Below are 114,311 nucleotides of genomic sequence, written 5' to 3' on the forward strand. Positions count from 1 at the left end.
TGCATATGTGTATTAGTATCTGTCTGTACAGGGAGAAGCTCAGACAGTCCCAGGACAAACATTCAACTGCCAATGTCCAGTGTATCAGATATACATCTTTGGAGAGATGCCTTGCGTCTGACCTCGGATCACTTGTCTCCAAAATCGTTTACGTCTATGTGTGGAAACTAAGTTTATCTAGGTTTGGGAACCAATCAGAATTTTGTTGACATTGACGCAATTAGTATCCTCTGTCAGGGTATAAGCTGCTGTTGATTTTGAAATGTATGCAGAATGGCCTACGAACTCCAGAGTACTGAAGCGGACTTCTGCTGATGAAACTACAAACCATGTTCTTCAATAAATTTCTTTAATTGAACGCCATCTCTGACCCCTGGTCTTCATTCATCACATCATATCTGTCAACTCACCTCTATCACATCCTGTTTGGCTTTCTTAATCGTGTTTTGAATGTCCTGATATGTCGACTTATCGGCAATGGAGTCTCCAATACCAATAGAGTGACCTGAAGCAGACAAGATAGTTGTAAATAAACGAATAAGGACCAAAACTGTTTGTTTGTGCAAATATCAAGTCTTTTCTTTTTTTTACCCTCAATGAGCAGCCAGTTGTTGACGACAGTCTGGATGTTAGAATAGAAGAGTCGTGTGATGTCATGGCCCATCTCAAGGTATGAGATATGGACAAGAGAGCCAGCGGAGGTTCCCAATGACTTCTTACACAGGATCCCCATAATCAGCTCACCGTTCTCCACAATCACCTGCAAAATGAGATTAATGAATGAGAACAAACTTTCTTTTGCACAAAAACTAGATCCACATTTGGGCTGCACTACTGCACCTTAGTGTCTCCAGGGGAGATGTGTTTGTAAGGGCCGCTGTCCTCTTCATCGGGGTGGGTGCTGTGTGTGCGGATGGCATTAATGTGCCCAGGGATGATCAAGCTGAAGATCTGTTTGCCAGTCCAGAGAGGTCGAGGCTTCAAGATAGCTGGCTGGGGCACTTTGCCGTCCCATGTGGAGAGAAACATGAGGAGGTTCATCACCTCACCCTAAATGAAGCACACAAAATGATTAGCATCAATCTCATGTACCTATGCAACCTAACAGCTTCATAATTTGGTACCACAGCTTTGTAAACTCACCCTCTCCAAGAAGACGTCTCTCTTGGTGAATTTGCGCACAGCTGTCAGTGTGTCCTGCACAATACCCATGACAGGTCTGTTGGACTGTGGCGTGACAATCATACGAGGCACCATGGCCAGCTCTTGGATCTCAGCACGGGTCTCCAGGGACTGTGGCAAGTGCAGGTTCATCTCATCGCCGTCAAAGTCAGCATTGTATGGAGTTGTTACACTAGAAGTGAAAAGGATTTTCTCTTTTAAAACAAAGTCAAAACACTTCTATTAGAGCAATGGTGCTAAATCTGACCATTCGTTTTCACTATGGATTTGTAACAATTTCAGCAATTATAACTAATGATGTATTACACAAAATCAATATATTGCTTGTCCACGTATCAATCTACAAACAACGCGACGGATCAAGTCTTATAAACCCAGTGCACCTGAGGTTGAGTCGAAATGTTGACCAAGGCAAGATTCGCACTCTGTGGCCCATCATAGACATTTTGTGAAGCGTAGGCTGTCGGTTGAACACTATAATGTCTCCGTCACACATGTGTCGTTCCACCTAGAAAGAAAACAAACAAGGTTTTAAATGCTGTGCTCACTGTAACTGAAAATCACATTAATTTCTTACATTAAAAAAAAAAAATACTGACTTTGTATCCAATCTGAAGGTGAAGGTCACTTGGTTTAGGGTGGAATCGCAGGTCAATTCTGTCTCCGTTGTCTCTGATAATATATTTGGCTCCAGGGTACTGACTGTTACCTCTCCTCACAAGCTCTTGGAGTCTGTAAAGTAAAAAAATAAATAATAAAATTAAAAAGAATTTGAGAGCGCTGGGTTAAAGAGCTCTTTTAGAGAACTCTAAAATATTATTCAGGAAAGAGATAAAAAAAAAAACTAACATTACCTGTCAATGTTAAAGGGTGTGACAATCTCAGGAAAGGTCATGTTTGCGGCGATGGAACGGGGAACGCCCACCTGGTCGATCTGCAGGTTGGGGTCTGGCGTGATGACAGTTCGGGCGGAGAAATCGACACGCTTCCCCATCAGATTACCTCGGACACGTCCTTCTTTACCTTTTAGCCTCTGCTTGATAGATTTTAGTGGACGACCAGACTTTTGCATTGCCTGAATCAAGAGCATAGAGCAAAATCGTCATTAATATTTTACGAATCGTCCCATACTACATAACTGCAGATGATCAGATAGCAAATGTTTTAACTGGCTGCACCAGGTATCAATGCATCATGCAGCAGTCTTTTTTTTTTTGTGTACCCAGAATTTTCTCACACAATTGCATTTTATTATAAAAGCATTATTTGTTAATAATAATGCATTTTTTTTTTTTTTTTTACAAATGCATTTCATTTTTATACAATAACTTCTATAGCAATTAGATTCCATGTAAATTCTATAACCACAAGTTACAGATAAATCTTTAGCAGTGAATTTATTATTAAATATTGACTTAAAAATGTGATCACTGTTAATAAGAATATATATGTTGCTTCTCAGATCTCCTAAGGTGTAGTGTACATCTTACCCTAGGTAGACCTGGCAGTTCATTGTCTACCATGGTGGCCACGTGGAACTGAAGCAGCTTGACATCCTCTGCTATAACATGCGCTGCAGCTCCACTCTGCTCATTTCGCTTCAGCTGGTTATTGATCTTCACAATATCCGCCAACTTGTGTGTTAAATCATCCTAAGGAGAAAAATATATATCAATTTAAAAAAAAAAAAAAAATATATATATATATATATATATATATATATATATATCTAACAGCTATCAGTATTATGAAATGCATACAACTTCTTTCACACTGTTTAATAAGAAATGCTTTGCTTACTTGGTTTCTAGCAGAGCCCTGCATGACCACAGCTGGTCTCACAGCAAGTGGAGGCACGGGCAACACCGTGACAATCATCCACTCGGGACGGGCATATTTGGGGTCCATGCCCAAGATCATGTCCTCTTCATCCGAAATGCGTTTGAAGATCTCATGCACACGTTCAGGGCTGAGAAGAATCTTCTTCTCCTGCGAGTCTTCGTTCACGTGCTTCCACTCAGCATACAGCTCCAGGCCAGAGCGACGGATACGTGGCTGGTACCTGCCACAGCCTCCATGACCCTTGAGAATTAAAAGTTCAAAATCAGTTTGAAAACTTCCAGAGCAAGCTGGAAAGTTTCAAACTGGCCTGTGTGTTTTAGGGGTTTACCTTCTCTTTAGTGAGGTCTTCTTCAGTCTCCTGCTGCTCCACTCCAAACTTGTTGTCCATCTCCTCTCCACCCTCACAAATGTTTTTGCCTTTACAGAGGTCATAGACGTGGGTCAGACGCTTCCGTGGCTGCCCCTTCGACTTGGTTAAAATGTCTTTGATTTTTGGATTGTTCTGGATAAAACAAAATTAGGAGATGTTTAAATACACTACAAAACTATTTGACAAAAGGAACTAGATCAGAAGAACAAGAGACAAAAATTGTAACAATCGAATATATCACACAAGGCAAACTGAAAATACGGCATACCGAGTCCACAAGCAGTTTTGAACAGAAGAAGCAGACACATCGGAGGACCTTCATGATCTTTGTGATGAAGCCAACATGAAAGACTGGCTTAGCCAACTCAATGTGACCAAAATGACCAGGACACTCAGTCATGTTACCTGAATGACAACAAGCAAATAAGCAGATGTTCAGCTTTAAATGCTTAACAATAAGCAAGACGGATAAATATCAGTTTATGAACATACCTGCACACGTCTGGCATCTGCCTGACCTTTCAATTACCCCTTGCCGGGGGTCCATAAGTCCCCCCAGTTTAGGGCGTCCTCCTTCTGTGGTCTCAGGGTACTTGATGCCCCCTTCAGTAACGGACATCCGTTTCTGAAAATGATAAACAGCATTAAAGTGTTGTACATTTTCACAACAATAGAAAAAATATTTGGACACTAAATGTACACTCAAAGCATACATATTTTTTGTAAATACATGAAATGCAACAGTTAAGTTTGCAAAAAGCAATAGTTCAGATGCCATGTGTCAATTATGCATTTAGCATTTTTAAACATTTTAATTTGAAACGTAACAATGGTTTAATAGTTGTATTTATAGTGGGTTTCTTTACAATACATGCTGCACCCTTACCCCATACATGCACACAATAACTATCTAAATGACAAAAAGTGTCAAAAGATTGCTCAACCCTGCATTCATTATAAAAAAATAAAAAGAGGTATAGGTCCTTAATTTACACATTATCGAATAAAACCAAGTTAGTTAGCCTCGCTGTCTAAAGAAAATGCATTACAGCTCAACATTGAAACATGACATTTGTTCGTCATTTATTTCAAAATATAAGTGCTCTTTGCAAACTGAACGTATTTGAGTTTAAATAAACGAAAGCATGCATATAAAAATTGTACATTTTATTGCCAGTAAGGGAGACATAGGGAACAATGTGGAAACATGGGATTAACTCTGGGTCTGCCATGTGACTCCATAATTGTCACATAAAAGTAACAAATAACAAAATGTTACAAGAAGTTAAAACTGTATAACTTCAAACAAGGCTTTCAGTGTCTTACTGCTAAATGTTACAGCAGGACTCTTGTGTAGTGTTCCTTCAACTTTCTAAACACATGCTCTTACTGAGGAAGAAGTGGCTAGCCGGCTAAGTTAGCAAAACACAAGTTCACAAAAGACACTGTATGTTAATATCCGTATTTAATGAGTTTAACACGATGTTGATTTGAGTAAGACAATAGTACTCAAAGAATTAAGAGAATACCCCCTCTCAAGAGCAAAACCTACAAGTTCATCAGGGCTGAGGACGCCGAATTGCACTCTCTTGATGAGGCGCAATGGGCATGCGCTGTCGCTGGAAGGCGGTCCGTGCATCCTGTCTATTCAAAGAGACGCGTCCTCCCCCGGCACGCCGCTTTGTAAAGAAGGAACACCTCTGAAACGCCACCAAGACTCTCCTGGCACCCAATGGTGACCGGAACTCGTCCGATGGCGGTTTCCCAGTGACCACCGTATCTTGCTAGTCAACGTGCTTTTAAATTTGTGTTTATATACTAGCTATTGTAGCAACCAGCTATCCCCTTCCCTTTCCCCGATCTACTCTCCAGTGCGCTCTAAGCGCATCTGAGAGAAAACTGTTCTCACACGGCTTTATATAGACTGTACGCTTTGCTACAGGTTTACACAGCCTACTTGGCAGGGGCTGAACAGTCAGAGGGCGGGTTATGGATCGATCTCTCTGTGCGCTTATTGGCCGCGAGGCTGGAACATATGAATAATTCATTAAAGTTGACGCAGAACCAATGGAGTTGTTCGCTTTTGGTTCCGGCGAATCCTATGTAGGCGGAGGCGGAACAAGACGTATGAAGAGATTCTATTGGCCCGTAAAAACCGAGGGTGGATCCATGGACACATTATTCATGAATATTCAATAACATTCGTCAATGTAAAACATTATTGGTCAAACGTTCTCGTAATATTCATGAGCAGGGAGCATTAGACCAATCGCAACCAACGCTTTGACGGCGGTAAAATAACTTTCTTACTGCCCGCCTTTTTTACGAGCATTGCCGATTTTACCCGACTGATATTTTTTCACCCTCTGAACAAAAATAAAAAAAACCTGCGCTGTTCCGTCCGTCTCGCTCTGGATCAGCTAACAGTGCTGGAAAAGAAGCTCGTGTGAGAGGCCTACACCTACCATCGAGGATTAACGCCGTTATTTTTGTTTTAAATATGATTTTTATGTAATTCAAATTCTGAATCTATTTTTGTTTTCTACGCTTATTCATATTTATAGAAATGTTTATTATGATTTTCCTTATTTTATTTGAGTTCTACGGGAAAATGCAAGAATCCACGAGGTCGAGTAATACACTGGCTGGACGGCACGTGCTTTTTTCGGTATGATCAGCTGGAAACTCCGCTAAAAGCCTGGGGTTTCAGACCATGCATTTTCAATGAAAACATTCGAGAAACTTTGATGTTTAAAACCTCCGATGTTATTTTTTAACTAATTTGAGAATTAGAATCCTATTGTAGCTCACTGTAAAATAAAAAAATAGAATTGTACATCTAGGCCATGTTGTTCTACAAAAAGGCGCTAGCTTACGTTTTCTGGTTACCGATTTTCTTTAAAAAAATAACCGCAAATCTGTAGTTCGTAAATGATTTCATTTGATAATCTAATATAGTTTATTATTCTCGTAGTTCTAGAGTGTAACCAAGAGTGTGTAGTAATGTAACTTGATGTTACCTAGCGACTGTTGTGAGCTTCTGCTCGTTTGTTAGCCGCCATTCTTTGAGGAATGTGAACATTAAACGGCTCCCGTTTAAAGTTGTTTTGTCTGAAATGTTAGTTTACATCTTTAAAATGTGAGTGTGTATATTTGTGTTATTGATTATATAGGTTTATATTAGGGTAAATAGCCAGCATTATTCGTCTACATGTTATGGATTAAGTACATTATAGGCTACGGTGTAGACAGATGGTTTTATAAAAAAAATATGGAGGAAAAAAAACCTTGATATAGTTCATATAGGTTCGGTAAAATTTTATACTTGAATTGGTCTCTTAGTTACATATTAATATAGACACCATAAATATATCAGAATGTTACAGGAACATTAACTACTTTATTTATTTTTAGCCATTTTAGTTTTTAAAAAGGCTATTTGTGTTTATCTTGGTCTTGTCTGTGTGTGGTCTCAGACGAAGATGTGGCTTTTTAACAGATCATGTTTTGTATCACGTTCATGATTGCCTGTTAGCATTGAGCTTGGATGGCTGTGAATGCGTCGGGGAGACCGAAGGATGGAGGACTGCTGATTCTGGCTCATATGATGTACAACTCAGCCTGTCAGGCATCTCAGCCCTGGAATAATAGGTTCTTTCCACCCTTGATTCATCCCACTTTGACATTTTCAGAATGTGATGTATGGTACGGCAAGGTAGGCTTTGCGCTGGGGACAGCGGTTGGAGCTAAGAATGTTTCAGAACTGTGCTCAGGCTGATCTGACTCAGCAGGCCTGACCGTGGGGCTGACAGTGGTGCAATGCTCTTATCACTCTGTTGTGTTCTCAACAAACGCGTGGTGCAGGTACAGGTCGCGTAGGAGTGACCGGTGGAGAAAACTGTTCTGCAGGCTGTTGCTGCACCATTTGAATCTGTAGCTGCTGCATTTGTTGTTTTAACTGAGAAAGTTCTTGTGAATACCGATCTGTAGCTTGTTGAAACGTGTCCCTTTCTTGCTGCATTGTCTGCAGGGTCTGTAGCAGATTGTCATGGGCAAGTCTTAGGTCCCTATTTTCACGCTGGAGGATGCTGGTTTCAGAGCCCCATGGTTCATCGTCAGACCACTGTAGAGGGTTATCAAGCTCTTTGTGGTGCGGTAAACTGTTGTGGAAGTGATCCCAGTTGCACGTGCACAGTCCTCTGGTTCTAGGCTGGGAGGCACTGTAGGATGAAGCTGAGAATGTGGTGACATGCATTCAGGAAACAGCTTTGGGAGAGTGAAGCCGCTGAGATTATAATCTTCATATCGCACGGGGAGGACTGTCTTCCTCCTGGCACGCACGACCGGCTCATCCTCTTCATGCTGTGACATTTCTCCGTAGTAAATCTGGGCTCCGGCTCGAAGGACCATGTAAAATTGAGTGGCTACAGGTAGCTCTTCTCTTTTAAATGTATTTGCTGGTTGGCAACAGATCCACAACGGGGCGTCCAGTAAAAGACTTGTACGGGATTAACCCATTTATTGTCACCACAGAATTTGCATGAGTGTGTGTGGTTTTCTACAAATAAAGATAAAAAGAAAATATATATATAAATACAAATAACAACAGTGGTCACAATGAGTATAACAACAACACAGTATCTACACAGAGAATATATTAATACAGTGATTTAACAATCAAATAAGAAACATGTGCAATTATATGGGAAAATGCGCTGTTAGAAATGACTAATAATGCACAGTTGAAATCCGACACCTCTCAGCGCTGAGGACAGAGATGGAGCCGCTCTGTCTAGAACATTAGTGCGCATGCGCCAAAAGAGTGCTTTAACTCTTAGAAATGAGTGATACATATAGATGTATATTAAATAAACCATATAATGATTAAATAGCACACAGATTATGTCCTTAAAACATAGCGGTAGTATATGTGAGATAACTAGTATGTAAATACACACGAACATCTTTACCAGCGAGTTCGTCTTTGTCAATCGCATGCATTAATTTATAAACACTCAAAGCAGTTCAATGTTCACAAGCAATATAGAAAGCAATGGATGAGGCAGACTGTTACTCACTTTTTAGGCACGCACACAACTTTGGCAAATATAAATCGCTACAGTGCAGCTCGCATCTGTCCGCTTTCCCGATCGCTCTAACTCCGTTCTGTGGGGCGGGACCGCTGACCTTTCGCATCCTGCATGTAGTCCTGATTGGCTCACAGGATGGATGCTGCGTGTGCGTTGAGTGTGGTGTATTGCAGGGGAAGCTTAGCCAAATGAATATAACCTGCGTGTGGCCTTTTTTACAAAGATGTTTGTGATTTAGAATGTATGTAAATCTGACATCTTAAAGATGTCTATCGGATGTTTGTGCACAGCAGATGCTTACCAGATGAAGCGATTTTTAACAGACGTCTTGTTGACGTACATGTGCTATGTGTTCATCCAGCGAACATTTAGCATAATTTCATATAAACTATAAGAAAGGATATTTTTGTGGCCACAAAAAAAAAAAAAAAACTAATAATGCATTAGAGCATGTAGTAAGGATCAGAATCGTAAAGGGACAATTAATTTGTAAGGCTAAATCAGAAGCTCGTGTAATTTGTGAACAAGAGTTTTAGTTAATAACACTAACACAAACTAGTCTTACAAACAAACAAACAAACAATCACTCATACATGGCAAAGTCCAAATAAGGCTTGTTGGTTGAAACCATCAGGAAAACCAGAGAATGAAAAGAGTCAGTTGGTAAAAACCATCAGCGTAATTTTAGAACGGGTCTACAGCTTATACTAAACCTCTGTTTCGTTTAGTTAAATGTACGAAAGTCTTGATGGTTTGGAAGTTCGGTGGTGTAGGAGTCACGATCACCTTCTTAATGAACTCCAAAAAGATGTTATTCTGACTCTGGCGGTCGGGAGAGATTTCTCCCAGATGGAGAAGATCTAAGAGAGACGTCAGCTGAGATCCAAGGATCGTTGGTGAATGTAAAGTCAAGGCCGAAGCCTGCTGCAGACTTAAGTGTTGCAGAAGCATTCTAGCTCACATCCTCATCTCCTCAGAATCTAACCGAGCAGCAGACTGACTGAGCTTTATCTCCTATTGCGCTCACACTTCAGGGAGGTCACAGAGCCAATGGTGACTTGCACTTTTGGAGGAAGGTTTACGACTCTGTCTTAGAGCATGGTATTTTGCATATGTAATTTGATTGGTTGTTGAATGCAAAAACTACTAAAGGTTCTTAGAACACTACTAATATGGTTGCATAAGTAAAAACATAATATACACTCTCATTTAGATAATCTGAAGACAAATTCATAAAGACCAAACATGGTATATGTAAAGTTACGTGAATGAGTGGTTCGTTCTATCATAGGCATGCATAAAGCAGTATACAATACAAAAGACAATATACAAAAACAGCAATAATCTACACAATTACCCGAAGGATATACGCTTTCGTTCAAAGAAGGATTTTCCTATGAATTAATTACAGAGGAGCCATTTTTTGGGCATTACGTGTCTGTTTTAGAGAGACTTGAGTAAGAGCTGGCTGTTTTCTTTTGAGCAATCAAACTAGTGTTATCAGATGGTTTGTCTTTGCTTGTCATGGAACTAGAGGCCTGTTCTGCACTTTTGAGTTGTTTGTTGCATTTTGGGGGAGGGGTCCATAGACCCTCAAAGTTGGCCATTTGGTTAGGTATATCATTAGATATTATTTGTAAAATATAACAAATAGTTGTGTGTCTGATTGATAGCTGTGGCCTAATGGTTAAAGAGTTAGACTTGTAACCCACAGGTTCGAGTCTCGGTGCTGGCAGGAGTTGTGGGTGGGGGGGAGTGAACGAAGAGTGCTCTCTTCCACCCTCAATACCTATGGCTGAAGTACCCTTGAGCAAGGCACTGAACCCCCAGTTGCTCCCCGGGCGCAGGATCTATAGCCTCCCATTGCTCCGGGTGTGTGTTCACGGTGTGTTCACTTCTCACTGCCGTGTGTGTGCACTTGAATGGGTTAAATGCAGCGCACCAATTTGTCACGACTTTCACTTTCAAATACTACACTGCAAGAGTTCTGAAGTTAGTAGTTCCCCACCAAACAGAGACTGGCCAATTATGTGTGAATTACTTTTGTCTAATGTTTAATTTTTACTTCTAATATTTGTTAAACAAGTTTAAATGTAGGCAATATGTATGACTATGATATAAAAATATTAGCTAATAAAGCTTTCCGCTAATAAGTTTTCATGCAAACCATTGGTTGTGTGGAGTATTTTACAAAAGTTTCAAGGATTTAAATAAATAACCCAATATTCTGGGTAAAATTAACCAAAATGTGTTGTGTCCTAAATTACCCACCCCTTGTTTTTAAGTGTTAATCATTTATACAACTTCATGGGTTATTATACGTTTTAACAGAGGAGTTTTCAAAAAAATTTAATAAAAATTACCATTTAAATTAATAGAATACAAAAGAACTACTTTTAAATCCTCTAAATAATGGCTATTGTAATGCAAAGAAGCACAAACAAACATTCTGCCTAACATTTGCCTTTGTGTTCCAGGAATAATGTTTTACAGGTTTGGAAACAGGTGAGTAATCTGATGATGATTTTTTTCAGAGGAAGAATAGCAGGCCTGCGGGACAGTCATTTGCATCATAGTAAAGTACTTCTATTTTGTTAAAGTGTAAAAAGGATGTTACTTCTTGCCATTTACACTTGGTGCAAACAGTAAAATTTGTACAAAGGTGAGAATGAACATAGGCGCAATAACTGGTTGGTGACATTTATAATGAAAGTTTGACATATTTATATTAAAACAAACAGGCACTAAAAATGAATCCAGAATCAGCCCATTCTGTCTAAATATGAGCTAATATGGTACATGGTTATATAGCGGGTTGAAAGATCTATTATTGTGGAGCAGACATTATGAATTAATTATAGACCCACATTGTACTCATGACACTGAGCATTATAAAGGCTTTCAAGAACAAAGATGACTGTAAGATTATGTTTTGTATTTTAAACATATTTTATTGTTCTCATGATAATCAAACTTGTTTGGGTTTGAAACACAAGTGTCTGTCTTTAATATTTAGATACGTTAAAGAAATCAAGACGGAAACCATTTTTTTGGGGGGTGTTAAAAGAACAAAGTATACATACTGTATGCACATTTGTGACATCATAGCTCTAGTTTACTCCAGTTTGCTGGAACTGTCCTGAGCAACCTCTCAGGACGGTCTACCACACAGTATTTTCAAAATATAGGGGAAAGGTTTGAGGTTTTTCTAGCTTCATGCTTAAAACACATCCTGCCTGATGAAATGTGCTACTTGCTTTTTTTTTTTATCAAGCTGGCATCGCTTAGTTCTTACTCTATGTGCCAAAATGGTTTTAAATAGAGATTATATTTTCTGAACCCTGAAACTAAACACATTGTTTCCATCCTCCCTGCATTGTCTCTCCTGAATAATCGATATCATTGGAATAACTTTAAAGACAATTTTGTTTTTCAGCTGTTGAATAATAAAAAGACTGACAGCCAATCAGAATCCATCCAACTTAAAAAAATAAATAAAAAAAAACTCTAGCATTTACACCTGACATAAGCAGCCAATGCTTATAATAAACAAAGCTTTATTGTGCCTTGGTGTAGAGTAAAAGCTAACAGTTACTTTTATAATTTCTGTTGTGAACAGGTGCTCCCAGTACCAGCCCTGAGTTGTAGAGGTGAGGCTCCTATATCCTATGTGTCATATAAAACAAACAATATATGAAAATCTACATTGCAAATAACGTTTACTGGAACGAACCACATCCGTGTATCATCATTAAAATACTGAATTTCTGTATTTGAGAAACATGGTCAGGATACATGTTATTTAGAAACAATTGTGGATCAAACAGATAAATAGACCTATATCTTCTAGAAACGATTCAAGATGAATGATTTTCCTTCCAAACAGGAGGTCAAATGTAGGTTAAATCTGTATTGTGACTTGAGATCAAACGCCATCAAATGGAAATTCTCTGACGATTTCAGTGTTGAAGGCGGCAAACGGAAATGTGGTCTCCTTGGAATTTTTATTTTAGTTATTGTCTTCTCTTCTTCATTTATTCTATTGTAAAAACACCGAAATTAGAAAATTTTTATTGCTGCCTTTTTTTTTTTTTTTTTTTACCACTGAATGAATTTAGTAGCCTAAATCAAGAATTATGACAAGCTGTTATGATGACAACAACGTTATATCTAGATATTTAACAAATAAAACAAAATATAGCCTAGGCTATATATCCAAAAGATAGGCTACTGATCTTGAATTAATGGAATTGACTTTGACACGATCACATGGATATTTCTGCGTTTGGCGGAAACTGGTACCTAGTAGATCGTTATAAAGAATAGACACGCGGATACTCACGTTACGTTGGAGTTCATTCCCACAGAAAATAATTTTAATTTTTTGCTGTCTTCTGCCGCTATCTACACTTTAAGGCAAGTTTTAGGTCCTCACAGGAGATGAGTTGTGAAAAAAGTTGCTGAAGCATCGCGTGCTCTGTCTGTTGTTGGTCGAGTGGGTGCTGTATACTTATATTTCCGTTGCAGACAAGCTGAACTCTGCAGTCAGGTCAGACAGAAACTGGTGGAGGTTTATCTGCCAAAAGAGAAACTACAGCTGCAGTCGCTCACGCGTCAGCCTCTCGCGCGGTGTTTGTGGCTTTATTCCATTCAGATTAGAAGCCCAAGTGTGCTAGTTACCTTTTCACACACAAAGACTTGCTTTCACACTATATGAGGTTAAGAACCTCAATCTTCTGTTAGACATGCTTACATGTTAACAGTAAAATAATTATGAAACTCTTATGAAATCTGACCAACAAATATGACACATAAAGCACTTAAGTGTGGGTTTTATTGTGTTCTCTTGTATAGCTGTGGCTCCTGCAGAATCTTGGGGTGGCACATCAAAATAAAGACAAAAAATTAAGGGTTTGCAATATTGACAAAAAAATATAGCCTATCTCTGTGATTTCTGGGATTTTAGCGATTACGATAATTAGACTATATTTTGCTGTGTGTTATTGTGCTGATATCTTATTTCTAATTGTACTGACAGCTGACTCATGAATTTTTACCTTTACACCATTTTTTCTAAAAGTGTACACCATCTTTTAGGTCAAAAATCTGCATTTGCCAAGCAAATGAAAGTAAAAGTCATGTCATTTACAAAGTATTGTAAACCCATACTCGGAATTGGTGCTCTGCATTTAACCCATCCAAGTGCACACACAAACCCAGAGCAGTGGGCAGTTATATATCCAGTGCCCAGGCGGGGAGCAACTGGGGGTTCAGTGCCTTGCTCAAGGGCACCCATGAGGGTGGAAGAGAGCACTGTTTCATTAACTCCCTAACCCACCTACAACTACTGCCAGCACCCACTGTGGCCTAATGGTTTGCAATCGGTAACAACAAAACTTATCTTTGCAATGCAGAGAAAACAGAAACTGCATCTGAAGTGCCATTTAGATGTTTTTTACACACTGTTTAATGCAGCTCTGTGGGACAATAAACAATGCTGCAATTATTATTTTTTTCACCTTTTTTTTCCAAACTATTGTGTATTTACATTCTGCATTTAATTTAATAGAACCTACTACAAATAATCCCAGGGGTGGCATGAGTTTATACAGTGGTGGCCGTGGCAGAAACACAGTCACTATCATCAGTGGGTAAAATCTCTACACGTAGCATGGTTCAGATTGGCCGTTTGCTGTCGTCCAGGCCGATGGCGAGCAAAGGTCAGGCTAGTTTGTTTGGTGTGTTCCACTCTTCGGCTCTCGTGTGGCTCACATCAGTGGCAGTTTGCATCGGGGCCTTCGGCGAGAGTGAGAGCTCTGATTGGATGTTCAGTTTAGTAAAGTCAGTGCAGAGAATTAAAGCAAAAGTGATGAAAACAAGCATGTTAATGAAGGGGGTAGAGACAGAAGGCCGTTTAAATTGTAACGTGATCTTTCCCAATCATTCTAATATGCAAATGTTTTCATAACAAACTTTAGCCACTTAAAATGATTAAAGTTATTGATACTCAAAACGGTAAGCAAACGCTGTTTTTTTGTTGTTGACTTATCTAGTATATCTTGGTTTCAGTTTCTCCTTTTGAATGACGAATATATAGACTATTAATAGCTGCTTGTTCCTCTCATGCATGCGCAGGACGCACGTGTTAGTTTGCCTTCGGCTGTAGTCTGTGCAGTACGGAGCCCCGCACATGACATGCAAGAAAAATAAATAAATTGTGCGCACGATTTACTAATCTGTTCCCTCAATTTACTAAAACGTGCTCACGATTACTATTGCGTACCCTCAATTACTATTTCACTACTATTTACTATCGAATTAGTAAATCTTGGCCACAATTTATAAATCGAGGTGAACGCTATAGTAATCGTGTGCACGTTTTAGTATATTGAGGGAATGAATTAGTAAATCATGCACACGATTTAGCCTAATATTTTTTCCTGCATGTCATGTGCGGGGCTCTGTAGTGCACTGAGTTCCAGCGCAGCTTTTGGTCCGACGTCGCTGACGCAAGGCGACAACACCATTGGCTTTCGTCGCCCCTAGTTTTTTGAATTCGGCTTGGTGTGTCCCGGCCTTTACCGTCATAATACTAGACAGAAAGATCCCTGAGTAACGTTCTCAGAACTTTGGCTAATGTTATGAATGTCATGAACAAACGTTCTTCCAGTAATAATAATAGAAGGTTTATTTAGTGTATTTTCTGATATTAGCTATATTTATATTTATGGTAGGCCAAGGTTTATTTGGACTCACTTCTAACAGTTTTCTAAATGTTAGCCCACTTGCTTCACAGCGTCCAGAGAGCATACAAAATAACATTCCCATAACGTTTCCTTAAAGGGATACTCCACCTCAAAATGAAAATTTTATCATTAATCACTTAGCCCTATGTCGGTCCAAAACCGTAAAAGCTTTGTCTGTCTTTGGAACACAATTTAAGATATTTTGGATGAAAACCGGGAGGCCTGTGACTGTCCCATAGACCGCCAAAGCCCCTTTCACACTGCACGTCGGACCCGCAATATTCCCGTAACATTGCCTGGTCGCCTTCTGTGTGAAAGCAACCACGTCCCGGAATTGATTACCGAATCGAACCCGGGTCGGGGACATAGTAACATTGCGGTAATCGATCCGGAACGAGCGCTGTTGTGAACAAAAGCCAGATCTAATTCCGTATCGAAGTGATGATGCGCGTTATCATTCGCGACGAAAACATATGTGCAAACTGTAATGAAGCAGAGATCAGTTAGTTTCTCACTTTCCGCGCTGACGCAGAGATCGTTTGTTTGCTTCAGTTAAAGTATAACGTGCCAAGCATAGTCGACTCATACATCACACGTCACGCGCTGATGTCACGTGTCGTTACGGGATCTTCAAGGGTTGTGTGTGAAAGCACGCACATATACCGGGTCATCACTGGCAGTGTGAAAGTGCCAAATCTAGCGACCAGGGAACAATTACAGGAACACTTAACCCCTGTATTTACCGGAATGGCAGTGTGAAAGGGGCTCAAGTAAGTTACACTGTCAAGGTCCAGAAAAGTATGAAAGACATTGTCAGAATAGTCCATATGCCATCAGTTGTTCAATCGTAACATTATGAAGCAACGAGAATACTATTTGTAAGAGAAGAAAACTAAAATAATGACTTTATTCAACAATTCCTTTGTCAACAGTCTCTTCTGTGTCCCTCCAAATCAATGTATGCTGCGTATGCATCACAAGGATGTGCTGTTTCTCCGTGTATTTAGCTTTGATTTGAAAGAAAACAGTGCATCCTTGTGGCACGGCTGATACAGAAGAGCATACGGTGATATGGAGAGACAGTATCCATTAAAGTTCGTATGGTATAACCAAAAAAAAAAGTTTAAAAACATTTTGGAAATAATGTTTTCATAACTTAACATATTTGTTTGATAGCTGCTGGGGTTTAGACAGTGTGTGTGTGTGTGAAATGGCACATTGTAAAAGCCAAATGATCATTTTGACTTCCTTTTTTTTCAGCAACATTCATCTTTTTCTCACAGCAACATATATGCAAAAAATGTTTTTCTAATAAATAAAAAAAAGTCCAAATTAAGTGTTTTTGATAAATAATCATGTTTTCTGTTTGAAATAAGATTATTTTTCTTACGCTATATATACTGGCAGATTAAATTGCTTTTTCTAAGCAAAATGTCACTTAATTTTAACTTAATTTTGAATAGTTTTTACTTGTCTAGAAAATCCTTCTTGATTTAAGATTTTTTTAATATTTTGGCTGGAAACAAGACATCTCATTTTTTATTTTATTTTTTTAAAGTGAACACATGTACAGAAGTATCCTACCATAGGGCCCTCCTGCATAAGAAGCAAACCTCACCACTAGATGATGACAAACCTCAAGTTCCACTGTTAATGACTCATAAAACCACCAAAATGCTAAAGAAAACAGCCTGTGTTGGTTTTAGCCATTCTCCTAGCCTTTCTAAACTGCTCTTCAGCTGGTTTTCCAGGAATACTTCAATTGAAATGCCCTTTCCCCCTATGATTCCACTTTATTTATTTAAGTATTAATGACAACTATAATTAAAACGATTATTTATTTGCATATGTTTAAAACATAAAAATATTAGCAACTTTCATAGGCTAATATGAAGCAACATCACAAACAATATTTGTTCACACGGTTAGTGAATAAGCATTATAGAGGTAAAACTGCTATCACAGGGACTTTGATCTCACTGCTGATGATCGTTTAGACAAGGCTGGGCAGTTTCTCATGTAGCCTGTAGAACTGCGGCACACCTGTTCTTCACAGGTGAAGTTTATAAGAGTGAGGTGTGCCCGTCACATGACGCAGGGCTCTTTCCACTGGCATTACACAATCTCAGAAATCCGCAGACTCAGTGAATCCATATTCCATCCCAAAACTCAATACAGACAGCAGGCTTTTTTATACACTCAGTAACTCTGAATACCCAGAGTCACACACATTCACCTAGCTGTCTATGTGGGGACATACCAAATCTAAAATATATGGCAACATGCAAACTCAAAAGAAGACTGTAAATTTGGTTTTCTCTAATTTGCTTAACTTACATTATCCAGCAATTCTGGCAACAAAGTAGGCCTACAATATTCTTATTTCTCTCTCATGTATGCATGCTCTTTCTCCTTGTATCATACTGATCTTTGGCTTGACTAGGTAATGGTAAGAGACATCAAACCCCTTTTTTTGTGACAGAAATTGCCTAACTCAGGTGTGCCTTATTTACGTCTTTGCTTGATGCATGTTATTCCATGTGCGTGTGTTTGAAGTTCATGCTTCAATAGAAATTTTAGGATTATTTTTCGGTAAATGTTTGTGGTTGCATGCACATTCTGATCTGTGTGTGTGTGTGTCTGTGCTTTTGTGTGCTTGTCAATGTGTGTTAATCAGCAGGAGCACAATGGGATTAGACTGAGAGCTTTTGGCCAGGCAGGAGAGAGAGAACTTTTTAACCCTGAGTACTTAGCTGACTGTATTTTTTTTTTTTTTTTGACTAAAACTATTAAAAACCCTTTAAATGAAATAAAATATAAATATTAGATGAAAAACACAAATGAAAAAAATGTAAATGTTGCCTTTAACAAAAATTCTAACTAAAAAAAATAAATTAAAAAGACAAAAAACAAACATGAAGACCAAATTTCACAACCAAAGAAACAGCAAGCAACACAATGAATTTACCACAAATTTCTGAAGTAGAAAATATTAAAATAGCATTTTGTGTAAAACATACTCCAGTAATTTTGTTGTATTTAACATACTTGTTGTAGGTCTTTTTTGACAGCGCAGCCTTTGTAAAGAGTGTGGGAGAAGTCATAGTGATGTTTGATGAGACATCATGGGTGAGGTGTCAACGTCATATTAGCAAAGTGACAACTAAAAATACAAGATCTGCTTTTTTAGATGACTAACTCTACCGGTTTGATTGACACGTGGAGCTGAAAGTTATGCGCTTAAGAGAGAACAGGGTAAGGCAAGTGAAATAGAGGAGGACAAGAGGGCGGGAGAGACAGGGAGGCTGGGCCGGCGAGAATGAATGAGAGGGAGGAGGGGGAGAACTTTGACACTGAGGGCCAAAGGACAGGTTTGCCAGACAGGAGAGGATTCAGAGAGAGAAAGACAGACTTTAGACTTCTGAACTAGTCAGTAACAACACGCCTGTCCCTCAGGCAGAGGAAAAAGAAAGAGGCAAAAGAAGAATGAGAGAGTTGATTATCTAGAAAAAGGGTGCATAGCTTCTCTGTGACTGTGGTGGGATTGTGTGTTTGGGAGCCTGAACTTTTGGATTCAGTATGGATGGGAATTCCTGCTGTGCTTGTCCGATGGGGATTATTCCATGAATTGCTGGCTCTTGTAACTGATAGCTGATGGCGATGACAGCCCTGTTCAGAATGAAGTGGGGACATAAACCTCAAGTGGTCCAGCCTAAACCTCAGGCGCCAGTGCCCCATCTGCCCAGCGAGGATGATGATGATGACGACGATGAGACATTGTCCATGAGAGCTCCGATACGCAGGAATTCACGGTTTTACCGTTCAATGAGAAAGAAAAAGTTGTCTTCATCTTCAGAACAACAAGAAAGTGAGCATTCCATTTATTTATTTATTATTTGAACTCTAGAATACATAAAAACAACAATAAAACCACTACAACTTAAACATTTAAAAATCTAAAATTAAAAACTTTTGGGAAAAAAACCCTATAATATAGGCATAATAGTAATAGGGGTGCAAGAGATATATCGGCTGATGATTAATGCGCATCTAGTCAGTAAAGCGCTTATCTAATCAGCAGTAGGTTAAATCCCATCAGGTGCATGAATCTAAGCTGATAATAAAGTGGATTTGCGCTGTTTGTCAGTTAACAACTGCTCTGTGTTGAAATCACGCACCTGATTGAATTTACCACTGATTAAATAACCGGCTTTACTGACTAGATGTGAACTAATCATCGCCGATATATCGCGCACCCCTAAATAGTATACAGATAATATCAGCTTATTGTTAAATTATATTATAATAGGTAAATGATAAATGATGTTATAAAAGGGTGAAGCTTTGAGCACAACTTTTTATGAGACACAATGCAGCCAATGCTTCTAAAACTGATATGTTTGTTGTATTAGCGTTACCTAGCAAATGTGGTGGGGTCTATGCCCTGTTGTTCACTGTATGTTGTAAAACAGTTTTCTAAGGTTTGTGTAGACTAGCTTTACCGAAAATTAACCCTCTTGGTTTTACTTGTGACCTTTACTGCGCAAAACTCTTTATTGGCATCTATAAAGGTTAAATGAAGAACATGCACTGACCTTTCCATTCAAGGTTCTTTAGATTATTTAAATGTTCTTCACACTAACTTTTTTTAAGAACCATCACAGAAGGGTTCTTTTCTTCTATGGCTTCGCTGTGAAAACCTCTTTATTTTTAATAGTGGAGGTGAATCCATAACTGAAATCAATGCAGTTTTACACAAGTATCAAAAGTTAATTGCTACTTCAAGAAGTTAAGGCATGTTTGCTGAGTTTGACGCATTAAATGGATTCTTTTGATTTGATGCCACTGAAGAGTGACAGCAGTGATAGAGATTTTCTGAGAGAGCGAATGGAAGCACATGATTCTGCCCCGCGGTAAATTGCAAAGCGCCCGAAACTCGAGAAACTGGTTTAATTGTTTTTATGAGCACGAGCGTCAAATCAGCCATTGTGGAGAATTTGAATGATAAAATAACCCGATATTCTTAGGTGTGTCTCTGTTGTTGAGATTAATCTCCGTAGATGACACTGTGATGTTCCTCTTGAAAGCATTAGAAAGGCCTGCTCTATTATTGTCATGACAGTCCAACTTAAACCCATAAACAATGAAACTGACATCCCTTTCATCAGCGCACCTCCGTAAACAATGAATCTTACATAATCTCTACATATGTTGCAAAAAATTGTTTTTGAAGCGATATTAATAGTAATGTTGGGCAAGTGTTCATGATGATGTGTTGGATAGGTCATATCTGTGGTCTATAAAAGCTCCTTTATGGTGGCCGCCATTGAGATCACATGAATATTGTTCACTTTATCTTGGTAGCCATCTCATTATCAGTCACATTTGGTTGCAGAATTAATAATTGATGAATATAGGGTATGGTTTCAACTGAAGACCTTTGCTTTTGTGTGATGGTACCTCCACATCAGTAGGTGTCAGTATAAAGTCCAAGAGACCACTGAAGAGGGCTATATGTTAGCATTTCTAGTTGCTCTGCTAGCACGTAAAACCCTGAAAGTGCTCAAACTTTGAAGTGACTGACTTTGCTTCTTGGGTATTCAATTTTTGTGACCATTTTTGAACCCACATTACACTATCAGACCGTAAACCGATACCTCAAGTCAGTTTCACAATTCTAACTGATCTAAAATGTGTCACTGATGAAATCTCTTGTGACTTTCTGTCTTTCAAAAAATGACTTTTATCAGAATATGCTATTGAATGGCTGTCAGTTGAGGTTTTTTTTGCTCACATGTTCTAGGCCTATTTATGTAATCAGTAACTGCTAAAGCTGACCAGCAAAACAACACAGCATGATATTTTATTAGTTAGGCCAGTAAAATACATCCTTGGTGTATAGATCATACACTGGTTTCTTCATCACCCATTAACACATTAAACCCAATGCTGTGTGAAGTCCTTGGCAATCAGCATCTTTTGCATTTTATGTGACACAGTTAATGATTGTATTATGCATAGGCCCTCACCTGTTTTTCCAGAGAAAGATGTTTTATATGGCTGAACAAATTAATTCTGTATATTTGCTTAAAGCTAGTATAATGCACACCTACCTTCTTTTGTCAAAAAAAAAAAAAAAATGAAACTTTGCTTTTAATTAGGCTATCTAAAGAAAATGTCAATGTTAATGCTATTATAATCTTAAATTGCTTTGTAGGCATCGTCATTTTTGACTAACAGCCCTCTTAAATGGTGGATTTGCAATATGTTAATTGGTGTTCATTTTGAGTAGATAAAAAGGAGAAAACTTGTTGTTTTCTGCTCATAGGAAGACATTTAATTGTTTAGAGAAGAGAAGTTCTGAATGCTTCTCATAACATATTAACATGGATAAAAGTAATATGATGTTTGTTAAGTGAATAAAATTCAAGAACCACTCTTAGTGTGTTCATTCATTTAAGGATTTGTTAAACCAGAGTCTTTAGTAAACATTCTTTAAAATATCTGGCTCACAGGGGTCACTTGCACCATATGTTTAGATTCATTAAAAAATAATAATAATAATGAAAAGAAATCGTGAGACTTCATACTCCCAATCCAACTACAGTACATTAATTGTGTGAAATATTGTTAATTTGTTCTTGAATCTGACCCTGAATGCACTTTTTAAAAAATATCCAGCTCATGAGTCACTCGTGGTTGCAAAGGATGTTTTAGAGTCACTAAAAATATCCAGTTCTTCAGAGTTCATACTCGCAAATCTGACTGCATTATAGCTGTAGGTATGTTTTTGATATATATATTTTTTTCATCAATTGGATTCCAATGCATTTGAATGTTTTCTAATCTCGAGATACAATTTAGGGAAGATAGAATGCAAAATATGATGTCAGGTTGCGTGCAGCCTGCGAAAACAACTCAATAAAATAAACGTTTTAATATTATTTTTCAATACACAGCCATTTATCGCAACACATTTAATTGAGCCTGTAAACTGGGGTTAATTGGCCTGTTGTTTATTTTTATATGACGCTTCAGATTCAACAGGTCGCTCCACTGATTATTATCTATGTTCATCATGTCTGAGACACTGCTAAAGTTTTAAGTGCATCTGGGTGACTTGCTTACCCAGAATACAGTGCGCTGTTCAGCATCTTTTAGTATAAGTCATGCTCTCCGCTTTGGTGTGGTGTTTGATTTTTGCAGTTGTCTGTGACTGTTGCGTGTGTGTGTTTGTGAGAGGATGTGACTGTGTGAATATGTGCTGTTCTGGAATTTGTCACTTCTTTATTCACTGACAGTTTGGTGTGAATATGAAGAGTCAGAGGGTGTTTGTGAGAATTTACTCCACTGCTAATGTTAAATGTAAATCTGTTTGTTTTGTAATGCTTCATAAGTTAGTGTAAGTGCAATGCACACTCTGTACGGTAATCCCCCAGTCTTACTGTACAAAGTCTATGCGGTGTTGATACCTTTAACCAGGAAACAAGTCTCTCTGGGTAAAAAGGTTAATATTTAAAAGACCTATATTGTTTTTGTTTATTTATATGAAAGTGAACCAAATCAAGTTGGGTTTTATATTCTACATGCAGAAAAGTTAAAAGAAAATAATAATAATAATAAAACTACCAGTCAATCTAAAATTTTTGAGAATATTTAAAAATATAATTTGAAACATTTGACCTAATAATGTTTATTATGTACACAGGTAGTCCACAATACACTTCTTCAATACTGGTTTAAAGGTATATCAGGATGCACCTCATAAAGTTTAGTAAATGTCCAGAATGTGCAAAAAGGTCAAATAAAAGATAGTTTAGATTTTTTGGTCATGACATTATTCCATTTGTATATTTTTATTTTTATTTTGTTATTCCAAAATGTGGAAAATAGTCATAATAAAGACTGAGTAGGCATGTTCAGCTTTTTACTGGTAGTGTATATTATATTAAATATGACTGTATTATAAAAAGGGGAGTAATGCATCACATTTGAAGTATTGAATGTTACGTAACATGACTATTTTTTTCTAAACGGTCTAGACTTCTCGGTCTAGCTATAGCGAGTACTATAGTTAGTCAGTGTACCATATGTTTTGCTGATTGGTTCAAACAATACAAAGCACACACACTTTTTGAACTCGGCATGCATCATTACAGTTTTCTTTCAAATTGCAGTGCCTTCTGGGAAAATAACCCCATTCACTGTTGATTGCTGCTCCAGATCTGGTGACACTATTGGAAACTGGGTTTAAAGCCAATTATTAACCGATGCACAGTGTTACCATAAAATAACTTTAGTGTCACATTGTGGTGTAACAAATTGACCCCGATCTATTCTGTCCTTGTTTTTTTTTTCTGTATTTTAGGAGTTCTTCTTTTAGCTGACCTCAGTTTGTACTCACAGCCGTGATGTTGGTTAGTCAGTCAGGTGTGGTTTAAACCTCAGATCAAGTGCACATTCTCTCATAGACTAAATGTAGGAACTGGAATCTGCTGGATGAAGAAGAAGATGCCCAAGACACAATCTATTGCATTTATTCATTTAAAAATAAATGCTCACCTGGTTTAATTAGAAAAAAGGTAGTTAGACTTTATAGTAAATTTTAAATGATATCCTTATATTTTTATTAACATTAGAAAACATTTATACATTTTTAAATGTTGTTCAAAATTAGGCCAGAACATATTATAAAGCACCAGTTGAATTCATAGCAGTTAAACTTTAGCATTCCTTTACAAGTCTGTCAAGTGCTCAACAGAGTTTTATTGACATGGATCAATATTTATTTAAGGAGTTTGACAAACATGCCGTGCAGTCTTCCTGATCACACCTAGTCATCTCACAATCCAGGAAAACTAATAGCACACTACAATATAACTGCATGTGACCGAGCGAGCAGAAAACGGCTTGGTCAAGAGAGCAGCTAAGGGAAACAGTGTAAGGAGGTAATGAAGCATTTCGGATGCTTTCTTTGTCCATGAGACCTCAGAATTTGCAGAGGAGACAAATTCAGGGGGAAACTGAACAGACTTTCTCGGCAGCCACGGACACACACACATAGACACAGTTACTGAAAGTTCCAGTTGAGGCCCCAGTTACACATTCCTGTGCCCACAAAGTTTCAGGCAGCTCAGCCAGCATTCACAATGGGCCCTCTGTGTTTTTACATGAGTGTGTGTGTTTGATTTGTCGGTGTGTATTTGTGTGTGAATGTGTGTGTGGTAAATAGTAGTGAAAAACCAGTATGTTTTTTGGCCTGTAATGAAGTCTCTGGCAGTCAGATTCATCATCTCAATAGTCTTTAGCCAATCAATTGGTTTTACTTGTCTCTGATACCATGTACTTCTGATGGTTTTTTTTCTCCTTATGAAAACATTTTTGTAGTCTAGGCCTGTCATACAAGGAGTGCTTTAGGTCAATTCCGTGTTGGTCCATTCCAAATGTGTCCAAGCGCATTTATGCTGTTCAATTATTTCTCATTAATCTAAGCCCCTGCCATTCTCTCCATCAGGCCCCACTTCCTCTCCTAAACCAGCAGTGGACCCCGCCTCCTTCAATAGACTCAGCCCCTCTGCAGCAAATCCACTTCTACCCTCTCCCAGAACGCATCAGTGAGTGCACACTAACACATCTGTCTGTTTGTCTTTCTATCTCTGTCTATCTGTCTGTCTCTCTCTCTGTCTGTCTATCTATCTGTCTGTCTCTTTGTCTGTCTGTCTGTCTGTCTGTCTCTTTGTCTGTCTGTGTCTCTCTGTCTGTCTATCTGTCTGTCTGTCTCTGTCTGTCTTTCTGTCTGTCTCTCTCTTTCTGTCTCTTTGTCTGTCTGTCTTTCTGTCTCTCTGTCTGTCTGTCTATCTGTCAATTTAATTCAATTCAATTCAAATGAGCTTTATTGGCATGACTGTGAAACAGCACAATGTTGCCAAAGCAATAAACAGTGAACAAGTTATACAGAAATATAGATGTACAGATATGTAGATAAAAATAATAATAATAATTAAAAAAAAACTATTCATGCTAATATTGTACATATATAATCTTTCTTTTTTTTCTGTCTTTCTGTCTCTTTGTCTGTCTTTCTGTCTGTCTTTTTGTCTCTATGTCTGTCTGTCTGTCTATCTGTCTGTCTGTCTCTTTCTGTCTCTTTGTCTGTCTGTCTATCTGTCTTTCTGTCTCTTTGTCTCTTTGTCTGTCTTTCAGTCTGTCTTTCTGTCTCTATGTCTGTCTGTCTGTCTTTCTCTGTCTTTCTGTCTCTGTCTGTCTCTGTCTGTCTGTCTGTCTGTCTGTCTGTGTCTGTCTGTCTGTCTGTCTGTCTGTCTCTGTCTGTCTATCTCTCTGTCTGTCTGTCTGTCTGTCTCTCTGTCTGTCTCTCTGTCTGTCTGTGATAGTGTTTGTGTGTGAGTTATTGTGTGTTGTGATTTATGATTCAGCTCTGTATGGTATGATCTTCTCAGGATGAGAGATGTTTGTCTGTGTGTGTGGGTGGGAGAGTTTAGAGTTGAAAACTGAAGGTGTGTGGGAGACTTTGTGTTTGGGCTTGGCTGTTTCTCTTTGTGTTCATGTGGTCATGTTTGTAGAGGACACCATATCTATGAGTGGGGACTCGATCTTTCAAGAAGACTAAGAATTTCTTCAAAGCTTTCATTATTTAAATATTAACAATATTCATGTGTCTTTATCAGTCCACCTTCTCGTTCTGGAATCTCGTTGCCGAGCAACGGGATTACTGTGCTGGGAGGAGTTCGCTCTCGGTCTCCGTTGGCGACGCCGGGAGGTTGGGCGCGTAGACAAGAAATGGAAGAGCTGAGTGAACGGACGACAAGTGCCTGCACTGTGCAGGACAATGACATTCACACCACTGTTGACCCTGACAGCATCACACTCCGGTAAGAGAGACAGACAGAATAGAAGTTTTTTAGTGAGTAACTTAAATAACTTCATAGACTGTGTGCATTTATATATTTATAAACAATGTTATCTATCTATCTATCTATCTATCTATCTATCTATCTATCTATCTATCTATCTATCTATCTTAATTAAATATTCATACATTTATGCATTTTTTGGTTAAAATAAATATGGATATGTATAAGGGAATAAGCACAATTTTCATAATTTAAGAATAATATTTTTCAGCTTATTGTCCTGCTGTGTGACATAAGTTTTTTTTTTTAAGTGATCTCATAAAATTGTCAATAATTGTACAATACTTATGCATAAATCTGCTGTTACTGCTTAAAATGTCATTTCTCCACCCGTGTTTCAATATACGTATATTTGTATGCATGCAATATTTTTTATATTTGCATAGTTGCATGTATAGAGCTCATTTATGCACTTGTATTAGCTTGCACAATATGTTAATTTTTTATGTTTGTATGTGGGCACATGTGCTGTATGACTCAAATGGTACTTACATGACTCTGCTGATGGATTTGACTTATTTAGGTCTATCAGGGTTCAAATGTAATAAAGCTAAATGGGAATTAAAATGTGAGGAACCAATATTCCCCTCATTTAGAAACATAAGTAGGACTTAAAACAGCTGTAGGGTGTTATGAGAGCGGCCTGACGTGTTCTCATTTTGATACTCACACACACACACACACACGTTTCCTCTTATCTCTGCTAGTCACTGAATATTGGGTTTTTCTCTCTTTCAGGCTGGTGAGGAATGGTGAAAGTCCGCAGAAGATGGCAGTAGAGAATTCCTGCCGCAATCTCAACATTGTGAAGAGCGTTGGTGAGTGAACAAAACACACATGCAGGAAGAGAAAGAGACCGATGTGCTGTAACGATGCATGCTAATTTATGTGCCTCAAGTTGAACTGATGTGTAGGCAACTTTATTTGCAGTTGAAATTTCAGCATGGATGTGCTAGATGTTTACGAGACGCGAGTGTGTGTTAGTGTGTGTAGGAAGAGGGCAGGTGGAGTGTGTGGGTGATGTCTTTTTAAATATATTCTGGAATTACTGCAAGAGAGAGTTTTCTGCTTTCTTCGCCAACGCAACATAATTTTATATCATCTCTATTTCCCTCATTATTCGTCTATTTCTCTCTTGTATCTGCATCCAAGTCTCTCTTTTCTCCACTTATTTCCACTTCCTCTATTCTCCTCCTCTTTCTTTTGTAGCTTCTTCAGGTAACATCTTATTTCTTCTTCTGTTTCTCCATTGTATGCTCTTTTCATTTCTTTGCTCATCATTTTGTTGCATTTATTTTTCTCATGTATTGGTCCATTTTCTCGTTTCTCATCTCTTCTCATGTCTCATCACTTCTTTTCTTTTCTCATCTATTTTATTTGTCTCATCTCACCTGTTGTCTTGTCTATTATCATTTTTTGTCTTGTCTATTATCACCTTGATTTCTCATCATTTTAGTGGCTGCATCAGTTCCTGTATAGCAAAACGATGTATTTTATTTTAAAATTACCAGAGAGGGATAAATCAGGAATATATTCCTAATATGTTAAAATGTATTTATTTTTAATATATGTAATAATTTGTATACATTTGACATTGCATATTTAAAAAAATAAATCTTATGTAAATATATAAAAACTGCCAAAATTGAAATCAGAAATGTATTTTTATAATATTTGCTAAATACTATATTTAGTCATGTATTTTAATTTAAAAAGTACACCATAATAAATAAATAAATAAATAAATAAATAAATATATATTAGTTTTTTACATATATTTACTAATTTATGTATTTTAAATTAAAGTGTATGTCATCATGAATATATTTGTTAAATATATCTGTTTTGAAAATACAGATACAGTAAATTTACATTTATGTCCAAAATATATTTTAAAAATACCTTCTATTTAATTATACAGAACGCAAAACTTTTTAATAAGAACTCAGGAATGCACATTCATAATATATGTATAAGAATGGAAATTTAGCTATACCTATTTATATTTTTCTATCTTTATTCTATTGTTATTTGACATTTATCATCTTCTCTTCTCTTCTCTTCTCTTCTCTTCTCTTCTCTTCTCTTCTCTTCTCTTCTCTTCTCTCACTCTGTTATGTAAGCGACTGTGCTGAACACCCACCTGAAGTTCTTGTTGAATGTTCAGGACATTATGCAACTGCTTTCCTCTGTACAAAGTCACCCATTTGAGAAACCGACACACACACATATATGCAGTATGCACATGCTGTTATAATGTGGATGCACAGAAAGGTAAAGAATGAGTGAATGTGAGGTCAATCTTGATCCACAGCTCACATAGTTGGTTTTCAGGGCTCGAGGAGCCTGCAGTAAACTTGCACAACTTTGTCAGCAGAAACGGATGTCACAACAGAGTTATCTTCGAATGCTGAAAAAAAAAAAAACTGTTATGAGATAAATAATCCAGTCATATCCAGCCTTCGGTTTACTCAGAAAAATATGTTTTTGACATGATAAGAGCTATTTATTTCTAAATATAATTGTTATTATATTATTGATATTACTGTTCTCAGTTTGTATTACTGATATGTAATATGTTATTGAAATGTAAGTTTTGGAGATTTAAATCTTTGTGTGTGTGTGTGTATATATATATATATACACACACACACACACACACACACACACACACACACATATATATATATATATATATATATATATATATATAATATTATTATTATTATTATTTTTTGCATATATATTCCTGTATATACAGGAAATGACAGATAGTATTAAGATGCCAAGTTATTTAAACTTTTGAATGGGATCATTTTTATGAATTCAGTTATTATTTTGTCTTGTGGAGTATATGTAAACATCTGTTGTGAAATAGCTTATTCAGGACAGTACTAAATACAAAATATAACATAACAATTTTCATGATCCCTCTTATTTAGTTTCAATTATTAACATTATTCACATTCTGCAGAGGGTGTGTAAACTTCTGAGCACAAATGTATACACACATGTATGTATGCATGTGTGTGTATATATCTACACTTCTACTAAAATAATATTTATGTATCACTTGCATAAAAAAAAGCATCCCTGGCGAGTAGCCTTGAAGTGGCTTCAGTTTAGATGCTTTGCAAATGAACAAACAAAAGCTTCACACAAACTTACATTGAACTAAGCCATTTCGTAAGAGGCACATGTTGCCATATTGGATGTTTAGAAGCGTGAAGGAGAAACATGCATTTACTATAGTGCGCTTTTAACATCTATATATGTGCTAAAATATCGAAATGTGTGAAAATGGTGTCCTTCCGAATCATCATTCTGTGCTGTTTAATGTGTTTGTGTCCAGATGTTTTGTATCAAGAGTACAGAGACACCTCTAAGCAGCAGGAGATCGAGCAGCGTCGACAGAGAGATGGGCTTCCAGCTGCGGGGTCAGGGGTCACGGCTGCGCCCGCATTGCAGCTACAGCTGAGGAACGGCATGCATTCACTGAGCCTCTGGCAGAACCTGGAGGTTGTGAAAAACAGTGGACTACTGAAGACCCTAGAGCCAAAGGAGATCATAGTGCAGGAGGTGAGACGCATGGAGTATAAACTTTTGAACTGTATGTGCTAACAGCAAATACACTCAGCAATAGCAGTGCATGTTAACTGAATGTGTCTCTGTCTCTCTCTGTAGGCCATGTTTGAACTGGTGACATCTGAGGCATCGTACTACAAAAGTCTGGAGCTGCTGGAAACTGACTTTCTACGAAACCCTCTGCTTGTTAACACCTTGAGTCAGTCTGACATGCACTTCCTGTTCTCCAACATTAAGGACATCATGAAGGCAAGCGAGAGGTATGTGTTTTGGGGCAACCTATGTGGTCAGCAATCAGTTTGCTACACTTGTGGTTTCCCAATGCCAATGTATGTTTCTATTTTTAGTTGGTGGCCAACGAGGCAAAAATGTTAAACCACATTTGCCTAGACCACATTGAATTCTCATCATTAAAGTTTGAGTGGCAGCATTAGCATTATTAGTTCCAATTAAGCAAAAAACAATGTATTTTATGTTAAAATATACCAAATGCTTTCAAAAAAATATCAGGAGGAATATATGTTAATATATTTTTTGCTTCATTTTAAATCCAAAATATATTTCCAAATATACATTTTATATAAACATACAAAAACGTACAAAACAGCTTAAGACATATTCGTTAAAACATGTAAATATGTTAAATATGTTTTGAATATATGAAATAATGAAAATCAATATAATCAGAATAATAATCAACACATTTCAGAAGAAATATGGAGAGAAAAAAAATCATAATATTTGTTAATATATTTAGAAAATATTTAGTAATTGATGTATTCCAAATAAAACAAATATATCCAAGATGCATTTAAAAAAATAAAATTTACTTATAAAAATATGCCAGGGGAAAATGTATTTATAATATTTTCTAAGAAATATCTATTTTAAATATAAGTAATGTTATTTATATATTTATTAGTTTACTAATTTCTATTTTATAATATATATATATATATATATATATATATATATATATATATATATATATATATATATATATATATAATTATTTTTTTATTATTCATTTTTATAAAAAAAGTTGCTTTTTCTATGTGAAGTCAAATATTATGTCATCTGCCTCTACTAATCCAATAAATAGCCTTCAAATTTTATGTAGTTTAAACTTGTTCACGTAATGATCAATGTTAATAAACTTCACAAAATCTTGCTTCAGACATATTTCAGAAGTGAAAATTCCTCCCATTCACCCTGATACCCATTATTGCCCACAGGCAAAAATTAAAGTGTTGGTGTGATTTGATTCCAGTCAGTAGCTTTGTAGCATGCAAATCCGCCCACTAATGCGATGATTCATGCGCATGAGTCAGGAGGAGCTCGCCCTTCCAAACCTGCTCTCTAACAGTGAAGAACATTGGAGTACAAGATTGATTTGAGTTTCTTTCTTACATAAGATGTGTTTGCAGTGTTGGTGCACAGCTAAGCTAAGAGAAATGTTCAATTTCTGCATCAATAGTGGCTCTAAACTAAATTGGCCAGATGTATACTAATGCTGGTGGATTTCTGAAGTTATTGCCGATGCAAAACTTTTCGGTTATGTTTGTTTGCATATATTTAACTATGCTAATACTTACGTACACATGTAAACAGAATGTACTTTCCCCAGTGCCACTTAACTACATATCTTGATTGTATCTCCAAAATGTCCCACAGCCGTAATATTGTTGTATAATGGCGATGACCTCATATTTCCTCAGGTTCCTCATGGATCTGGAGCACAGGATCGAAGAGTCCATCCTGATCTCAGACGTGTGCGACATCGTTCATTTTCACGCTATTAAAAACTTCCAAGTCTTCGTCACCTACGTCATCAACCAGGCGTACCAGGAGAAGAACTACCGACGGATACTGTAAGAAAACTGAAATGAGATCTAATGAATTCAGAAATGTAAATTTGTCAGTTTGTTACCTTACACTCACAAAATACATACTAAGAAAGTTTTTTGAATGCAGTATAGTTGATCGATTTAGCAAATTTGGGCTATTTTGCTTACGTAATGTGTCATGTTTCAGAATAGTGTATAGGAAACATCAACAAAAACTGAGGTGTTTATTTTAATACACTTTATCTATTTGTGTCTGTAGATTTCAGTTATAACACATATATTTAAATGCCGTTTTATTAAGTTTTCAGTTGCACTTACACTAAATTTTATTGCAATGTTTTTACAGGAGGGGTTTGTTTATATAACAATTTATTCCCCAAAAAGTTGGTAAAAGCTTTTTTCCCCCTAGCTGTTGACAGTATTTTTTGTTCTCTCGCTAATTCTAATGAAACAAGAATTTTGAAATGACTTCATTTAATGTTTCAATTCCTATTCCGGAAATTCTGCCAAGTAGTGCATATTTAATTAGACATCGTCTCATTTCCGAATTTCAGAAAATTTTTTGAAAACACTTAAGAAAGCTGTTAATGCAAAACAGTTGTCTTAAAGGTGAAAGTTTGGTTATAACTGTTAGTTAAAATTGAGTTACTCCGTAACATTTTACAGTAAGGTTTCATTTGTTAACATTAGTTATGTATATCAGTTAACATGAACAATATGTGATGTTAAGTTCTACATTTACTAATATATTATTTAAATAAAAATGTTATGTACTAGGTACTAACATCAACATTTTTTATTAACTAATATTCAAAAAGTTAATAAATGCTGTAAAAAAGCATTGTAAGGTAAATTGTTAGTTGCATTGTTCGTTCATGCTAATGCATTAACTAGTGTTAACAAACAAGATCTTAATGCAAAACATTACCAGCTTCATCATGCTGAATTTGGCTGGTGAACAACTAAACTAACATGCAGATTAGTTCTGGTCTGAAATGCTTTCTTTGCCTCTGTGCGTAATAAGCTTTAGAACATAAGAGTATTTCCTTGTTTGTGTCGTAACCGAAACGCGTGACGTTGTACGTGATGACTCCTGTAATTAAATGTGACACAGTGACTTGACTTGACTGGTGGGTGTGGCTTATACAAGGAACAACAACAACAACAATGCATCAATGTGTCACCTGCAGTCTTCCCACGCTTCCTTCACTTAGTGAAATTCCATGACATTTTACATTTATTAAAGGGATCATGTGACCATTTACTTGCCCTCAAGCTGTCCCAAACCTGTATTTTTTTTTTTAAAGCGCTCGAAAGCTGGATTACTGATAGCGTGAAAGTGTTTAATGCAACATAAACCATGTTCCATGTCTTCTGAAGTCATGAGTGTTATTGGTTGTGGGTGTGCACAATAAAGGTGGGGTATTTATTTTAGGACAGTAGAGTGCATTTGCTGTGTAAATCTGCATGTATGTTCAGTGTCTCACAGACCAGCTGTCTGCCTGGATTCTAGCCTGAGGCTTCAGACCTCGCTGGCCTCTGATGTGTTGTGTAATAAGGGTTTGTGTAGGTGCTTTCATTCGTGTGTGTTTGTGAGTGGGTAAAGCTCTTGGGACTTTCTGCGAATCGGCCCTGAGGAGTTTCAGTGCTTTCCATTCCTGTTAAGATTAGGGTTAAACCACTCTGCGTGTACATTGTTCATAACAGCAGTTGGGTTGTGCATCAGAAACAATGATGTTTTGTTGTTCTAAACCACACAGGTTCATTAAGATATAGCTACTCTAACCTCATAAACCATCTTCCTGCTTTGTGACCTAGTTAAGTTCATTGCAAGTAGTTCATTTTCTAGTCCTAGAGGCAAGATCTTGCTAAATAATAATTATATTTATAACAATTAAAACTATTTTTATCTTTAAGTAGCATAAATGAAGATTTAGATGCTATCCAAACTCATTTCTCTTTTGCAATCAAAGTGCATTGCAAACTTCAGTTTAAGCCGCTTTCTTCAGGCCACCTGCTGGTAAAAAGGCTAAACTTTACATATTTGTCCAAAATCTGTGTTAATTTTTATATTCGTAAAATCATACTAAAATGCTAGTCATACTATGCAAAGTTTCTGTATGCAGAAATGAATCCAGTAATTTTGGCAAAATCAGATTAGAAGCACACTACTCAGAATAATGTTTCCCACAATGCAATGTTCCTTCCATTTAGATGTGTGATGAAAAAAAAATCAGAAGTAAAATCAGTAACCGTTTTTAAAACACCTCTTTAGTTACTTATTATTTGATTGGACTGCCATAAGTTCAAAATAAAATAAAAAGTAAAAGAGTACTTAAGTAGTATGCACATATCTCTCCTCCTCAGGCCATTGAACATGACACTGACTCAATTTGAAATGTGCATTTATGCAAATTAATTTTTGGAGAGATAAAGTACACAATCTGCATTTGAATATCTGATCTGTGTTGAGTTTCTCTTGGTTACTGCCATAAACCATGACCATTTCCAGCTACGTTATGGTTTTAATTTTGGTTGTGGACTGTAAATGTGGTTTAATCACGATGTCAAGACTTATGATTATGATATCTTATAATCTAACAGCAAATATGCAAAGCGAATGCAATTAAACAGAAAAAATGTTGTGTTCCAGGAAAAAGTGAACACACCTTTCCACAGCAAAGCACATGATGTAAAGTAGTGTGAAATGAAAATAATAATACATCCAAGCGAAAAAAAAAAAAAAAAAAAGATTTGGGGGTTTTCTAATTATTAAGAATTTGCATATTTTTCACATATTTATTCACATATTAGCTACTTTGTGTGTAGCTTGCCTATCGATGCCTGTTTGTTTTAAAATGACCGACTATATATGCATTAACACACTTGTTCATAAATGCCTGTATTTGTTTTTCAGACAAGAAAATTCTCTTTTCCGAGAGAATATATCCATTTTGGAGAATCAGCCGAAAGTGAAGGGCCTCTCGTTTACCTCCTTCCTCATCCTCCCTTTCCAGCGGATCACACGACTCAAACTACTTGTTCAGGTACTGTTCTTGAGGAACTTGTGTAGAGAATCAGATGTCTTAGAATTAGCCTGAATTTAGCAAAACTGCTTCTTTTTGTTCCAGAATATTCTGAAGAAGGTGGAGGAAAATTCGGAGAGAGAAAAGACTGCAATATTGGCTCATCAAGAGTTGGAAAGGGTAAGTGTGTGTGTGTGTGTGTGTGTGTTTTGTTTCCAGGGTGTGGTAATGAGTCTTGTTGATGGGAAGTCTCATTGTCTCTGGACTTTCACCTGTCAAGCACGTCTCTCTCTATTGTTCGTGGTACCAAGGTTACCGCGCCACACCTCTTGTCTCTGACTTTAACAGCTGTGATGTGGAATGCTGCTTTTTGTTCTTAATTATTTTCTTCAAACATTCGAAAGCCATTATTGCAGCATTCACGTCATTCACGTTATTATGATTCAACTGCTTAAGTCCTCGGACTCAAATTGCTTTTGTGGCAAAAATCATAATGCCATGCTGAGATTTGTTGTGGTTGTTTACAGGAAATACATCATCGCTACATTAAGGACCCACCATATGCTTTTGCTAAATTTTTAACAACAAAAACTACATGAATTGTGAATAGGTTTAAAATATAAAATATAAACCTATCTGACTACCTACCCTTAAGCCTGCTACCATTACATTTCTAATTTTAAATAATGGAATATGATATTTATTTATTTATACTGTTATAAAATGTTATAATTATATATATTTGTTATTTATATTGTAAAATGATATATGATATATTTTATTTATATGTATAATTATTAATAATAATATAATAAAGTCATGTAATATTAAATCAACTTAATCTGTCATGAAATGAATTAGTTTGTTTACTTTGCAAATCATTTGTTGTTTGGGTCAGACCTTAAATATATCCATGTGGTGGTTGTTGACAGGAAATATATCACTATATTAATGCTTTTGGAAAATATTGAACAACAAAAAGTGCGTAATTTAACTCTTGTCCTTTAAATAGCATGCAATAACTGGAAATACATCATGCATCAGATGGTGTGGTGGTTTTGTATGTGACCACACAAAACTTTCTATTTTATGAGTTCCCTAATGATGCAAAATGTTTTTAATGCTCAAACGTATGATTCTGATTAACACAATCAAGACACTTAAGTGGGTCTCATTTAAAACGGTCTCCGAAGACCACAAGGCAAGGTTTATGTCCCAGAGGTCATCTGCAGTTTGAAACGTCTGATAAACAAACAGCTGATACTTGAACTCCAACTTGAAGTGAAACTCAAAGTATCATCTAGTCAGAGTTGTTCCTGTGTGTGGGAGTATGTTTTTTCTAATTGTGATGACAACATTTCTGAGGGAATAGTAAAAGCTGATGAACTGGAGACGTTCCCAAGGAAATCAGTTTAAAAATGGGTTTAATAATGGTCTAATCTGTATCTAAAGATGCATGCAAAAGTATTTCAAGGTTAGGGGGTGTGAATGTGGGTTAGTGTAGAGTGCTTATAATTATCTCTTTTTAAAATAGGAGTGAATTGGGAAATCCCCACATGTCAGGATATTAATGTTCATGTGGGTTTCTCTCAGATTGTGAAGGATTGCAATGAAGGAGTGAGGAAGATGAGTCGCACCGAGGAGCTGATCAGCATCGAGAAAACGCTTGAATTCAAATCCAAGGTACTGAAAGACTAAAGATGTCATGCCATAACCCTGAACACACTCTTCTACTGTTCTTAAAGGAACAGTTCATTTAAAAATATCATTTATTCATGTCATTCCAGACCGTATGACTAACTTTCTTCTGTTGAACATGAAATGAGATGTTTAGCAGACCGTTAAAGCTGCTCTTTTCCATATAATGAGATAAATAGAGACTGGTGACGGTCAAGTGTCAAAAATGTTTTAATTCACTGGAAATAAAATAAATAACATTCACAGGTGTAAAACAAACAAACAGACAAAGATTTGAGTATGTTTTACAATAAGATATTTTTTCTTTAGTAACTCAATGTTATTTGATGTTTCTAATTGCTTGTGAAATTTAGTAGCGATTAAGTGAAAAATTATTTCAAATTAAATCCTACTCCAAATTTTTCTAATTTACATGCGTTTTTTTGTTTTATTTACCAGGATTTTGCATTGTAATAATAAAATGTGACAGATACACCAATGCATTTTTTCTCTAAGCAATGCCTAACAATTCAAATTTTGACCTGGTTTAACTATTCAGATGCAACATATTTGCGGAAAATATGGTAATAGCTATATGTGATTAACAAAATAAAATGTAAGCCATTTTGCGCTAAAAATTTTGCTCTTATTTGCATTTGTTGACTTAAACTTGATGCATTTCATTCAGTTATGATACATACTGTATGAGAATAAATGGCATTTGGTTTATTAATCTCAAACGTAGTGACATTAAAAAAAACGCACACACACATCTTGAATTCATTGCCATGCATTTTCATTCTATAAAAATGAGCAGTGTGAACATTCTGTTAAATATCTCCTTTTTTTCACGTAAAATAGTCATTAGGGTTTGGATCAATATGAGGTGCAGAAACTCACACATTTTTGTGTGAACTATCCCTCTAGATGTTACAAGTGCTCTTGGTAAGAAGTTTTTCCAACCCTCATGTTTGTAAAGTGCAGTTGTGTTCTCTTGTTTGCAGTCAGTGCCGGTGATTTCTCACTCTCGCTGGCTCCTGAAGAAGGGAGAGGTGCAGCAGATGTCCGGGCCCAAGAGCACCAGGACCATGCGCAGCCGCAAGCTCTATCACCCCATCTACCTGTTCCTGTTCAATAACCTGCTGCTCATCACCAAACGCAGCTCCAGGTCTGTGACATCATCAGCCGCACAACATGATGTCATCGGTCACTGATAAGAAACGGAATGGAATAAAATAAATTGTATTGATATTGTAAAATAAAAACTACAATACATAATGCCATATTAAATATAGAATTTTAATGAATTCAAAAAATGCTATAATATTTTAATGAATTGTTCGAAATTATAATATAGATGTTTAATTTAGTTTTAATTTGTTATGAGTTAAAGTGTATTTAATTTTAGAATCCACACAAAACGATGATATTGTCCATTAGTGTGGACACTAATATAGTGATTGTTATTGTTCTCGGTGTGAATAGGCCTTTAAAAAAAATGAAATGAATGAATTCTGAAATGGGTCAAAATGGCTAAATGTTGTCTGAGTAATATACTTGACTGGTGTTTACTCACTAGTCTCACTCTCCCATGATTGTTTTTGGGTATTATGTTTTATTGTGTCTGTGTTAAATGTGTGTTTCAGTGGAGAGAAGTACCAGGTTCTGGACTCCTGCAGTCGTTCCATGCTGAGGACTGAAGACCTGGAGGATCAGGGTCAGATGCTGGCCTCTGTGTTTGTGCTGAAACTGCTGGAGAACCAGGAGGACAGAGAAGTCAGCTACATGCTCAAGACTGAAAGCATGTGAGCGCGCAGTCCTGAACCATTATCACAGAGATTACAGTACATGTTTGCTTTGTGCACTAATGGCTCTCTGAATGTTTACAGAAGCGATAAACTGCGCTGGATATATGCTTTGACTCCAAACCGCCGTACGAGATTCCTCTCCACCAGCACTCACCAACCAGGTACATCACATACATGCATGCACACCCTATTGTATGCCTTTGATTTGAATTAAAGACATCTCTTGAATGAACATTGGTTTGGATAAAAGCTCAAGCTGCTAAATTTAAAAATGGGGTACATCTGGTGTCTGAATCAGACAAGATGATCCCATCTCTATTTGTCATAATAACACAGTTTCTATTTCTGTCATCATACTAGTTAGCTCTGTAATTGATTAAAAAACCCATTTCTCAGTCCCGTTCCTTTTTTATCATCTTTTACTGTCTTATTTCTTCCTGTCCCAATAGATTAGTGACATGAAAGGCTATTTTATTATTTCGTTTGATTTCAAATAGAATAAATAATATAATAATAAATAATATGAATATTTTTTTCTAATATTATACAGTAAATAATATAGCATACAATGCCTGTTTTATTTATAACAATATAAAATAATTGAATAATATATAAAAAATATGATAATTAAAAATAATTAAATTAGTTATTAAAAATATTTATTTTACTTTGTAATCATAAAATATATTTTTACATTTTTATATTTTTACGTTTTTTTTATTTAAATATACATATAAAATAATCTTTTCATTTGTTATATATTATTTTAATATTGTAAGTGAAAATAATTAAATACTATAATATAGATTTTTTTATTATAAATATTACACATTAAAATATTACAAATACTATTGGAATTGATATAATACAATTTGTAATATTTAAATTTTCTAATAATATAATTTAATAACATGAATATAATAATGTAATTTAATGTAATTTTTGCTTTCTTGACTTGAGTTGGTGAGTTTCTTTGTATCTGTGTGCAGTATGATTTATTGTTTTCTGGTGCATGTCAGATTCTCCACAGGTTCAGTGCATCCAGTCGTACTCCTCTCAGGAACCTGATGAGCTCTGTGTAGAAATGGCTGATGTGCTGCACATTCTGGAGTGCACCGATGATGGTAAGAGATCACAAACGCACTGACAAATGCTAGACATCCTTAAAAATCAGTCATTGTTTGCCTTAAAAGAAAGACTTGCAATAACTTCATCAGACTTCACTGTTTTTGGCCAGAATTGTGACCTTGTCTTTCACTTCTGCATCATCTGCTGTCATTTGCAAACACTTGTCTCGCTTGCTGTGTTGCTTCCTTTCACCTGTTCTGTTTTACTATTTTTGTGACACATCCTTCCTGTTTTTCTCTTCTCTGAACGTTCATGCCATATCCGTGTCTGTCCCTCAGGCTGGATGTTGGGTGAAAGGTTGCATGATGGCGAGCGAGGCTGGTTCCCCATCCGTGTGGTGGAGAGGATCATGAGCGCAGAAGTTCGGGCTCAGAACCTTAAAGAGTGTCAACGGATCCAGCAGGCTCAGGAAGGAGCGCAGGGGGCCAGAGCTGCCTCCAGGGGGCGCCGCCCAGCCAAAAGCCCCCAATACACTCCCACCTGGACTGACCTGTAGATAAGGATCAAGAAATGGCATCACATAACCACCACAACCATCCTACGTTCTCCTAATTCCTGACCTGGAAGCGGCGCCCCCTAGAAGTCGTGGCGGACCGCTAGTCATTCTGTGTCCAGTGTTTTATTGAATACGTGTCCGGCGTCACACTGAGGACTCAACAGGGTAGTGGAAGAGCTCTTGCACTATAAGCACTTGTGTTTCTGAATCGCTGCTTCCATACAGTCCTAACACGCTGTCAGCATGAAGGATTTCAACTTCCACAATCACACACGGGGACCACTTTTCTGACACATTTGTGGTGAAGGAAAATAAACGCTACATCAGGACTTTTGTAAAGTCGTAATGCTTCTCTGGAATGTATTAATGTGCATGGTCACACCTTACTGGTTTAGGACAAAGAGGATGTACTGTACCATATCCAGCTCATCCTCCTCCCATCCACATGAAGAACAAACCGAAAATAAGCGAGCGAAGTTAATCAAATGCACATATATATGGCATTTTGAATGTGGTAATTTGAATGAGGAAAAAACTGCAGATGAACAACACTGAGGCGTTTTTTGCACGTGCTGCATGAAAGTGTGTGTACAATCACATACACATTAAACCATGTTTTCCTACACAAACACACTACACACAAGAGAGTAATGTTGTTAAACCAGTCTAACAACTGTGTCCTAACCAGATGCAACATGGTAACTTTCCAGCAAAAAGCCATTTGTCCATTCTGAAAGAGAAAATGCTCCACGATAAAGTTTAATATTAACTAATCACATTTTTGGATGCACAAACAATTTATATCCAGTTTATATAATTGTGTATGGATTTTTTCTTTGCATGATTTAAGAAGTTTTAATAAGCACAATTTACCATGGTTATTTTTTTTTCTTCTTCTTTTTGGTCCATAAGGATATGTAAAATATATAAATATAGCAAATATGATATGCAGTTGCATTACTAACAGCATTGCTGCTGTGAACTGACTTTAAGGGATTTTTTTTTTTTCAATAAATGTTGTTCCAAACCTACCATATTTTCTTTGAACCACAGGATATTATAATTTTTTTATTATTATTTTTCAAAAACATCCACTTACAAAGAAAGTTGAATCTGGTTTGGACACGGTTTAACAATCTTTTCCAAGAGAGAACGTAACCTCTATGAGAGCTGAGTCTTGCTGCTCTGCTGGAGTTGGTGTTTTTATCGTTGTGTGCATGTTCACATGAAGACCTCTCATGTTCAGACATGGTAAAAGAGTCGTTGCCAAATAATTGTCCGATTTCATTTTGTAAAAAGATAATTTATTGTTAATGAAAATAAATCTTGAATGTTGAGACCTTGTCATCTCCGTCTCACCTCATCTAATTGATGACAAACCCCTGCTTTCTGTAAGAAATATTAATTTCTGCCCAGTTTATGTTTTGACCTCCTGTCACTAATGTGACTTTTCTTTAATTCATTGTGCACCAATGAATTGTGACCAAGAACATGATGTTAAATAGAACCGCACATGACAAGCTGTTTTCTAGTGTTGGTAGTTTCACCCACTGTTTCCTGAAGCTCAGGCTTTGCAGCTGCAGAGCAGACAAACACCATGCCACTTCCTCTTTTCCAGCTCTTCACAGACCTCTTTTACTCTCAAAAACAGATCAGAGTACAAATATTATCAGAAGAGCTTTCAGGATGTGTGGTCTTGAAACGTGAGCATGTGACTGAGACCAGTTGACAATATGCGCGTGTATAGGAAACCTCTGGCATTCCATACACTTCTTGAATAAACAATATAGAAACTGATATTTTGTAGAACTAAGATAAAGTTCCATAGGTTTTAAACGATGCTCCTTTTGTAGATGAAAATGAAAGTGGTGTGTACTAAAGATATTAGTCAGCTTAGGCAACGCGAGTAAAACCCACGTTGGAAAAATCCAGATAAGAGAAGCTTATATACAAAGCTATTTTAGCTGGAAAGATATGACTAATTTCTCACAGAGACACTAAGTGTGACAGCTAGTTAGAAACTTTTGAATATTGTTAGATAGAAATAAAGTTTACCTTAAACTATGTATTTGTTTGATTTGTCACCAGGCTATGAGATAAAATAAAAGCACGATTTTTTTATTTTAGGCTACTCTGTGTAAATTACATATAAAAGTTGTAATTACAGTTACAAGGTAATCAAATTTATTTATTTGAAAAACGTAAGTTGCAAAAGTCCGATGTAAAAAAGAAAAGAAAAGAAATAGTTTTATATTCTGAGAAAAAGTAGATGCTCTACTGACATCTAGCGGTAAGATAATATAAGTGCAGCTGTGAACTTTATGCAGTCAGTGGCTCAAAAGTCCATTAACCACTGATCTATAGATCAGTGCCATCAACGAATGAATTAATCTATGTCACATTTTAGATGACTTACAGTTCGCATTTGCCTCAGTGTAAAGATGATTCCTATTAAGAAAATCGTTTATGGTCGGCTTACTAACCTTATCAGTTTGCATAAAAATAAAGTTTTTGCCACCAATTAACCTACATTGAGTTTATATTTATACGATAATACGATTAAAGAGTTAAATTGGTAGATATATCCTATTTTTGATTACTTCAATAATGGCGCAAGTTTTTTAATAGATGTTTACGATTGTGGATTCATGGCCGGTTAGCTCAGTTGGTTAGAGCGTGGTGCTAATAACGCCAAGGTCGCGGGTTCGATCCCCGTACTGGCCAGCTGTGTTTTTTTTTGACTGAAATATTTCAAATAGTGCGATTTGCCAGTAAATTCATTTGAGTGATTTACAAATTCTGGTTTTGTAAAATAATATGAGGCATTTGAAATAATATGAGGAAACTATTTATTAACCTACATTATTCAACGTGCATGCTGCTCTAACTTTGAACGGTTCCTGTGAAATACTTATAGTTTACCTCATATCGTAAGCACAGTTTTTATTTAAAAAGAAAATTAAAAAGAAAGAAAAAAAGAAAGAAAAAATGAATAAATAAATAAGAAAAAGTTGGGCTCGTCCGGGATTTGAACCCGGGACCTCTCGCACCCAAAGCGAGAATCATACCCCTAGACCAACGAGCCACCTGTCTCATCTACTGTCTGCAAGAAAATTTACTTTATACTTATTTTTTTGCATTTATGTATATGAACATCAAGTAAGAAATAATTGCTACGAATAATAATTCGGATAAAAATGCAATTTAACAGTATCTTATACAAATGCTTGCCGAACTTTCACTTTTGAAAGTCTTGTAGTTCCACAAATTATTTATTCCAGTTTACCTAACGTTACAGTTCTAAAATCCAACACATACAGATATGAGACCTCGTGGCGCAACGGTAGCGCGTCTGACTCCAGATCAGAAGGTTGCGTGTTCAAATCACGTCGGGGTCATGGCTTGGTGGTTTTTTGTTAAACTGACAGCAATGCAGTTCAGTTAAATTAACACTACCCCATCCATGCACGCATAGCTATTGATTCGAGGTGAAATATATCGTAATGATATACAAATTTAAATAAAATAAATGAAACTGTAGACCATCAGTTTTAATAATCGTATCAACAATTTGGTGAAGGAAAACAGAAACTCCGGGCTCGTCCGGGATTTGAACCCGGGACCTCTCGCACCCTAAGCGAGAATCATACCCCTAGACCAACGAGCCAATATGATACGATTTTACATTGGATAACAAAAATGATAAGGTTCTCGTTCTTGTTTTAAATGTATGTTGAGATAAATATCGAAAAGGATCCGTTTTGCGGCTTTTGACAATCGATGTCGAATAGACATAACAACAAATAAAATATAAACGATTAATCGAATGCCTTCACTTCACTCTCTTAATCTGTCCAGTCTATCAGTTCTACTTGTTTCTTCTCTGTTTGGAGACTCAGCACTTCTAGGAGGATTGAGCTCTTTCTCAGACTGCAGATTCTAACTGATACATTGGCTGTAATGCTGGAAGGACACTCCTGCCAGTTAGAGTCTCATAGTCCTCCACATGTGAGTACAGATCCAGCAGGAAATCACACTGATCAAACTCATAATGATCATCTAAATAATCCCCATCAAAAGGGAAAGATGTGTAGCTGCAAACAGATGTTACTAGTTCACTGTAATTTTCTCCTTCATTTGTATCATACTCTGATGCTGAAACAGTCCGTTTGAGTAAAAAACTTTACAGCAGCTTCTCTCTTCAAGTTATAAATGTCAAACCTGTGGGGACACAAATAATTATCACTTCAATATTCAATGTTCAATATGAACAAAAATATTGCAGGTGACTAATTAAATCATTTAAATATAAAATACATATGAAAGCTGAGTGAATGATTTGGTCCTTATTGGAACAAAATCAGTATACAGAACATCTTGTATTACAATTTGTGGATGTAATGTTACTTCCTCTACAGTCAAAAATCTGGGTGTTATATTAGACAGCACTGTGTCTTTTGAAAACCATATTTCCCTTCTTACAAAAACATAATTCTTTCATCTTAGAAATAAGACTGGACTATTTTAATGCACTGCTAGGTGATTGTCCTGCATCTTCAATAGCTACAGGTAGTCCAAAATGCAGTCCTTACCAGGTCAAGAGAAAATATGATCGTATTACCCCAATTTTACAGTCGCTGCACTGGCTACATATTAAGTTCCGTATCAGTTACAAGTTATCATTACTTTAGGTAGTTATTTAGGTAGTCTTTTACGCACTTGGCTCCCAAACTCTGGAATAGCCTTTCTGATAATGTTCAGCGTTCAGGCACACTCTCTCTGTTTAAATCTAGATTAAAAACGCATCTCTTTCGCCAAGCATTCGAATAATGTTTCTCATAATTTGTGAGTGCAGTTGTATTTGAGTGTGTTTACAGTGTGCAATATAATATGTGTTCATGTTTCGTGTGTAAAAAAACACAGTATTTTTCACACAATTAACTTATCTGTCATAAAAACGGGCTGATGACTTCCTTGTTCTATGAAATCCCTCCTTCAGAAATACTTAACGAGTTTTTGCCAGCGGGTCTTTTGTTGTGATTCGACAGCAGCTGAGCGCACACTGCCCTCCTGGAAACGCAACTGGGCTAGTTTTGGAGTAGTTTTGAGAAGCAAGTGGGCAGGATTTGTTTTGAAAACCTGGCAATCCTGATCTGAACGCATGTGCTGGAGATGTACTCATAATCACAGAACGCCTTTACTGACGAGATGCGCATGAAAATCACATTTCGATTTTTTGCACAGGCCTAACATCTAGTTAACAAAGCTAAACAGTGTTGCCCTTTGTGTAATAAGTTACAGAAACTGTTAAACGGACCAACTTAAATAATAAAATACACTTCCGGTTGTGGTCCATAAACAACGCCTTCTCCAGACAAAGAGGGAACTGTTCCATCTTTCAAGAATAATCTTTGTGCGAATCCAGCATTAAAACGATTGAGATTGAGGAAGCTGTCCTGAGCAAAATGTGCTGCACATAGTTTTACATGTGGATTATAATTTTCGGGAACCGAGTTAAACATAAATTGTAACAGTACAGTGACCCTGGGAAGGTCAAACAAATATGATTGGACTCCGAGATGAAAATAACAGTATTCGAAGACATGGCGACAAACACACTCTACAAATGCAACGATTCCTTCTTCTCCGTGGGAACGCAACAAGACCACGCCCCCTTTTTTGTGTATTCCTGTGGGCGGAGGTTAGTCAAAAAACGGTTCTAGTTGAGTCATTACTGCAGGAAGTAGAGGGATGTAGTCCATGGTCGTTAGATGCAGGCGAATTCTGTTAAATAAAATAGCTCGCTTTCCATTGAACTTTGAGCTTTATAATTTTACAGATATTATTTATACTCTAACAACAACATTACACACTAACCAAAGTTTGAAACATGGGATCACGAAGAACGGGACCCTTAAACAAATTAATTTTACTTGGTTGGAAAAGCAGCTACGCTAATTATGTCTCTTTGTTTCTGTTTCTACCACGGGATTGACATACAGAACTACCAAATTTTGCTCTAAATTTGATTGCATCATATAAATAATTGCTGTTAATAGTGTTGATCGTCTGTTTAATTACATCTTTAATATATTTTTTCATTCATTTATGTATTTAAACTGACAGTCACATCTGGTAAGCTACTACTAAATATTTTAGAAAGTTAATTTTTTGTAAAGTTGCTTTGCAACGATTTGTCACGTAAAAAGCACTATACAAATAAACTTGTATTGAATTGAACAAAATACCTCGCCACTGAGAATGATTGACAGATGACGTTGGGCTTCTTAAATTACCCCCACGGAACAGCGCCATGAAATCTACGCGTGGCCAACAATATATTGTATCCGTTGTGACCCGCGGGTTCGAATCCCGGTCAACGCAAGTGATAAATTGATGTCAAAACTCTCCAGTGAATCCTTAATCGCTAAACTAATTTATTATGCAAAACATCCAAGCCTTTCAGTGTTCTATTAATAAAGGCTTATACAAATATCTTTTAACATGACCTGTTCAGGAAGGATTCTGAATCTTACTTGGCTTGAGAGATAGTCCTCTGCAGCCCCGCCTCTCTCCCAAACTCGAGACTAGTGTTCAGAAGCAGCTGATCGTGCAGCATCACAGTCGCAATGTCATCCGAGGAGCTCGCACGGAAGCTGCAGCGCAGGCTGGACGGGGAGCAGCGTGACCCCAAACCCGGCTCACCGGCGCAGACTGGAGCGGACGAGGAGCCGCCGCAGCCGGTGAGAGCCAGCTCTGCTGCCGTGAACGGCGACGCCAGCTCTGAACTGACGGAGAAACTCAGCCGCAGGCTGGACATCCACGACGGCACGGCGAAACCCAAGCAGATGAAGGTTTTCAACCCCTACACCGAGTTTAAAGAGTTCTCGCGCAAACAGATCAAAGACATGGAGAAAATGTTCAAGAGGTCAGTTCATTAATCAACAACACCATTTAAACCCACCAATGTCGTTATCAAATATATTTATTTAAATTACGATTTATCCAAGTTAATGAAGCATATAACTGTTTTTTGGTAATTATTTTAGGTCATAACAACTAAGAGTGAAGTTTGTGCTTGTGTGCGTCAGAGGGCTCAGGGATCACTGTGTTCTTAGATCAAAATGAATGATGCTTCTTTTAAATGAAAATCCCTCATTTATTATTTTTGATCTTTGATTATCTTAATTATTTTACTAAATTAAATGAAAATTAACTGTGCTTTATTACCATTAAAAGTGTATTGAGTTTAAAATATAAGTGTAAGTAAAACAGTGTGCATGGAGTATGTGCAGCATAGTTGATAGTATAAAAAAAATAAAACAATGCAGTGCAAAAAAAAACAAAAACAAATTAACACTACGAGAAAAAATAAAATAATTATAGTGACAGGTGCGTTTATATTGCAAAAGCATTAAAAATATATATAAAATTATGCACGCAGAGAATTATTTACCAAAAATGTAGTGAATGTAAAATAACAAGAAATGAACCGTATTCTGAAGCTCGTGTTAAATGAACATGAATACTCTCTCTGAGCATCCTTGTACAGTGCCAAAATAATGTTTTCCTCTGGGGTCTCTCTCTGAACAGCCATTGTCCTGCTTTCCTCATTGTTTCAGTACAAGGGTCCACTCACAAACTCAACGTCGCCATGGAACCCACTCCATGAGCAACAATGCCATCTTTGTCTGTTTGTGCGTGTGTTTACATGAGACTTGGAGGAGTCTATGATGAGAAGCAGTCTCTTTGGTTACATGTAGGGTTGGGAAAAAAATAAAATCCCTTCAATCATTTTTATTATATAATTGGATATTTTTATTCTTTTAATCCCATCAGATTTAAATCTGTCTCTCTAGTGCATCAAAACCCTCCAGATAATAACAGATGGCAATCAATCCAGTGTTTGATGCCGTTTCACCTCAGATACTTGATTCTGCATGTCATCCTCTCCTGCCAGGTCATGATTTTTCCAGAGTTATGCACATCTAAGCATGTTAACAGATTTGTTTCTAGCGGATCCCAGTGTTAATTATTCCTTACTGAGACTTTATGATGAGTAGATGTTTTCTTCTACTGTGCAACAAATATTTCTAACATTTTACAATTTGCTTCATCAGCAGTAATGCTTAGTCAAGTCTATTAGATTATACTGTGTATAACCCAAACTGTATAGGATATGAAAGTGTGGATGTCCCACAAGACTAGGTTACGTCAGGACTGAAAGGGGTGTCTGTTTAAGTCATAGAAGTACATACTCTGGCCCACTTCAGATCAGTTCAACCCAGTTTCATCAGAGATGAAAAAAGATGTCATATATAAGAGGAAAATGGGTCAAAAGCAGAGTTAACACATTCATAAACACAATTTACACCTACACACTTCTGAATTAGCTTACTACCCTGAAGAGATAGATAGATAGATATTGTAAAAAATAAATAAAAATAAAATCTTTTTTTATTATTATTTTTTTATTTAGCAAAGACATTTAGAATTTAGAAACATTCTATTCATCAACAAATCATGAAAAAAAAACATATCACAGTTTTTGAAAAAAAATATGAAGCTGTACAACGCTTTCCAGCATTGATAATAATAATAATAAAAAAAAATGTTTCTTGAGCATATTATAATGGTTTCTGAAGGATCATGTGACTGAAGACCGTAGTAATGATGCTGAAAATTCAGTTTTGCATCAGAGGAATAAATTCGATTTTAAAATATATTCAAACAGAAATTAGTTGTTTTAAATTGAAATAACATTTTGCAATATTTTTAATCAAATATCAAATTATTCTTTGTATAAGTGTGCATATTTGTTTATTTTCTCCATTCAAGCCTCTTTAGCATAGGGAGGGCTGTTGACCTGGAATGTGTCCGGCATGCAGAGGGCAGGACCAATATGCCAACCTCATCCTCCTCTTTCTGTTTGTTATTCTCTCTTTCTCTCTCTCTTTCACTTTCTCTCACATACCAGGTCAATCTTGTTAACCCTGACCTGTTTCATGCTGCTTCAAGTAGTACATACTAGCCGTTCTTAACATATCTGCGGTTCTAAGCAGATCCGGGATCTGTTTCTGGACTGCAGTGCTCTGAATGCCAGGCTCTATGGCTGAATCTCTGCCCTGAGCCTTGCCATCTATAAATACCACAGCAGGAAACCAGAGAGGACAAAGAGAGCATCCACACACAAACACATGCAATGCACTCGCCATTACGTCAGGGCAGTTTGTGTTTTCATGCATCCACGCACATTTCAGGGCTGTGTGTGTAGGAGTGTGTTGCCAGTTGCTGAAGCAGTTGCTGTTCTGGTCAGCAGATTCCCAGTTGTCTTTTAATCAGGGCAGGCAAGTGTGAGCATGTCTTAGTGGGGGCTGTTAAAATGCATCGAACAAAGAAAGAAAGAGAGGATGTTGTGTGAAATGGTTCATAAATTGGCTTTTATGCAGCACTTTAACAGTAAAAGGTTGAGCTATTTATGACCTTTCAGAAACAATGAGCTAAGGAGACGAGATTAGACCGCCATTCAGAGCAGAGATATGAAACACCCTGATAAACACTCACATTGTCTCAGACGTTTCTCTTTGATTTAATACATTTAGTGTGGATTGCAGGTTAGATAATTTGTAACATTTAAGAAATTGTTTGTCCAAAAAATACCATTTCTGGAAAATGTACTCACCCTCAGGCCATCCAAGATGTAGATGAGTTTGATTTTTCATCACATTTGGATAAATGTAGCATTGCATCATTGCTCACCAATTGATCTTCTGCAGTGAATGGGTGCCGTCAGAATGAGAGTCCGAACAGCTGATAAAAACATCTCAATAATCCACAAGTAATCCACACCACTCCAGTCCATCTGTTAATGTCTAAAATGAAGTCCAAAGCTGTGTGTTTGTAAGAAACTAATCCATCATTATCCATCATAACTTTTACTTTCAACCAGTTTCAGGTCAAAATATGCGTCCATAATTCATAAAAGTCCAATTTCCTTATGTCTCTCACATTAAGATCCACCAGCATATTTGTTTAAAACTAGACGATTTTCACTTGCAAACAGTGCTTGATCTGTGTACAGTATATTTCTCTCCTGATTCAGACTAGTTGACCTTTTCATGGGTGAAACTAATATTATGGATAGAAGAGTCATATTTTAGCCAGAACAAATGGTTTTAAGTTTATTACTAACAGATTTTCAGTTCACAAGACATTAATTGATGGACTGTAGTGCTGTGGATTACTTGCGGATAACTGTGATGTTTTTATCAGCTGCTTGGACTCTCAGTCTGACGGCACCCATTCACTGCAGAGGATCCTTTGGTGTACAAGTCAGACAATGCTAAATTTCACAATGAGATCACTTCTAACAACCATGTGAGATTATTCTGACTTTTCAGAAGTAAAATCTTTCTTTCTCTATTTTGCTGTGTATGTGAATAGAAATGCGATCTCATTCATGCTTTTCTTTTTTGGAGCGGGAGAGAAGTAGAGATGGGGTGACGTTCATCTGTACTCTTCTGCCACAATGAGCAAGTTCTTTCTAAAAGCATCACTCGAACCAGAATAGAAACACGTGCTCACTCCTTCAATCTCAGCCTCCTCTCTTTCACACAATGTTCAAGGCAAACACTTCTCTCTCTTTTTTTAAAATGGTTGGTGTGGCAACAGCTGGGCGAGACTCTATAAATACTCTCCTCTGTTAGAATCTCTTTTTCCTGCTGTTTCTGCCGTCACTTTCCATCCTCTGCTGAGACTGGATAAATCTTCATGTCAACACTCACTTCTGGGTTTGGCTAGATTAGGAGGATGTAATACATATGCTAGATGCAATTTGCATTGATAAAATGGTCTGAAGCAGCATACAGCATTCAAAAGTTTAAGGGTTGGTTAGATTTTGTAATGAGCAAAAGTCTCTTGCTAACCAAGGCTTCATTCATTTGATCCAAAATACAGTGAATATTGTGAAAAATTATTCAAATTTAAACGTACAATTTTCTATTGTAATATTTTGTAAATTGTCATTTGTGACCCTGGACCACAAAAAAACGTTTTAATTGTACATTTTTGGAAACTGAGATTTATAAATGACCTGAAAGCTTAATATAATAAGCTTTCCACTGATGTATGGTTTATTAGGATCTGACCATATATGGCAGAGTGCAACTATTTGAAAATCTGGAATCTGAGGGTGCAAAAAAATCGAAATACAGAAAAATCACCTTTAAAGTTGTCCAAATGAAGATCTTACCAATGCATATTACTAATCAAAAATTACGTTCTGAGATATATACAGTAGGAAATTTACAAAATATCTTCATGGAACATGATCTTCACTTAATATCCAAATTATTTCTCCAAAACAAAAATCGATAATTTTGATCCATATTATGTTTTTTTTTTTTTTTTTTGACTATTGCTAAAAATATACGTCAGCAATTTAAGACTGATTTTGTGCTCCAGGGTCACATTTATTGTGATTCAAAGCTACATTTTCAGTATTATTACTCTAGTCTTCAGTGTCACATGATCAAATTTAAATAGTCAATTTAAATACATATATTTATTGATTGTGCACAAAAAGAGTATTAACAATAACAGAAGAAGAAATGTTTGCATGTGTTTGTGTGTAGGTTTGACTCTGGTAAAGACGGCTTCATTGATCTGATGGAGCTGAAGCTGATGATGGAGAAACTCGGAGCTCCACAGACACATCTGGGCTTGAAGAACATGATCAAGGAGGTGGATGAAGATTATGACGGCAAACTCAGTTACAGAGAGGTGTGTGTGTATATGCGTGTCTTTCACGGTATAGTTAGAGTTTTGTTAAGTCTATCATCGTCCCTGAAGACTGATTTAATAGTGATTGAATCTTTTGAGAGAAACCCTTTAGACTCCAAACAGAGCACGTTTGTGAGAGATAGCATCTCTGATTACAGCTCTGATGTGGCTTCACATTTAAATGGCAAATCACATTTAGACACACCAGATATTTTCTCCTGACAAATGCACAATTCTACAGATTTACTTGAAAATAATAATGATAATAATAATAATATAGTATTATACAAATATATAAAAATTCTAAAGTGTACTGTATATGGGTCAAAGATTAAATGGGTTTTCAAGCCACAAAACAATTAAAGTTTTGTTTTATTTGATTTATTTATATTAGTTTGACTTCATTTCTGAGCAAAAAAGAAAGATTATTATAAATTTTTACTATGATTCACAAAAGACACCCGGTTAAATATCTTTCAACATAAAAAGGTTTTTAGTTTTAAATGTGAAAACGTCCCCAACACACACACACACACACAAACAGGTGTCAGTGCAGCTGTGTGTTCAGTACAGTCAATCTGTTGTGTGTCAGATGCTGCTCTCATTCTTCAGATTGGACAGACATTCCACATGGATAAGATTACACACACACACACACACACACACACACACATGCACATTGTGCTGAGAAAAGGGGGAAACCCGATATAAGGTCACTCTTTTGACCTCTCCCTTCCCCTTTGTGAAATCAGTTCCGTTTTGACATGATCAAAAAAAAAAGAAAATAATAATAATAACAACCTAAATCATATTTGATAATAATTCTACTCTTTAGTATATACCTGTTAAAAGGAAAGATCTGCTGTATCTTTCAGGTTGGGAAAAAAGAACAAAGCTGAGTTGATGGTTTATATATGCTGACATGGCAACCGATATCAGAATCTTTTGTGTTTATTTTTAGAATTGCATAGAAATGCTGATAACCTTTAAGCCATTGAAATTTCCCTATAATTGTAATCTGTCCATCTGTGTGTCAGTTCCTGCTGATCTTCCGGAGGGCCGCAGCAGGTGAGCTGCAGGAGGAGAGCGGTCTGATGGCTCTCGCTCGACTTTCAGAGATCGACGTCTCGACCGAAGGCGTTCTTGGAGCCAGGGATTTCTTTGAGGCAAAGGTTTGTGGGTTTTCTGTTTATGTGTTTTGATGCATGGGCTTGCACTACTCAGATGTTCTTAGGTTCCCCCTTGTGGTCATACAGTGTGAGTACATGAAAGACTGGCATCTACAAAGAACAAATATTACATATTATATATATATTTTTTGTGCTGAAACTCAATGTCCTTAATTATTTACTTAAAGTACATTCTAAATCTTATTTTAATAATGTTAAATGTTTACAAAAAATATGATTTATTATATTAAAGTAAAATTTTTGCAACAATTTTTGCATGTTTAGGTTAGGGCTATTATTTTAGTTACATTTAGAAAAAAATGAGATTGTATTTCAGTATTATTATGCATATATTATTATGAATACATTAATTATGCTAATAATATTTTATACACATTTATAATATTTTATTAATTTTTTGCAATTGATTTATTAATATATAATACAAATAGTTCGGTATTTTTATATTTGAGTTTTATTTGAATTATAGGTTACGCTTTAGTAACTTTGTTATATGCTTTTGTCATTTTATTTTGTTAATTTTTTATTTTGATTTTTTATACATTTTAATAAAAAATGTCATTGATTTATTTTTATTTTTTTCAGTTGTGGTTGGATATTTGTGATAATATATTTTTAATAATTGCCAAGGCAACATTTCAAAGATTTTTAAGTTTACATTTTTCATGTAAAATGTATTTTAATTTAATTTTAACTTTATTTCAGTTTATGAAAACAGTTTCTAGTACTTTTAGTTTAGTAAACACACCTAAGAAATTAATTTATGCATTGTTTTAGATGGGCAACAGCAATAGTAATGCATTTATTTATTTATTTTATGTTGTAGGCATATGATATGTATTTTGTGTGTGTTTGGTAGGTTCAGGCTCTGTCTGTGCGCAGTAAGTTTGAAGCAGAGATACGAGAGGAACAAGAAGAGAAGAAGAGGATGGAACTGGAAAGACAACAACGGCGTGCTGCATTTAAAGAGCTGCAGTCCACATTCTGCTCCTAAAACTGTAGTTCAGCAGATCTCCGCCTTTTAGAGAGCACAGTATACTTGCACACGAGCACATACACGCATGCACACACTGCTTCTCATACCTCACACCTATGTGTAATCAAAACCACAGCTGAACACTGAACAAGTAGCATTAGCGTTATAAAATATGCATGAGGAATTTGTTTCGTGGGTGATGGCTGCGGAGAAGACGAGATGACGCGAGTGAAATTTCAGGAGACTTCTAATGTAGGACTTAAACTCTTATAGACTAGATTTAATCTAAGCAACTATATATTTTTAGAAACAAAAAAAGTTTATAGTAAAGTTATTAAGTGTTAATCATAATTTTAAGTACATGCAAAGATGGTGTCGTGGACTAAATACTGATTATGACCAATTGAGAAAAAAGAAACCATGGAAATAAAGGGTCAAGAAATATGTTTATTTTTTATAGATTTTAATCATGCACTTTGTTCCGTTTTCTTTTTCTTTTCTTTTTTTGTTAACTGCTTTCTACATATTTTCATAAAATCTACCTGTAACTCTAATGTTTTGCCAATTACGTAAAGCCCATTAAATTACTGTATTTTTCCAAAAAAAAAAAAATAGATATAATATGTATAATTCCATATGTGCTAAATGTAATAATTGTTGTATCTGTGGCATTTCTTTTCTCTAAAGAGCCTTTAGATGGCAGCACAGGATTTGGTCAACAACACACACAAAAGAAGTGGTTTGATGACATAAGTTGTGTTAACTATGTAATATTTACTGCTAATAAAGCATAAAGTGTTCTGTAAGGAATAAAAAACAAAAACCACAACATGTTCACAGATATTTTACTCCAGTTTTGTGTTCCACAGATCAAAATAAAGACTTTTTTTTTTACAGATCAGTTGCCACTCCGTGTAGCTTGAAGGAAATTGATTTGTGGCATGTTTGTAGGAAACTGAATTAATACAAAGCTTTTCCAGCCTTCCAGAGTCTTACAATCATGCTTTATACATATAATAATAAAGTGAAAGCAGTGAGTCTTTCCTGAATGACAGACAGACAATGCATGTGCTATATAGTCACCTAGAGACTAAAAATCATACAGTGTTGTGCCACCGATAGGATTGTGCTATTTTTTTTTTATTATTTCTTTTATTGCATAGATTGCATTCCACTGATAATACTGAGATTTTATTTCCCAAAAATAATCTAGTAAATAATCTATATATTTATCTATATACTTTATTATTTACATCACTGTTAATGTTCACTCAATGTCTTCATCCAAAAGTCCATTTCATGACTTTGGTGAAAAAAATTAAAGTTTGTCAGAAGGCACTTAATAGGGGTGTTAATGAACACTTTGAAGATATAGTTCAACCAATTATAAAAAAGGTCATTTTATTTCCACTGAGTATTTCATAATAATAAGTGCTGCAGGGATGACATATTTTTGTAGGCCAAAACCCAGAAACAAGCATTTGGTTGACTAATAGTGTTTTTTTGTTTTTGTTGTTTGTTTCTTTTGATTGGGTTTTCCATAAAGTCTGTGGTTAAACTAAAGTTATTTTACTCTACAACATAAAAATCCCCTAGTAATACTCCTTTGTTTTTTTAAATCTTTCACTTGTCTTCAAAAAGGAGGTCTCAACAAGTGTCTAAATGTGACTACAGAGGCTGATGACGATGTTAAACGTCAGTGTGCAGAACAGATAAACTTATCTTCTCAATTCTGGTCTGCTTTTACAGCCTCTGTGTTTATAGTCAAACTATTGCAAGCTATTTTAACACAGACTCTCAGGGAAAACGTTACAAATAAAGAGTTGTTGTAGCCGAATTGTGGTGACTTTAAAGTCATGCGACCATGTTGTAGTTTATTTATAGCCCATGTTTACTTTTTACTTTTAACATGTAAGAATAATAAACTTTTGTTAGCCACCAACCTCAATTTATGCAATAACCCCCCCCCCCCAAAAAAAACTGGGAAAATATAATTGTTTTTTTTTTTCGAGCAAACCACAGTGAATTTCCGGGTTGGCCTACAAAAAATGTATCGACTGCAACGCTCTATGTTAATGAATGAGCATCCACATCTGTACAGTACATGATGACAGAGTTTTCATTTTTGGTTGAACTATCCATAACATTTAGTTAAAAGATAAATTTAGATAAAAATACTTTCTTGACAAGGATCACTCATGTCTGTGTAGCCAGTGCTGGATAGTAACAGAGGTACTGCACAATGTAATCAGCTTCCTAAAATTGAGTACTTTCTAAAAATGCTCATAATTTGATTACAGTTACTTTTTTATAGATTACAGAATTACACAATGGCAGTGTTTTGTGAATATATTCGAAGAGGTCAAAAAGTAGTCTAAAAGTAATCTGAATACTTCATCTGATGTGTGTAATCCAGCAGATTACATTACAAACTTTCATTTCCATCATGTAATTTGTAATCAGTAACAGACTAGTTTTTAAGTAATCTACCCAGCTCTGTGTGTAGCACTTTTTTAAAACAGGCCTTTCTACTCAGATATGTACATTACAGGTACCACAGTGACATGGTCCAGTCACCGAATAAATAAGGGCTCAAACGATTGGTTTTCAGGGTGAAGAATTTCAACTTACAATTATTGGAGATTCCTCTTATTACCGACAAGATCTTAAGCAGCTGTCACTCATCTGTGTTGCTCTGGAAAACAAAAATGTGTCCGTAGCAGCAAAAATGGTTTTGATGTGTTTCTAATGGGATGGGTTGACATATCAGATCCTAACTAACTGAGGTTGTCTTTTGGGATAAAAAGTCATAAACTTGAGGTTGTGTTGTGAAATGAAATGAAATGCCCTTTTCATGAGCAGAGAATTCTAAAGCTACTCTAAAAAACAAAGCACTGCTACTCCAGCCGGTCACAGCCTTCTCCGTTGATCTGGACCGACACGTGCTCTTTCTCCAGTGTGTCGCCGGTGTGTGTGTTTGGGAGTGTGAGAGGACTGGGCTGCGTGTCAAAATAGCGCATGCTTTCGGCTTTCCCCCGGCCTTTTCCGTGTCGAGAGGTCACCTTGGTGAAGCAGCTTCCGTACTGGATCTCGTCGGGCAGGTACGACGTCTTCTTCTGGTATCCGGAGCCTGTGCTCTCCTGAGAAGCGGTGAGGAACACCACCAGCTCGAAGTTTTTGCTGCTTGTGGCGCTGTTTAGAGGGCTGGTTGGAGTTAGAGGGTGATAAAAGGTCAGAGGTGACAGGAAAAGTGGGCAAGGTCGTGACCCCAGGTTATCGACACTGAATTCTATCGCTGTTTGGTGGAGTTCGTGGTTGTCACTTTCTTCGTAGAGAACGGCGCTCACGCACACGTCCACCAGCGGCCGTGGAAGCAGGTTACAGACGCGGAACATCAGGCAACGCTGACCTCTGACCTCACACACTACAGCCTGAGGACTGAACAGGATCCCACCACAGCGCTTTTGAGAGCGGGAGAATTTAGCAACGAATGCACCTGAGCAGTGACAGAAAAAATAGAATTTGAACGAAAAGGAATTGACATAAAAACCAAATGGTCTAAATAAATCAGCAAAATAAACAATTGAATAAGTATTTATAGTAATAATAAAACCTTTAAACTAAAAATCTCCAAAATAAATTATAGTTTATTTTTAGAAAATGAAAAACAATAAATAAATAATATTATATATATATATTGTCTAAACACAGATAGATTAGTATAATTAATTAATTAATTATATTAACTACTTTATGTATATATGGGCAAAAATGGAAAAACACTTAATTTCCCATAATGCAATTATCTGTTGCCACTATCTGAATTGTGATTAGTGAATTCCACTTCCTGTTATTCCAATTCAACTTCCTGTTCATGCTCATAATTCTTAAATTCTGAATTTTGCGCAATCCTATTCAAAACTCCTGAAGTGATAGGTTTGACTTCAGCCCCTGCTGGTAGATTCTGTAACTACACGTTTTTCTAACAAAACAATTCTCCAATTGACAGCCAATACATTTTTGTATGCTAAGATTTCAGTATATTCTAGTAAATGTTTTTAAAAAGTATAAATTTATTTATTTTTTCCTGTCTGCTGTTTTTGGTATCAAAGGGTGATTAGTCACATGACACCTGCAGCTCAACTGATTGGCTCACAAAACCTGTTTGAGCCAAGATGGCAGTATGCAGATTGTTTACTTCACTCCAGGGCCAGCAGTACAGAAACTGCCATCAAGATTAATGGGAATGTTAATGGATGTCGTTCTAAGGGTATTGCCATTTTGGAAAGTTTATGCTGCTTGTTTCTGGCTGCATTTGTAAGTTCACTTACAGTATTTGTGTTTATGGGTGGCTTAATAAACTGAAATTCTAAAGTCGGATCAACTATCCCTGATATCAGTGCATACTGTTACATCCATTTATATTTTCTAGTTCAATCACAGGGCATCTGCATCCTTTCCTCCAAGGGCTTCAGTATCAGGACTGTCTGCTTTACAAAGCCTGAATTGTGATGTGTTTACATTTACCCTATAGTTCAGAAGCAAAGTACTCGTGATAAGTGCCATTAAAAATATACTCATCAAAGAGTCTTTGACTGGTACTTTGCTTAAAGCATGTGAACTCAGTCCCATGACTGACTCTACATATATCTGAGGCCTTCATCTCTATATGTCTTTGTGAGATTTCTGAGGTAGATAATAAAAATAATAATAATAATAATAATAAAATCTTGCAGAATATGTGTTTGGCTTATGCTTACCTATAAACATGCTAAAAGTCAACAGATATACAGTATGATGATATCTGGTTTAAGCATTAATAGAAATGTGACTTATTTGCTTATTCATTTTTACGTGTTAAAACCCATACACACACATTAGTTGCTAAAATTTGACATAAACATAGTGCAAACGGTATATCTGATATATCTGACATCGGATATTATGATGCCAGGTGTCGATGAAGCCCTACTTGTTTAGATTCTGGAATATTCTTGTAAATTCCTCTAAACTAATTTAAAACCTATATTTCCAAGGAAAGTTATATCTTTTACATAGACTTCCTGCATATCTCTACAGTGAAGTAGAAGAGTGTGGTGTGTACCGGTGATGAAGGCCTCCAGCATGAGTCCCAGCAGCATCTGCAGGGCGAGCAGGGCTATGGCGGTTGGACAGTCAGCGTTAGGGTACATAGTGCCGTACCCGATGGTCAGCTGTGTCTCGAGGGCAAAAGAGAAGGCGGCGGTGAAGCCCGTCACGTGTTTGACACACAGCACATGGCCAGGCGGTGGAGAGTTATGATCAGGCACCTCCAGGTCTCCGTTGACACGGGCGAGCAGATACCACAACACCGCGAACAGCAGCCAGTGAAGGAGGAATGAACTGCAGAACGCCAGCACCACCCAACGCCAGCGCAGCGCCAGCCACGTCCCCCACATGTCCCGCAGGGCCCCGAACCACGTCTCTCTGCAGCCCGGGGCACTGCCTCGCATCAGGCTCCGGCCGTCCTTGCTGACCAGCCGCTGACAGTGAGGTTTGGACATCAGGGGGCAGGAGGTGTCCTTTTGGTCGCTGGTGGTGCTTGTCATGGTGATTTAAAGTTGGGGAGCGGCTGGCACCTGGAAAGGTGAGCAAAGAGCACTCAGCTCCACATGCTGCTTGTCTGCACTTTTACATAAGAAAATCTGATGTTCGTGAAGGGAAAGTTCCCCTAAATTTTTATTTTAATGAAATTCCAAACACATGTCAATCAAAATCAGTGTTGACCTGATGTTTAGTTCTGTGAAACACAAAAGGAGACATTTTGAAGAATTTGTATGCAGGTGTATTATGCTCCAAACTTAAGCAAACTTTAAGGAAACAGGCCTAAATTTAATAATTCAAATTGAATTAGAAAAATTTTGGATATAATTATTATTTTTTGTTTATTACAAACGTGCAGCTTTTCCTTTAATAAGATGTTAACTGATGGACTGGAGGATTATTGGGATGTTTTTATCTGCTGTTTGGACTCATTCTGACGGCACCCATTCACTGCAGATTGCTGAGCAAGTGATGTAATGCCAAATGTCTCCAAATCTGTTTCCATGAAGAAACAAGCTCATCTACATCTTGGATGATCTGAAGATGAATAAATGTTTAGCAGATTTTGGGTGAAATGTTCATTTAATTCTCTTTTTGTGAAAGTCTAAATTCTTTTGCATTTATTTTTCATATTAAAAATGGTGCTAGATTTGATGTAATTAAGAAAACTGTGTTCGTCCTTAACAAGTCAGATTAAATATACAGGAAGAGGTTTGATGAGATTTTTTTCTTTATTATTATTTATATGAATATCTTACTAAATTTCTATCTGTTCCAGTGTTGTTATTGTGAAGAAAAGCTAAAACCATTAAAAATAATTTTCAGTAATTGAAATAAAAATGAAATATAAATAATAGATGAAATTCATATTCTTAAAATGTAAACCTTAAAAACTTCAATGGAAATTAGAACTGTTGCCTATTAAGTTTTAATAACTAAAATTACAAAAACTGAATAAAAAGCACATTAAAATGATAAAAATGTAAGTCCTAAAATTACTAAAATGAAAAATTAATAAAACCTATAAAGAAATAAATGCCAAAAGCACATAACAAAATTATAAGAAAACTGCATATAGAAAAAAGTTATTTTAAAATACGACTAAATTTAATGATAGTACATAAATAATATTAAAGACACAAAGCTATCATCTTGCTTCAGGGGCTTGTTTCATAGAACATGTTTACCAAATATGCCAGGTTTATTTCAGTTAGTCTGACTGTCAGTTGATTTGGTTAAAAATAAATCGGACTAACTGAAATAAGCCTGGCATATTATGGTATATTTTTGTATTTTTTGGCACTTGACAGCTGTCATAATGGAGAAAGTTTCTCCTTTTGGCTTTGGAACTACATTAAGGATGCAACAGATTTTTGGGTGAACTATTCCTTTGAAATTTTAACCAGCCGTATGAACATTAGTCACCTGTGTTATTATTGAGGAAGAGAAGGCAGAGATGTTGTGTAGTGTGTGTGCTTCTGCACTGATGTGGCTGCCAGGTGATTTAATTGGTGATGTATCTCAGTGGGGTGTGTGTGTGGAAAGGACAGCAGGAATGTGTGTTTAATCCGCTCTTTTTTTTTTTCGCTGTCTCTCTCTCTACCAGACGACTTCGAGTAATTAGTTTGACACTAAAAAGCAAAGCACAGAAATAATAATAAAAAGAACTCCTTTAGCACAATGTTTTTTCCACGTGTCACGCTGCTTAATGATATTAGATGAATAGTGATAAAGACTAGTGTACCAGTCACTTGTAAAACAAGTTAAATGTGTCTGTAAATATTATGCAGGCGCACTAAATAAGAGTGGCTGAGCGTGAGGCTGTTTGGATGCCAAGGCTTCAGGTTAAACTAAATAAGAGTGTCACATTTTCATCTAACAAATGTTAACTTGCCCTCCGGCTTCTCTCCCGGTGAGGAGAGGGAATGTTCCACTTCTGGATGTTTTCCTAATGGGGGAAAATTGCTGGCTGAAGATGAGTGAAGTTTCTTTGAATCTTTACAAATTCTAGCATATTGTGACCTGACCTTGATTCCCTCCAGGGGTAAAAATGGGATTTCGGGGTTAGGAAATCCTAAAACAAATTGGTGGTGTAGGTGTTTCTGGTGATCTTAAGACATGACAGTTTCAATGTGGAATTTTGAAATATTAATTTATTTACTGGAAATAAAAAGAAAAAAGCTAGGGAAAAGAATAATGATAAAATAAATGATTAAATAAAATGATACTTGGTCAAAATACAGTAAAAAAAAAAAAAAAAAAAGGTAACATTTTCACATATTATTGAGAAACTATTTTTGAAACTGTTTTCTATTTTAATGTATTTAAAAAAGTAATTCATTCCTGTGATGGCAATATAGCACATTTCTAATTTAAAGCCTTCAATGTCACATGATCCTCCAGAAATCATTTTAATATGCTAATTTGGTGCCCCAGAAACATTTCTTGTGATTATTTAATTGATGGATTGTGCAAAAGAACAGCATTAATTAGAAAGACTTTTATAAGTTTAAAGCACACACACACACACACACACACATATGTATATATAATTTTATAATATACATAATTTTAATACTTTAAACATTTATTTAAGTTTTTAAGATTTCAAGACTTTAACTTTTCATTCCTTACATAATTACACCATTCTGGCATCATTTTTTTTTTCTTTTTTATTATTATTTTATTTATGGTTTTGAGATTTTATTCAATTGAAAAGACAAATATAACACACACAAAAACAAACAAACAGATAAACTGCCTCAATAAATATATTTGATGATGTTAGTTCATGTCTACCAGAAATGAGGAAACACTGCTTACAAATAATATTAGATTGACAGAATGCTAATAATTATTTTTTGGCTGTTCCAGATCCTTGGCCCAAGATAACCCCTCCTCCCTGTCCATGAAGTATGCAGTCGATTAGACAAGGCCGTGAAGATTTTCTGTATATCTTAATCTAAACTTCATGGGGAAATCATCCCATGATAAATCACAGTAGACAGTAGCGTGTGCGTGTTTGCGGCGCATGTTATTCATGTGATCAGATCTGGCTTCAGGGCGATAAAAACACATCTCTCTTTATGAGTCCTGTTCCATGGATTAATACCAGGCTGATAATGTCAGTGCTACCTTTAGCGTACCACATTCTGTGGACATCTGATGCTACACTATGGCTCCTCATGTATGAATGTCATTCATTTACATAGATTCTTTGCCGACAGAGTCATTGCCACATAACCATGTTGCTTGTCTTCATACGAGATTTTATTAACTTATGAATGATGGGCTTTCAGCTGACGGCGTGACACTGGTCATATTTACAGATGGAACTAAGTTTGAATGAAAAAATGCTTTTATATGCATGCTTTTTTCTTCTATACACTGCAAAAATGTATTTTGTTCAGACATATTTACTTGAGAAGCAAAATTATATACAATAAACAGTCTTGGAAAATGTATCAACATTAAGAGAGTTTATTCCTAAAACAATAAAAGATCTGGCAATGTGGTTCGAAAAATAACCTGACACCACTGGCAGATATTAATTTTTTGTTTCAGGCCAAAATTTGCTTAATTTTTATACATTTTTTAGACTTATTAAACGAAGTATCTTAAGCCATTTCACTTCTCAAATAAATGTGCCTTAATGATTTATGAGTGTTTAGACATTTTTACTGGAAAACACGACAAAGATACTGAATAAGAAATAGATTTATTTTGCACTACACCTACTCATATATTTTCATGTAAAGTCATGGTCAAGATATTTTTTTGTTTGCTGTAATGTCTAGGTAAAAAAAAAATCTAATTGCTTGAAAAGATTTGATAACATCATTTTCTTTGCATTTCAGGATTCTTTTTTTTTTCAAGCAGTTCGTTCTTTATTTATTTTTTTCCTTTGATCAGTCATATTTTTGATTGACATCTTGCAATTATTAAGTTGCCTCAATGACACCTCACCTTGTGAATACTTACTTTGACACATTAGAAACAAAAGCAAAACAATGAGTAGCTTTTTCCTGGATATAAGATTAACCTGGACCTTTGTGTGTGTGTGTTTTATGAGAGGGAGGGGGAGAGGGAGGGAGGGAGAGAGTTTGAGATGGTGTTTCAGTTACTGTAAGCACTGTATCTGAACTTTAGCACATGTTGTGCATGGGTTACTTATGTGTACTTCACGCTGAATTAGAATGGAAAAAATGTGTCTTGTTTCGGTGACTTTAGTTACGAGTTTAACCAGAGATTTGGTCTGATTAAAACTGAGCGACTCTCCACTGCACACAGTTCAATGTGTCAGAGTGCAAATGAGTCTGGTGTGCTCATGGGTAAATTATTATTTCAGGTGTGTGTGATGAGAGAAAGAGGGAGAAGAGAATACAGGGAGATATGGATATTTGAAAGACAGTAATTCTAAAATATACCTTGCAAAAAAAAAAAAAAAAAAAAAAAAAAAAAAAAAAAAATATATATATATATATATATATATATATATATATATATACAAATATATATATATATATATTTGTATATATATATATTTGTAAGTGTCCTTGCTACTTTTTTTTGTGAAAAAAGGGTCTCTATCTGCTCCAAAGTGAAAAAAAGCACCATAAAATTACTATAAAAGTAGTCAATACTACTATATACTATTAACTTAATATTATGAATAATATATGCATTGTCGTATGATAGCTTTGTTATGATAGCTTTAGAAAAATGTCAGTTTTTTTTTTTTTTTTAAAGAACAATGATGCTTGTGACAAATGACATGAATGCCATATATTTGGCAGATGGGAAGACCTACATTTCAGTCTTTATTAAATGTAAAAATGTAATTTTATCGTGCTATTTTTGTTATTTTGGATCTTGTCAGACCCATTTTTTTTATATCACCTTTTGTATTCTATTGAAGAAGAAAAGTCATTTGACTGATGTTAAGGATAGTAAATGAGGCCATTTTATATTTTGGGTGAACTTTTCAATTAAGAGAAAGATAGACGTTATGAAATGCATCCTTTATAAATAAACAGTTATTCACAAACACAAACACTGCCCTGTGAAGATGGAGATGCTGATTTGTTTTCAATACAGAGTTTGTCTGCTGAGACTGTGATTAGTCATGGTCACCCAAGGAAAAAGATCTTCTATTCCTCCCTTCCAGGTATAAATCTTATCTAATCATTTCTCAAACAGAGCATAAAACTGACACACACAGAATGTTACTCACCAATTTTCTCTCTTTGGGGTTTATTAGGGATTCCTCAGTGGTTTTTGATGAAGAGTTAAACTTTCAAGTGAGATCTAGAACGTGAGGAACCGTAGATTCTCCAATCCAATCCAGATCCTTCTGTAGGAGACACCAAAAGAGTCAGACGCACTGATGAACTCCAACAAACACACACATCCAATGAAGAGAGCCGGCCCTGAAACTCATTGGTCACATTACTCAGCATGTGGCCAATTAGGAGTGCTTGAGAGAGGAGGAGAACACCTAGAGTCACTCTCTGTGTGTATGTGTGTGTGTGTGTGATGAAAGGAACAGTACAGTAATTTGTCTTCCGAATCTTTCTGAAGCTGCCTTAACTGATAAAATTCTCTTAATCTAAACCTTTCTTTCAGCTAAGAGGTGATAAGAGATTTGGTCCTGTTTTTGTTGGTGAGTGTTGAGCGTGAGTGTTTCTGCATGACTGCTTGTGTTGATGCTTACATAATGTCTCTCATTTACAGGAAAGGGTCACACTTTTCACATTGCAGATGACAGTTGGATGGTCTTGTGATCACATGTAATTGTTCACTGCAAAAATGGTGACTTTCTTGTTCAACAAGTAAAAATATGTAGACATTCACATACAGTGACATAAGATACAACGTCTTGTTTTCTGCAAGTTTGAGTGAGTTTATACTTAAAACAATAAAAAATCTGATAAAAAGTTTTTTTTTTTTTGCACTATTTGTATTGAAAAACAAGACTAAAATACTGAGCAAGAAATTGATTGTTATTGCTTTCTCATAATTAAAATACTTTCATTTATGTATCAGATTTCTTTCAGATTTTCTTCTTAATTGCATTGCTTGCACAGCTCAGATCATTTGGTTTTGTTAGAAAGGTTTGACGAGAAATGTATGAGTTTATATTTGACTACAGAGACAGACTTGAGCACAGTGTGAGACATTGTTGAGATCTCTTCTGAAACTAAATGTGACTTTACTGGGGTCTTTTCCTCACAAATAAAATATGAGAAGCTCCAAGTCTCACTTTAATCTGGTTGAAGTCTGGAAGAAACAGTTTACATATTAAAGATTTGTGCAAGACCACACTGGTAAGTACATACTATCAGCATTCCACTTTACTTGGAAATAAAATGCCAATAAATTATATTTTTGCTAATTATGTGAAGCTAATTGTAAAATTTCCAAATAAAAATAGCTGCCTGTGGCAAACTTTAGTGTCGTAATAGGGCCAGCTTATCTAAATGAGAACGCCACACAAACATAAGCATAAAAATATCAACAAGTACAGATATTTTATGGTGGTTTATGCCAAGGCAGGCTCATCATTTTCTGTGAGTTGCCATTTGAATACAGAATGGTTGCGTCACACATCTGATGGCCTCAGTTCATTGCAAGGATAAGAAATCTGAAGGTCATCACTGTTAATTAGATAATAGATAACAGCTAAAAACTGGCTAAATGTTGCAGCTATAGCCACAGAGCAAACAATGCTGTCCATTTCCAACCCCTTTTCTGAAAATATACCAATGATATATTTATGTTTTACTCTGTCATTGTTTACTCACCCTCATGTTATTTCAAACCTCTATGACTTACTTTCTTCTGTAGAACAAAACTTGAAAGATTGTCCAACCTGGTGTCTTCCTTGAATGTGTCGGTCATACAAAATACATCATTGTAACTGAACGATATATACACAATCAAACTGAAATTGTATAAAAAGATCTTGTTTAAAGTTCACACCCTGTGTGTTGCCTCCTCGAGCATCAACAATCGTTCTCATTCTTTGTGATAGTTGTGCAGTCTCTCAGTTGTCCTAAGGCAAAGCAGGGCCTCCACATCTTTGAGCACTGTGAGGAGAATTCAGACGTGCAGAGCATGCAAGGCACCAAAGAACTTACACAACCTGGAGGTTTGTTGTCAGTAGCAGTAATTTATGAGCTTTACGGCACAATCATGTAGTCAGAAAATGTAAATGGATGTCTGAAGGGTTTTGGGATATTTGATTATCAGGTATGGAAAGTCAGAACAACCAAGCCTGGTAGATAAAGTCTAAAACAGTAGGGGAAAAGTATCTATAGTTTTGAGTTATTTAAGTAATTTCAGGTATATATAAGACAATTTAGCATCATACTTTAACCATATTTTATTATTATTGCACTTTATTATTATTTTTTTTACGTTTTATTTTTATTAAAGTAATGTAACTAACCAAACTTTATTATTGTGCTTCTCTCTGCCAATATAATAAAGTTAATAAATATTTTTTTTAAAATATTACTCAATTTAATTTATACTGGGTTTCATCTTTAAAAGAAAATCTGTCTGGAGTTTTATTATTTTGTTAGAGTAATAATAAATCTACCAACATTTAACAATTACCAATAACAATTAAAAATGTAAACAGACTAACAAAAACACTTCCAAAAACATTACGGAAAGTGAGGAAATGTGTGGAAAAAATGTATTAGGTGAAAAAAGCAACCCAAAACATAATTTAAATGATGATCTATTGACACAATAATAATAATAATAATAATAATAATAATAATTATAACTAGATGAAAGACTTTGATTCATATTAGTCATTACAGTTTCACACCGAAAGCTTTATATTATAATATAATAGCATAAATCAGAGCGATTTGTTTTATTTACACTGAACACCAGCAGATGGCGCACTGTGGTTATGTACAAATCCTAACCATAATTCAGTCTGTGCTGGAAGGTCTTTGGTTAAGAAACACTCTCTCTTCACTGTCACTTATCGCCTCCACACAACAAATGTTTCACAGAAGCTCCAAAGCACATATTGCACACTTTAGAAGAAACAAATGTGAGAATACACACACACATACCTATGAAAAGACTGTCAGAGTATGAGAAAATGTCTCTGTGCCTGGTGTCTGATAACTGCAAATTATATAAACGATTGCATTCTACGTGTAAACAGGAACTCAGAAATACTAATCTTCACTCAGAAACTGATTTGAAAATAGTAAACGGACTTTCATGTTTATTCACAGCAGTTTGATCAATACCTCACACACTTTATGTGCTCGGCTTCACTTCTTGCCACAAGAAATATGGGACTAGTTTAAACATTTTTCCTGTTGTCTCCCTTCTTAATGCTCTGTTTGGCTGATGGAACCACAGAACCTCCACACCTTTCCTTTATTCAGTTCTCTTTGGAAAATTTTAGTAACCAGGGTCCTAAATCTCCTGATTACAGTTGTGAAACTTAGCCCACAGTACAGTTTTATTAGAGATAAAACCATGCAGTCACAGTATTGCATCAGACAGTGCACTATAGATCCCCTGAGGAACAATTCTACTCATTCTCTACTATATGAGAGGAAGAATTGTATAAACTTGTTAAATCATCTAAATCAACAACATGTATGCTAGATCCTATTCCACCTAAGCTCCTAAAAGAGGTGCTTCCAAACTGTCTGTTATTAAGCCTCTCACTAAAAAAACACAACTTGACCCCGAAGTTCTAGTTAATTACAGAACAATCTCAAAATTTCATTTTCTGTCCAAGAATCTAGAAAAGGTAGTATGTTCACAAATATATAAATGGTATCTGTGAGGATTTCCAGTGAAGATTTAGATTATATCATAGTACTGAGACTGCTCTCATTAGAGTTAAAAATGGCCTGCTCTTATCATATGATCGTGGTTGTATCTCTGTATAAGTGCTATTGGATCTTAGTGCAGCGTTTGACACTATCGACCCCAACATTCTTTTGAATAGACTAGAAAACTTTGTTTGCATTAATGGAAGTGCATTAGCATGGTTCAAATCGTACTTATCTGATTGGCGTCAATTCGTAGCAGTGAATAATGAGGTATGATATCATAGGTGAAGTATGGAGTACCTCAAGGCTCAATACTCGGGTCATTACTTTTCACGCTTTACATAATAACCTTGGGAGTTATCATCAGGAAACATGGTGTTAACTTTCACTGTTATGCTGATAACACTCAGCTCTATATTTCCAAGGAATTTTTTACTGCTAAATTCTGAATAACAGAGGTTTTAATTATCGGACTTAAAACCTCTGCATGTAATAACCTAGAACACTGACTAACACTTGATGGCTGCTTTGCAAATTCTTCGTCATCAGTTAGGAACTTAGGTGTGATATTTGATAGCAGTCAAATGAGACAATTGCTGACATACAGAACGAATACAAAGATATAAATTTAATGTAGATACCAGCTCAGATTGTTTGGCCTTGGAAGAATGGAATGAGAAAGGTTTTGTGTCTTTTGTTTTTATATTCATCTTCATATTCATTTCTATAGAGAAAATATCATTTAATTATAAAAAAAAAAAATTAAAATACATTTAATTGCATAGCTGTCTTGGAGAAACAGTTGAGATATCCAATAGATCTGATTTGTGATCTCTTCTGTTGTCAGACACTGGGTCAGCGTGCAATAGAATGAAAACACATTGCAGTGCAGTAATAACATTGCAGATAAATATTGGTATAACATGTGTATGTTATCTTAATAATATTTGCCTGCTTCCTGATGTGCAAAATGCACATGCCTGATAAGAACAATTACAAATTCCCGAAGCCAGTGAAAACATAAATCTAGTCAGTTGACGTGTCTAAACACACACACACACACATACACACATGCACACACAGAGGCTGGTTTTGTTTTAGCTCCGTTCTACTGTTACTATGAATCCAGGTCACAACACAGAAGGATCACTGTCCAACTGAGATAGAGAAAGACTGAGACAAAGAAAAAAAAAAAAAAAAAACAGAATGCAAGTGAAGCAAGGAATGGGAAAGAAGTAGAAAAAACGACAGGTGGTCTGAGAGCAAAAGAGAGACAGAGATGAAAAATGTAAGTGAAAGTGACATGTGGCCAAGTATGATGACCCATACTCAGAATCAGTGCTCTGCATTTATCCCATTCAAAGTGCACACACACAGAGACACCGTGAACACACACCTGGAGCAGTGGGCAGCCATTTTTTCTGCAGCACCCAGGGAGCAGTTGGGGGTTCAGTGTCTTGCTCAATCAATGCCACCTCAGTCATGGTATTGAAGGTGGGAGCAAGTGCTGTACATATACTCCCCCAACCTACCTCTACCAGTACAAGACTCAAACCCGCAACCTTTTGGTTACAAGTCCAAGTCCAACTCTCTAACCACTAGGCCACAACTTCCCATTAGGCCACCTGTAATGTAAACCAATAGAAATTTATAAAGTAAACTAGATTTTTTTAACATTCCATTTTCCCTCGAAAGACACATTTCTAGCATTTGTAAATCTGCATTTTTCCATCTCAAATACATATCTAAATTGCGACCTATACACTCAATATCAAATCCAGAAATGTTGATTTATGCGTTCACTCCTCAAGGTTAGATTATTGTAATGCTTTATTAGTTGGTTGTTCTGCACGCCTAATAAACAAACTCCAAGTGGTCCAAAATACAGCATCTATAGTTCTTACTAGAATCAGGAAGTATGATCACAGTAGCCCGGTTCTGTCAACATTGCACCGGCTCCCTGCATTGTATAGATTTTAAAATCCTACTAATTACTTATGAAGCCCTGAATGGTTTAGCACCTCAGTACTTGAGCAAGCTCTTATTGTATTATAGTCCTCCACGTCCGCTGTGATCTCAAAACTCTGGCAATTTGATAAGACCTGGAATATCAAAATCAACTGGGGGCAGTTGTGCACAAATTCTGGAATAATCTAACACTGTTCGGGAGGCAGACAAACTCTGTCAGTATAAATCTAGATTAAAAACCCATCTCTTTAACCTGACTTACACATAACACACTTGCACATTTCTATTGCTCAGATCCAATGAAGGATTGTTAGGCTGCATTAATTAGGTCAACCAAAACTGGGAACACTTCCAATAACACACGATGCACTTGCTACATCATAAGAAGAATGGCATCTACGCTAATATTAGTCTGTTTTTTTGTTATTCCAAGGTCACCGTAGCCGCCAGATCCAGTCCGTATCCAGTCTAGATGGTGGATCAGCACTTAGAGATGACCTCTACAGCCCTGAGTATCAGTGGAGACCAGGACAACTAAATGAGCCCCAGAGAAGGTGACTTGACTTGACTTGACAAGCCTGTGTTTGCAACTAGGTATAAGGCTTATCAAACTAGGACTTGTGTAAGTGTTACTCAGTGGCTTTTCAAAGCTCAGGAGACTTAATGGAGATTTTGGTTATTTTATTTATGTTAACAGATGTTTCTATTAAAATTCCTCTGGAGAAATAAAAACAGCCACAAATGAGACAATTGTTGACATAAAGAACGAATCCAGAGATATAAACTTAATGTAGATACCAGCTCAGATTGTTCAGCCTTGAAAGAATTAAATGTGAATAATTTTGTGTCTTTTGTGTTTATATTTATCTGACTATAGACTTCATCTGAGAACATCTGATCACAGTTTGAGACACTGAGATGTCTTGTAATCTGTTTCTATAGAGAAAATATCATTTAATTAATAGAATGAATTAAAATACAATTATTTAAAATAAATTTCATTGCATAGCTGTTTGGGAGAAACAGTTGAGGTATCCAAGAGATCTGATTTATGAACGTGGCCAGACACTGGGTCAGGGTGCAATAGTGTAAAAACACATTGCAGTGCAGTAATAACATTGCAGACAAGTATTGGTATAACATGTGTATGTTATTTGAATAATATTTGCCTGCTTCCTGATGTACAATATGCACATGCCTGACAGAAACAATTACAAATTCCCGAAGCCAGTGAAAACATAAATCTAGTCAGTTGACGTGTCTAAACACACACACACACACACACACACACAGGCTGGTTTTGTCTTAGCTCGGTTCTACTGTTACTGTGAATCCAGGTCACAACACAGAAGGATCACTGTCCAACTGAGATCGAGAAAAGACTGAGACGGAGGGGGAAAAACGGACTGCGAGAGAAGCAAGGAATGAGAAAGAAGAAAAAACGACGAATGGTCTGATAGCAAAAGAGAGATCAGAGATGAGTACTGGAATGTAAACCAATAGAAGTTTATAAAGTAAACAATATATATATATATATATATATATATATATATATATATATATATATATATATATATATATATATATATATATATATATATATATATATATATATATATTTAAATTTCTCAAGAAAATGTGGGCACTGCTTTCATGTAAAACAGCCACAATGCAAGAGTGTTGGTATGTGGTTGTTGATGTGTTCTGGGTGGTTTTTAGTGCGTTCCTTTGTGGTTGCTCAGGGTGCAATGGATGGTTGCTTAAGTCAAGAGCATCTATGGTATTCTGGTCCCTAGACAGATCTCAGGTCCCTCCTTCAATGCAAATCTATAGTCATTTTTGCTCATTTTATGTCCACCTGCCCCTATATCTTTACTCCTCATTATCTCTGATAAATGGCAGACTAGACCTCATTCAATTTTAATGAAGGTTAATGGAATTTAATGGTAATGGAGTTTAAAAATGTTGTAGATCTGATTTGAAGTCTGGATGCATTAAAATATTCAGACTTTATTAAACAAACAATGTATGATGTATTCACATCAAAAAAACTGTGTGCAAAACTTTTTTTAATCATTTTCAAAATACAAATGTTATAATTGTTAAGCAATTATTTGTGTTGGCCTTAAAAATGACTTTGTTTTTCTTTCAAACAGCTGATTTAAACATCACAATAATCCATAAATAATCCACAACGGTATAAATGTAAAAATTTGTTATATCATAATAAATATGTTATAATTGTCTTTCTTACAGACATATAGCTAGCCATTTGTTTTGTGTGGGTATATTCATAATTCATTCACTGAGGAAAGGGAATCAACTGCTTCACAACTAATTTAATTTTCTGTGTGACTGCAACTGGGGGTAAAATGCAGCAATCATGTGCGAATGATGGTGATAGTGGAAAGTCGGCTTCACAGTGATATTTGCCTCTTCAAGTGCTTCAAATAAAACCTTTTTTGTCATATCACACTGAATGTTGTAAGCACAACATTCAGCTCAAGCTTTTCTGTAGCTCAAACATAGAGTTAGCAATGCCAAGGTCATGGATTTGATTGCCAGGAAAAGCAAGCATTGATAAAATGTAAATGTGTACTTTAAATGCACTGTAAGTTTTGGATGAAATTGGATATTTAATTTTATAATTGCATTATTATAAATGTTTATTCCATCTTTTCCCTCTAGAAGTTGCTTTTTGCCTTCATATCAACAATGAAGAAATACTTGTTTCAAGACAGAAAAAACTTCACCCTGTCTGGTTGTTACAGCAGACTTGTGCAAATATTTTTTCCCCAATTTTGGCAGTGTTGAACAATTCAGGGAGGTCAGTTGCTTGTCAGCGTGTCTGACTTGGCTTTATGAGCAACATTTGTACCAAATGTCAGTCGTTGCAGTCTGTTTGCTGATCATGAGACAAATTCAGATGCTTCTGCTCACTGCCTAGAAAACATTCTGACATGTTTGTGAAACATTTAAAAGCTACTTAACATTTGCTTTCAGGTCTTGTCTTTGAGGAGCAGGATGACTCACATGTAGATGATTAAGAGCCTCTGGCATCGCTCGCGTTGAATAGGCCGCGTCTAACATCGCAGGAGCGTGATCTCTAAAGTAGGTTCTTTAAATAGGAATCCAGACGTTATGATATTCCCAATAGGGTTGAAATGGGAACGCCGCCTCCTTAGTGACCACTGACACTTTTTCTGATGATGACTCGACTCATCTGATGGAAAGAGAGAAAGAGAAGGTGAGATAAAAAAGGAGGGTTTAGGGAATTCTTCTTCTGTTGGGGTCAAAAGGTTCACTGGTCTAAAATTACTAATCCTTCTAATACAGGGCTGTACTAAGTGTTCTGAATATACAGAAATCAAGAAGACATGGAAAAGGACACATTTTCCTTCGAGCAAGTCACTCTTTAGAATTCATTGGGACTTTATGTGTGTGTGTTTGCAGGGACCCAGACAGTCCTGGCATTGTTTGAGCATTCAATAAAAGAGGTGAATCATCAAGAAAGCATAACAGACCACAAAAAACCCAAACACACACATACACTCTAAGTCTCTGACTTCATTGCAGTTAAAATGTGAGTCTGATGCACGCTTCCTTTCACATGCCCACTGTGTGTGAGAGAAAGAGAGAGTTTTTAAGGATAGTTCAACTCTGTTCTGCTTGACTGGATCCGACTAGTCATTCTGTCATCTACTACATGTAGACAGTAGAACACAGAACACTGTGTCTTTTTGTTTGCATAAGGTACAAGAGAGAACAGTTGCATCACTGACTTCTAGTTGTCACCCATCAATTAGCAGCACCATTGCTTCCCACAAGAAAAACTGTTATCACTCAGAAGTTGCTCACTTAAGTTTGTCAACAGATTTGGAAAAATTTAGCATTAAATCACTTTCTCAACAATTGATCCTCTGCAGTGAATGGGTGCCGTCAGAATGCGAGTCCAAACAGCTGATAAAAACATCACAATAATCAAAAAGTAATCCATCCATTTTATCAGCTGTTTGGACACTCATTCTGACGGCACCCATTCACTGCAGAGGATCTGTTGATGAGCAAGTGATGTAATACTAAATTTCTCTAAATCTGTTCCCATTAAAAAACAAACTCATTTAAATTTTTAAAGCCATGAGGGGGGATAGTACATTTTAATTAAATGTTTTTTTAAATTAAACTTTTCTGTAAATGGGGCTTGTATAGCTGAATTGTTATGGTCTGAAATAATTTGGGTTTGTATTAACTTTTCATTCTAGACTTTGGCAAGTCTGAGCATGTGCAGTTTGTGACACTGAGATGTTTTTAAATAACCAGTCTTTTTCTCAGAGGACAAAATCTGAGAAGAATTTTGTTTTTTAAACCATTTTAAAAATGTTATTATTCAATTGATTTGTACTTCTATCTATTGCATATGGTAAAAGTGAATTTTCTATATTCAATAATGTATCCATTATTCCAAATTTGATTTTTTTCCCTTTTTTATCACTACTTCTTTACAGACACTACTTTTTCCACTGACGCTGCGCTCCATTTATTTCAATCCTAATTTATTTTAATGTGTTTATTGTTCTATGTCTACCTCATTTTCAGCTCTGAATAGGTCTGTTGAATCCAGTTGCTAGTAAGAGATTTGGAGCATGCACAGTATGTGAGCATGTTTGTACTAGGAAGATTGTGATAAGGGATATGTAAAGAGAAAAATAGCTGTTTTAGTTTGTATAGGAATGTAGAAGACTAAAAACGGAGAGCTAGACATTCCTGAGCTGGAGCAACAGCAATTTGTCAAACAGGGATGGATAGCATCTGGTTCTCATGGAGAGCAGATTGATGTGGTCCAGCACTTGGACTTGTGGGTAATGTAGTCCCTATCAAGTTGTATTTTGGCTGTGAAGAGAAAAATGAGTAAAAGGAAGTCATAGTTTCCAAAGTGGCTGAAGTGAGAATAGCGTTAATGTGCCAACTCTGCTCTTTTTTTGTTTAGTTTGGCCAAAATAATTTTCCTTATTAGACTCCTGCTATGTAGAAAACTGATCCTTCTCATTTTGGGGTCTATTTGCACTTATTCACTTCATTTGTCTTAACTGTTTGTAATGCTTTGCACATTTTTTGTTGTGCACATAAATGTTTCTCCAAAAATTAATACAAGTATAATTATTCCAAATATTCTTGTGGTGATTCCAGTTACAATCAGTAATGAAGTTAATGCTGTTTGGACTGAGAAAAGTTTACGAACATAGCAAACAAACCTGATTGCATATTTTATGCCTCGTCGTAAGTGTTGTTTATGTTTACCTCATTCTTTTTGCTCATCCAGTTTTCTGAGATAATCCAGAGTTTTTAGATTTTGTGTGCCCCCTCTTTCTATAATTCATACATTTTCATGAACTCAGTGGGGTTTTTTTTCTGTTTTTGCCTTGTGTCAGTAGCCATGCATGAAAACAGAGAGAGACGGCTGTATAAATCCAGATCTGGTTTCTGAGACTTTTTTTTCTGTATAAAACTTTAAAGGGGTTGTTGCATTATTCACCACTTCAACCACAGGGCACACACACACATGCTTACATTGAACTACTAAGAGCCTGCTTCTTCTTCTGTCTTTGTGTGTGTGTTTTGGTTCACTGGATGTTATAGGTGATATTTGACTTTAATGGCTGTAGTGGGAGAGCATGTGGTGATTTAACAGGACTTGGGGGAGTATTTGGCTGAGCTTGGTCAGTGTGCTGTATATCATTATTACTTCTGGCAAGTAGTTATAATGTTGAATCACACATGACAGTGAAAGATAGTCTTTAGAAATCCACCCGGATATTCACAGGTTCACGGTGCACTCACACACTGCCACAAGTAAGCGTTATTCTATTACCATTAGTTTAAACCTGACTCCGATTAAACTTTACATTCCAGATGTTTGACATCATCATCTAATAATAATAATTTACCTTATACTGTAAGGTAAATTATTCTGTAAGGCTTACAGGATGATTCAGGTATACCCTGTTTATTATAGCAATAAACATATATTCATTAGAGAGGTTAAAGAGTAAGTAAATTGAAGAAAAGCGAGGGAGAGATTGGAAAATATCTGGCTCTTATTTGAGCGCCACTGTTGGATCAGCAAACACTGGGGCCCAGCTGTACTCCCACATCTCTGTGTTAAAACACACACACACACACACACACACACTGGAAAAAGAGCCCTGCTTGCCTCAGTTTAATATTTCAAACTGCTAATTTTATTCACCTACGCAAAACACAAGCTACATGTTTACACTTCAACACCAATTTAAACTGCAAGCAGTAATAAAAAAGGGCCCTTGCACCCTGGATCACCGCCCCCCATTGGTTTTAGGAAAACAGTGAAAGGTGCTCAATATGCATCTAAAGTGGTAAATATCGGAGGATCATGTCAAAGTCATTTATATGTCCCAAATTTCCTGCTGCCAGCTGATGGCCCTATGATCATAACTGAATGTTGGCAAGTACTGTAGATGTCTATAGTCCAGAACTTTCATCAAACATGACAAGTTTGGTGGAGTTAGAGTAAAACATAACATATCCCGTTGCCAACAGGTGGTACTATGATTACAACTGAATTTTGGCATGTAGGTGTCTTCAGGCCAGGACTCTTATCAAACCAGTGAAGTTTGGGGCAGAATGAACATTGCATTTTAAAGTAAATGTAAAGAATGTCATATCCTGTTGACAACAAGGTGGCACTATGAATATATCTTAATACTCGCCTTTAGATGTCTTCAGGCCATGACTTGTATGAAAAAAGATAGTTTGGTCAGATTTAGTTATAAAAAAATAAATTAAAAAAATTCTGTTGTCAACAGGTAGCACTGTAAATTATAACTGCATATTGGCATTTAGATGTGTTCAGACCAGGACTCTAACCAAACAAGTGAAGTTTGTATGTTTAAGTTAGTGTAAAACAAGTAAATTCCTGTTGGCAGTAGGTGGTGCTATGATTATAACTTAATATTGGCATTTAGATGTCTTCAGGCCAGGACTTTTATCAAACGTGAACTTTGCTGCAGATTGGACATTGCATGTTTAAAGGGATAGTTCACCCAAAAAGGAAAATTATGTCATTAATGACTCACCCTCATGTCGTTCCAAACCCGTAAAACCTCCGTTAATCTTCAGAATACAGTTTAAAGATATTTTAGATTTAGCCTGAGAGCTTTCTGTCCCTCCATTGAAAATGTATGTACGGTATACTATCCATGTCCAGAAAGGTAATAAAAACATAATTAAAGTAGTCCATATGACATCAGAGGGTCAGTTAGAATTTTTTGAAGCATCAAAATAAAATTTTGGTCCAAAAGTAGCAAAAACTACTGTTGTGAGTGCGTTCAAAACACTGCAGTTTAGTGAAATCCGGTTTGTGAACGAATCACTCGATGTAACCGGGTCTTCTTGAACCAGTTCACCAAATCAAACTGAATTGTTTGAAATTCAAGCATCAATCCACAAATGACTTAATGTGACTTAAATTACTTAAATGATTTTTAATGTGGCTGACACTCCCAACAAACAAACCAATATCCCGGGAGTAATTCATTTACTCAAACAGTACACTGACTGAACTGCTGTGAAGAGAGAACTGAAGATGAACACCGGGCTGAGCCAGATAACGAACGAAAGATTGAATCGTTCTCTAGTCAAGAACCAGTTGCATTGGTTTTTCGGATCACCAGTAGTGATGAGAAGTTCAGTTCTTTTCTGCGAACCGGTTTGTTTGGACAGTTCGATTCAATAAACTGATTCACAGAATGGTTCACCAGTTCTTTTGCACTCGACGTAATGACGTCATTGGCGATGACTGCCCTTGATTCAAGCCTTCGGTTTACACACGCTCATAACATTAGCACAGAATAAGTTCAGAAAAACCAACAAAAGAATCAGTTCGGTTCAGACTCGCTGTGTGTCAGTCTGCTTCACACTAAATCACACATGCGCAGTATCATCAGTGTGGCGAGTGGGGCGGGGCCGAGAGACGTGGGAACGAGGAGTGAGGCCAGGTGTAGTGATTGGAGATGAGCTACACCTGCGACCCACCACCTGTCTCGAGTCCCACGTGGGAGATGGAAGGATATAAAACTGGAGCGACGACCATGAAGGACGAGAGAGGACCAGGCCTGGGCTTTTAGTTGTGTTTGCTTTTTATTTATGTGCACCAGTTGTCCGTGTGGGGCTGGTGTGCTGTTTTGTGTTTATTTGGGATTATTAAAGTTTCATTTTGATTGTACGCCGGTTCCCGCCTCCTTCTTCCGGATGAATATGGAGATTTTATTATTACAATCAGCTTCTCGGTTCTCGAATCGGACTGACAGAAACAGTTCTTGAATCGAGAACGAGTCAATCTTTCGTTCATTATCTGGCTCGGCTCGGTGTTCATCTTCAGTTCTCTCTTCACATCAGTTCAGTCAGTGTACTGTTTGTACATGAATTACTCCGGGATATTGGTTTGTTTGAACTCATTAAAAGTGTCAGCCACATTAAAAAGTTAAAAGCTTAAGTCATTTGTGGATTAATGCTTATTGGTGACGCAAATCATTTCAAATGATTCAGTTCGATTTGGTGAACTGGTTCAAGAAGATCCGGCTACACTGAGTGATTCGTTCGCAAACCGGATTTCACTAGTGTTTTGTTCGCGCTCACAACAGGAAGAGAAGACAATGCTGAATAAAGTCATAGTTTTTGCTATTTTTGGACCAGAAGGTAATTTTGATGCTTCAAAAAGGTCTAACTGACCCTCTGATGTCACATGGACTACTTTGATGATGTTTTTATTACCTTTCTGGACATGGACAGTATACCATACATACATTTTCAATGGAGGGACAGAAAGCTCTCAGACTAAATCTAAAATATCTTTAGATAAAGACAACTGGGTGCAATCAACACAAAATATTTGTGGGTTTTTTGTCTGGGTAAGAACTGCGAAACAGCAGCATTTTTTTTTTTTTGTAGATATGACCTTCTTGTCTCACTCGCGCTCTCTCTCTCTCTCTCTCATTTTTAATGTGGTAGAATAATTGAATTATTGAACGCCCCCTGTCTCATTCTCAGCTATTTATAGAGAGGTGCCCAAGGCAGAATTTTGTATCCAACTATTGTGCTAATGTTAAGTTAACATGTCGTGTCATAATTGCTGCTTTACTGCACATTTTAAACTGATGTGACAGTACTTTATATACTTGATTATGTTTTCCCCGTTGGTTTAATATTGCATTTGCCGCAAAGGAAATCACTGCAGTTTTTATACTGGTATACTAGCAGCATAAGTTTTACTGCTTTGCTCAACTGGAAAAAGATTCTGCCAGTAGATTTTTTCAAAACAAAAACAACAACAGAAAACAACAGGTCATGGACATAACTAAGATAAATGCAAAATAAAATAAAAAGGCGGTTAATGTTTTCGTTCTGAAAGTCCTCAGGTTTAGATTACAGACATCAGAAACCGCTGCTGCTATAGCTACAGTGCGCTGATGGGGAACAGTACATGCCAGGGCTTTTTTGCACAGATGAACAACGCGAAGGAATTCTGTGTGGGCGTCGAATGGTTCGCTGGTTGTCATGCTTCCTGTTGGAGCTGTTGCTGTGGCAGCAGAGCTTTCCCAGGCGATTTGGCAGGCATCTCTGTGGCCAAACGATCGATTGGTGGAAAAGTGTCAGCCTGCAGGCTTTAACTGATGATGTCATAATTATTGATCTGTCCTTCCATGGGTTGACGAAACTAAATAGAAGGTGCTTCCTTTATGCTTATGCATGTAAATGCAATCACTGCAGGGGGCGCTGAGCGACGCAACACGATGTTGTTTATGAATTGAAGTAGTTTATTCAGGTTTTGATGCTTTGTGTGTTATAATAATAAACAATATTCATAATTAATCTTAACTAAAATAAATATAGACAGTCTTAGCCTATTTTATATTCAACAAGACATAGCCTACTTTTTGTTAAACTGTTTTTATGAGGAACATCTATTTGAAATTTACAGTGAAATCAGTAAAAGCATGTTAATTTCCGCAAGACCCTGAATGATGCATCATTGATTGTATTTTTGTCATTAGTATTTTTTTCTTATTATTTATAATATTTTTTTATATTTACAAAAGGGTGTTTTGTTGTTTAATGACACTGTGCACATGTTATGCACATATCTATTGTAGCCTATTATTTTATACAGTACATGTTTGTTTTCCCAAGGCATGAATTGTCATTATTTTCTTATATATAGATTTCTGTTTTGTATCATTTCTTTTTTAAATTCTCTGCTAAGCATCTGGCTAAAATAAGAAACTTGCAAGTCACTCTAAATAAAGACTTTAAGCACTGTATAGACTAAGATCCTTCATGCTTTACTCCATCCTCCTTTCTCGTATTCTTGCATCCCTTTTTACCTGCTGCCCCCCTGGTATTGGTACAGTATCTTTTAGGGCACAAAGGTATCTTTGTGTCAGTCAGAAAGTACTCAGAGTTTCGGCATCAAGTTCCCTCATCCGCGAAGAACAACAAGGGCACATAGAGCGGATTATACTTCTTGCTCTCCTCCAATACCATCGGTGCAGAGAGAGCGAGAGAGAGAGAGAGAGAGAAAGAGAGAAGACAGGTGTGCTCAGTCAGTAATGAACTCAGTATTATAGGATCACAGTAAGACAGGGATGGATTACGTCTGTTGTCATTAGTATTAACACATTGCTTGTGTCTTAAATAAACACCAAGACTCCGAAGGAGCCTTGAGGAATGTCCCTCTAACTTCAAGACGTGGTTTCTGCATTCTTGCTTGTAAGGACTTTCTAAAAACTACCTTTTCTGTCACGGCTATAAATTTTGCCTCTCTATTTATCCGTTACTCGCTGCCCTTTCTATCTCTCTTTTCCTCAGAACCAATCGGTTGTTAGCGGGAGGAGTCCCACCGGTGGACCTGAGGGACTGATCGCGGTGTTTCACGAGTTCGGTGGAGCGTTTGTCGACTCCGAAGGTACAAGGTCTGGTGGGGGGCTAACCGGGGGTGTCGGCTCCGGTACAAGCGAGCGACATGCTCCCGCCTCAGAGAATCGCGGGCCGAGAGCGGAGAGCATTTCACTGGCGGACCGCGTCACCGTGGACCACGTAAGTGAACTCCGAATATACAATAGGGATGCTCCAGTATTAGTTTAACCTCAAAATGAATCGTACTTACGGTCTTCGTAGTAGAAAATTGTGAGTTTAAGTGACATTTAAACGACCGTGTCGTCTGGGAGCGCGACAGTGTTTTCCCGCTGGATGCGCGAGCCGTGATGGATTAATAACGGTCGCTTCTCTTCATCTCGCACGAGGAGCTTGATCAAATATGTGGACGCGATGAGTGTGTGATGCGCGCGCACATCCTGAATCTCTAAACTGTTCAGTTTATTGGATTTTAAAAGAACCGAGTCGAGTTTCATTCCGGTCTCATTCAATTCCGGTTTTGTTTTATTTATCAATTAACACTTAATATAAACAGTTTCCAAATTCCAAAATGTCATAGATATACTATTATACTCCTGAATATACGGTTTCTAGTTTAGTTTTCTCTAATGTATTTAATCAAGACATTTGTTTAGCAATACAGTTTTAATAAAAACGTGTATATATATATATATATATATATATATATATATATATATATATATATATATATTATCGAGTATTTTCCCATATCAAAACCACCCTAAATTTCTGTTATGAATTTGCAGTCTTATATTCGCTTGAGAGAAAATAGTTCAACTTCATTGGGTCAGTCTTGAAATTCAAGGGTTCGTGTTACTTTCAGTTTACATGATCAAGTACATTATACATTTTAAAAATGCAGAAGATACTTGAGACACCATTTGGAGTTTCTCAGATCATCCAACCCTCTGGAGAACTTTTAAACCCTTTCAAAATGGTTAACTGGGGAGGTAAAACCCATATATAGCTCCTGTTAGAAATCTATAGACTGTCAGTGGTTGCTCTGGTATCCTCTTAAAACAGGACAGATATTGAGGCACTTGAAAACATGTATTGAAGTTCCCACAACAATAGTGTAGCTACAAAAGGTGCTTTGAGGTTCACCAGAAATCTCATGTTACTTGAGTGAATTGCCTAATTACTTAAAGTAACATGGACACTGGAATGTAAAGTGTTACATTTCATTGTTTACTGTTTATTTATTTATGATATCCAATACTTCATTGTGCAGTTAAGATAAAGCAATGTTTCATATGCATGTAGAGGCTGTTGGAAGCAACAGGCTGCAACCAGATGTTTGTGTTAGATACTTCAGCTGGTTGTGGTCCATGGATGCATAATGTCATCCTGGGAAGATGTTCATTCACCCTCTAACTCACTTAAAGAATGAAATCCTATTATGGTGAACTGGCGTGCATGTGTGTTTTTTGTGCATGTGTTATAAATGTGACAAGAGAACAGTTTTAATTCCCTATTCCAGATGTTTCTCCGCTCTGAGGGAATGTACAAAGTTTTTTTGAGTTTACATTTATCATCATGTTTGCATGCATTTCTTTTTGTGTGACCACAGCATTCACCAAACCATTGTTTGCAGAATGAGGACATGTTGAGTATAAACATCCAAACATGTTCAGTACTTGCTGGAATATCATTTGTTTTTGAATGTGACAATACTAAGTCTTTACATGCCCTCCAATTCTTATAAAACATTTTAAAAATGCACTTATTCATGAGTTCATATACTTTTTTAGAGATTAATACAGGCTGTTCTCATTAGAGGAGTTCAAGTATGCCATAAATTGGTTAAAGATGTTTACCTCACTCCTTTATTCATCTTTTGATAAATTAAATGCAGACTTTCATTTCAAACTCAGTTTCATGGAAGTCAATGTGGTTCTTATAAAGCATTGTTTTGAAAGAAAATATGTTTAGCTTTGTAACCTTGACTGCATTCAAATGCAAATGAAATGCACTTGTGGATGTTTAAACAGGATCCCATTTAGACAACACAATTAAATTTAAACCCACACATACTTTAAACTAGATCTCTTGTGGTTTGCGTTGAAGACACAAAGTAAATTAGGCAAAGAGGTAGTCATTTTCAACAAGTAAATCATATTTTAGATTACGTAAATGAAGCTGTCAAAGCCTGTTAACACACTATGAGTAAGGCTTTCTGTTGCCTGACTATGATTTGTGCTGTCTTTTGTCAATTGACTTGGATGGTAATCAGTTTTGCTGAAGTTTTTGAACTTCAGGACTGCTGTTTCAGCACTAGTGGTTTCCTTGGTCTGAAGAAAAACATTCTATGTGTGTGTGGGACTTGACGAAAATGCAGTCATTGACCGCCGCAGTCTAATTTTAACCTGGTAGATGACTGTAATGCATTTATGCTGATCTGTAACATGACTCAAACCAAGTGATTTATGCTGTGGCCAAATAAAAACACAAGATCGCGAGAAAAAAAGAAGGAGGAGAGAATAACACTGCTTAAACTAATGCCCGGGCCTCTAAGGAACACATTATTTTCTTATTTTACAGCCAGCCAACTGAATTGCAATGGAAATCAAATACTCATGAACTCTATTCCCTGCAAGGTGAAACCCTGCAACTAGTGGACACAAACATCAAAAACAACCTGCTCACTTTTGATATGTAAAGAATGTAATTTGTTGTATATATAGCATGACAAACCGTTTATTTTGTTTGTAAATATATCAATAATATTATTTATTTGTATTTATTTAATATTAATCCAAATTTTCTCTTTGGCCTTTTAAAATATGACTGCATTTATTAGATCAAAATACTTTTTTATTTTATTTTATATATAATGTTGTTTGTCCCTGTGATGCAAAGATGAATTTTTAGCATCATTACTCCAGTCTTCACAGAAATCTTTCTGATATGCTGATTTGCTGCTCAAGATTTCGTATTATTATCAGTGTTGAAAATGAATATGAAGTTCCTAATGAATATGAATTTAAAAAGAACAGCATTTATTTTAAATAGACCAAATAATAAACCTTTACTTTCACATTCGATTAATTTAATGTTCTTTGCTGAATAAAAGTATACTTTGGTTTTTTTTTTTCATGATATTGCAGTGCCATAGGACAATTAGAGCACCTGTTTTCAACAGTGACGTTTTATTAACTTGCCATTTAGCTGCTCTTTACCCAAAATGTTATGGTACACTAAATGGTGAGAAACTCCTTCGTCACTGATCCTTGGGATAAATGTCATACTCAAAGGCGCACTTGTTATATGGTTCTTAATGACAGGGATTACTGATGCCTTCACTATGTTTGCGTCACTGACCACAATGGTCAGGGATTCACCAAATAACCTCCCACGCTGCTTATATTCTCACATTTACGCTTGACCTTATCATCTTTTTAGCTTGGGATGTATATGCACATATATCACTTACACTGACTTTGTCGTTGCTCATTTGTTGCTGAACCAGTGCTTCTTTCTGAACTGCATGTGTTTACAGGTGCGTGAGAGTGGCGTGTTGCAGTCGCCTGCGCTTCATGTGGTTCGCTCTGATGGTGCTGACAGTCCTCTGCGTGGCACTGCAGATGCTGGGAGTCGTCCGACAGGCCAGGTTTATCATGTTTTACAAAAAAAAAAAAAAAAATGCATGGTGACTTAAACAAAGCGAATTCTAAACAGATTGAGGAAGACTTTGAAATTAGACTTAACAGCTAGTGTCGGATGATTTCCACGTTTATATTATATTATATTATATTATATTATATTATATTATATTATATTATATTATATTATATTATATTATATTATATTATATTATATTATATTATATTATATTATAAACAGCAAGACATTTTAACAGCTTTCATTGGATGGTATTTTCATAACAATTACCATAAACAATGGAAGCTTCATGACAAAAATTATTATAAACATATAATAAGTATGATAAAGTAAACATACTGTATCTATTATATAATAATATAGAATTAACATATAGAGGGATACTTTTTTACTCAGATTTAACATCTTTCATTGGGCGATATTTCCTTTAAAATTATTGGAAATATCTTGACAAATTTACAAACTTCAAATAAAATAAGTTAAATATATTTATTTAACGTACATTAATTCCGATATTATATTATATTATATTATATTATATTATATTATATTATATTATATTATATTATATTATATTATATTATATTATATTATATTATATTATATTATATTATAAAATACAGAATTTCAAATCAGATTTGTGTTGGTTCCATAAGGCTCAGCATCTAAAATGTACTGTCTCTTTCTCTTTCTCTCTCAGGAGCGCCAAGGTTTTGAAAATTGTGAGTGAGCAGCTGGTCAGAATGCCTCCAGAGATCCACAGGCCCATAAAGCACAATGACTGGGAAAACCTTTGGTCTGTTTCAGCAGCCATTGCTGAGGAACCAGTGGACCAGCATCCTTTCATACAGAGAAGAGATGAAAGCGAAAACCCTCGTTCAGAAGAGAGAATTGAAGAAGTCTTGGAGGATAAAATAAAAAAGCTTACTAGCACCACCAAAGCAGCTCCACCAATAGAGGCGAATAAACTCTGGCTTGGCCAGGAATTTCCAAACCAGCCACAGAGGCCAGCTTTCCCCAGAAGGGCCCCAGAAATAAAAATAACACCATACTCTGATGACAATAAATATAGAGTAAAATCACAAGTTGACAACACTGTCACGTGTCAGCCCAAAAACCACATTGTCTTCCTCAAGACGCACAAGACTGCTAGCAGCACCATACTAAACATTCTCTATCGTTATGGGGAAAGCCATAATCTGACCTTTGCCCTGCCGCTGAACATGCACAGCCAGTTATTTTACCCAGCATTCTTTGCAGCACACTTTGTGGAGGGTGTCAGGACTCGCAGTGTGAAGAAGTTCCACATCCTGTGCAATCATATGAGATTCAGCTCACAAGAGGTCAGTCCGAGAGCACAGTACCCGTACTGTTGGACCAAAACATGCATCAGAAAGTAGCTGTTTTGCAGGATTGGATGAATAATAGAATATTCATGACATTAAGTCAATACACTACAGGCACAACATTATGCAGACTCTCACACACTGGTCAATCTTGAGATTTTTGGCTTCAAGCTTCAATGTCTTCTTTCAGACTAGTGGATACAAAAGATACACAATCCACCTTTAAAGGGCTAGTTCACCTGAGAAAATGAAAATTCGTCCATCTTCTACCCACCCTCGAAGCATCCTAGGTGTATGTGACTCTCCTTTTTCAGAATAATCCAATCAAAGTTATATAAAAAATGGTCATGTCTTCCGGTTCCTCACAGTCAGCAAAAGTAAGAAAAAAAGTGTTTATTATGTTTGAAATTTGGATATTTATCTTACAAAAACGCATGGATTGGCTACAGGGGGCCTTTATTCACCCCCTGGAGCCGTGTGAGGGATGTTTTATTACACTTTGTTTCACGTCTTCTGAACAGTTGACAACAAACACCCGCTTACCCCTACTGAAAAGAAGGAAAGAGCTAGGACAATTTTTAATATAACTTCGATTGGATTATTCTGAAAGTGGAAAGTCACATACACCTAGGATGCTTCGAGGGTGAATAGAAGATGGATGAATTTTCATCCTCGAGTGAACTAATCCTTTAAGGGTTTGTTTTGATAAACTTTTAATCTATTTGTGTCAGTAGATTTCAACTACATATCTTTAAAGGCCATTTCTTCAAAATGAGTTTTCTCATGCACTGAGCCAGAAATCTCCACTTCAGAAGCCTTTACCAAAACCCATTTTATTATTATCTATATTATTGTGTATTTTATAAGGTTTGTTGTTCATATATCATTCACCTGATTTAAATTACATTTTAGTCCTACAATCAGTGAAAACAGTATTTTCTGATTTATAGTGTGATAAAAGAGAAATCCCATATTACCTCTGTAAAACCCTTAATCTCCAATACGTCACCAAAATGAAATATGCACTTTGAACCTAGCTTTATTCAATTTTCAGATTTCTGTTTTGCGAAGGTATGCAAATGTATGCCAGTTAAATTATATAATGCGGAATTTGCATATATATACAACATTTCAGAAAACTTGTAATATGAAACAACTGTCTTAATGTACTGTGATTAATCAACTGGGGAATATAGTGATATATATTAGTAAAATTATTTTTTTTCTTTACCATTTTCACCTAGTATTTTGTCAGAAGCCCTTAAACACCAGAGACTGGGGGAAAAAAAGAATGATAGTAAATGATACATAATAAATAATGCAATGCATTAAGACATGGCGACTGTTTTTTATTAAATTAATAGCATGATAGGAGTTTATTTTTATTTTATTCTAATTTTGCATTTGAGCAGATAGACTAAAATATAATGCTTAGTCTTGTTTATTTTTATTTAATCTTTTTTCTAATTCATTTATAATTTTGTATTTATAATGCTACATTTATTTGCCCTTATATATAACTGCATTTACCATTAAGCACCTTTGAGGTGAATATGTTTGCAACTTTATCAAGACTGTAGTGTGAAAGCAATCCTAGATATGCGTAGACCACTTAGCAAGCACATAAATCATTTGATACAACTGACTATTTTCGTCTTTAAGAGGAAGACGAAGCACCCAGTGCTAGATGTAAGTAGGCAGGTGCAGATCTGAGTGATTTAGAGAACATTTACACTGATTGCATGTAGATTGCATTCTGGGATGGAACTTCAGTTGAGCGGAATGTGTTTATGATTCTGAAGCAAAGAGCAAGAGGTCAAATTTTTATCGACTTGGATGGAAACCTGAATAAATTATTTTATTCATTTTGGCTTTTCTGACTTGCAGGTGAGGAAAGTGATGCCGAAAGACACATTCTACTTTTCCATTCTTCGGAATCCAGTGGCAATGATGGAATCCCTGTTTGTTTACTACAAAGCGATCCCAGCTTTCCGTACTGTCAAAAGCCTTGAGGACTTTCTGATCCATGGTGGGCGGAGCTACAACGCCTCTGTGCCTAATAACCACTATGCACGTAACATTTTGACCTTTGACTTTGGTCTGGATAATACAGCACCTGTGAACGACACTGAGCTGGACAGACGTAGCACTGAGGTCATCGCTGCCATTGAACGTGACTTTCCGCTAATCCTCATCTCAGAGTATTTTGATGAATCGCTGGTGCTTCTAAAACACGCCCTCTGCTGGACACTGGATGAAGTGTCATCTTTCCGCCTCAATAGTCGCAGTGAACGTTCGCGCAGGCCCTTAAGCGCAGAGACCACAGAGCGAATAAAAGAGTGGAATTCACTAGACTGGCGATTGTACCAGCACTTTAATAACACTTTCTGGAAACGCATAGACTCCACACTCGGGCGGGCGAAGCTCCAACAGGAAGTTGAACTTCTAAGGGCAAAGAGGAGGAATCTTGAGCAAATGTGTCTTCAGGAAGGAGGGGCGGTAGATCCTGCGCAGGTCCAGGATTCATCACTGAAGCCGTTTCAGTATGGTGCAGCAGTTATTCAAGGTTATAACCTCCGACTGGAGTTAAATAATGACACACGTCAGCTTTGTCAGAGGTTGATTACACCTGAACTACAGTACACCTCAGCTTTGTACACCAAACAGTTTCCTCAGCTGGCAGCTGCGCGTGCCACTGCTGCAAAAAAGATTGCGGCTTCCAGAAACACTGCAACACACAGAGCTGTTAAGCGCAATATTGAGACAAATGTTCACACAGCAATGCCGAACAATACCTCACATAACAATACAAATAAAGCCATTGTGGATGAACATAGCTTGCACATTTTAGCTTACTCTGTTGTTCAAAATGAGAGGCAAAACAGTTTTGATGTAACAAGACACTATAAAGAAATAAAAAGAAACTCACATAAGCATACCGCACGAAAACACTTTATAAACTCAAACATTCATAAGGAACCACAAGAACCTGGTTTACTGAGATGAATTCTTTAAACAGAACTCATAACAGAAATAATTAACTAAGGAGAAGTAAGTGAATAAAAGATTTGATTGTGCAAAAATCTGCTGTCCAACGTAAATAGTGTAACTGTGAATTATGAAGCACAGCGCATTAGCAAGTTGAAAAAGGGAAGTTTTTCGGCCTCGCTGACTCCTGATTAGGCTTGAGTATGATTTAAATTGGATAAATTTGCATTCTTATCAATTCCCAGTTTCGATTCAAATGTGGTTAAAAAAAATGAAGTCAAACATATTAATTCTTTGTTTCAGTGTTCCCAGCAACATTAAATGTGACCTCACATTTAGAATACAATCAACACCGTTCCATTAAGCACAGTTTATATTTATTTTTTTACAATGCTTTTAACAACTTTAATCATCCAAGTGCAACTTTATACAGATTTAAAGCGTTATCACCCGGCGAGCAGTGTTTCTGCATCACATTTTCAGCAGCTGCTTTCCTCCGGTGCTCAATCTGCAGTGCTACAGCAAAAGAAATCATATTTATCCCTGAATTGTTAATTTGATTTTGTTGTTTGGGTCGAATGTGATGCAACAAAAAGAAATGTTTTGCTATTAAGTTCTCACAGACTGCTCGTTATAATAAAAATACAGTACAATGATAGCAGTGTAGTCCGATTCACGAACAAATGATTCTTATGAGCTGGTTCTTTTTGTGAGTCAAAAATATATGGAACGATTAACCATTGACTCCTACGATGAGATGGTTATTTTTAGTGAATCAAAAGCATATATCGAGACCAGTGTAGTCCAGTTTCAGAAGGAAATGACTCTTATGAGCAAATGCAGTTTAGCGAATCAAAAACACACATCCCAACTGGAGACATTGAAGAATGAACCAGTTCTTTTAATGAGTCGTTCAAAAAGATGAATTGTTTGACAAAATGTTGACTGAATTGAATTCAAAGACAATGACTCATCATCTGACTCACTTAATGAACTAGGCCTAGTTATCATTATAATGATGCCCGTATCAAAATGAATCAATGTTTATATTGATGTCCATGACAGTGGTTTGTTAAAGATAGCCTACGGTTTTTTTTAATAGGCTAAATTAAACAATATTTGTTAGGAATGGTAGCCTGTTATCAAAGTTTTGATTAAAATATGGTGTCTCTGTGTGACATCTATTAATGTATTTCTTCTTTACCCTCCGGCAAAACCAGTGATACCTAATTTGTGGTCTTAAAATGACACAGACTATGATTATGGTGTGAGACAATAATAAACAAGTGTGATTCATTGTCTTAGAAGACTAAGTAATGTCTCGTTTACCTTGTTTGCACTTTCTGTTTGGACTTAAATCATCTCATTTTTATGAAAATGATTTTCCAGTTGTAGACCAGAAGAGGCTTACTGTTCCTCTTCAGCTGTGTTTTGTGTTTCGGAAAATGCAAAGCTTTCTGTTCAATATAAAACCAATGGTTCGATTTTTCAATGTGAGTCAGAAGTTTATGTAACCTGGATAAAGTGTGTGTTTGGTCTCTGCAAAAGTACAGAATCAGCTCAACTAGGTTTTTGTCATAATTGTAATTGGAAATTGACCTATACAGTAGTATTGTGAATAACTTTGATAATAGGTATAAACTTTATAAATCCAGCTATCGTGTGGCTTTTCAATTCGATTTGTTATTAAATGTCACTGGAACAAAGTGGAAAATATGTCACTGGCGTTTTCAGACACATGAATCAAAGCCTAATGTAAAATACACCAAATGGATCTATTAGATTTTCCTTTACTATTTCTGACATTCCGTTCTTTTATAAATACAGTGGCTTCTAAACGTATTCAGACACTAAGGACACACACTTAAAGTTTGCTAGTGCTGTGGCATAGTTGTGCACAGGACAATAAGAGCTGTTGGCTCAGGTTTGAGTCTGTTCTGGTTCGTGATCCCATTTTATCTTTCCTATCTGCATTCTGCTGTACTATAAATAACAACAAAATGACCTAAAATAAAATGATCTATAAAGAGAATGTATGGACTGCATTGTATTAGATAAAAATATCAAACCAGGTGAAATCAACAAACAAAACATAAAATATTAGAATTTTCTCAGGATTGACTGATGTTTATGTTATGCTTATACACACTAGATCGATCACGTGTTCACTATGAACCTGATCCAAGTCTAAAAGTCCAAATAATTTGGTCTTGTTGGTTAATTAATTTATAATAAATGTCATTTCATACAATAATTTAATTGAAAAGTCTTTAAAGTGAACACTTCTTGGTTTGGTATTTTATTATGCAGTACAATGGCAAATATTTAATAGAGCCTTTGTTTCTCACAAGCGGAACCCTAATTAATGTAAACATTCTTTATTATGATGGATTTAATACAACGTCCATGTACAAAAATCCAATGCATTACTGAGGCCAATTTAAATGAAGAAAGCAGTCAAAATTAATGAAGAAAGCAGACTTATGATCAGGGCTAATGATTACTGGCAGGTTTTTACCAGTCCTACTGAGTCTCTGAAGGACCTGGACCCAGAATGACTTACTAGCCTTCATAAAAGATAATCTGTACCAAAGTCTCAGAGCTTTAATCTAAATTTCTCTTTAATGTTATACAGAAATATACTGTATATGTATATCTCTGAAAGCTACAGTATATTTGCTACTGTTTTGTATTTATTAATAAAAGATGCTTCTCTGTTGATGGTTGTCTTCTGTCTACAAATCAAGCATGAAACCTGCTTTGTGCCCCGAGTTCAAATATTTTCTAGTGGAATGGGTTTTGTGCTATTTAAGTTAAGAATCAAACCAACAGTCTTGTGTAACAGTGGGTTTGTCACACACCCAAAAGCCAAAGAGCAGAGGCGCTGCTGTGTTTGAAGGTTAGCGCTCTACGAGATGTTTTTCATCAGCGTTGTTAAAAGAATGTGTTTGGACAGACATGAGAGACTTTTTTAATCATCTTGGATTTTGGAATGGAGATCTGAATTTGTCACCTACAACCAAAAAAAAGAAGAAGAAGAAAAAAAGAGAAGAAGTAGCTTGTATCTCAACAGCACATTAAACAAGTTCATAAGCAATTAATCTGCTACATAAAAAAACAGTTATCAGGCTGCAATTGTACTAGACAAAGCGCTATAACTAGACAAACTGATGTTTAAAACAAACAGTAACAGTTAAATTAAAACAACTTAGATTGTCTTGACTATGTTTACAGGGTAGTATTTAGCTCCCTTTTTAAATTCAAATAATTATATATTGGTTATGGGTGTCTTATTTGTTTTGTAATGTGCATGTGTTACTGTGAAATATTTTAATATTAATCATTCATCTGAGTCCATGCGGTTGTGGAGTCCGAGCACTTAAGGCTATATCTACACTTTAAGATGAGACTGAAAACATAATTCAATAAAAATAAAAGAAAATAATAGATGAACTATAATAAATTACATATTGCTATTATTTTATTATATACAAGATAAAATTAAACTCAATTTGTTTAATAACCATGCTTAAAAATGATAGGTGAACTTTTATTTTGTGCCAACGGTTGTCTCCACACTTTAAGATGAGTTTAAAAACCTCTTTAAAATAAAATAGATTAAAATATAATAATAATAATATGTGTTTTCTACTGCATAGATTATAAAATTGCATTCCATTTGGTTAATAACCATGCATGAAAATAATAGTTGAAATTTTATTTTGTGTTTTTGAAAGTAAATAATATAAAATAAAATAACAACGCCAACTTCAGTAATAATAATAATAATAATAATAATAATAATAATAATAATAATAATAATAAATCCCCTATAATAAATGTTGCATTCTAAATTTATTATTATTATTATAATTTATTTTTTTATTTTTTAAATACTGTTTACGTGTTAAAAACTGCATTCCATCTGGTCAATAACCATGTGTAGTTGAAACAACTTTTATTTTGTATTTATGTCGATGACTGTCGCCCTCTCGTGGAGACATGTGAAAACACTTTAGCTCGCTGAACTGCAGACTTTAGCAAGCTGCTGCAGGCTCACTGCCTCCCTCCAAACAACACAACAGCTGAGGATGTTTTTTCAGCTTTGGATCTACAGATCCAGTTGGAGATGAATCAGTTGGGCTGGTGAGTAACTTACCAGATATTACATGGCTTCTCAGCAAAAAGTGGAAGAGTTGTGCAAAATGTAGGCTAGTTGCCAGTGCTTTAAGTGGCCCAAAAGAGGTGCCGGTACTCTATTATAGCCAAAAAAAAAAAAAAAAAAGATATTCTGTTTTTGTTTTGTTTTGATGATTCCCCTCATCCCCTGAGGTAACACCAACTATATTGAAGGGCTTTTATATACAGCAGTCAACAGGCAACCTAATAATCCTTTTACTAGTTTGTGGATTTGCTTGAGCTAGAGGAAAACAACTGAACATAAATAAAATGTGCAAAAGGATTTTGATAAAATACCCTTAGAAAGAGCTACTGCATTACTGCATTCAAACTTACAAATTGACTCGCATGATTCGCGAACCAGCTCCGAGCTCCTGAACTGACTCAAATGAATCACGCGCCGACCTCCCGAACTCATTCAAATAATTCGCGATCCCCAAACTGACTCAAATGATTCGCGAACCCGCTTTGAACTCCTGAACTGACTCAAATGATTCGCGATTCCGCTTTGAACTCCCGAACTGACTCAAATGATTCGCGATCTCACTCCGAACTCCCGAACGGATTCAAATGATTCGCGATACACAAACTGACTCAAATAATTCGCGAACCCGCTTTGAACTCCCGAACTGATTCAAAAGATTCGCGAACCCTATACGAACTCTCGAATTGATTCAAATGATCCGCGAAGCCGCTCCGAACTCTCAAATTGATTCAAATGATTTGCGATCCCCAAACTGACTCAATGATTCGCGAACCCGCTCCGAACTCCCAGACTGACTGGTTCGCGAACCAGCTCCGAACTCTCGAATTGATTCAAATGATCCGCTAAGCAGCTCCGAACTCACGAACTGATTCAAATGATTTGCGATCCCCAAACTAACTCAAATGATTCGCGAACCCGCTACGAACTCCCGAACTGACTCAAATGATTCGCGAACCCGCTCCGATTTCTCGAACTGATTCAAATGATTCACGCTCTGAGCTAGGAAAAGCGGCAGTGAAGGCAAAGGATTAAAACCTCTATTAAAACAGATGTCCAAATGAATGTACCAGTAAGCTAAAAGCACGTTCTGGGCGCATGGAGAGGTGGTGGTATGCTCAAGAGCTATATTTGGAAGTGGCAGTGCTTACCAGCCCACTTAAAGCACTGCTAGTTGCCACAAAACTTGAGGGAAACCATACAGAATCTCAGAAAGGCATTTACCCTGTTATTTAACAACAATTTCTAGATTTTTTTATTTCAACTTAATAATGAAGTCCGACCTATTATAATATAGGCTAGTGTTGAAAAGTTATCATGTGTCCATAAATAGTGTAAACAGAAACCTATTGTGTTTTAAGCCAAATCCTCAAAATGAATATGGTACTTGACAATCCTTCAAACACTGGAAGCTGTCAGAACGATATTTAATTTCCTTTCTATTTTGACTTTGATTCACAACACCAAATCATCTCAGTTTTGTCTTACTGATAACTATCAGCAGTGGTATTCTGTTGGAAACTGGTTAATATGCTAATAAAGTTGGTTGTCTTGTCTGTTTTGGGATTTATAATGTAATATGAACTTTTCAGACAGCATTTTTCACAAGCCTATAGTATACTGTTTAATCTTTGCTTTCATAAAATGTGAACTTCTTTCATCTTTCTGCTTTTGATCATTCCCCAATCGACAGAGAAGTGTGTATTCAGAGGAAGGCTGAGGCTGATGTTGTAAAGGCCTCAGGATTGTGGATCTTTTGGAACGTAATGTGGGTTGAAAACACCTCTATCCTCAGAGGTTTCTGTCTTTTAGGTGTGTTGCATTTGGAGAAGTGATGTAATTTTGACTTTATTTCCACTGGAGGTTTGTCGTGATTGAGTCTGTGCTGTGCCTGGAGAAAGAAATTAAGTAACGTGGATCAAATGAAAAAATACAGGAAGACTAGAAAGTTGAAGAGGGTTTAAGAGAGACATGTTTGAAAACTTTTTCTCTCTTTTCATTTGTCATAATTACAAGCAGTCTAAAGTTTCCCCCTCCCACAGCGTCTCCAGCATCCTAAGACCCGTTCTCAAACACCCACACCATCCGCAGTGATGCAGTCATTAGTGTCAGAGTTTCAGCGTGAATCATGAGACCTGAAAAGCACACGCGTTCACATTATTCTGACTGACGATCCACGAGTTACGATTCACTGTCACATTGTTCTGAAAGTTTAACCATAATATAGTTAAGCATTAGTGTTGATGGTGTGAGACTGGAGTGATTCAATCATTACCGACCTGAGATTTACCGACCGCAGAGTTATAATCCAGTGCTATTGTTCACCTAAAAACAATATTTTTGCCGTACTCAAAATTACACAATAAAGTACAATTCAAGTAGTCCATTTGACATTTGTGCTATATTTCTTCTGAGGCCATTTCATAGCTTGTGGTTTTCATCTAAACTGTAGCCTTCAACATTAAAATATAAAGCAAATTATGAGAGAATTGAATTGGAATTATGACCAATCAAATACTGTTTAAATATAAACAACAATGGAACAACATGAGGGTGAGTAATTAATGAAAGCATTTTCATTTTGGGGTGAAATAGCCCTTTTAATTAACAGCACATACACTTTCAGTCGGAAGTTTGGCGTTGGTAAGATTTTGTTTTTGAAAAAAAAAAAAAAAACCTGAAGCTGTATTTATTTAATCAAAAATATAGTAAATATTGTAATATTGTGAAATATGATGGCATTTTAAAATAACTGTTTTGAAGTGCAGTTTGTTGAGTGGAGCTGAACATGTGCCTTCTGATGAAGTCAGACATCACGATCAACGATCAACCATGATTTTTTTTTTAATGGTTACACACAGTTTTAAGACTGGTTAAATTAAAGGACATTGTTTAACTTGAATCCATTTGTGGGTTTATTATAAATGGTAATAAAAAAAGCAGTCAAAAACAGACCAGATTTCCTCAAACCAGGCTAATAATAACTGCCATATTCATCAAGACTGATTTATGTAACCCCACTAAATCCAAGAAAAACACGAATCCACAACCCAAAGGGGAGTACATTTAAACCAAAATGTAATAAGCTGTACCACAGAAGAAAGGGAGTATTTAACTGCTCTTTAATTACTGGAAAATGAAGAACAGATGCGCTGTGACTGAAACAAGTCTAAAGAGAGCGCCCTCTACTGACTGATACACATATTATTTTATTATTTGGTTTAATATTTTAAAAAAATGTATTTATATTTTAAATTTGTATATTTTATTATAAAATATGTAATATTTTATTTTATTATTAACTTTGAGTATTGTTTTATACATTTTTTTTCTGGACCCATTTAATGATCATTACTTTGCTGTAAGTTGACTGCATTCTTGTCTTAGATCATAAGCCAAGACCCAGACCAGGACTCTGCTGTAAGTAACGAGACCCGGAGGCAGATGAAGGCCAGGTTAATGTAGTTTGAAGAGGTCCCAGGACTGCGACCGCTGGTTAGGCCTCCAGCTCTGCCATATGATTATTTTAAGAGCTTCAGCAGGTGTTCAGTACCTGCAGGCAGAGCCGTTCACAAGGGGGAACCCAGGGGTCAGAGATTGACTGGTTAGCATGGCCCGGTTAGCCTCTGCTAGCAGATGTCGTAGCTGCACCATCTGGCAACAAAAACATCTTTCTTCATTCACACTGACAGCCATTCAGAAGGAGCCTTGTGTTCTGGTGGAATACAGATTTGTGTGTGCAATCTTATGGCAAATGCAACATTATATTAAATATGTAGTTAAATATTTTAAATATTTTATGCAGTTCAAAATATTTTTCAAATATATGCTAAATGTAAACAGCATGGCCTAAGGAAATATATTTTTAAATGGACTTGTTTAAACCTTCGAATGTACTAATTTATTACAAAACACAGGCATAAGAATACATTTCCAGTCTTAAAATATTGACAAATATGATTTAAATATGATTTACAAATATTATTTAATTTAATATAAATTTTCAGTTTGAGTATATTTTAAAATGTAATTTATTCCTATGATTCAGAAATCATTCTGATATTCTGCCTTTTTTGTTTTTTAAATAAATTTAAAACATGTCTGAATTTATATATTTGTATATTTTCTAACTTTTTTTTTATTATTATTTTTTAAGGGATGCAACAATTGAACAATTCATAAGGAAATGAATAGTGATGCTAAACGATAGCCTTCTCCAGATATTATAAGAATTATATTTCTTTGTCCTCTTGGCAACTTCATAATCCTGTGCTAAATGTCACAGCAGAAATTGATCCTGACTTTTGTTATCTTCCCAATAATTGCTTGGATGCCAATATTAAAGGACCGTAATGCCGTGATAATTGCTTAATTGACTAGGATCAATAACAGAACAGTCCTTTCCAATTAAAGTCCAGAGCAGATGTGCTGGATGTCATGACAGTGTGCACTCTTTCACACATCGTACGGCGAGGACTTCTGTTAACAAGGCTGCTCTGGAGGCCAGTATCTGTCTCTACACAGGCTACACACAGACAGACTCTTGGGTGAACTGTCATGTGTGACTGCTGATAGAGCACAAGGTGTTAGACAGGCAGGCAGTTTGTCTTCCTGACTGTAGGGTTTCAGGAAAATAAAGCAGCCACTGCAGCTCGTCGTGCTATTCCTTCTGAATACTGATTCCTCTTGAAGTGGTTGTGCGTGTTTGCTTGTTTCAGTCATATGTACAGTATACAGATATGCATTATATATTTTTTAAGTCTCTTCTACTCACTAAAGTAAAACAATCATAACGTTAAGTATTATTACAGTTTAGATGAAATGATTTCTGTGGGAATATATATTTTTAAAAAAATCTAATTTATTCATGTTATGGTGAAGCTAGATTTTCAGCAACGTTACTCCAGTCAGTTTCAAATGATCCTTTGGAAATCATTTTAATATTGCTAATCAAGAAGCATTTTGTATCCATATCATAACAAATATTGAATACAGTTGCACTGCTTCACATTTTTGAGAAGCTAATACAAATTTTCTGAATTTTTGAATATAATTTTCTATTTTGTATCTGTGTGTACAAAAACATGTATAAATATATATTTTATTGACTATACTTCTATAATTCGTTTTATGGTGCTTTTTTATCCTTTTTGTAATGTGAAAGGTTATTCTACTTAAGTTCTGCTTAATATTAATAATACACTATTAAGGGTCTTATGGGTTCCTATGTCAGAATAATGATTTCTGGGTGAGGTATTGCTTTAAGGAACTGAAATAAGGAACTCCTATTGAGACCTGTCAGACAATCTCTCTCTTACGAAACAGCCCTTAGGCCCCTCGTGCAAAAACGCTGCCACAGAGTTTTATGAGCAAAAGAAGTTAAACTAGAGGAAAAGCAATTACCTTCAACAAAGCCAAGGTTTGACAAGAACATTTATATATATTTATGTAGGCGACCTTTTTAGCAGATCATGTTCTCAACACTAGGTGGAGCTGTGGATGAAGCCACAGTTCATTCCTGTACACTCAATTTGTATGTCTTAATTCTGTAAATAATTCTTAAAAAAAATTATTCCTTAACATTTATCAATTAAAAGGAGCAAATGAATATGCATGTTTTTGCAGTCTAAATGTATCTTTGTAGCTGAGGAGTTTATGATAAAACATAGGCTAATGTATACTCGCATGCATGTGGCCGCACATAAATCTTTCTGTTTCCATCTGTGTATATCCATATTCATAGCGCTACATGCTGAGTGAGCGTGTATGTCTTTGAGAGAGACACTTGTTGTATGGATGGCATGAATCATGTTGAGGGGTTGAGATTAGCACTTCAAAAGGATTATTAATTTATCAAAGGCAAGATGGTACTGCAGCACCGGCTCAAAGCCAGCAAGAATAATCGACTTCACACTCACACACAAAGATGCATGTATCTCAACGTCTCTCAAACACAATGGCACAACCCTCACAAACACACTGGCACACATCCATACACCCACACACTGATAACCTGCTGACATATTCATTCTACAAAAATGAGACAAACACAACCAAAAAAGTCAATTAAGTCTGGATCGTTTCAGTTCACACACACACACACACACACACACACACACACACACATATATACATATATATATATACACATTGATAGATACACATAGTTAAAAGTAAATCACTAAAACATTAAGTGATTATTCTTTCCAACGATATATAGTTTGTCAAGATTAGATTAGATTTGATTGTAATATAGTATAGTCAACGTAGGCATCCCGTATACGGGACGGGGTGACAGTTAACATGATAATGCATCAGGCTGTATTCATGATTGCTTACTTTACTTCTCTTTATACTAATTTTTGTAGTATACTGTATATAGTGTACAAAGCATTGTTTTAATGCATTGAATACTTGCGACTTTTGCAAAAATGTGTAGTATACAGCAAGACACATATAAATAAATACTGTGTCCCATAATGAAATGCACTCAGATCACCAATAAATAAAGCTGGACTACATCCACGGAACATGCATAGTTTTTTTTATTTTTTTATTAACATCATATACGCTCTCAGTAGGTATACATTCTGATGTACTACTCTCTTTACATATTGTTTTTCACATATATGCATGCCTAGTCTTTGTACACTACCATCCCTGTAAGTAAAGCAGTATGTGTATCAAATCAAGCTATGGGAAACTCAGGTGGAAGCATTTGTTTCTTAGCAGCTTCATTTTTATTTACTGGTCTATGCAGCGCAACAAATGCAAATGCATTACACATACTCAGACACACCTGGCTTGTAGAACAGCAGACACCTTGATTTGTTTTGCACACAAACAATGTGTGAGCACGTAAAAACCACAGCCAGACAGTCGTGCATGTTTTCTCCTCATGCGCTCACACACACACACACACACACACATGCTCAAACACAAACGCGCATCTCGGGGGACGGTGTTGCATTCAGGCATTACAAAATGCTCACACAAGTCTGTTCCACACCTTCACAGATTCAAACTGCCATCTGGACCCATCTGGAGGATTTGGCCACCAGAAAGGCACACATACACACAGTATCTCTCAAACACACAGCCTACATGTTCATGCATGCATGCAAAAACATATATGCATGTGGGCACAGCTCAGTTACTGATATAAAGAGTGTTGGTACACTATAAGGTTTACATACATGAAACTGGGGGACATTTCCACTAATGTAAACGTGAACATGCACATGTTGGAAAGCTGCCCAGATCACTCTTGAGGACGAACACAACATCAGTTCAGTCTTCCAATATGTTCCCTAATGTGGCAGTTGGCCAGCCAACACACGCATACATTCACAGACACTGAATGGGGCAAGTTAATGAGAGGGAAAGCTGGAAAGAAGAGGATATTTATTACAGGTGTGATACAGCATCTGCTAGTACAGTAGAAATGCAACAGAGTGTGTGTGTATATGTGTGTGTGGTTGTTTACTCAGCTATACTTAAGAGACTAAATTGTCTTGGGAAATTTAAATCTGACGAAACATTCACGGAAAAGTTCACCCAAAAACTAAAATTTGCTGAAAATGTGCTCAACCTAAGGCCATCCAAGATGTAGATGAGTTTGTTTCTTCATGGGAACAGATTTGGAGAAATTTTGCATTGCTTCACTTGCAAACAACCACACACACATATACACCAGTGGATCGAGAGTGAATGAGAGTCCAAACAGCTGATAAAAATAATCCACAAGAAATCTTCACCACTCAGTCCACTAATTAACATCTTATGAAGCCAAAAGCTGTGTGTGTTTGTAAGAAACTTCAGTTTTCAACTTCAAATTGTCCTTTATAATATTGCTTTCTCCAGTGAAAATGTCATCTCGTCTGAATCAGGAGAGTAGTATGCATATATCAAGCACCATTTACAAAAACAAAACAGCCCAAAACACTTCGAAATATAGTAAATAACTATGTTGGTGGATTTTGATGTGAGAAGATGACAGTGAATGGGTTTTTTTTTCACTGGAGAAAGCATTATAATGGATTATGGACTGAAAAAAGACCAAAATTATGGTACTTTGGCCAAAAGTGATCATTTAAAATTAAAATTCCTCAGTAATGGATTTATTTATTATAAACAAAGTTTTATTTTGTTTTAAAAAGACATTAATTGATGGACTGGAGTGGTGTGGATCACTTATGGATAATTGTCATGTTTTTCTGGAAATTTTCATTTTGTGCTAAACTATTCCTTTCATGAAGTAAATTGTTGTTTCTGAAATGCATCGTGTGTTTTTTAGGATTTATTATAGAGTTGTTTGTGAGTGTTTTCATGAGCTCTCCTCATCCATGCATGCCTGCTTTACTGATGCACTGCAATACTAGGATTTATTTGAGCTGTTAAACTTCCGAATTGACACCATCAAACTCTCTTGACTGGACTGAAAGCCCTTGGTGTGTTTCTCCCATCATTATTGCCACTTGTTTATACAGAAATGCATGAACACACACGATGCTTATATATGCATAAGAGGGAGTATTGTTAATGATATACTTGTGTGTGTGTGTGGATGTGAGTTTAAGTTGAAGGACATGTACAGAAAGACACAATCAACCTCTCCCGGACTTTCTATTACGCATTCAGCAGCAAGGTTTACGTGGGGCATGTTTGTGTCATCTCAGTGCAGACTGATGAGGTCAGATACCTTAGTAATGATGAGAGAATAGAGCAACACACACGCACAGTCTGGTTAGCCATACTGTACAAACCGTATTTTCTAACGCCCTACACCAACCCTCAATTTAGGTCCCCATCATGACACGAGTCCACACACACACACACACCGACCGTGGCACTGACACAGAGGGAGTATGAATACATAGTAAGGCTGCACGATTATGGTAATCGAAATTAAATCAGAAAGGCAAAATTCCATACACTGAAATAAAACAAGGTGTAGAAATCATTTTCACAAAATTTTCAAACAAATGGCAAGTAACACATTTAATTAAACTTCTGAGGTATGAAAAAACAAAAGTATTTTCTTGTAAAACATACAAGATTTTTGTATAATGTACTTTTTTTTTACAATGTAGAATAACTAATAGTGAGTAAAATTGCATTTCCATACAGTTCCAGTTACATTACATAGAGTTAAATAAAATTATATTGTTGCTAAGTTTATTAATTTATTTTGTGATGCCTGACGCCTATTCAAAGTTTGAAGATGAATCTTGTATGGCAGTTCAACATCTGTACTGTGTATATTGTATATTTAAACGTTAAAGCTGTAAGTTGTTTTAATTGCTGTTGAATCAGATTTGCAAGTAAATGATACTTTATAAACTGAAATATATTTATATCTTTATTTATTATACATTATTTTAATTTTATTAGATTAAATAGATTCTGTACGTTTGTTCAAAAGAAGAAAAAAAATGCTTGTGAAAACTTACTTGAGCTGATGCCACTAACCTGGCAAACTTTGGCAAACTCAGTGATTTAGTTCTTACTCAAAAGAGTAGCAGCCCGGTGTCTTGTTAATGCATCTGTTGAAAGTCTGTTTTGTCAGCCAACCAGATTAGAGCTTGCCATGCTGAGAAAGTGCCTGTTTTGTGTGTAGTATGCATCAGACGTTGTGTGAATGCACTGCGGATGTGCCATCTGAGGATGAGACAGAATGCATCTGCCTCACTAGACGTGCTGCATTGATTCAGAATGAAGAATAAAGTTGTGTGCGTGTAAGAGAGTGTTTGACCTTGACTTGCAGAAAATCCAGACTTTATCAAGTTCTCGGTGTGAGCGTTTGTGCTAAAATGAGACACAGTTGGTAAACATGAGATATTAGAAAATATTTAGATTTGCTTTTAAAAATTTGTGCCAGTCATTACATCTTTTTAATTCATTTTGTATTAGCAAAATGCTCTGACAGTATTCTGCTTTAATTTATTGCTCTACAGGGCCTGTGCCTAAAGAAAATGTCAGTTTAATTGCAATCTGAATAAAAATGTGTTTCACTTATCATTTTATTTGCACTCACATTTCTCTTCGTTAAGGGACTCTGGTACTTAAATGAACAGACTTGCTACCAGTTTACAGCTCCATCTTAGCTATCAAGAGTTTATAAAGGTTTTGAAACATGTTCTTACTGCTGGTTGTTTTTCAGCACATTGCACAACAACCATCTGTTCTGCTTAAAGTACGGTAATAAATAACCCCAAAAATAACCCTCAGGCCATCCAAGATGTAGATGACTTGGTTTGTTCATGGGAACAGATTTGGAAAAGTGGAAAGTGCATTACATCACTTGCTCAACAATGGATCCTCTTCAGTGAATGGGTACCGTCAGAATGAGAGTCCAAACAGCTGATACAGAAATCACAATAATCCACAAGTAGTCAAAAGCTGCATTTTTTAATTTACAGTCATCACTTCCCACTAAAATATGAGCATTTTATGAATTATGGACTCATATTTTGGCCAGAAGCAATGGTTAAAAGTTAAAAGTTTTAGGCTTCACAAGACATTAATCGATGGATTGGAGTGCTGTGGATTATAGCCTACTTGTGGATAAGTGTGATGTTTTTATCAGCTGTTTGCACTTTCATTCTGACGGCACCCATTCACTCCGTTGGTGACCAATGATGTACATAATGCTAAATTTCTCCATTATTAAACAAACTCTACATTTTAGGAGGCCTGAGGGTGAATACATTTTTAGTAAATGTTTATTCTTAGGTGAACTAAACCCTACCGTGGTTAAAACAAACACAATATTGAACACTGTCTTACTCTACAAATGATTGCAGTGTCGTGGCACAATCATAGGTGAGCTAGTGTGTGTGTTTCTGCACCATTGCATGTGTATGAAGTGCACACGTGTACCTGCCATTACTGATCGACAGGGTGCCGAGGCAGTGTCCTGCGTGGGAACAGACGTGACTGAACATCCGACTGATTTTGGCACACATCTCATCTCACACACACACTTGCCCTGCAGATAAATGGTTCTCCTGTGCTTCTGGACTGCTGGATTGCTCATCGTCTCTCCTCTTGCCTCATACAGCAGATTACCTCACTGAACACCTCTGTCTCTGTCTTTCAGTCTGTTCATCCACCCCCGTTTTCATCCTCTTTTAACATTTATTTCTGATCTCTTGTGCAGTATGTGTCTGGCTGTGTAACCTCTGCTGCTTTAAGTTAACATCTGAATGTGTTTGTGTTTGTGTGAAAGAGATTTGGTTTGTGTTAGAGATGTCAAAAGTACCATTACTCTGGTAATGTTTGCCGATGCTATATTCTTCAAGCTGACAGGTGGCAAAGCAGAGAAAATATTATAGCAACAGCCAAGAGCTGTGGGAAGTAGTAGTTTACAAATCTTTACCAGTTAACCAGGAATAATATTACTAGTTCATGTACTCTGATTGTGCTGGAAAAAATGACAAATGACAAATTTTTGACTTGTCCTCTAGTTAAAACATGTCAAGATCATTAAAAAGGAGTGACTTACTCAAAAAGCAATGCTGTGTATAATATTAAGACTTTTTTTATTTTATTTTGAATATGAGTATATTTTTTCTGCACTGGCAGATTTATTTAAAGCATAAACAAGTTAAAGACAAGAGGAAAGATGTGCTATGCTGTGAGTCAAAAAAAATCAAGATAAAAACTATAAAAACAAATCTTAATATCTTATGCAGTGTTGCAATGAAATATGCTGTGAATTTTCTTGTTTTAAAGATTATTTTTATATTTTATTAATATCTAATCAGGAAATAGTAGTGGAAAGTAGTACTTTACCTTTTAAGTGTAATGTTCTCTAATTATTGCATAGCAATCATTGACTTATTAGCAAGTTTTTAGTACAAACATCTAAAGTTCTATCTATATCTCTGTCTAGATAGATAGATAGATAGGCCTGTTTCTAGCTGGACAAACATACTTTTAAGTTAGTAATTTATATTTTTGTGCAGTCAAGTGATTTGATTTACACAGAAATCTTCACGAGCCTGCATTTATTTAAAGTAAAGTAATTTAACAGTATATTATTTTGCCATTTTTATTCATTGTACGAATACAAATGTGCTTACAGACTGAAATGCTCAGTGCAATCTATTTTACAGGTTAAAACACGGTGCTTTTTATATTGTTTGGCATGTTTATTCTCGACTATGAAAAACAATGCATCTGCGTTGCTATCTTTGCTTGAAATACATCTAATGGAAAGTAAGTTACATCAATTTAGGTGTATGGCTCCACAAAGCAGGGCCTTTCATTTTCTCTCTCTCAAGTAAATTCCAGGCTGATGTGACTAAGCATATGAATGTGTTTCTTGGCCAGAATGCCTGTCTTGGCGAGGTATTAATGTAAACACAGTCACTTTGTCTTTAGGTGAATGGACACCGACAAGAAAAAGAAAATTGGATCTGTGTCAAAATATGGGATTTGTGCGATATGATTTGCAATGTAAATGCAGCCTAATAAACCTGTCAATGTCGATTATGTTGGTAATATTAATAAAAAACAATATGTGTAATTAAGACAAAACCACTAAATGTATATCATGTTCTTTATTATTTACTGTTTACAAGAATAATAAGTGGAAATGCATAATATTTACTTTGAGAATTACTTAAATGAATGCTGTAGGTTTATTTGGAGTTAATGGCTGAGTTAATTACATTAGTCAATGCAGTAGCTAATATGAAATGGCAACAAATCATACTTTTAAAGCATTCATTAATCTTGGCTTATCCTAATAACATTTTAGCCCTTAATTTATTTTGCACAAACATGAATAGAGCATTTATCAGTTTACATTTACCTAGATTCATAAATGTTGTAAAAGTTGTTCATTGTTAGCTCATGATACCCAACAATTTAAATGTTACTGTTCATATAACTTAATATTACTAATATAAGCTAATATTTAGAATATAACTTTTTAAACGAAGATGTGTGCTCCGTTGTGTATTATTATTATAATTTTTTTGTGGTTTTAACTGTACAGTATAATACTACAGACAACTGACAACTTGGCATTGTGACAAGCCCAGTCTGTACGCTGTTAGCTTTTTGAACGGTTCCTGTTGACTAGCTGCGGCCGAGTGGAAGAGCGCAAGTAAAAAGGAAACAGTGTTTCTTTCTGTGTATTTTTTTTAGGCTCAGTCTGTTGGGAGAGTGGAGATCTCAGCGGTGTGTTTCTACTTTCCAGAATCTGTTACAGTGCCTCTGCAGCTCTGAGCTGAACTTCCATCAAAAGCATTCAGGCCGCAGCATGCTCCACTCACACTGTGTATGTGTGTGTTTGCAGTCCAGAGTCTCTCTCTCTCTCTCACACACACACACACACACACAGAGTCATGCTGGAATTCGGTGTTGCTCTTTTTCCAAATCCCAGTGAACTGTCCACCGAGGCAGCATTTTGAAGTCATACACAGGTGCGTTCTCCAGTTCCAAAAGAATACTAGAAGCCATTTGTACATCGTTTATTTTTAGTATGCACTGATATTAAATTTCTGACTGATTTAGGCTACTGTATTTACAGTTGTAAATACAAAACACAAGGATTATTGGAGTATGTTTTTACAAGAAAATACTATTGCATACTATTTTTAACTCATGTTAATTGCTGTTTTCTTTTGTAAATATTTGTTTCATTTACTAGCAATTTATAATTAAAATAATAAATGTAATAAGAATAAGAAATGTCAAGTCACACATTAAATTAAATGTGACATTTGATTTATTAATTATTTAATACAATATATAATTTTTATTAACTAATATATAATTTAATATATATATCTTTATTTTAATATTTCAACAAACGTATTTCAGTTTAGTTGCACATTTCAAATATTCATGAAATATTTTTATTTTGAACTTTAGGGTTTAGTTTTAGTTTTCCAGGAAAATGTAAATATTAATGTTTTTAATATTAACTTTGAGCCTTAGATGACAGCAAAGTTGATCTAAATGTAAAAAACAGGAATAGCATGCACAATTAAATATGCAATTTTTGCTACTGCTCATTAAAATATTTAATAATGAATATACCCAGTATAAATTATGCATTAATAATGTTTTTGATATTAACCCAGTCATGATGCAAAAAATCTAAACAATTGTTTCACTTTACATGTCAATAAGATGCAGAATTTGACAGACTTTGCCAAAGTCAGGCTGTGTGACACAGTGTTATTTGATGTAAAAGCAAGCCAGAGGCTACTGACTTGCAGTATGGAGACCAGAGGTTGTTTCTCATTGTTGACCGACACTTCAATTGTCATATTGTTCTTATGATTCTCTTCCCACGCACGTTCTGCTATCTGCTGCTGTTGTAGATTTAAATTAGAGCAGTAATGACCTTATATTCCCTCTGGCTGAGAGACAGACAGAGAGAGCACGAGAGGCAGCGCCTGATCACGATGTCACATTTGCATTGATAACGGTTCAGCAGGTTAATAAAGAATTTAGCTTTGTTAATTTATCGGCAGTGGCATGGACATGGAAGTGCGTGCATGCATACAAAAAGTGATATTTCTGTGCTGAATCCGGGTGTGTGTTCAATAACGTAAACAGTTTGCACAATATACCTCATTTTTGTCTTCTCTGATGATGAAAATGAAATCAAGTCCTCCTACACATAATGCACCCAAGAAAGGGAGGCCTGACTGATGGTTTAAATGTGCGAGTGAAATAAAATGCTTCCATTAGGCATGAAGTGGAGAGAGAGCCTATCCTTTTTTTCCGCTCTTTTTCTATCTGTCTGCCGGCAGCTGCGGTGCATTTCACACCCAGGTGTTTGAACATGGATTTCCAACCTTGTGTTGGAAATGAGCAGTTTAGCATCCACGCTAGCAAGTTCACAGGCGCACATGCTTGGTCTGGCCAGTGGCCACGCGGTCTCACCGCTAGTCTTCTTAATAGGTGGTGCCTTTCATTTGCAGCCAGGACTGTTGTGGCCGCGCTGATGCTAAAACACTCTGATCTGAACTACCCACAGTCTAACCTCATTCATTATTACAGTGTACACAACACAACGCCCAGATCTATAGCCAAAGATGGCTCTCATGCTAGCAGCTTTATCGTTGCTCACACTGCTAGAAAGAGCATTAGCCCTTGTGCTACCTGGAGTCTATGTCTTTTGAACGCTAGCCCGTGCTGTTAGGTGAGTATTTTGTGCTGGGAGGTAAAGTGTTAGGGTTGAAGGGTGGCATATGTTTCAAGAGTTTTAGTCTTGCTGGTTTACCCTTCAGTGTTTTAGTATGAGCTGTGAGATTGATACTGGGGCTTTTTTATAGTAAGCGAGCCAACTGAGCTTTGGGGTTTTTTTTTCTTTTTTTTCTCGGTCAGTTTAGATGGAGGCCTCCATTGGGACTTAAAACCACAAATGGGATGTCAATACTGAATAAAGTTATATGGAGTGAAAAATTAGACAATTAGCAGCAGGACTTTTGCTCAAAAACTCAAACATTTCTCTGTGAATATTCTATTTAATTCAGTTCAGTTACATTTTATTTGTATAGCACTTTTTACTACTAAAAATCTTTGCAAAGCAACTTTACTAATTTTTTTTGAATATATTTAGAATATATATTTGTACAGAAATTTAATAGTAGCCTATCAATGGTGAAACATTTCTTTGGTGAAATGGTGAAATATGTCTTATATTTATATATATATATATATATATATATATATATATATATATATATATATATATATATATATATATATAGTTAATATATAGTAGTTTTTCGACAAATAATATATGCCCTGCTGTTTCATAGTGAAGCGCAGCACTGTGTTTATTTACATGATACAGTGTTTCTTTTAGTGGCTCAATTTGCAGTAAATGAACTTAGCCTCCCAGTATGTAACTAATTTGTTTAAATTAGCTTTTCTCTTCATTTTGGCATAGGTTGTTACATGATTGACCTATAACATCTGCTTACATACCTTAACTTAAGTTTCCTCCCGATTATAAAAGACCACAAATAAAACCGACCGAACAGCATGAACAAACAGAGTGCCTCCAGTACAAATTGATCCGTATAACCTCTTGAGAAATAAAAGTTGGGTTTGAAATGTGCTCTCCAGTGACCTGCGGGATGAAATCTCTGTGCACGTTCCTCTAAAGGCATCCCGCGGTGAGGAGAAGATCTCATTAGTGCACCCAGAACTTGATAAGGGCCCTTAAATGGAGAGAAGCACTGTACTAATGGCGGAGATGAGGTAGCCGGTCATCAATGATACAACCAGATATACATTCATCTTCATAACCGCGAGCGCTTCCATCAGTCTGACAGATATCCATTAACACTAACTACTGAGAATAAGAGAGAGAGGAAGGGAATGAGAAATGCTTCTGCTGTTATGTGTGTAAAAATGGGCTTGCTAGGACTTAGTACAGTGTAAATGTGATTAAATGAATTTACATTTTCTGAATAAAGGTGTTCTTAGTGGTTAAGAGTGTCTGGGTGGTTTTAGTGAGTTACGATACGGTTGCTAATTACGAGATGTTTTAGTGTGTTTCCATGCTGTAACAAAGGTATTCGGAATCATTTAAGTGCAGTAATGGGGAAAGTGACTTTTAAAGTGATACAGTGCAATATTGTGTTACTCTCCTAAAAAGTAACTAATTATGTTACATTTTTACGTAAAGTAATGCATACTTTCGCTTTGCTTTTTAAATCTGGGTGGGGCTGGCTTGCTTGTTCTGTTTCTGGCACTTGTAAAATGCTCTTTCACACCAAAAGTGAACTGAATAAGCCTCAGGCTGAAGGAAATCTAAATTCTAGAATTCATGTCTGTACAGTAGAGGGCGCAGCTCAAACAAACTTTCATCTGTGCTGCCATTCTGGATTGCATGGAGAATAGGACACTGGAGAAGAAAGTTAAACACTCTTCAGCAATAAATGAAACACAAATGTTATGTTTATCTAAAGTCATTTTTGCTTATTAATATGGTTGAACGGAATCAGCCAGAGATTGGTTCATAAAATGTGCATTGGTTAATAAGCATTTGGCAGATGCTTTTATCCAAAAGGTAAATACTGCAAAACAAACAAAAAAAAAAAAAAAAAAAAAAAATTCATAAAGCAAGATAAATGGTTGCATAATATACGGTATTTAGATTTGTTTTCAGAGATTATAACATAAGAAAGAGTATTTGGTCTTATTTCACTGGCAAATTTATTTTCACTTGTTTTCAACTTTTGTACTTGAAACACTTGTATTAAATACACTTGAAGAGAGATTGATTTAGAGAAATTATCCTATGCATAATATCCTATGCAGTGTTAATTTTTAAGTATTTCTTATCTTGTTTCAAAGATTTTTAGATATTTTAACTGGAAAATTTGAACCGAAGAAACTTAAGAATATGATTTAAGCTGCAGTAAGCATGAGCAATATAATGGCGATTCTTCACTTGGAACAACACTAATTAAGATCTGATGGATTTCTGAATCCTTGATATTTTGGTAAGGTGGACTAACTACACAGAACAAACTGATCTGTTTGGAGAGAAATCGGAGAAAGATGAGCTGATTTCTTCAGGGCAAAGGAGAGAGGACCGATTTTTTTTTTTGCTCTTGGCTTGCGTGACGTGGGAAGACAGAGAAAGAGAGAGTGTTTGAACAGCGAGTCTGCGGACTGCTGATACGGATTTGGTGTTTGATTGGCGGGTGTGTTGCTGGATTGACCCAACGCCACATTTCAGAGTCACTCAAAAGAGCACTGCGACACTGTCCCAAACACACTGTGTGTGTCTGAGACTGAGAGAGAAATGAATGATGATAACAATGGTGATAATTATTCACTGTGTCAGAGACAATAACAGCTGCTTTATAGAGATACTGTTCTGACTTTCTGCCGTCTGACAGGCGAATTGTGAAAATATCTCTGGTGGTGAAATAATGTGATCATTCAGACAATCTCTCCAAATCAGTCAAGCCTCCACAGCTAGTGTTTGTCTCTGTCACTGCAAAACTGGGTTGATGAGTTTGCTAAATGTAGTTTCTAATGTCAGTAGGGTTTGCTCATACTTTGGATTATCTGTCTACATTTTCTATTGCTTGTATTCATAATTTTTTTAATAATGTTTATTATAATTATATAAATTAGTTATGTTTCAGCAGTGGTGGACGAAGTACACAAATCAAGTACTTGAGTAAAAGTACAGATACGAATAAAAAAAATATTACTCCAGTAAAAGTAAAAGTACTCCTTTTTCAATTTTACTCAAGTGAAAGTACAAAAGTACTCAATTTGTATGTACTTAAGTAAAAAAGTACTGAAAGATAGATGTTTGCAATTTTATATAGGCTAATTTAATTTTATATTAGCACATTTTTTTTATTTTTATAATCCTACTGCTCAAAATACCTTTTTCCAAAATAACCACTATATGGAGTCAAGATATATTTTTGTTGATATGGACTACCCTTACGAGAGTAATGTTCACTGTGAAGCTTACACTGTGATGTACCTGGAGAGAACAAGAGATGATAATCTGATTTTCACCAGTAAGAAAAAAGTATTTTAAAGTTTGTGGTTTTACAGAACACCACAGTTATATATGACAAGATAATAAGGCCTGCAGTTAGGAAGAACATCTTAAGGAAAATATAATTATATTTTCTTAATGATTTTTTTCCTTCTCAAACCTTGTCTGCGGTGTAAGAACACCCCTGGCCAAACGGGGTGCATCTCTTCCCCTCTTTGATAATTACTGTAGTTACCATGTTCTGAACATCACATCCTTTCTTTTCTCCCCAGATGTAATCCTATCTATCTATCTATCTATCTATCTATCTATCTATCTATCTATCTATCTATCTATCTATCTATCTATATAGATAACCACTATATATATATATATATATATATATATATAATATATATATATATATAATATATATATATATTATATATATATAGTGGTTGAATAAAAATATTTGGACATTATATTATAAAAATTACCTCAAGTTAGCACCAGCAAGCTGCTAGACATTTAGCATCAGCTACAATATTTACTTATTTTCAGTACCGTTCTGAATAAACATTCATGTCTGTCTAACGTTACTCGTCTAAAAAAAAAGCCTCAAGTCCAAATATTCATTTATCACCAATTAACTGTTGACAAGCACTTCCTGCTTCGAGATCTGAATTAAAAAAAAAAAATCAAACATGCTCCGAAGTCCCAATCTGAATCAACCGAGTCGCCAACAGGCTCCGAAGTGCGATCTGAACCAACCGAGTCGCGAACATGCTCCGAAGACCCAATCTTAATCAACCGAGTCGCCAACAGGCTCCGAAGTGCCGATCTGAATCAACCGAGTCGCGAACAGGCTCCGAAGTGCCGATCTGAATCAACCGAGTCGCGAACAGGCTCCGAAGTGCCGATCAACGGAGTCGCGAACATGCTCCGAAGTGCCGATCTGAATCAACCGAGTCGCGAACAGGCTCCGAAGTGCCGATCTGAATCAACCGAGTCGCGAACATGCTCCGAAGTCCCGATCTGAATCAACCGAGTCGCGAACATGCTCCGAAGTCCCGATCTGAATCAACCGAGTCGCGAACAGGCTCCGAAGTGCCGATCTGAATCAACCGAGTCGCTAACATGCTCCGAAGTGCCGATCTGAATCAACCGAGTCGCGAACAGGCTCCCAAGTGCCGATCTGAATCAACGAGTCGCGAACATGCTCCGAAGTGCCGATCTGAATCAACAGAGTCGCTAACAGGCTCCGAAGTCCCGATCTGAATCAACCGAGTCCGAGAACATGCTCCGAAGTGCCGATCTGAATCAACAGAGTCGCGAACAGGCTCCAAATTGCCGATCTGGAAACTTCGACCAAAGAATGTAAAAAATAATTCTATTTCTCTAATAACTCTAACTCTACAACTCTATGAAAGACTCAGATCACGTATCTAAAAATAAATCGCTATAGTAAAAGAGAAATAATAAGAGAGTGAAGTTTCCTACGGCTCTGCTGTGTTTGGTCCTCAAGCGCGTCTGACGCTCCGCGGCGCGTCTCCGCCCCTCACACGCGCGTTTACAGCGCTAAATTAATCATCTTTGCTAATTATTATACATTTACTTCATTGTCAGCTTCAGGTACTTCATTTATTATTGTTCAATGAACTGTTTGAAACAAAAAAAGGTTGTATTTCAGTAATAATCTAAATTATCAAAATAAAATATATAAAATAAATAATAAAAAATATGATTTTCAGTTACAATAGTTAATCCTAAATTCCGACATTAATAACTTACTTTTAGCAACATCAGACGCACGCGCTCACAAGATCTCAAGGTTCTTACTTCTGTAGACTCACACTAAACGGTTCATTTGAATCAGTGAGTGGTCGACTCCAGAACAGCTGCAATCGGATCATTCTAATTCGTAAACGAATCGTTTGGTGCGATTCGCGATCCGATTTAAAGGTTTTATTTTGAAAAGATCAGTTCGTTCATGAATCAGACACCGCTTCTGCGTGTCGGAGCACGTGATATATTATAGGGAGTAACGATATGTTTTATGAAATGTAGTGAAGTTAAAAGTACGATCTTATGCTTGGTGTGAAGTAAAAGTAAAGTTACTCAAAATAAAACTACTTCAGTAAAGTACAGATACTTGAAAATGTACTTAAGTACAGTAACGAAGTAAAGCTACTCCGTTACTGTCCACCACTTTGTCTGTCACTATTTTATTAGTGTTTATTACCCTATTATATATATTATATTATATTATTGAATTAATCATATTAATGAAAAAAATACTTCAATTTTGACCAACTGTGAGTTTGCATGAACACTGAACACTCATATTTTCTTCAGAAAAACAAACAAAAAACAATGTATGTATGATGTGTATAAAGAATGTGTAGTATGGGTTTATGGAAACACATTTTAGTAGATGACTAGGACCACTTCGTCTTTGTTTCCATGGTGAATGAAATGATGCTGGCAGAAAGACCGAACTGAGTGAAACTCGTCCAAAACTGTTTTTGCAGGATTATATTCAAGATGCTTTGTCAGACAGACGTTGGCAGACTTGCTGTGTTGAATCTTTGCAAGCTTCAGGTTCAAAAACCGAGCCTGGTCAACATAAAATCAGAGCTGACCCTATTTACTCTTCTACCTATTACACAT

The 114,311-nt window shown here is 36.2% G+C and overlaps 5 protein-coding genes and 4 non-coding genes across 10 annotated transcripts; 5 read left to right on the forward strand and 4 right to left on the reverse strand.

The window, feature by feature from the left end:
- Window positions 1–359: 359 nt before the first annotated feature.
- Window positions 360–5,296, reverse strand: LOC113114756 (DNA-directed RNA polymerase II subunit RPB1-like). The gene is made up of 13 exons (XM_026281723.1): window positions 4,947–5,296; window positions 3,887–4,019; window positions 3,663–3,799; window positions 3,353–3,526; window positions 2,983–3,264; window positions 2,673–2,834; window positions 2,037–2,257; window positions 1,782–1,914; window positions 1,566–1,690; window positions 1,144–1,354; window positions 841–1,050; window positions 592–760; window positions 360–505 (listed from the first exon to the last, which is right to left on the reverse strand). The coding sequence occupies exons 1-13, from the start codon at window positions 5,031–5,033 to the stop codon at window positions 402–404; spliced, it is 2,148 nt and encodes a 715-aa protein (XP_026137508.1). The 5' UTR covers window positions 5,034–5,296; the 3' UTR covers window positions 360–401.
- Window positions 5,297–18,523: 13,227 nt separating this feature from the next.
- LOC113114757 (ephexin-1-like) lies at window positions 18,524–41,096 on the forward strand. Its single transcript, XM_026281724.1, has 15 exons — window positions 18,524–19,098; window positions 24,745–24,844; window positions 25,916–26,119; window positions 26,900–26,979; window positions 29,514–29,740; window positions 29,846–30,006; window positions 31,465–31,617; window positions 34,511–34,640; window positions 34,725–34,799; window positions 36,213–36,302; window positions 37,301–37,464; window positions 37,943–38,101; window positions 38,186–38,265; window positions 39,124–39,228; window positions 39,511–41,096. Exons 1-15 carry the CDS (start codon window positions 18,885–18,887, stop codon window positions 39,726–39,728), a joined length of 2,160 nt encoding a protein of 719 aa, XP_026137509.1. The 5' UTR covers window positions 18,524–18,884; the 3' UTR covers window positions 39,729–41,096.
- A 1,282-nt stretch (window positions 41,097–42,378) lies between these two features.
- Window positions 42,379–42,452, forward strand: trnai-aau (transfer RNA isoleucine (anticodon AAU)). Its single transcript has one exon. It is a non-coding gene; the product is annotated as a tRNA-Ile (tRNA).
- A 289-nt stretch (window positions 42,453–42,741) lies between these two features.
- Window positions 42,742–42,813, reverse strand: trnap-ugg (transfer RNA proline (anticodon UGG)). Its single transcript has one exon. It is a non-coding gene; the product is annotated as a tRNA-Pro (tRNA).
- Window positions 42,814–43,054: 241 nt separating this feature from the next.
- trnaw-cca (transfer RNA tryptophan (anticodon CCA)) lies at window positions 43,055–43,126 on the forward strand. Its single transcript has one exon. It is a non-coding gene; the product is annotated as a tRNA-Trp (tRNA).
- Window positions 43,127–43,323: 197 nt separating this feature from the next.
- On the reverse strand, window positions 43,324–43,395 carry trnap-agg (transfer RNA proline (anticodon AGG)). The gene has a single exon. It is a non-coding gene; the product is annotated as a tRNA-Pro (tRNA).
- A 2,916-nt stretch (window positions 43,396–46,311) lies between these two features.
- LOC113114760 (EF-hand domain-containing protein D1-like) lies at window positions 46,312–54,502 on the forward strand. The gene is made up of 4 exons (XM_026281729.1): window positions 46,312–46,656; window positions 51,362–51,509; window positions 52,547–52,681; window positions 53,559–54,502. The coding sequence occupies exons 1-4, from the start codon at window positions 46,358–46,360 to the stop codon at window positions 53,691–53,693; spliced, it is 717 nt and encodes a 238-aa protein (XP_026137514.1). The 5' UTR covers window positions 46,312–46,357; the 3' UTR covers window positions 53,694–54,502.
- Window positions 54,166–81,520, reverse strand: LOC113114759 (inward rectifier potassium channel 13-like). 2 transcript variants are annotated; one of them, XM_026281728.1, is made up of 5 exons: window positions 81,246–81,520; window positions 73,079–73,268; window positions 64,492–64,611; window positions 58,780–59,293; window positions 54,166–57,171 (listed from the first exon to the last, which is right to left on the reverse strand). In XM_026281728.1, the coding sequence occupies exons 4-5, from the start codon at window positions 59,261–59,263 to the stop codon at window positions 56,573–56,575; spliced, it is 1,083 nt and encodes a 360-aa protein (XP_026137513.1). In that variant the 5' UTR covers window positions 59,264–59,293; window positions 64,492–64,611; window positions 73,079–73,268; window positions 81,246–81,520; the 3' UTR covers window positions 54,166–56,572. The 2 variants fall into 2 exon arrangements, with proteins under 2 accessions (XP_026137513.1, XP_026137512.1); XM_026281727.1 differs by lacking the exons at window positions 73,079–73,268; window positions 81,246–81,520 and having other exon boundaries at window positions 64,492–64,913.
- On the forward strand, window positions 80,554–91,700 carry gal3st2 (galactose-3-O-sulfotransferase 2). The gene is made up of 5 exons (XM_026281726.1): window positions 80,554–80,848; window positions 80,948–81,175; window positions 84,534–84,644; window positions 85,356–85,998; window positions 87,889–91,700. The coding sequence occupies exons 2-5, from the start codon at window positions 81,102–81,104 to the stop codon at window positions 89,005–89,007; spliced, it is 1,947 nt and encodes a 648-aa protein (XP_026137511.1). The 5' UTR covers window positions 80,554–80,848; window positions 80,948–81,101; the 3' UTR covers window positions 89,008–91,700.
- The last annotated feature ends 22,611 nt before the right edge of the window (window positions 91,701–114,311 follow it).

This window comes from Carassius auratus, chromosome 15, assembly GCF_003368295.1.
Source record: "Carassius auratus strain Wakin chromosome 15, ASM336829v1, whole genome shotgun sequence".
Taxonomy (NCBI): domain Eukaryota; kingdom Metazoa; phylum Chordata; class Actinopteri; order Cypriniformes; family Cyprinidae; genus Carassius; species Carassius auratus.

Bases quoted from the DNA above. Each gene is read 5' to 3' on its own strand.
- LOC113114756 (XM_026281723.1), bottom strand. From the start codon at position 5,033: ATGCACGGACCGCCTTCCAGCGACAGCGCATGCCCATTGCGCCTCATC. The intron at 3,527-3,662 runs GTATGCCGTATT...TGTTTTATCCAG, and splicing joins CAAAACTGCTTGTGGACTCG to AACAATCCAAAAATCAAAGA. The intron at 1,915-2,036 runs GTAATGTTAGTT...TTTACTTTACAG, and splicing joins ACACCCTTTAACATTGACAG to ACTCCAAGAGCTTGTGAGGA.
- LOC113114757 (XM_026281724.1), top strand. From the start codon at position 18,885: ATGGCGATGACAGCCCTGTTCAGAATGAAGTGGGGACATAAACCTCAA. The intron at 19,099-24,744 runs GTGAGCATTCCA...TCTCTCCATCAG, and splicing joins ATCTTCAGAACAACAAGAAA to GCCCCACTTCCTCTCCTAAA. The intron at 38,102-38,185 runs GTGAGCGCGCAG...GAATGTTTACAG, and splicing joins ATGCTCAAGACTGAAAGCAT to AAGCGATAAACTGCGCTGGA.
- LOC113114760 (XM_026281729.1), top strand. From the start codon at position 46,358: ATGTCATCCGAGGAGCTCGCACGGAAGCTGCAGCGCAGGCTGGACGGG. The intron at 46,657-51,361 runs GTCAGTTCATTA...GTTTGTGTGTAG, and splicing joins ATGGAGAAAATGTTCAAGAG to GTTTGACTCTGGTAAAGACG. The intron at 52,682-53,558 runs GTTTGTGGGTTT...TGTGTTTGGTAG, and splicing joins GGGATTTCTTTGAGGCAAAG to GTTCAGGCTCTGTCTGTGCG.
- LOC113114759 (XM_026281728.1), bottom strand. From the start codon at position 59,263: ATGACAAGCACCACCAGCGACCAAAAGGACACCTCCTGCCCCCTGATG. The intron at 57,172-58,779 runs GTACACACCACA...GTCACTGCTCAG, and splicing joins GCTGGAGGCCTTCATCACCG to GTGCATTCGTTGCTAAATTC.
- gal3st2 (XM_026281726.1), top strand. From the start codon at position 81,102: ATGCTCCCGCCTCAGAGAATCGCGGGCCGAGAGCGGAGAGCATTTCAC. The intron at 81,176-84,533 runs GTAAGTGAACTC...ATGTGTTTACAG, and splicing joins ACCGCGTCACCGTGGACCAC to GTGCGTGAGAGTGGCGTGTT. The intron at 85,999-87,888 runs GTCAGTCCGAGA...TCTGACTTGCAG, and splicing joins TGAGATTCAGCTCACAAGAG to GTGAGGAAAGTGATGCCGAA.